Raw genomic sequence first — 144,179 nt, forward strand, 5'->3', positions numbered from 1 at the left:
GGGTGTTAGACTCCAGGGCCAGCTGGCAAGGTAATGGGAGTGATGGTGTCTGGCAGAGTAACTTAATAACCCAGACACAAGTTCACAGACATAAAGCCGAATTTTCAGGATTCTGTTTAAATCAAGAATGAAAAAGCAGCCATCATGGAAAGACCCCACACTGCAAACTGCTCAGATAACCTGCAGAAGTTTCTTCAGGACTCACGCTCATGAAATTGTGACCTCCCCTGCCTCTCAGGTCTAAGAACCTGCCTTACCTGGGGTGGATCTGATCAACCTCAGTTCCAGATTACATGCTGGTCTCATGGCTGCAGCAGCAGGCTGTGCCCAGCGTCACCACAGGTTTATTTCTGACTCCCTACTACCTATCTGAGCATCGGATGTAGCCTCATTTTTTTTGTAGTATCAGTGGAGCTGACCTACTCTGGAGGCAAAAGTAAACATTCTAATGATTCAGAATAGAAAATCACTCAGTAGGAGAAAGCGCCTTCAAGTGCCCCCATCACTGCTCTTCCCATCACTGCAGCTAGGGCTGCTTTTGCGGTGAGACATACATTCTTGCCCTCGCTGATGCTGGCATGCACCCCTGACAGCTGATTCTTGCTTCACCCCATACCTGCCCGTGCGGCTCAGGGTGTCCTTTCTCTGTGTTTCATCCTCACTCTGAGAAGTGTGCAAATCACTCTGGAGGTGGCAGTCAGTGAACACTGCTTGCGTGTGTAAGAGGTATCACTTGCAAAATCGGCCTGCTAGGAACGTGAACCTGCTTGAAGCTCTAGCCAATGGACTGTCTGAAGCACAAAGCAAACCTCATGGCAGTCACAAGTGGGTAGCCCAGGTGATGCTTCCTGTCCAAACAGTCCCATTCAACCATTTGTGATTCAGCAGAGGTCTCTGTGTAGAGGTTTTCAGAGACAGCCCCAAATTTGCACCTCATTGTTCTTAATTATGGGAACTTTCACAATCTCATTTTTAATAAGATCACAGTCCGTTCTCCAGAGAAATAGGATTCCGAAGAAGAATCAGTCTTCCCAACAACGTGAACGCGAGGATGAGAGGGAGAGCACCATTAGATGTGAGGAAGCCTGTCGTAAGTGAGCAGCCGTGCCCTTCCAGGTGAGAATGAGGGTGTCAAAGTGTCAGGGCTGTCTTATGGAGCAAATAGCCAGGAAGTCGTGACTAGCCCAGAGGAAAACAAGAGTGGAGGCAGAGATGCCTGGGCATAACGGAGGGGACTCTCCCATGCGATCTGGACATGGCTCCCTTCCTGCTTCCTCATTACTTTCCAATTCTTACTCTTTAGTACTGGAATTTGAGAAATACATCATAAAGATACACCTGTATGTATATATAAAAAAAACCCTCTCCTTTCCAAGAGGAAAGCAAGTGTTTCCAAAAACTATTTGGCCCTTCATCTAGCTCTGCGATGACCAGTTTTCCAGCTTCCTAGGCACAATATGGGCCTGTCTGTGTGTGGCTCCTCACATCTGGCTGGGAGTTCCAATCCCCACATCCTGGTTTTTGCTTTGTACAGTGTCCCTACCACAATATGATTCATGCTCCTACCATGAGAACCCTGGAGAGACATTGAACAATCCGATTCTCATGGGACATAACCCCTCAGGACTTAGTGATTTCAAACAATAATCTCACAGATTGGGGGGGGGAGGCTGAATCAGGGTGCCGGTGAGTTCTGTGGCTTTATTTCCACATCTGTCATTGGGTTGTCTGGGTTGTCAGGATCTTCGCTGGATCCGGGGTGGGGGGGGGTCTGCTTTTATGCTTATTCCTATCATTACTGCAAGGCTTAGTTCTCACTGGAGCTAGGCAGGCCTGGAAAGGGGCATAGGAGAGAACCTAGCATGTTTCCCTCCCTTACCTCTAGGAGGTGCTTCTGGAAATGACTCATCTCTGAGGCTCAAGTCTACCTCAGTGTGTTTCCAACAGGTCACCTCTCCAGTGGCTCTCACCGAGATACCTAGGCCGGGTTTTTTGTGAGCATCATTTCTCTTCAGATTGGTGACTGGATGCCTGCAATGTCGCTCACTGTCTGGTGTGCTTCATCATTCTCTCAACCATCGCCTCACCTGGGCTACTGCCTACATCACTACGACACGTCCCCAGCTCACTACCTATGATTCTTTTAGGAGAACCTAGCAGTCTAGTTCACCTGTGATCCCACCTCTTTCCTCCTCTCTGTGGCCACACGTACTTTCAGTTAGGTCAAGTATGCTCCGGGAAAGAGAAGATGGAGACCCTTATCAGTACATGTTAGAAACAAGCTGCACTCTCACTTTCAAAATATTGGGGTTAATTTTTGAAGAAAAGAAAACACACGTTTCTTGATTTATAGTGGTTCATCATCTAGATGAACCAGTCATAAGTTGAAAATATCACACATTGAAACAATACTTCCTCCACCCAAGCTCCTGTGCACCCTATCTCTGCAGAAGCCCGAGCATCTTATCTTTGCAGGACCCTGCACATTCTATCTCCGCAGGACCCTGGGCATGCTATCTCCACAGGACCCTGTGAATCCTATCTCTGCAGGACCCTGTGCAGCCTATCTCACTAGGTCCCTGTGCATTCTCTCTCAACAGGACATTATGCATCCTATCTCCTTAAGATCTTGTGCATCCTATCTCTGCAGGACCCTGAGCGTCCTATCTCCTCAGTACCTGAGCATCCTATCTCTGCAGGACCCTGAGCATCCTATCTCCGCAGGACCCTGAGCATCCTATCTCAGCACGACTCTGTGCATCCTATCTCCGCAGGACCCTGAGCATCCTATCTCAGCACGACTCTGTGCATCCTATCTCTGCAGGACCCTGAGCATCCTATCTCCTCAGTACCTGAGCATCCTATCTCTGCAGGACCCTGAGCATCCTATCTCCGCAGGACCCTGAGCATCCTATCTCAGCACGACTCTGTGCATCCTATCTCTGCAGGACCCTGAGCATCCTATCTCAGCACGACCCTGAGCATCCTATCTCTGCAAGACTCTGTGCATCTTATCTCTTCAGTATACAATGAGGTGCTTCAACTTATTCCACTCATGATACTGGGACTGGCTCACAGCAAGAATCATGCCACATACCATTCTACTAGAAAAAGATCACAATTCAAAATTCAAAGTATGGTTGAGCATGCCACTTTCATAGCAAGATGAGGTCAAAAAAAAAAAAAAAAAAAAAAAACAAAACAAAAAAAAAAACCCTGAGTCAGAGCATCTAGACCCAGAACAGAGATGGAGCACAGATCTGGACGTGTTACTTTGCTCTTTGCAAAATATCCAAGATGTTTTTGATGTAGCAAATGACTTACATTCTGTGTGCTCCACCGGGCTGATATAATACTGATGCTCAGGCTTAGGTCCTTGGCCATGATTCCCCATCCACAACAACATGAAAATAAAAACAGTTGCCCTTCTGCCTTGTAGGGTGTATGGGATGAACTCTTCAGTATTTAGTGGTGGAAGAGCTTTGGGTAGACAGTGGCATACCCAGTTCTGAAATCCAGTTCTACCCAATGATGCCCTTCTCTGTTGTATCACCGTGAAATTTCCACTACTTCACTGAAACCCTGCGCTGTGAGAGGCTCTTTGTATGGGCTGTGCACAGAGAATAAAGACATAGAAGTGATCATTGGGGTGGCTTGTGGAAGTTCCTTGCTCTAATAAAATTTAATTTGACATAGTAAACCCGCTGCCTTTCCATGACATATATATGGGGATTACATAATTATAGAACAAACGACTTTTCTGAGGAGGATGTGAAAACCAGTGATTTAGCGCACACGCCATGGAAGATTCGCAACTCTCGCGTCCTCATTAAATGCTGGCTGTCCACACAAATCACTCTCAGAGCGGTGGCCCCTCCAATGCTGATCGTCAGAGCAGCCAGGAGAGGCTTCAGCTCCATGCATCTGACGGGTGAGAGATTCTGTTGGACAGGTTTCCACTGTGATAGACAGAAGCAATATCTCTCCAGCTACAAGCATTTAAGTCTTTATAAAGACACTGTGCTTCATAAGATACTTGGCGAATATTTACCCAACACCTGCAGCCTAGACAGAGATTTTCATTAAGAGCGGAGAGGTGTTTCAAGTCCTTTCAGGGCCCATTTCCTTTTCCTTCTGTTTTCTTATCTCTCTGGTTTCGCCCATCCCATCCTTTGTCAGAAAAAATAGATGCAGGCCTATCACTACCATGGCAGCCGTGCGCCTTTTCTGTGTAGAAGTCACCAGAGATTCTTAGAGCACCTGGACCAAACCACTCTGTTCTGATTCACAGGCACAATGGTCAGAGAAACTTTGGACTTCCCCGGAAGAGGATGCTTTCCCACATGCATTCCTGAACTACTGCCATTTCCTTACTGCCAATTCCTTCTTATCTCTTGCTTGGAGAAGCCCACAGACCCCAAAACTCACATGTGCAGAGCCGAACCCCCTAGCCCTCCAAGGTCTCCTTCTATCCTTCTAGTGCCTGGCCTATCACCTCCTCACTCAAATTGTCCTTGGCACAGCTTCTGATTTCCTTTACTGCTCTTGAGTCCCATGTTCCATAAGCCATGTACCATTGAGGATTTCAGCAAGTGAACTGAATGTCTCTCTCCTTCAATATCTTTGCTAAGCTGCCTACAGCTAGAACCTCCCAGTTGCTTCAGTGCATACAGTCAGAGCCGCACAGTTGCTTCCGTGATACAGTCTGAGCCTCCCAGTTGCTTCTGTGATACAGTCAGAGCCTCCCAGTTGCTTCTGTGATACAGTCAGAGCCTCACAGTTGCTTCAGTGCATACAGTCAGAGCCTCACAGTTGCTCCCCTGGGCTATTGGAATCAATCACTACAATCACATACTGGCTTAGTTACTCTAAAAAACCATGCTATGCTGCAGCCTGGTTTTAAGTATTTGTTTCTACCTGTGTTAGGTTCTTGCCCTCACCTACACAAATGAAAAGCTCTCGCACTGGCATCATTGAGCCATTACAGAAGCACTTGTTTTATGTTTTACATTGAATTTCTCTTTATGGTGTTTCAGATTTTCCCTCTTCCATCCCTTGTACTCTCTTCTCCAAAGGGAATGTTCCAAGCTATGAAATGCCTGTCTTTAGACTTATATGAGTTCTTTAAGTTTTCTGTTTGCTTGCTTTATCTGAAACAAGATCTTGAAATGAAGCTCAGGCTGACAGCAAATCCATGATCTGTCAGTCCCAGACTTGTGGGTGCTGGGAAACAGACTTGTAGCCTTTGCCCACCCTATATAAAACTGTTAGGAAGCTTAATTTTGATATATGTACATATTTAACTTATCTATAGCATATTGCATTATAAATCTATATCTTTTACTTTTTCCAGTAATATTGTATTCTTAAGGAAGATCCCGTTTCCCTTTGTACGTCTAGCTTGTTTCTGTCCTTAAGAGGGAATTTTCCCTCAGTGGAAGACCAGTGTGACTGGAAAGGCAGTTGCTATAGCCTGTTCTCTTTTTCCTCCTCCTGCTCCTCATCCCCTTTCTCCTCCTCTTTATCCTTCTACTCCTCATCCCCTTCCTCCTCCTCCTCTTCACCATCCTCCTCTTCCTCTCCTTCCTCCTCATCCTCCCCTTCCTCCTCTTCCTCATCCCCTTCCTCCTCCTTTTTATCTTCCTCCTGCCCCTTATCCCCTTCCTCCTCCTTCTGAGACAAGGTCTTATGTGTAAACCATGCTGTCTTGGCACTTACTGTGTAGCCCAGGCTGCTCCTCCTACCACCACGATCCATCTCTAGTGCTGAGATGACAGGCATGAACCACCATTCCTAGCTTTTTGTTTCCTCTTTTTTTCCCAGTTTTCTCAGCTATTTTTGAACAATATTTTCTACATAAATTATAAATCTATTAGTTAAATTCTTTAAAAAATGCAAATTCCCCTGAAATAGTGCAATTGAACAGTTTATTGTCTTTTGTAGTTCTTTTCTTCTCTGGTTTGGCTTTTTCTTTATTTTGCCATGTGATGATGTCAGAAGCTTACCTATGATATTATTTCAAAGAAATAATTTGTAGTGGATTGAATGAAAAATGTCCCCCACAGCCTCATGTATTTGAGAACTTGGTCCCCAATTGGTGTTGCTGTTTGGGGGAGTCTTAGACCTTATGAAGTGTAGGATTGCTGGAGGAAGTACAACCCTTGGGGTGGACTTTTAGGACCTGCGGCCTCACCCCACTTCCTCCCTTTTTGTCCCTCCTCTCTCCCTTCCCATCTTCCTCTCTCTGCTTCCTGCAGGCAGATGAAATGTGATCAGCCAGCGCTATTCCCTCCTGCTGCCTGCTCCTTGCCTTTGCTGTCATTATGGACTCTTACCCTCTGGAAGCCAAGTCCAAACCAGCTCTTCTACAGGTTGCTTTCGGTTGCAGTATTTTATCAAAGCAATGGAAAAGTAGCCGACATACAGTCACTTTAAACTTTTTATTTTGTTTTGTGTTTTTAAATGTGTACAAAGTAGAAAGCATAATGCCACAGACCCCACGTCCTTGAAGGCAAATCACCTCCTGGCTGCTCAGCTAAACTGAAGTCATATTCCAGCGCTCGAGCTTTTAGAAGCAGGACATAGTTATTGAGGGACTTTATCCATTAATGGAGCCGAGAAACAGCAGCCGATTTCACTTATCTTCATCGCTGTAGGTCGTAGGCTTCATTCTTGGCTGCCTTATACGGAACCCTGCTTTCTCTGCCTTCCCACAGTGTTCGTCTGCTCTCTTCCTAGATGTCTGAGTGGAACGCAGTGCGCTCCCTTTCAATAACTCCTCTTTTCTGACGAGTGATGGCTGCAGCGGCGATCAGCCCATGGCCAACCAGGGCTCCTCTACACAAGTACAGGCTGTATATTTTAATGGCGTGCATATTCATGATTGTTCTGGCTTCGACTTCTGCTTCTCTTTTTATGGATGTATAGCTTCCCTTGTCAACCATCGTGGCTTTATCCTAAATCATGGTGTGCTCATCACGAGAAGTACGGCGCCACTTTCTTAGAGTTCATGTTTAAACATTATTTTTCCATATTTGCTCTAGCCTTTATTCACTTTTGTTCTAAATTGTTTCTCATTTCTCAAAGCTCTTTTTCTTAATCTGGAGCCTGCTTTATGATGGAGAAATTTAACATACTTACCGTTAATGTAACCGTGCTTGTGACTATTTCTCTTTCCTATCTGGTGAGTTTTATTTATCATATTTCTCTTACCTTTTATTACTTCTCATTGGATAGATTAAACTTTTTTGTGCTGATTTAAAAATTATGCATTTTATTTCTACTTATTAGGTGGGTGACTTCAAAGGATTAAGATCAAGTTTTTTTTTTTTCCTAAGCATGGTGGCACAGTCCTGTTATAATAGCTCTTAAAGAGACTGAGGCAGGAGAATAACAAGTTCAAGGCCTGCCTGAGCCAGTGTGGACAACTTAGTGATACCTTGTCTCAAAATAAATGCAAAAGAGGATTGGGGCTGCAACTCAGTGGTTTAGTGCTTGCTGACATGTGTGGTGCCCTCGGTTCAATCTGTTATACCCAACAATAAAAGACAAATGCTTCCTTAACTTCTTTAAATTTGTTAACCTTTACAGCATCCTCACATCTCTTTGAAAAATAGACTTAGCAGAACACACATGTTCTTGCTTGCCTGTGTCCTATCTGAAATTTATGCTTAAAATGAATCCCAATACATGATAATGATAAAGCTTGCCTTCAGGAGGGACCAAGGGCTTTGGGGCTAGCCTGTAATAGAGGGATGGGGAAGGGATGAGGGATCCCCTTTCATCCTTCCACTCCTCCATGTGAGGACACAGATGCCTGCCATCTTGGAAGCCAAGATCAGTCCCTCACTGGGCTCTGACTCTGCTGGAGCCTAGATCTTGGGATTTCCAGTCTCTAGGGCTGAGAGAAAGTGAAATTGCTTTCATTCGTACTTGAAGTTGGCAGATAGTTTCTTACAATGGCAGGGACGGGATGCGTTCCCTTTCTACTCACACGTCTTCAGATATGCTTTCTGTGATCTCATAGGGGAAGTCTTCTCTAATAAGCTTCAAGTTGCCAAACTGAAGCAGCAAGCTCTTCACATTCAGAGCTCCTAGGTGGACCAGAAACCCCTCAAGAGCCAGTACTGATGGGTCTTGGATACAGGTTCAAGAGACACACTGAGAAGGATTGTTAAGGGTAAGAAGTCTATTAGGAGACTTATTAACATCATGGATGGACAAACAGACAAACAGGAAGCATGCCAAGGGCTTTGAAATGGATCAGGCCCATGTGGTAGGGTCCAAGATCCTTCTGGAAACTCTGTGGGGAGGGAGCTATGTTTCACAGCACAAACCTGCAGCCAGTCTCTCTCTGATTGCCATGCTGGGCACAGTGAAGGGGTTGGGGATCAGGATGTGTGTCTGTCCAAATTCCTTTTGCTATAGACTCACTTTCCCAGGTAAGAAATTCCTGTACATAGAAGCCTGTTAGCTAGAGGTTCCCAGGTAATGTTCTCAGGAGGGTACCTGCCAGTATCCATGGGAGAAAAGAGGCTGTTGCAGATGCTGTGGCCCCAGAAGCAATCTGGTCTGGATTCCACCATCACAAGTACCTGCAAGTTTCCATGACATCATCGCCTAACAACCACAAAAGAGCAGATATTTCCTGTGATGAGATGGAGCCTTGTACCAGCATGTGACAATCTACTCTCTGTGTCTTTCCCCAGCTCCATATCCAGTGATGCCAGGATAGTAGGCTGAAGTTGTTCATGTTAGAAAAATATATACAACAAAAATTGACAAACATTACAAATATGCGTGTATAGTCCCCCAGGAAATATACTTAATGCTCCAATAACACGCTTTCTGATGCTGCCTACATATTCATTAAGGGCACACAACCAGAATACTTTTTCCTCAAGATACTGAAGCTAGATTTTCTGCACCGGGATATTTAATGGAATTTCTTCTCTGCAAGTAGCAGAGTGAGCGTCTGGCTGTGAGTGGAGAATGACGGGTACCGAAGGCCACAGAAAGCATCGGCTGACACCGCAGAACCACTGGGCACTGGCCCTGTCATCTCACCCGACACTGAGCTGACTTAGATAAAACTGCAAGCTCTGGCCCTGAGCATTCTTCCACAGCTGCTCCTCAGGCCTCTGAGTAGAGACCTCCAAATGGAGCAGTCATTGGTCCCCTGGTGGACCATGAGTGGAGCAGGTGAGGATAATACCTACTCTCCATACTCGTCTTAACCGGGCAACATTTCATATCCGGTCTTTTCCTTCAAATGCATGGGCTTGGGTGAGTCTAAATAAAGAGATTGATTATGGTCCATACCATGGTTTTTGGGATTTTTATAAATGCTGACTAACGATCTTGATAAGATTGCATCATGGGTTCGGCCACGCTAGCTAGCAGATCACTTCTGTCTGTGCCCCCAAATCTTGTCATTAGGATAAGATACAGCATGTTCCTCCAGGGCTGCTCCCCAGACTACGTGGTGAAGTTGCTTGAGGAAGAGTTAATTAGTTCATACAAATATGTCTCCGCCTGTTCTGGGATGATTTTGAAGTCACAGTGTTGTAAGTAGAATTATTCTCTGTTGATGTCTTCCTTCTCAGAGAGTGAACTCTCTTTTAGAAGCTATTAAAAAACACTGATGTTTATAAAGACTTTTCGTGTTTTGATTTGTGAAATCTGAGGATTTTCTTGGAATCCTTAAAGGGCAGAAATAAAAAGCCAGGCTGCTGAGTGACTGCAAACAGCCATCTTGGCTAAAGGAAGTTAAAGAGATAAGAGGTGAAATTGGCAGTCTCCCACACAGTATTAATATTGCATGACTCTAAAGTGATGTATGCTTCCAACAGAGAAGTCAAATGCAAAAAAAAAAAAATGTTCCTTAGATCAATTTCAAGGAAAGCAATTGAGCTGAGGAGTAATCAATGGGTCAGAATCCCAGGCCTCACTCTCAAGGTCCCGAGTGTAGTCCCCAAAGTGACCAATGTGTTTCATTCAGTCTCATGCCCTGCCCTATCTGGAAGAGGTGAGGTAAAATAATTTCTTACAAAAGTCAAAGGAGTTAATATTTATTATAATGACCAAGGTGCTTCAAGAACATAGGAGGTATTGCAAAGATGCTTATTAGACAAACACGAACGGGGACACACACACACACACGCGCGCGCACGCACACACACCAGTGACTGAAACTGTTAGCAGGCCAGCAAGGAGTTAGAATTGTGGTAACCATGGAGAGCTGCAGGTGCACTTTGGGGGCGTTATCTCCTGACTGCCTGATGTATCTTTGAGGTTAGGCACTGCTGAAGATGTAGGTGGGTTATTCCTTCAGTCTCAAACACTGAGGCACCAGGGAGTTTTCCTGCATGTGTGATCTAAAGATCCGCATCCTTAAAAGCCCTGATGTCATTAAATTATCACTCATATTGTGGGTCTGAATCCTTCTCCCCACCACCTACAGGCTTTTCTAGAGGACCACAGGAAGATGAACCCAGAAAGGGAGATCCAGTGCACTATGATTTCTGAGGGAAAGTGAGGAGAATCTTACCCCCGTGAACAGGTCGGCCTCCTCCTGAGTATTCATAATGAATTTCTTTGCATTGTATAGAGCACATTGTGTCTATGGGCTTGGATACCAGGGAGGAAAGGGAGCTTTCCGTTACAACTTGGCCCGAGTTCTCCAAGAAGAGATCTGGGATAAGATTTTCTACTCAATAGAACACAGCCAGATGTCTGAGGGAAGCTAGCTGGGAGAAGGTTGGTGAGACCCAGAAAGAGATCAGACAGATGCACTGTCTAGCCAAGATGCACGTGACCCCACTCTTCAGGGCACACTGGAGCAGAGTAGGTCTTACAGGTGGCATCTGGGTGGAGGAGTGGCCCATCTTCCACTCATAGGGACACTGTTTAGGTCACTTTGGAAGTGTATCCAGGCACTCAGGGGAGACTAAAGATAAGCATGGTCCTCTACCAGAGGATCCACCTGCGGCCTTTGCCTTGGGAGAGGCAGTTGTAGGAAGTAAGGAGGAAAGGCATCTGAGGGGGAAGGACAGCAGAGACAGATAGCCCTTGTTGCTATGCTTTGTGCTCTTGTTTTTTTTTTATTTTTGTTTTTTTAAGTATTAGCGCTTAGTACTCCCAGGTTGCCACAAGTCATAAGTGTACAGGGCAAAGAGAGTGCTGGGGCTTCCACTGTAGAGTAAGGAAGAACTAAAGGCAAAAGAGTCTTGAAGCACAGAGGACATCCCAGTCGGTTGCCCTCTCACTACCAGAGGCTCTTACCTCCATGTATGTGAGACCCAACTAGAAAGCAAAACAAAGACGTTTTCATGCAGCTGTTCCCTGGGCCCCCAGGGAAGAGGACACCAACATCTACCCTGGCTAACAGTCAGCAGGAGAAGGCATACAAGCAGGGAGAGTACAGGTTGAGGAAGTGGAAGCCAGAAGACCTGAGTTCTGGGGAAGAGGAAATGGACAAAGGGAATGCAGAGGACTGACCTCTAGGAAGACTTTGAAACCAGATCGATCTCCCAGTTTCAAGTGTGTCCTCTGCCTGAGGATGGCGACCCAGGGAATACGAAACCAAGGGTGGAAGGTGCCATATCCAGTGGGATAAACCAGCTGAGGCCATCCAAAAGGAAGCTTAGCCTCAAAAATCCCTGTCCAATACAATCACCCAACAGCGTGCAAACCTCTGGAAATCTCTTCTGGAAGAATTCTAGAGTGGGAACACACAGTTGTTGGGCAGGTTTGATGATATGATAGAAGAGTTAAAGCAGCTTGGATGAGAGAGAACTCAGAGTATCCCTAAGGACACCAGTCTCAGGACTAAGCATCAGGGTCGTTTCCCTCCATACTTTGTCAACTGTTGTCATCCCTGAGTGCACTCTGAATGGCCAATAGCAATGACAGGGTGGGGGTGCCACCTAAATGCCCAGTATGCATCCTCAGAAGATTCTTCCCTAGTTCAACTTCCTGTTCTCTTACTTATTTTCTCAAGCAACCAGCAAGAATTGGAGAATGAAAAGCTCTTTGAAAAAAGCAAGCGCAAGTGGCAAGCAGAGGCCACCCCTGCACAGGATGAAACAGCCAGAGAGAGATCTTTTTGTTTGTGTGATTGTTTTTTTTTTTTTTTCAAAGAAAATTTGCAAGTGCCATTATAGAGCTAAGATTTTTTTTTAAAAAATGGAATGGATCAAACAAGTATTTGTTTTCTAAACAATCAGGGAACCCAGGGAGATAAAGGCAGCTAGCTCTGTACAGAGAACCCCCTGCTGCCCTGTGCCTGTGGGCTGGATGCTTAGTTCGCCAATAGAAACTGTGGCTTAAAAATCTGCCAAGTGAATCAAGCATCATTTTCCTATGTAAATAAAATGGTGGGGATGAATTATTCAGGAGAGGGAGCAGGGACATTTGCATGTATCCATCATGTAAGCGGAGGTATAACACAGTGTATCTCTCTCAAGATGTTTTCTAGTATTTATGAAAACAATTCATAAAATTAAATCTCATTAGTTCTAGATTAGTACTTGACATTCATCAGACTAATGACTGTGGTTGCTGGGGGTGGGAAGATGCCCAGAGTACCAGTGCACCTAATGTTCCACATTGTGGTGATGACTTCTCAGTTGAAGGGGCCCTGCCCTTTTTTGCAAATGCTTTGCTCTTGGGGAAGTATATTTTGTATCTGTCGTGAAACTCAAACCTTCCATTTCTGGAGGAAACTGAATTTTTGTTCAGTTTCATATTTAAAAACAACCGTGTCAGCTGAAGCTTCCTGGAAGACATCTATAGATGCAATCACAGCCATTTATCAAGCATGGAATTTTTCTGCTTTTTCAGACCATTGAATACACAATGTCGATATTCCGCTCAGTGCTGATGTGATTACCTGGCTCAGCAGAGATGCCTGAGAACTGGTGAGTGCATCCCTGTGTCAACACAAGTGCCTCTTGGCTGGAAGCGGATACCTACTCAGACCATTCCTAAGGAGCCATTTATACTCGTGTCTCCAATTCCCTGGGTTCACTCTAGATCAGACGTGTTCTGTGGTGAGACGCTCGGAAGCTTCTCATGCGATGTCTCTTGAGTACTGCCAAAGAAGGAGAGCTCGAAGTGGGTACTATACACACAGTAGTGTATCCTCAAGCCTATAAACATGTGATTTTAAGGACTTTCCTTTGGTAACAAACAGTAGATCAGGACTAGACCAAATTACTGCAAAGAAAACTTGTTTAGAGTGTTCTCCATCAAAGCACCAACAGCCTAGAGAACTGGCTCAATTGTGAAGGGTGCTGGCTGCTTTTGCAGAGAGTCCAGTTCGATTCCCATCACCCACATGGTGGCTCACAACTGTCTGGAATTCCAGTTTCAAGAGGTCAGACACTCTCTTTAGGCATCAGGCAAGCATGCAATGTGCACACATAGACGTAAGCCAAACATCCACATGCATAAGTTTTTTTTTTTAAAAAAAAGTTCAAAAAAGAACCAAAGGGTCTTAGTATCTGAAAAATTGTCAGTAAACTATGTATCTTTCCAATTGCCAGGTTTTTAAGCATATATTTCCAGTGAGCTGCATGTCCCAAATGCAGAGCACTTTTAACCTAAATACCATGTTTGCTGCATGCCATTGTCAAGGGAAGCAAGCTCAACAATCAGAGCCTGTTCTTTGTTACCTGAAGAGATTGAAGCTGTAGGAAGTGACTTTGAGGTGCCAGGTGACTCAAGAGAGAGGTCAGGGCCACAGAGAGCCCTGGAGTCTCTTGGTTAGAGATGACAGTGACTCCTTGATAAAGATCCAGCAGAACAGAACTGAACCTAGAGGACATTGGCCTGGAGGAAGAAGAGATGGCTACAAACACAGACCAGCATGTATAGTCTGCAGAGTGACTCCCTGGAGGAAGAAGAGGTGACCAGGGACACACGCTAGCAGAATGGGGGAGCAGAAAGGCAGCATGTAGAGGCTGAGGGTTGGGTCATTCTATGTGAAGGAGGCATTGCTATCTTCTGGAGATGGAGAATCAGTAAATCACCAACGTGTCCTGCAAGCAAAGCTTCAGGGACCAAAGTGAGCTGGTAGGGGTGCAGGCAGCAGCTGAGGGATGGCTGCAGTGAAGATCCTTTCTTCTGCCACCAGGCAGAGAATCAAGATAGCTTGGAGACAGGGCTGAGTGATGATTGCCAGACAGGCTCTCCCAGAAGTCAGTGCTGCAAGCAAAGAAGATGCTCATTGGGATGCATTGTGAGCTATATGTATATGGAGTTTTATTGATTTTAGCGTATACTGCAAGCTACATAAGTGACAGCAGCTTATTTGCATGCTTGGCACTTCCTGAAGTGTCAGCCACATTGTTGGCTACAATGCCCGCTCTGCTGTGGCCACAGGAATCAAGGAAGTCAGGTTTGTGGAGCCCTCTGAGCAGATCACATGAGTACTTGAGAAACTATCCTGGCATGCATGTCACCTGAATGATACCTGGATTATGGTCTAAGTAGTAAACACTAAAACCTGCCAGGTTTAACCTAGGAGTCAGCCTTCTTGGTCCTTCTCGGAGCTTTGAAGTCTGTCTAGACCATACGGCTGAAGGCTTTCTCATCAAAGAGAAAGCATGTATAAACCAGGAAGCCATGCCATGGGAACGGTTCTTCTGAGATGAGAATAAAGTTGGCTAGTCAGGCTTCTGTTTCCTTGCAGCCCCGATTTTGCATAAATTCTTGCTTTTAGGCATTTCAAAGGTTGCTATCCTTGGGGAGTTTTCTCAAGAACATCACCGTAGAGGCTGCTGGCCAGGGTCCTCAGGCTTCATTTGTGCACCAAACCCTGCTTTCTGCCACCACAAAGGCACACACTCGCTCTGAACTCTTGATTGCACTATGGAGTCTGTTAGTCGTATCTCCAGCAGGATCGTAGCTCTGGTGAAATCTGTATTGATTTTTAAGCCCTGCCCATTTGGTAGAAAGTGGTATTCTCTCGTTATATGGTTTCTTGCTTTGTTTATGTGTTCTTAGAAGCTGGAAACCTTTAAGCACTCACAGGCTTTCGACTGGGTTAGCCTTTCCCTGAGGGCATTTTTAGCCTAACGCACTGGTATTAATAAGGTTTTGTAAAAAGGTTGAAAAGATTCACCTGTTGGAGGGGTGAACTTCTGAGTCAAAGTGGCCTGGAGGAGTATTAGATAGCGAGATCGTTCTCTGCTTTTCTGTTCTTTCTAATTAAGTCCAGATGCTCTTGCAAAGTTCAAGGCTCAGAGTTTGTTCAGCGAGTGATCTTGACCCCACACATTCACAGGCTTTCCCCAACACTATATGTCTTTGTCTACAGTCTATATACACAGCAGCGTCCCTGCCACCCCTTTCTGTGATGCCCCCTGTCTTGTTGAGACATGTATACAATGGCATTTCATAAAACTCTTGACTGTAAATGATTCTAGTGAGATTTTATCAGTGAGCAGCAAGAGCCCTTCTCCTGCCGGAAAACTGAACATGAGGTAAGGAGATGGCAAATGTACACACAGCTGGCAGAAGGCAATGATAATTCAGAGACCTCAGTTTTTCCTGGAGAGTTCTGAGTCTCCACTTTGGAATGGCAAGAGGCTAAGCCTGGGCTCCCTGGCCCAGTGTGTCCCGGTGAGTGCCTTCGTATCCCTGACTTGTCCCATTCTTCTCTGCCATATACACCTTTTTCTGCTGGCCTCAGAGTGGCTTGAGCAGTTATGTTTTCCTGATCACAGTCAGGCTATTTGGCAGCACACATACTGGCCCAAAGGAACTGGAACTCTCTCCAAGATTACGCCTTTGAGAGAGTAACTTTGGGTACAGAAGGAGTGGGAAGCTGGTATCCTGGCATAAGCTAAGGGATGCAAAATATCTCTGAGACACAATGACCATTCCCAATGAAATAGATTCAAGGTATTGGGTCTATTAACCACTATAGCAGCCCAGGTCTCTCTCCACTACAGAGGGGAATGAGAGGAAGTTAGCCTCGTGTAGTGCCTAGGGGTTTAGTATTATACCAGGAGATTTGGATCCCATTCCCTCCAACCATCTGTCCAGGGAAGTATTCATAAGTCGGGCATTGAAAAGTGTATGCTAGGGACTGGAGTGATGGCTCAGTGGTAGAAGTCAGGGTTTGACTACTAGCACCCTCATGGTGGCTTACTATCGCCTATAACTCCAGTTCCTGATATGGGATTCCCTCTGTATGCTGTGAGGACCATTGGTTAATAAAGAAGCTGCTTTGGGAAAATTGCAGCACAGACTAGGGCAAGGTGGGAATTCCAAGCAGATAGAGGATGTGTAGTAAATGGAGCGGCGGGCTGCTTCCCGCCACCCAGCTCCAGGCTGCCTGGCTAGCTTATACCCTGAAATAACAACGCACAAATTGTATTCATTTAAACACTGCCTGGACCATTAGTTCTAGCCTCTTACTGGCTAACTCTCACATCTCGATTCAACCCATTTCTAATCATCTATATGTCACTATGATGTCATGGCTTACTGGGAAAGATTCAACATGTCTGACCTGGTGGCTGGTTCCATGGCGGCTCTCTCTGACTCTGCTTTCTTTCTCCCAGAATTCTGTTCTGTCTACTCCACCCACCTAATTTTCTGCCCTATCAAAAAGCCAAGGCAGTCTCTATTTAACCATGAAAGTAATATATAGACAGAAGACCCCCCCCCCATACCAAGGATGAGAGACTAAGCGGAGTCAGAGAGAAGCCATGTAGTCACCACAGGAGACAGACAATGGATGCCAGATGGAACCTTACTGGGTAGGCCATAACCACACGGCTATACACAGATTAGTAGAAATAGGTTAATATAAGATTTAAGAGCTAGCCAATATGAAGCATGAGCTAATAGGCCAAGCAGTGTTGTAATCATACAGTTTCTGTGTCGTTATTTTGGGTCTGGACAGCCAGGAAACTAACAAGTAGCCTCTGCCTACAAGTTCCAGGGGGGATTTGATGACCTCTTCTGACTTCCGTGGGCAAAAGGCACCTGCTTGGTGCACTTACCTTTATTCAGGCAAAACACTTAGACATGTATAATAAATGAATAAATCCTTAAGAAAGGTGTGCATATCTGTTTAACATGCTATCAACACACACAGATAGAAACATAGACCCAGATGCACACAGAGACAGAGACAGAGACATATACACACATGCACATCACATACACCACACACACATACATTTTGATGATACAGAAAATGCAAACAGAGGTCAGCCAGTGAGGTGGCAAAATCTCCCCCACCTCACTTGCCTGCATGATCCTGCTTATTAATTTTTACTCCTTCACAGCTTCCTTACCTGCCTCCAGCTGCTTGCTATTGAGGTCATGGTTGACTGTGGCTTCCTTTTCAATAACTGAAAATTTGAAAACAATGTCAAAACAAAACACTATTAATTTCTTCCTGTGGGCAATTAGGTGTCTGGCATAGGGTTAGCTCACTGAGTCATTCATTAGTTACTATTAGCTACCTGTGACTCTCACCTCTCACCGAGTTCTGTGATTACAGTGACTCCCATTTTGCAGCTCAGGTGTTCAGAGGCAAGCTACTTCACAACTGCTGCCTGGCCTCTGTACAGGTGGGATTCAGAATCCAAGCTTGTAAACCCCCATCTCTCTGCCAGCCCCGGCTCTCCTTGGTTCTTCACAGCATCTCCACGTCTGTTCCTCTTATCATCTTTCTTTATCCCCCTCTCCCTCCTAGATTTTCTTCTCTTCTTTGCTGTATCCAGCCTTGAGCAGCAACAACCGGGTGATTCTTAGGGCAGGGGGCTACCTTAGAAATATTCCTCCTCTCTCTATATATATCCTTCTACAACCATAGCTAGTCAGGGTGGGTGGGCCAGACACTAATGTGATTTGCAGCTCCACAGAGGAGTACCAAATGGTCTCTGATGACTTTAGAGATCTAGAACACTGAATAAATACCTCACTTCCTGTCCTGGCACAATCCTGGCCAAATCAGCCTGGCTCCATATCACTGCAGCTTTGACATCCTATTAGGGCATGAGAGCAGATATCTGCTACCACGGCTGGTAGCTGTGGTCCTGGCAACTGTAATACTGGCACTTTCCCAGAAACCCAGGTTGCCTCCTTCTTGTCTTAAGCCTTCTCTACACCCAGAGCAAGGCAATCACCAAGTCAGAAATGTCGGGTCCACTCTCCTCTTTTTTCTTAGTCTATCTACCAGGCACATTCTGGGCAAACATCCTTCTCTAAACCTAGCCAAGTGGCCCAGCCTCTGCTCAGGTGGAGTTTAGCCTGGTTCTTTCCAGCAACTACAATGGTGGATGCCCATTCAGGAGACAATGACAGCGTGAGAGCAACAATCAGCCTTGCTCTATGTAGCCTCCATAGCCCCTGTCTGTCTGAGCCCTTTGGATGACACTCTTTTTTCTTGCCAGAACATTGTGGGACACTGTGAACAATTGCAGGGCTGGCTGACTGCAGCATTGGCTAGATTCCTAACTAGAAAAAGGCCAACAGCTTTAGGTGTTGATTGCTGACCCCTCAACTAAGAGCAGGGCTTAGGTAACCCAGTTATAGGCATATTCAACATGCTACCGAGTTCCAGGGTATCTTTGTCCATGCCTTCATCATCACATAAAAGTCCCAAGGTTGGCATGGAAATACCTTACAATAGACCAGGAGAGAAAATGGCCTGTGCATGGATGGGAGCCATGCATATGGTTTCATTTAGCCCTCAGGGGAGCAGGGATTCTGCCCAGGTGCATGACATCACTAAACCCCAGGGGCCCCTTGGAAGTGTAGTTCACTCAGAAGCTTGGGCCAACACTATCTGTAAACTTATCTGGATGTTTAAGTGGCCCATTTCTGAGGCCAAGACATCAATAGATGAAGTTTTAGGCCACAGAGATTATGAGTAACAAGCATAGCGACAGCAGGCTACTCCTGTGTCTGCCCAGAAATGTCCTCCTGGTCAGAAGGCAAGTGTCCTGCTGTGAGTTTCCAGGAGTACTGGATGCAGCCTGATCTGCTTTTCAGAATCGAAGTTCAGGCAGTTCTCAGAGGATGAGGTTCTCTGGTCATAGGCGTTCACACTGTCCCTGGTCTGCCTCCCCACCAGCAGCTGACCAGGAGCCTGTGAGCATCCTTCCTGAACCCCAGCAGACCCCAGACAGGGTGGAGTGTGGGATGGCAGAGCAAGGCTGCCCAGGCTGAGACACTCCGTAGTGACTCCAGGTATCTCTCCTGGACTGTTCTTTCTTAAGGGGTGGCTCTGTGGGAAACCACACGACCATTCGTGGTTTTGTTATTGTTTTATTTTGTTTTGTTTGTTTGTTGTTCTTTTGAAGAATCCTTCAGAATATTGTCTGGTTTCCAAGCACTGTAAGCAAGGCTGATATTCAGGAAATTCCTTGGACTGGGTAGTTGATGCAGATACAGAAGGCTCTAGAAAGATGAATCTGAATGGATCACGAACTGGTGTCCATAAGTCCTGGGCTTCCTGGACTGCTACATAGGAATGCTATCAAAATAACCTCCATCCCCAGTCCTAGTCCTGTTATCTCTTTTGAATGCCCACTCCCTAGCTGACCATAGACTGTAGTGCCTTTGAACCAGACAGTGGTGTGAGCTCGAACCTTGCCCAGCAGTGGTAAGGGTAGCCAGTGACATGGCTGGGGGGACTAGAGGACCAAGCACACATCAGCAACTACTCTTTCCCATTATAAAAGCCCTCTTCCCATGCTCATAAACCCCATGGGAGCCTGGAAGAGCTGCCTTTAGCTGTAGGCTGCTGGAAAATGTCTCTGAAACACTGTGGAAATCTGAATCATTCCCACGGGAAAGATTTTCCCATCTGGCCCCAGAGCTTTCTGTTTGGCTGCAAACACAGCTGAGCTGATAAACGTGCCTCCTTCAGGATGAAGAATTGCAGGTGGTTTACAGGAACGGTGGGAGAGAAACCAAACTGCTTGCCAACAGTTTCCTTCGCAAAAGGTCATTTCTCCCAAAGGAGATGTGGGTAACGTTGGCAGCAAATGGTAGACTACGCCAGTTGGGGCCTTTGTTACCTTCCCGGTGTATTTGGACTGAGATTCCCTCAGGAATCGACCTTACTGCGAAGTGGGGGAGGCTACGTTGTCCCTGTGGCAGCAGCTGGCACATCTGAGACCCTTGCATTGTTTCAGCAGCAACAGAAGCCTAATTCTCACATCGTACCCTGAGGAAAGAGTTGATTTTCCAAATTTCAAGCCGTTAAAATCAGCTGGTTGCTTATTCTTTAATCAGCCTCCAAGCAAGCGGCCTGCATTTGCATCATTGCAAACGCAGAACCCAGCCTGCCCACTACATGCTAATTAAGACATTGTGTTTTTTTGTATCAGTGACTTACCTGGCCATTCTTGACCCTGAGCCACCATTAGGCACCTGCTGCACTTGTGTTTCTGAGATTTCAGCAGTATGGGTTTTTCTAAACACAACACCAATTTAGCTTCTAGTTTTACAAATAGAATTCTCTCACACAGGCCTGGGGTACAGGTGGAAGCAGTTAATTCATGTTTGGGGCTCTGAGGGTGGATGGTGTTCCACATGGTTCAAGTTCAGCAGTGCCCATGACTTCCTTAGAATGCCTTACCTCTCGACTCCAAAGAGCAAGGGCCCTAAGAGAGATCCTCCAGGAGCGAAGTCCCCAGGGTCATGAAACTAAGCCTTTGTTGTATGGTAAACCAGTGGCTTCTAAGTCCCAGTCTTTCCAAGCCGTGGCCCAACATGAAGCTCTTACAGAATGCTCTAAGTGGTTGGTGGCCTGATCTGGTAGTTCCTGTAAACCAAACCCTAAGAATCTGTATGGGGTTGATATTAGCAGAGGATTTTTTTTTTCGAATAAGCCATAAGATAGCGTGTGAGACCAAGACAAGGTCACATTCTACTGAGCTCACTGACTTCAATCAGTAAAAGCCACACAGAGCCTCATGACTGCCTTATACAGCATGCAGTGCTAATCTGTGCTCCTTTGTGTAGACTGGGCTTTGTTCAGGGAAGAACCATGGTGGGAACTACTTGCCTAACTTGGTTGAGCCCCCATCACTGGCCCTCCCTGATGCCGAAGGAATCATTCATGCTCCAGAATCCAGTGACATTCCTGCTAACCTAAATGGCAGCATCATGGGTTCTAGACAAGCGGTGCTCAATTAGCTGTTTTCCAATCTGCTTCCTACTGAGTGATGGAGGAATCCAAATCTCAGATCCGTGATGGTAATCGAAGGTAATGATGTCAGGCTACAGCTCTATGGTGAGATAATATCTTAGTTTTGCTTCTGTTGCTGTAATAAAAAATCCAGCAGAAGCAACTTCAAGAGAGAAAGGGCTTATTTAGCTTGCAATTCCACATCATGGTTCATTAGTTTGGGGAAGTCAATGCAGAACCTAAGCAACCAGTCATATCCACATGAAGAAGAGAGAGAATGAATGCGTGTGTGCTGAGTGCTCAGCTCACTTGTTCTACATGTATGCGAATTAAGAACCCCAGTTCGAGAATAGTGCCACCCACAATGAGTGGGTCTTCTCACCTTTATTAAGACAATTAGTGCGGTCACCATAGTGTTCAAGCCAACCTGATATAGACCATCACTCATGAAAACCCTCTTCCTAGGTTATCCTCAATTTGTGTCAAGGTGACAATTAAAAATAACGATCACAGATGGCATAACCAGGGCCTAGTGCAGTGTAAATAAAAACAAAAACAAAAACTGGCCCCCATTACCATGGCTCCGGTCCATAGGCCATTTAGAAAGAAGCCCCATCTGACTTCAGAGGGTAAGTTGTAGCTGCAGCCTGTTCTCATGTGTGTTCAGGTTGTAGACTTCGCATTTTCATGATGGTCCCTGGAAGTTATAATTTTCTTGTGTCCCAAGAGATTGGTTGACTCATGCCCTTTTCCATATAAGTGGTCCCCAGCCGGGGTGTCACCATGCTGGGTGTGACCCAGGAAAGCATGGGAAAGCATGGAGACCTGAGAGGTCATGGAAAGCTGACCTCAGGACTGTGAAATGGCCTTCTACTCATCTCCCTAGTGGGGAGATGCCCCTCCTCATTTCTGAGGGATCTAGGTCAGCCAGCTAGTATCTGGAACCTTAGTTGTCAATGACAGCAGAGAAGCAGAGGGAGATGACTAAACTCTTGGACTTGATCTCTACAGAGCAGGTCCTTCTCACATGCTATCTACTTCCCTTCCTATGTGGGGCTGGGATTCCCGAGGGAAGTCAGGAATATGGCAGGACAAGAAAGAAGTGGATTCCAAGGCCTCCTCCCTCTTTGGCCCCAAGCCGTCATAGACTGTTGCATTAAAAGGTACTCCTCAAGCTTAAAAGGGGGACAGAAAGCTAAGTTCCCTGACCAAACCCAGTCCTATCTTGTGTGATCTTCAAGCTGAGGACAGTTGTCACCATATTGGCCTTCACAGCTGGTTTCAACAACTGAACACTTTGGTTCCCAGGATTCTCCTGCTTAGTTGAAACTCCACTGTTCCCTTTCATTGCCATTCATTGGCCCTACATTTCTGCACCCTGGAGAGGCTGCTGTGGACAAACGGGATAATCGCAGGCAGGCAGCCATCCATCCACGGAGCCATCAGAGTTCTGGAGCCTGGTGTGTAGAGCCTGTCATGTTACATGTGGCCCTGACCTCTGGCAGGACACAGTAGGAGGAACAATCGGCATTCGCGTGACCTCTGCATACCTCTGAGTCTGGAAAAACAGTTCTTTGAGAGCCCTGGAGTGAAGAACAGAATTGCCAAGAAATCAGACTAGACAATAAGCTGGTCATGACCTTGAAAGTGAATCTTGCCAGCCGTTCTCTTCTTCCTGTTTGCTTTAGATGCCAGTTCTCCCAGCAGACAGCAGCAGCATAAGCTTCCTTAGGTGTTTCCATATGGTAGGAAGAGGGGTGTGGGTGTGGGGTGACCTGTAGGCCAACCGCTAGCATGCAGGTGAACGCTCTTTGAAGGACACAGGTTTTGTTGTGGAGAGAGCTCAAAGCACAACAGTGCTTTGGGATTCAGGCAGGCATGATGTTTAGCCTCCAGGTCTGCTCGCCCTCTACTGTGTGCAAAACTTGTTCACACCTGACTTGTCTGTCCTGGTCTCTCTAAGGGCAACACGTAGTTGTCCAAGAGGGAGAGGACAGCCATGGAACAGAGACAAGTATGGGGGAGAAGGATGGGAAGTGGGTGACCAGGGGTGCAGTTACACAGGAATGCTAATGTGTTACAGTGCCATGTTACTGCGATGGCTGGCCACAAGCAGGAAACTTCCCAACAGCTCCTAAAGAGGATTTTCATTGTTCCCAGTACCAAAAACAATGAGTGTCGGAGCTGATTGATGTGCCAGTTATCCAGATCTGATCATTAGACTTGTAAGCATGTGTTGCAATGTCATGCTGTACCCCATAAATTTGGAAAGCCACTAGGTGTCAATTAAAAACAATTGAATAAATAAATTCAATCTATCAAAAGCACACACCTAAAATAATGAGAGTGTATCTTCTGGGGTTAATAAAACCCTTTTCTGGGACAGTTCCCTGCTCTGATAGGGAGAAGCAGGGCTTTGTCTTTAGGAAGGACAAGAAAGTAGCATCCTCTGGGGGCAGCCCAGTCTAGTTCCAGTTCTGGTTGCAACAACAAGACAGTTACATACTGGGTTGCAGCCCCAGAAGGCTTCCTAGGCTCCTCCTGAGACCAAATGGGTGGAGAAAGATGCAGTGTTTGGAGTGGTGGCCTGGGCCAGGGTGAGCACATCGTTAAGGCAAGAAGGTCATGGATAGGGCTCTCAAAACCAGTGCCGGGTTCCAGATACAGTCAGTCTGCTTTTGAAAGTTCCTTCTCATGAATGAAAGTTTCCAAAGAAAAATTTGATCAAAGTCAGTGGGAAAACAGTTGAACCTCTAGGTGTGGCATCTCTCTTCCTCTCCAGTCTACCCCAGGTACCTGTCCCCTACCCCTACCCTAGCTCAGACTCCACTGCTCAGCTTCCAGCCCACATGGCACAGATTCACCTGCTGGAGCACCATTTAGCTCCAAAACAGACATTATCTTCTAGCTTTCCCCTCTTCTCAGCCTCAGCAGCACGCTTGAGAATCTGTTTTCTGTACACCACTATGGGATTTCCAGTGTTGGTCGCCATTACAACATCCCAGGATGTTCATGTTTGTCCGCTCTAGGGAGTCTGGGCTCAGTCTGTATTTCTGGATGCTCAGGCACAGCTCTTTGTGCACACCTCCTTCCTTCCCTCTGGGGAAAGATTATGGGCCTGCTGACAGTAGGAGGGGGTGATTAATTTGTAAGATACTGCACACTGTTTCTCCCAAATCAACACTGCTGAAGCGTGTGAGAGTCCACTGCATGGTACTACCTGTTCCTAGGGAGGGGGCGCTCTCCTGTGGATTTAGCCTGCATTTCCCAGTGACCCAGAACAGGGAACATTTTTGATGTAAACTCAGGCCAGTCTGAGTCCAGTCTCAGAGAAGACCAAAGGGCTCTCTTGGTATCTGATTTGCCATTTCTCAGGTGTGCTGGTGGGGTGTGGGGAGAAGTTGCACTCTCTTCCCTTCTGTACCCCTCAACAACAGAGATAGGTTTTCACAAGGTAAATGCCAATTTCCCCCTGAAAACTAACAGACCCGGGCCCAGCACAGTGTACAGCTGGGATGCAGAACCCTCTGCGTGCGTCTCCTCTGTGAAGGGTCCTCCGTGTTTGAGAGCTTGTGAAAAGCTTTCTGAATAAGAGTAAGGACACACGCCTCATCCAGGGCCTCTTTTAATTGCTACTCAGGCTATGCTGCATGCTATGGTGAGGGTCAAAGAGAGGAAGGAAAAGCTGATGCCGAGTGGCTAATTTCTAAATTAACAGGCAAAATGACTAATCTCTCTGGTTTTTTATTAATTTATGTTTAAATTTGCCACTTATACAGATGATATGAAATGTTCTGATTGATGTCGGATCCAGCTTACTTATTCATTCGTTCCCTAATTCATTTGCTTGTTCATCTATTTGCTCCCTCATTCACCCTCTTATTCATTTACTTACTCTACTTGTTTTAGCTCCACACAGCAGCTTGTAGTAGGGTCCGTGCTTCACATCCATTAATTAAACTGTTAGTTAACTTCTCTATCAGTTTACCAATTCCATAAACACACCCACCCCAGCAACTGCGTTTCTTTTCCCTCTTCTCTTCCTTTATGCTTTCCCCTTCCTTCCTTCCTTCCTTCCTTCCTTCCTTCCCCCACTCTCTCTTCCTTCCTTTCTTACATTCCCCCTTTCTTATGTTCCCTTCCTTCCTTCCTTCCTTCCTTCCTTCCTTCCTTCCTTCCTTTCTTCCTTCCTTTCCCCTGTCTTCCTTTCCTTGCTTCCTTCCTTTAGACAAACACTTGCACTCTAGTAAGAGGCCCTTAAGTCCTTCCCCATCAGACCTCCACCTTGATCCCATGCTCTCATCTGGCTGGACCCGCAGAGTTCAGTTCTAGTGAGAATCTTGCTGAATTACCTTAGAGTGGGGCTCTGAGCTTCCTCATTCTCCTCTAGTATCTGAGCAGGTTCCCAAACTTTTCTCTGAGGTTGACTAGCTTGGTCCACTTTTAGCAAACCCTAGCAGGTCATGTGAGCAATAATTCTCACACTTGATACTAATTGAGACCTTCAAATTCATGTCCTCCACTTTGGGTGCAACACTCCACCTGGCTGATGTCCTTCTATAGTTCTGGATTTTTCTCCTACAGCCTTAGGTTTTATTCATTTGAATGAACATATTTCATTCAAATCTGTTCTTTCCTTCAATATGAATTATTGTTACTCATACGCCCAACCTTGGGGTGGTCAGGGCACTTGGTTGCCATCTTCACTGGTCTGTGGAGAAGGTGCCCAGGTAGGCAAAGTCAACACAATATAACAGGGCACTGCAAATGACTGGCTGCTTTTCTTGGATGGCAGAAAGAGAAGGAAAAGGAGAAGAGATGTGTCTTCTCATCATCTGCGAGGACACCTTCATGTGCCCTTCATTAGATCACCGTCCTGTGTTCAAGACCCCTCTTGATTCTGGTACCAGACCCCTCTGCACCACGGCGTATGCAAACGAGATTGAAAGGAGGGGAGGGGCAGAGGAAGTGTGGCTGGAAATGGAGACTTCCCCCTGAGAGATATAATGTATGTATCACTGCAGTGATGAACAATACCATGTTCTAACCCTTACTGCCTGGCCTAGGACCCTAGGGCTGACAGGAAAGGCCTCTCTACCAAGAGGGTCAAGGCTGTGTATGTGTGCTGATCCTGGTCACCAGTGACAAAGGCAACCTACTAAAATGGGAGTTTGTCACACAGGATGCCAGACTGTCGTTCCACTCAGCACATAAGTGACATCCTACCTGGAGGTGTTGGGAACCTCCATAGGCAGGTCCTATGGCTTCAGGGGTCTTTGTTCCCTCTTGACTGTTGGGAGAAAATATGGCTGGAAAAGGGCAGAGTCTCAGGAGGTGAAGGAATTGAGGTTCAGAAAAGTGTCCTCACTTTCAGCAGCCATTAGTAAAAATGTCAGCATCCCAGTCTGTGAGAGACAAAAATGAACCTGCACTTCATAAGGGACTCAAAGCCTGCATTCTCCCATAATTCATTTAGAGCCATTTGACAAGACTCAGCGAGGCACTCAGGCATCAAGAATTGATCAGGTCAACAGAGGAAGCTGAAGGGAGTAGCTCTGGTGAGGGAAGAGTGGAGTGAGTCACCCTTTGCTGTCTCTCTGTCTCCTATAGGAGAAGGTGGGCTACTTCCTGCAGTTTCTTTCCTTGACACAGTGGGTGGCGCCCAGGGTGTCTTAGCAATGAATGGTGAATATGTCCAAGAATGCAGGAAAGAAGAAGGAACAATGGCTTAGTGCCGCACTAAGGAGTTGAGGCATGTCTGCCTTCTGCTCTCTGAAACTTTGGTCAGACACACGAGCCCGTTTCTTTGTCTGCCGCATGGAGATAAAGACGGCAGTGAGTCACAGACTATGCCAAATTCTGCACCTGAGGCCTTGCCTACCGCCAGGATACCCAGGTACCTGGCAAAGTCACCTTTCTCATGGCTAGGGCTCTCAACGGCAGGGCACAGGAGACAAAGGAGGTGCAGCAGAGCTCGGAAAGGGTCCCCACAGAAGCCTCTGTCTTCCCACGCGGTCTCTCCCATCTCCAGTGTCCTTCAGGGAAGTCAGTCATTCTCTCCTCTTATCCACAAGGAGACAGCAATTAGAGACCTTTCGGAAGCCGTGCTGCTTACCCAGGAGACAATTGCTACGGGATGCAGGTGGCACATCAATGTCAAAACTAGGGGAGTGTGTGCCCTGACCTCCTGAAAGGTCAGAGGATGCAATCTGAGAATGCATCTCTTCCCGGGGCCAGAGCGAGCAGGAAGGGGCCTTGTGCTTCACTTTATTCCAGCTATTTACTTGTCGACTTCAGTCTCACCAGCTCTTCGTGGAAGCTTCAGCTCTAAGAATCCATCTATCCTGGGCAATTGCAAAAGTGAAGGGACTAAGGGACCAATAGCTCCAGAGTATCCAGAGGGAACAGCTGTGATATCAGGACAGCCTTTTTGCAGGCTCAACTCCAGCTTCCTAGCATGCAAAGGTTAGGAGGATCCACGCTCACTTTCTCATTGGGACTGTGCTCTTTCTGCTACACCTCCCTGATGTCGTGGGCTGTGATAAATCCATGCCCCTTGGATTATTAGACTATTCTAATGAATCTTTGGCATGAATATTTGGTCTCTGCAATGAAAAGAAGTGCCTAATACAGAAACCCTCCATGGAGCTGTCTGGGCAGAGGATATGCCTGCTCCATTGCTCTCCTCCTGAGTCCATCATGTACTGTGTGACTCTTAATCCAAGTGCCATGAGCACGGTCCCTAAGGACAATGACCATCACCTTCTAGCTATGAGTAGAGGCCCGAGACAGAACTTTGAGCTTGGGCTACTTCCCATCTTCCTGTACCTTTCCACAGGTGGAGCAGTACTCAAGGCTACCGCAGGAGGATTGTCACACTGCACAAGATTGTCTCCATGTCTCCAGCAGCCACTCTTCCTTCGTTGAGTGCAGGCTCCTGGCTCCTTTCCATCAAGAAAGCTGTTGGATGTGTGTGTGTGTGTGTGTGTGTGTGTGTGTGTGTGTGTATTCTTGCAATGCCTTTGGACTTGCCTTTTCTCTTCCCTCTGCTGTCTCTTTCGGTGCTCAATACCCTGAGTTGGCTCCACACACTACAGTGGTTCAGGGAGCAGTCAGAGGCAGGGCAAGTATTACTGTGCAATGTGGTCTGGGCAGGGGAAAACAAGGGCAGAGACATTCTCTAAAGACCCAAGGTGTGAGTTCAGAGGCTGCACAGTGTCCAGTCTGACACTGCAGCGGGATGCATGGACTGCACGGTATCCAGTCTGTGGTTCCTTAGTGCAGCATACAGGCAAAGTGCTATGGAATTTCAGAAAGTAGGACTTAATGCTGATGTGTGTTTTACTCATGTCTCCCCTGATTTCTGCCTGAGAAAGCACACTGCAGGGACCGACATGGGAGCCAGGAAGGATGAGTCGATAAAAGGGTGATGGAGGAGAAGGGAATAAAGACACGCCATCTGAGGGAGCTGGGGTGAAGATGAGGGCAGGGTGTTCACAACTCAGTCTTTCACTGATGGTACAGAGGTAAACCAAGAGGGGAGGCTTAGCAGATGAGCTGTTCACAGGATTTCACTGGAGTTGTGCTGACAGAAATGCCCTTTCTTCACCCAAGGAGGTGAAGCGTAAAGGCTAGAATATGTGTTCTTAAGGGAATGAGTCTGATTAAGTCTTAAGGCAATGAGACCCAGCGCAGGCATGTGCTTCTCCAGGGGATCTTCATGGAGACCAGGAGAGGTTTCACCACAGTAATGTCTGGCCAGAGGTGCTGCAATAAAATGTATTCGCCCCTCCTTTCCTTCATTGAGATGCAAATCCAACCCCATAACATGTCTAGGCTTTCACTGCCCCACACATGCATCTGAAATTATATTAAAACAGCGCTAATGCAGCCTCTTATTACAGCCACCCCACAATAGTATGTGGGATTGGAGACCAAGACATACGACCTTGTGACTAGGGAGAGACTAGACACCATGTTTAAAACCCCAGTGAGCACTCATAGGCTCTCTCTCTCTCTCTCTCTCTCTCTCTCTCTCTCTCTCTCTCTCTCTCAGAAATTGTTACTATAATAGTTCAAAAGTAATTCATTGTCTATAATTAAAATACTTCACATTTCACTTTCTAAACTTGAAACTGCGCTGACTCGGTTTTATTGTCTTCTCTGTCAGTGTATGTTCATTGAACTAACCAGCAGGTTGTGTGATGACATTTCCCTACATGGGTACAAGCTACCTTATTATACCCACTCCTAATTTCTCTTTCTTGTTTCTGTTCCCTGATCCCTTCGTTCTTGCCAGTTCCCCTGCTGTCTTCATGCATAGAGGAGAGAACATGTGACCAAGTATTCCTTCCAAGAAATGGGATGGCTTCCATGGCTGCTGAATGGAGGCTTTCTGCGGATGAGTGAGAGAAAGCTCAGAGACAAAAGTCTGGGGGCTTTTGTTACTCTCCTGACGGAAGAGGGCAGTAGATAGAAGACGCCAGGTCACCTGGTGTCTTACTTAGGTTTCTGTTGCTGTGATAAGCACCATGACCAAAGGGTTTATTTCACCCTACACTTCCACAATACAGTTCACCATCTAAGGAAGTTAGGGCAGGAACTCAAGGACAGAACCCAGAGGCAGGAACTGAAGCAGAGGAGGCATGCTGCTTACTGGCTTGCTCCTCCTGGCTTGCTTAACCCGCTTTCTTATACAACTTAAGACCACTTGATCAGGTGTGGCAACCACCCACAGTGGGCTGCACCCTCCCACATCAATCTTTAATCAAGACAATGGCCCACAGGTCTGACTACAGGCCTATTTAGGAAACATTTTCTCAATTGAGAGTCCCCTTTCCCAGATGGGTCTAGGTTTGTGTCAAGCACACCTGGCAATCGTAGCTCTTTCCTTGGTTCTGAATTTTAAGTGGCTTCTTGCACGACATCCTATTTCAACCCTCAGGGCAAATGGGCTTTTATTTCTCCTCAAGAGGGAGACAGGAGTTCAGTACTTGGTTTCTGTGTGTTGGGTGACTTTATGAATTCAGACAGACATAAGTGTGATGGAGCTGAACCTGTCCACTTCTTTCATTGAACACATGAACTGTAGCCTCATGGTGGAATTGCTGTGCATCTACAGCACCCTTCCTGAAGAGCTGGGGAGAAGTTGGGCCTTGGAAGGGGCCCTCACCACTATAGACATCTCTAAGGTAAAAAATGTCTTCTCTAAGGCACCAGCAACAATGGAGCACTGAGAACATGGGCATCCCCCTCTGCCACTCCCGAGAGCCACTGCTGTGGCTGCTTCTCCATGTCTCGTCTGTGGAACTGGCAGGAAACACCCATCGGACACTACACAGAACGCTGCAGGCAGACACGTAAAACTTTACTCTTGGGAGGGTGGACTTAGTAAAAAAAAATCTTTTCTCTTATCATATTCTTTTTAAAAAATGATACTTTTAAGAACTTTTTGGTTTGAAATACCAGTTTCAGCCACATGATCACCTGTACTTATGTCCTAGTCATTGGAAAAGACCCATAGGAAGACTCCACTCCTCTTCTGGGAAGAAAGGTGGAAGGCACTCTTAAAGCAATTGTCAACTTGGACTTAATAGTGAAGCCCTTCCTCTGGCGTTAATTCCAGTCTCTAGTAATAAGTAATTTTTAAATCAAACTTTCCTTGAAGAATTTTTTAATGAAATAGTTGTAGCAAATTATGCATACATACGACACATGCACACACACACACACAAACACAGACATACACACACACAAACACAGACATACACACACACACACACCCTACTTCTGACACTGCATTTCCTGGTCATGTCTAAGCAGAGCCAGAAGCTGCTCATGGTCACATCCCCCTGAATCTCTGAGAGCTGTCCTGGCACCACAGAGAAAGTCAGACAACCTATTTCTGAGCAGATGCTGTGAGCCAGGTAGCATCAGGTCCCCGGGACCAGGCAGGGACCCGGCACCTCCGCTGTTGTGGGCTGATGGTTCGGCTATCTGAGTAGAGTCAGAACCCACAGCTCTCAGGCGAGGCCCCTGAGTTCCCACGCTTGGCGCTGGCTGACCTGCTCCTGTTGAAGCTGCCGGGGCCAGAGGAGGAGGAAGAGGGCATTCTGAGAGGACTGCCCATTTCATCACCTAATTTGCAAGTCATCTCGAGTCATGCTTCTGCCTGACAAGCTCTTACTTTCCAATATAAACCTAATTTCATTCAAACTGGCATCTTCAGGCTGTGTCGCACCCTCGAGGGAGAGAGTGGATGCTTAGGAGATGAAATGGGCACTTTTACTTAAAAAAATGGGTCTACAAACACCTCTTGCTCGGATGAAGCTGGGGAGCGGAGCACCCGCATCTACGAAGGCAATACGTTTCCCTTAAAGATAAAGTGAGTAATCGTGGCCACTCCAGTTTACCAAAACAAATAGACTGCGGGATTGGACTGCGGTCGATGGTCTTAAATGAATACTCTATTGGAGAGAAGGCATCCATCTGCAGCTTCCCTGAAACTCACTGATAAGCCATAAATCCATTAGGAGATTCTCCCTTCTGCAATTTAGAGCGGAGGAGGAAAAAAAATATTTATACAGGAGCAGCCGTGTTTGGGACGATGGTTTTCACAGACATGATTCATGCGTGATAGATCATTAGTGGACAGCCATCCCTGAGCTCCGTTTTAATCTCATTATGATCCCTGTGATGTTGACTGTACAAGCAAGCAGAAACCTGTGCATATTTATGGAAAGTAGTGGGGCTTTTGATATGAGCAGATGAATAAATCCACATACCCGGAAAGGAGGGAGAGAAACAGGGTTCAGATGGGCAGCGATTTTACACATAATTTTCAATTACAGTGGAGTTGAGTGGAACAGCACCATGCTCATTCCTCATGTTCCTATTGGCTCCAAGGTGGGTAGGAGACTCAATGAGCCACGAGGCTCAATGTGGCATGAGTCTCTCAAAGACTTGTATGTAGTAGGTTCGTGTGGGAACTTGGGAGGAGTGTGTCCTCAGGCCCTTTCTTTGCATCAGTGCTGGGCACAGAAGGCAAAGGCTCCTGGAGAGGATTTAACAGACTGGCTAAGGTTTTGAGCTGTGAGCTGAGAGCTGTAATGCGCCATGTGTCACTGTGCATGGCTGGAAGAGCAAGGAAGAACCCTGGATGGACCAGACTGAAAACATCCCCCTGCCGATGAGCAGTAGGAACATGATCCGAGGCTGTATTTGTTTCAGTGAGTCTCTGCTCTCAATAAGAAAAGGCGTTATATCGCATCTAAATTATTTCATATTTCAATAGTTCTCCCCTGCACTAATGCTCAGACATCACAACAGCTTAGTGAGGAGGCTTCACTTTGGAGTACAGGGCAGCCCGAGTAGCCCTAGGGCAGAGCTCTGTGGGGAAGCCCGCTGGTGAGAGCAAGCACCTCGGGACTGGTTCAGACCCCCCTCACCGCCCTCAGTGATTATGTGACTGCTGATTAAAGAGTTTTGCAGTGCAGAACCTTTTTTTTCTCCACTGTAAAATGAAGGCAATACCTTCTCCTTTTCATGGATTCCTGAGGATAAAATACAAATGCTGTTGGCAAAGTCACCGCTGCCAGTGGACAAAGTGGCCACTGCTCCTTCTGTGTGCCTCCCTGGCCCCATGGTGAACTTATCTCTGAGCTTCCAGAAGACAGGCATTCTGGCAGCTCCTGTCACATTATTCCCGCTGCAAGCAGAGTCACCACATCACTGCTGGCCCAAAGAGCTTGGAGGGGAGTGTGTCTGGGAGAGGCTGTGCTAGAGAGCTGGTTTGCTTGGATTGCTCCTTCCTCCATGTTCCAGCTGCGTTTCCACCCTAGGGTGGCGGCTATGAAGCTGCAAGGATCTCGGAGGAGCAGACTGAGTATCCTCTGAGGGCCCAACTCGGGGCACTGGCTCTAGTCTGGCATATAGTGGGCATTTCATAAAGATCTTTCAGACATTCCAGAGTAAATGCCAAGACCATTAGAAGTTTCTTATAAGATGTGGCTATCCCAGAGGCGAAGCAACTTCCTCCAGGGATCAGGCCCAGGTGTCGAGAGAATACGCTGGTCCCAAGTGAAAGATTTGTCACAGTCTCTAAGGAAACAGGAGTGAGCCCTCAGGAGGGAGAGCAGATGCTGAAAGACAATATTGCAGGGATTTTCTCAAAGTGGAGGTCAGCAGACATTTCTGTTCCTACGGGTGTCACTGGGGATGCCGGGCAGAGGGTTAAACCCTGTTGGGGGACAGACAGCTTAGGTTTACTTACTCAACTCAGAAGTGACCAGGGCCCTGTCACTGACTCAGGCAGATGGGATGGTGCTCATGGACATAACTCATGTCCCAGGATCGCAAGCAGGCAGAAGAGAAGAGACAGCTAGACAGTGCTGCCTAGCACCCTATCCTGTTCACATGCTAAATGTCTGCCTTGAGTCACAGTGTCACCAAGTACTCCCTAAGAATATCAGGACTCTATCAAACATCGGTCATGCCCAGATGGGACCACATATGTATGGTCCTGATGAGATGGTTCTCGGCTCTGAGTCAGACTGTGGGAAAAAGGCAGAAGGCTCTAGGATCAACAGTGAGTAGGTAGAGAGAGGTGATTTGAGACATTGGAAAGCCAGGAAGATGGGGTCAGGAGTCAGGGGTCAAAGCCCATTTTCACAAGTGAAAGGGATTTTATGTGTGAACTCACTGCCAGCTCTGGGGTGGCTTGGGGGGCAGCTGGATATCATCACCCTCTCTTAGGTCTTCTGAGGGTGGAAGGGTGGAGTTGCCCCTGCTGCCTTCTCTGTCCATGGAGACTCCTCTGATCCTTCTGCAGATGGCGGCTGCTTTGTTCTGGGTTGTAAGTGCACAGACACACCTGCCCTACCCAGCTGGGTCAGCTTTGAGTGAGGGTGGCCAGCGAGTCCCATGAGATTTCTCTCCAGGGCCTGAAGCAGAGACTCTGCAATCTTTCTGTATTCTGCATGTATCGCCGGAGGTGGCACCAAGGTTGCCAGATGCATTGCTGTGAGGCCTGCTTGCTGCCTCCTCTCTTGGAGCACCCTAGAGATGTGGACACTGGCCAGCCAGGCATGTAATACTTCTAGAGCTGAGATAAAAAGAGGGAGAGATCACCGAGTTCTAAACAGTTGTAAAGCGATAGTGGAACATTCATCCATGCTAGAAAAACAGAATAATAATAATAATAAAAACTATTATCAGTAACTGGAGATGAGGCTCCTCAGTGGTTGTGAGCACTTGCTGCTCTTGCAGAAGCCTGGAGTTCAATTCCCAGTACCAGGCTGGGTAACTTACAGTTATCTGTAACACGCAAATAAATAATAAGTGAATTCTTCTCAGAGAGAGGACTATCAAATTGGGTGTGGAGAAAAAGGAAAAATAAAACACTTTTGACTAAAGGGAGTGAAGCAAAGCTTTCGCTCGGCTCCCCCCTGCAACTCAAGACCCAGTGAGTTCCAGAAGAGGGAAGGGCAGGGAGCTAGCTACCACAGGGCTGACATGCGCTCCCACCGTTATTACCGCATTCCAAACAGCAGAGCTTATCTGTTGAGGAAACAAGCTGCGGTATTGGGAAGCAATTAATTTACTAATTAGAAACCGAAATCACAAGCTCCTGGCAATCAAGGCTGAGCGCACCTTAGGAGAAAATGTTGCCTCTTATAGAAGAAAGGTGTGGAGGAAGAGTGGGAAGCTTCAGGGGCAGGCAGCTCCTTCCCCATCAAAGACTAGCTCCTGGCTGGTAGCTGAAGTCCTATGGGCACTTAGCTACTGCTCACTGCCCTTCCTTCAGGACCTTTATTTTTTTCTTTCTCTGATAAGAACAAGAAAGAAAGTTGGAAAGGAATTCGTATGAACTTGGTTTTTTTTTTTTTTTTTGAAACCACTGACTGTCATCCAAGTGCACTTAACCTAATGAGGGTGCTGACCAGGCAGAGAGCACCCACTTAGGATGGAAGAGCTGTCGCCCTTCTATGACCTTTTCACCGCGCTCAGTCCCTGGAATGACATACTTGTCCCTGGCGAGCCTTGCAGATCCACTCTCAGAACTTGTAACCTGGGAGACAAGTCTGATGGGCTCCTGTGTGCAATCTGTCCAGCAAGCCGTCTGGTGTCACACTGGCCTAACTTCCTCAGGTATGGGGAGGTGGCCAATTGGGCCCTTCTTATCAGATGGCAGCAAGCCTCGAACAGTCAGTATCCCTGAGACACCACCAGGAACGCTTTGGAGAGAAGCAGAAATGCGCGAGAGAGCATATGGTTCGAGGGGGTGATGGACATATTTGCGTCTGTGTCATGGATCTTATGACATATGCAAAGTACGGAGGAAGAGAAAGGGGTGCGCTCATCTTCCACACGATGGCCTGGTTCTTCAGATACGGTGGCGTCAACTGACAGTGAGTTCTCCACGGAATGAGGTTACCACAGTTTGAGAGGAGGATTAAAATAGTGAGACGCCATCTCTATCTGCAAAGGCATTATTTGATTAGCATGATAAAGTAGAGTATAGCTCTCCCAGCTGTCAAAACACATATTCCTGGGGAAATAATTACATGGGCTCAAGCAAGTGGAGGAGAGCTTTGCGTGACTATGTTTCTAGGTCACAGTGAACAAGGTGACATCAATTTCCCAGTCTCCTATCCACGAAACCACACAGTATGGAGAAAGAATTTTAAGGAGTACTTTTACGCCCCAAATTTTGAAATGAAGATGCTACATTTTAGAATAACGTGTGCTTGCGGTGCTTTGATCAACATGGCATAAAACCTGGTAGCCGATCTTCAAACTGCGCGGACATAGATTAAAATTATTATTTTTTTTTAATGTTGTGTTTTGTTCTAGCTTGGTGACTGCGTCGCTGAGCTGTCGTCCCTGATCTTGAGGCTTCTGAGAGGAAAGGGGATCAAAGTCAGGAGCAGACACTCGCTTCCCTCATTTCCTGTTCTCAGGTGAAAGTGAAGCCTGCTTGAGTGATGGATGGTTCATTAGAACCTGGTTGGCTGGTAATGGTGCTGCCACCAACCTTGTCCTGGGATGTGGACAGGTCACATGCCTTTGTGGGTTTCATATTTCACTGGCACAGTTGAAGAGGGAGCAGCTGTTTTTCATGGTTGTTTTGAGAGTGAAGAACTAATCCTATGAAACACAGGAGCAGAAAACAATACTACGAGGATGGCAAGAAGTGCCCCACTTACCCATTTTCCTCCATGCGACCTTGCCTGGGACATGTTGTTCAGAGTACTGTTGAAGGGGGGCTGCTGGTGAGCAAAGACGACACACAATAGCTGTCCCCATGGATATTACATTCTCACGAGGATGGAGAAATAAGAAGGACTACTTTTCTGGTGGCAATGCCATGGGTAGTCAAACAAGCTCCATGATGGGCAGTTATGGATGATGAGTACCCACCATGAATAGTCAAAGAAGGTCCAGGATGGGTAATGATGGACAGGTGCCTACCATGAATTATCAAACAAACTCCAGGTAGAAAGTGATGGGGGATAGGTACCCACCTTGGGTGGTCAATGAGGCCTCTTGAAAAGGGGTAATTGATTGAATTCAAATGGACCATTTGGAATGGAGGATGCTTGGAGCAAGTGGATGAAAAACCTTCTGAAAAGAGCTTCATAGGCCTGGAGAAGCTGGGCTGAAGTCCGTTAAGTCTAAAAAGAGGCTGATAGTAGTTGGAACATTTAGTCTGGTGGTATGCAAGCATGAGACATAGTCTTAGAAACAGATAGAAGTCAAATTGTTGGAACCAGTAGCTCTGGGTCATGGGGTTGGGGAGCTTGGCATTCATTCAAGTTATTATGAAAAGGCAATGGATCTTTAAAGCCCAGACTCAAGCTTACATTTTTGGTTTACTGATTCAGTGTAGGTGTTCTGTAGAAAGAGATGTCACGAGAAGTCAAGTTAGGAGACCCAAGAGGAGGATGCTTGGTCTAGAATTGTAAGTCTAATGATGATGAAAAAGAGCTATTTGGGGTTGCAATGGCCAGAAGCCCACATGAGCTACTGATGAATTTGCATGTGGAGCCATTGGCATTTTAGTTTGGAGTTGAGGCATCAGAGTGATGGGAACTTCTCAGACCCCTGCTGTTACTGTTTTCCTTTCTGCTGCATCAGGATGAATTCTGCATCAGCCACTGACCAAAGCCAAAACCTTCACAGAGTGAGTTTGTAAGAAACTAGGACAAGTTTAACTTCCGGGAAGTTGTATAGGATTGAGAAGGATGGAAGGGGAAGGGGAGGTGCTGGAAGATGTAGGAGATGTTCTCCTCTGCTCATAAAGGGAGAAAAAAACCACATACTGTGTGATCTCTGCAGAAGCAGTGAGGAGGGGAATCTGAGTGCTGTAGGGAGAGGGAAAAAGAAAGGATGTAGCCATGGCCTTAAGTAGATGAGAAGGCTTGGGTCGGAACAAATAGAGAAGATGGAGAAGAAGGGCACACATTAAGTAGATGCTGTATGGGGAGAGTGGACATTGATCCCTGTTGTTCCTACTTTCTTGATTAGCAGGGAAGAAGGATATCTGGTTGTCATGAGAAGGGGTTGCTGGAAAGTTCAGAACGTAGGAGGAATTTCAAGAATTACAAGGAGGACAAGAGAAAAATGTACGATAGAAAACATTCTAGATTTCTGGGCAGCCTGACGGTATCATGAATAGTAGCAAGCTTAGGGTCACAGAAGCAGCTGGCAGACTTTTTGCTGTTTGTTTGTTTTATATAATTCACAGGTAATCAGCATGAAGTGAGCAGAGAATTTAATTTAACCTAGCTTGAAATTTAAGTGACTAGCGTAACAAAGACTGGGATCTTGAGGGTATGCATGGGAGAGATTGTAGAAAATAAACCAAAAAAAAATGAATCCAAGGATGGGAAGAAGTGCAGTTTTGAGGAGTAAGAGCCTATGAGGCTATGGTCATAGAAAAGGACTAAGATCCCGTGCTGGAGGGAGGGACTGCAAGCATGTGATGGGCGTTAATGGTTCTAGCCAGAGGGAAGATGCCTGAGTCTGATTTAGGAGTGTGGGCTAGAATGATGAAGGCTCCAGGGAGAACTGTGCTGGTTAATCTTGACATTACCCTGATGAGATTTAGAATCACATCTCTGGGTGTGTCTATGAGGATATTTCCAGAACCCTTTAAGAATGAAGACTCATCCTAATTGTGAGCAGCACCATTATATGGGCTGGGGTCTCAGACTGAATTAAAAGGAGCAAGAAAGCTGAGAAGCACCATTGATTTCTCTTTGAATCCCAACTGTGGATGAAACTTGGCCAGCTGCTTCACACTCCTATCCTCATCTTGAGACTGCCTCGCCTTTAAATTGTGGTCCAAAATAAGCCCCTCCTTCCTCGAAGTATCCTTGTCAGGAATTGAGATACCTAATACAGAATCACAGAGTGTGACAAAGGCAGGCAGAGAGGCAGGTGATGTCCCTGATGAGAGGCCATCATGCAGGGAATGTAGAGAGGTTTAGGATCCAAATGGATCTGGGATATTGGGCATGGCTCATACTGGCAGTGTCCCTACAGAACTCATGACCTACACGATACGCATAGAAATCTTGAATCAAAACCTAATTTGGCAACCAGCCTCACTTCTCGTGGAAGGCCTGGGTAGTCTGCCCCAACCTTTCCACATGCCTGCCTGCCCTTCTAGAATTTTTATTGATAGCTGTGTGTACAAACCTTCAGCTTAGTCCTGTCCTACATGAATCTGCTGTCATGCCTGCTATGACTTTTGATCTCCCATGATGTAGCCCAGCACATCATATTTGGTGTGCCTCTTGGTCACAGCACAACCTTGAGGATTGTCAAATAACTTATATTTCAGATTTCTGCCACTGCTGAAGTGTGTGCTGGCGTCCAAAATTCTGTAGCCTTTTTATTGGTCTGACTCCCACTGTATAGCTGTCCTTGAGGGTTAAATAGACCACTAACTTTATGCCTGATCATAGAGCCTTTTTCTCTCAAATTTGGACCTGAAGTCTGAACCTTCTTCTGGAAAATTGAATGTTCTATTGCTTACATGCTGATGGAAGTCTGGCCCAGATGCTCAGTAGCCCCTTCTGTGTCTTTTTAGTGATGATAAGTGATGTCTCTGATGGCTTCATGACACTCAGTATTTCACATGTAGAGTAGAGAAGAGAGACAAGGATGTGATTTTTGTTGATGGATTATTATATTTAATTTGCATATATTTATAATTATTTTATTCATAAGAAGATCATTGCTCTAACTAAATGGCACAAGATTTCTTTCTAAGGGGGGATTGGGTAATTAACAGAGGCAGCTGGGAAAGTGGTGTAATTAGCATTCACTCTAATGCTAATGAGACCTGGGTAGGTGGGAGCTCTTCCCTGTATCATCAAGGCACCTCTGTATCCTGGATGGGTTTGCAGACTGTGGGTGTCTAGTAGGGAGGAGATGACTCCTTGGATTCTTGTGTGTATTTGTTCATACATCTTAGCATCTTAGGAACCCTGAGGAGACAGGAGAAGAGGGGACTCTGTGTGTGTGTGTGTGTGTGTGTGTCTGTCTGTCTGTCTGTCTGTCTGTCTGTGTTTCAGGACCCAAGACTATGATTCCAAGAAACTGAGAGTTTGATGTACCTTTGGGAGGCATCACTGTCTATGCAAAATCCTACCTTTTAAAGTTGGACAGACTGGGAACAGCACATAGCAGATGGAAGGGAGAGGCAGAATCATCAGGGGTCATGTAAGTGTAGTAGCAAAGGCAGAGGGATTGACTTCTAAAAAACTTCTGACTCAGCAGGGAGGGGTGCTTCAGAACCATGGACAGCGACCCCCTGCCCTAGGAGGCAATGATAACTATGTGGTAGGTTCTGTACACTTTTAAAAAGAGAACACCACAAAGTCTCACCAATATGACTGCCCAAATGCGAACCAAACAAGGCTGACACCAATGAGCATGCCAAATGGGACGGGGTGGGATGGAAAGTTCATAAGGTTCCAGCTCTACTCAAATAACTATGGGCAACTTAGGGAAAGCTGGGACGAGGAGAGGTGGTCTTCCCCAGAATTGATTGTCCAGCACCAAATGGTCATCCTTGAAAACATGCATACAAATGGCATGAGCCAGACTGAACAGGTTACTTTTAGAAGCATGTATATACATACACGTGATAACAGTTCGTGAAAGCAGAGGTCATGAATTTGAAGTAAAAAGCAGGTATAGGTTTGAGGGAAGAGAGGAAAGGTAGAAACGTGATAAGTACATTATAATCCCACAGGCTGCAGAGAGTTCCCTGAGCCAGAGAATACTACCATTCTCAGGAGTAGAAAGAGTATCAAGCCTTTTACTTCTGTGAATCAGCGGAGGTAAGAGAGAAAAAACACACATGACTAGAACTGAGAACAGAGGTGCTTCCTGATGGGGTCATGGTCACAGGTTCAGTGTAGGATCAAGAAGGCAGCAAGGGACCAGGGCCACAGCTCATGACCTCTCCTCTTCTTCCTTCTTATCTCGTGTCTGTGAGAACCACCATTATTAACCTGTTATGGAAGGTGGGGTTGTCTCTCAGTTCTGTCCTCCTGAAGAACCTAATTCATTCAAGAGAAACAGACAGTGTAAATGGTTTACTCAGCAAAGCACACACCCCAAAGAGAGGCTGAAGTAGGTTGCTCCAAAGAGAGGAGCAGACTCATGGTTTCTGTGTTGTGGATTTTAGAGATTTTACCCACACACAGCAGGTGGGCACATTTATAAAAAAAAAGGTGACCACTTACCCTCTTTATGGTGGATATTCCTTTTAGGGTATTTGAGTGATCCTCTAGAGAAGCCAACAAAGGGTGAAAATTAAAACTGTACTGCAGAGATATAATGAAATCAAGGTCTACTGAGGATGTAGACACTTTGTAAGCATTCGTGTATGGGAGAAATCCTTGGTGCCTCAGTTTCTGCTATAGTGGAAACAATCTGGCTCAAGCTTCAAGGATGTTTAACCAGAAAGCGACACACTGATTATCAGGAGACACAGCTACCAAGGCACAATTGCAATTTTCCTTGACTAACCATATTTAACTGCTTAAATACCTGGTAGCAAGCCTGAGCAGGTCACAGGAAGAGGGAGTATTCCATTTCTTGCATAATCCAGTCTGTATCTGCTGCAATGCTGAGCTTCTTATCAAAAGAGAAGAGACTTCTGCTTTGGTCTGTACCTGTCAGGTCTAAGGTGCCACAAAACACTGATTCTTAGGGACACTCCATGGTTATCTGAGACAGATAGGTGAGAGTCCCTAGACCACCATGCCAGTCTCGTGTTGACAGGGCTCTGGCTTGGCTCGTTGGCCTCTATACTTCCCAGAGTCTCCTTTTGTATTTTCCAGGGATCCACATGCCAGCTGTGCCCATCCCCACCTCATTTTCTGCACTGTATTTTCTATGACCCACTTTCCAGTTCATCTCTAAGAATGCGGCAGCATCATGAGTACCACTGAGAACTGCAGACAATGCCATAAGGTACTGAGGTCTTGTTCCTCCTGGGCACCTTAGTGCTAGATAAGGAAGCAGTCTGCTTTGGGAGATCCCGGAAGCTTCTCCAACTGAATGAGCAGAGATGATTCCTGGATTGAGTGGAGAGAATGTAGGTTAGTCCTTTCAACATTGGCTGTTTACTTAGGTCTTCTCTTCCCAGCCTTCCAGACCCTAGGCTCAGTGCCTACAACTTATAGATGTCTAACATGTTGGCTCTGCATATCATAGTATTTCTCCACAGTTTCTTCATCTGTTCTGCAATATATGTGCTCCTGGTCATTCTTCCCCAGACATCTGCACTTGTTCCTGTTAGGCCTCTAAAGAGCATCTCCCCCTGGCTGAGAGGGATAACTCTGACCCCGTGGTCCTTGGCAAGGATAGGGCCATGCTTGTCATCATAGTGAGAATGATGCTGTCTCACTCTGTGGTCCTGCTCTACTTTCTCAGATCTTGGGTAGAGGGTGGATGTATGCCTTCAGCTCTCTCTCCATGTCAGTTTGAATTCTATTTCATGCCTCTCCTGGGGATGAGGGGACTTTCTTCCCCTCGTTTCTGTCTTCCTTCTCCTAGGACCACAAAAGCTCTGGAGAAGCATATCTCTCCTTTGCCCTTCTGGTCTTAGAGCCAGAACCCATACTGAAACACACAATTTAAGAGCCTGGGTTTAGAGATCTCTCTCATTTGGCCCCCCCATCAGTTTACAGAGGCAAAAACTGAAGTTCCTCATCCTCAGAGCAATTGCTCCCAACACCCGCAACAGAAAACTTCCCCAATCAAATTGTGCTTGGTAGAGATAAAAGTTGTTTGTGTTTTGTTCCAATCATCCAATCTTTTTTCTTCACTGATATCCAGTCTAAGACTTGTAATCAAAAGCCAAACTGTCAAGCTATAAATGATGAAGCCACCTGTGGGGCCAGGCATGGGAGGGGATGCTGGGTCTGCAACTCTCTGATCGGAATGCAGCTTGACAGAGTGATGAGCCGGCACTTACCCTCACCGCTGCCAGTCCTCGGGGGGCACCGCTGCCTGCCCATCCACTGAAGCTGGAGGCGGAAAAATTCTAATATGGAAAAATTAAAGGTAGGGGTTGCTATGCCCTGTGGATCCCAAGGCGATACACGTGAACTCTGCACTTTTGCTTCTTATTCTTAAGGCATCGCTCTAGCAATTTGGGATCACAAGCCAGAAATTACCAGCTTCTGATCATGCTTCCCTCCAGGGAAGTCATGTCATCCTGCTCTAAGGAGCAGTCCCTTGTGATGCAGGGTGACAGAGCAGTCTTGACAGCCGTAAAGAACCTTCTGTGTGCTGGTTACTCTTTTTTTTTTTTCTTTACCAATTTGACACAAACTCGAGTCATCTGGGAAGAGGGATCTTTAATTGAAAGGATGCTTCTATTAACTTGGCCTGTCTATAGGACAGGCGACTCTGCAGGACATTTTCTCATTTTCTTGCTTGATTGATGCGGGAGGTGATGCGGGAGGGCCCGCCCGCCCTGCCCCGCCCCGCCCCGCTCCAGCTGTCAATGACATCACCTCTGGGCAGGTGGCCCTGGCTTGGGTAGAAGAGCAGTCTGAGTACGCTGTGTGAGCAAGCCAGCAACCAGCACTCCTCCATTGCCTCCACTTCAGTTCCTGCCTCCAGGTTCTTGTCCTGATTCCCCATTGTGACTGGAGGTTTAAATGAGATAAACCTCAACCTCCCCAAAGTGGCTTTTGGTCATGGTGTCTATCATGCGAGGACATGTTGTATGTGTCCTAAGAACAGGGTGGCCTGCAAATGCCCCCTGGACATGACTCTCTAAAGTCACCTTGGCTCTGGCTTCCTCCTCTACTCCACCTTCTTTGCCTTGATACTTAGGCTAGCCTGGGTGAACTGTGGCCTCCAGTCCCCCTGCAGATACAGCTGTCCAGGGATTGGTAACCACTACTGACCTCTTGGGCAAAGTTGATTTCCATTCAGGCCCTGTTATGTGTTTGGTTCTTGGTCTCAGCCTCCGGACCTTCACCTGTCTTGCCCAATCAATGTCAATCAACGCCAGCTGCCTAGAGCTTCTGTTATTGCTTCTCCAGTAGTCCCCAAATATCCAATTCTTGTATCTCAGAATCTTTCCCAACGAGACCAGTAGCCATATGGCTGGCACAGAGCCAAGTCACTAGAAAGACCTAGAATTCACCCTACAAGGCATTTGCCTATAAGAAAAGAGCAGAGAGTCTGTCCTGACTCAGCTGAGAACCTGAGTGCTGCCCTGAACCTTCCCACCCCAATGCCCACTGGCCAGGGAAAGCTTCTGCCAGATTCCATTTTATAGTATCAGGGACAGTAAGGACTAGCAGACTGGACATGGTGGCCCTACTAAGGAAGGCCAGATGTGTTTGCTTCTCTTAGTCACTTGTCTTCATGTCTGGAGAAGATCAGTGCCCAGCAGTTCTGTAATGTTTTTCTTAAAATATATTCCATGAACCACACTGACATTCCAATCCTGAGGGGTTCCCTTCTCTTTGCTATGGCCCTTGCCTTAGAGGTGGCTCCCCAGGTGTGATGTGAGCATGTTCCCTAAGGTGAGAGGCAAGCAGGGTCTCCAGTGCTGTAATGAGGATGTAGTCTTCAAAGGGTTTTCATGCAAGGTCAAGATGAAATGGTCTTGGGTCTGCCACACTTTGGAGCCTAGGACATTCGTGAGATGGAAGGATGGTTGCCCCACTGCCCACACCCATTCCTAAGGTTACCTGAATACAGGTGATGCTCATCACCCAAGGTCTGTCAATTCCTGATCCGTTAGTGCTCTGATGGAACCCATCTCAAAGAACCCACCTCCCTTGCCTTTATCAAACAGCCTGATGAATGTTCAGATTTGACCTGGTCCAGTTTAGTCTATGGATCCCAGAATTGGAATGAGTATTTGATCTGAAGACATTTGAAACATAATAGAGACAGAGAGTGGTCCTCCTTGGGAGCTTCCCTGGCTATCCAATGAACAGGGGCTTCTGGGAAATGTAGTTGCCATGACTGTGCCTCCAGAAGAGCAGCCAAGAGCAAGCCAGCCATGGGCCTCTTCTCCAGGAATGCTCAGAGCCAGGATGAGGGCTGGAGACATGCCTGTAGAGATGAATATTCATACTTACCTCTTGTTTACCCCACTCAAACCTACCTGTAGTTGCAGAAGCCTTCCTGCTCTTCCATAAAACCTTTCGCTCCCCACTCCCCATGCTGACTCAGCTCAAGTTCTCCCCATGCCCCCCGGTTTGTTAGAGGGAAACATTTCTATGTCCCCATGAAATGCATGCATAAATATGTGTTCTCTTTAGTTAATATGACTTACATTTCCTTAACTTGCAGGTCCTGGACCGTGAACTTAAAGGGTAGAAGGGATGTATTTCTTTCCACCTCACACAAGTTTCTATCCTCCCTGAGGCTCTTATCCTTGGCCAAGCTTTGGACATGAGGAAGTAGAAAACCTCCACGACACCTTCTCCTAACATTCCCTGATGAAGTAACTTGATGCACTCCCTTTCCCCAAGCTTTTACCCTTGTAAAAGGAAATTACGTCCTGCCACACTGGGGAGTCTCATAGTTCTGTGGTCTGAGGTCCTCGTCTTCTTGTAGAGAAGGGAAGCTTTCTTCCTGGCACAACAGTATTCTCTTTTGATCTTCCTGCTCCTTACGAGCCAAGCCTCTTTTTGCCTAGATGATGGCCAGATGGACTGAGCCCAGCCAGGCCACATTTGTGGCTCTGTGGCTTTGGCTATGGAGCAATCTCATCTGGGCTGGATTGTTAAGGTCTTATTATGAGATATGCAAGGAATTCGGCTACAGTAGATTAAGTAAACTATGCTCGAAACAATGGGGAAGAGTTGGGGTTGGGGAGAAGGCTGAGTGGGTAAAGCACTCGCTATGTGTTCAACCCACAGGGCCTGAGTTAAACTCCACAGAACCCCCTGAAAGCTGGACATGGTGGGGTGTGTCTATGATGCCAGCACTCCTGTGGTGAGAGGAGAGGAGAAAACGCGAGACTCCTCAGAGGCTTGCAGGCCAGACTGCTGGGCTTATGTAGCAATGAAAATAAATGAACAGACAAAGGATGACAAGAGACTGTCTCAGGCAGGGTGAAAGGTGAGGACTGACCTTCACGCAAGAGCCAGAGCATACACAGGACTGACAAGAAAAAGGGGAAGATGTCTAGGTTAGGGAGACAGATCAGTTGGTAAAGCGCTTGCTGTGCAAGCATGAACATTGGGTACAGATCCCCAACATCTGTGTGAACATCCAGGTGGGGCAGCGCGGGTCTGTAACCCAGCACTGGGGAGGCAGACACAGAAGGATTCCTGGAGCCTGCTTCTCAACCAGCCTAGATGAGACAGGGTCATGAGAAACCCTGTCTGATTAGATACGGTAGAGACTGAATGACCTATAGACTCCACATGCACACACACACACACACACACACACACACACACCAGAATGAGAAAAAGTCAACCCAACCCTGAGTGCAGTCTAACAAGATCAACACGATATTCAATTATGCCATGTCCTATTGCAAACACCAGATTCATCTTGACTGAAATCTACGCGATGTCCTCATTAATGTGTCATTAATGTGACAATTGCATTATCTCCGAGGCCTATTGATTCAGGACAAAGCGACAAAGCCTACCTTCCCTGAACTACAGCTTGTGGCACTGCGAAGGGCTCCGCAGAAGCACTTTAATTGTCTTGGATACTGGCTGCTTGTCATCTCGTGCTTGGCTTCTCCAGGGAAGAGCAATTTTGATTTTCTGTTCTTTGTGACTCATGTAGTTATCGTACTGTGAGGAGATTCTCTCAGGGTTGGAACAGAAGACTATTTGAACACGAAAGAGGAGATTGTGAACGTATTTTCCCAATTTCCATTTTCAAAGGGCCTTACCATTCCAGCCCCAGGTGGACAGCCATGGATTAGGGAAAGGATGACGGAGACAATGCTGTGCTTGCCCAGAGCAGGCTGCAGCGCTGGGCCCTGACCGACACAAACATGCAACATCTTCTGCAACTGCCTAGCTACTCACACACTCTTCAGCTTGTGAGACAATTCTAGATTTTTCTGGGGCTAAAAAAGTATCAAAACCCAAAAGCTATAAGCAATCCCTTTGGATAGACTGTGAATCTCTGAGACCTGACTCACTCATCCCACTTCTGGGATCTGCTGAGCGTGCTCTCCAAAGTCACATCCAGAAGAGTGGTAGGCACAACTCAGACTCCTGAGTCACAGGCTGAGTCCCTGTAACTTGGCCTCCTGCCCCATCAATTTTCAGCTGCCCAGTGCCCTCTGATGCCCTGGACATATTGACAGTGGGACATCAAAGACAGATCCAATTAACCAAAGTGATAGAATGTGACCTTTGCTAGATTGCTCTTCCACCAGTCTTGCTCAGGGGGTGAAATGTTTCCTTTTTGTCTAAACATTAAGTAGCAAGTAAATATTGTCCTATGTATCTGAAGGTTCACCATTAAAAAACATTTTAACATGTTTATGTATAAGACACACACACACACACACACACACACAGAGAGAGAGAGAGAGAGAGAGAGAGAGAGAGAGAGAGAGAGAGAAATTTCAACTTGAACTGTTTTAAATATTTACCAATAAGGTGAGTGGCCCAGATAAACTCTCCTGGAGACATCTCTCACTGCTCAGCTTCCAAAGCAGGGTTCAGGTCAACCTAATGCCCTCTAACCAAGTCCAGGCATCTATGCCATGGGACACTGATAGAGTTTTTAAAAATCTGATATCTTTTCCATTTACTGTTTGGCAGGCAGCAGGCTGCCCGCAGAGGCCAGGTGCTCATGATTGCACACAATCTGCGTTCCAAACTCAGAGAGAGCCCATAGTCCAAGAGTTGGAGGGACAGGATAACCCCTCCACACAGTGAGAGGAAATGGCTTAGCCCAGTTTTCACTGGTACCAGCTCTGAGGTGGGTACCAGGTATTGGAGCACTTTGGAAGGCTGTGCCTGGGGAGATTACAGTGTGCAGCAAACAGTGGTTTTCTGACTTTAGAGTGCCAATCAGCAGTGGAAGGTCACCAGAGCCCGTGGGCTTTCAGAAGAATCCAAGGGCCCTTTGCTTGTTTGAGGAGTCCTCATTCTGCTGGGCATCCTCATCCGTGTTGTCCTCTCACTGTCCTGAGGTCCCCACTTGTGTCAGAGACCTGTGTATAATGAAGTTGTCATTGTTCCTGTTGTTCTCCTGTGCCTTCAGACCTCACCGGCTGAAGTCTCCACTTGTCCTGGGTCCCCAGAAGTACAGCAGGTGTACCCTGGCTCTGTGCAGCTGCCCTTTGCTGTAGGTCATCGTTCATGTTGTAACACCTGCCAGCGTCTCTCCGTTTATGTCTATGAAACACCTCAAGAGTTAGCCGCCTCTTGTATTAAGAAGTTACCTTATTTGCTGTCCTTGGCTCCCTGACTGGCCCCCCTTCCAGAAGTGCTTAGTCCACTGTGGACTCCATATGAATGCAAAGTGGCATGCCACGCTCCAGTTCCTCTCCTGCATGTGCCTGGTTTCCAAAATTGTACCTTCTTGGTGTCCTACCTATGTCCAGCTGTTATCCTGCCCGTTCCTCCCTCTAACACACCTTCCTTGTTCCCCCCAAGGACTATCAGTTTATGACTCCTCGCTTTGTAGTTTTGGGTCTTGGGAATATGATGAGTATGCATGCGTGGGATATCTGCATGGCCATGGCTGCTCTTATCCTCCTGAGCTCTGTCCTGTGCTGCTACACTGACAATCACTGCCTGCCTGCAGGGTCCTGTTTAAATGATCCCTTCTCTTTTGAGCGGTGGTGGCTTCTCTCGCTCCAGACCTTTATCTGTAATGTCATGAGGAACAGCGGATGGGATTTTCCTACCAGTCATTCTGAGTAGCCCTGGTCTATACAGGGTTCCATCTTCAGCCTGATGCCAGCCCCTCCTACAGTCTGCCTCAGTTTCCTATGCAGGGATGAAGTCTTTTTTCAGAATTATGCTCTTGGATCCCCAAACATGGCCTTGGGTGTAATTGATACTGCCTGCATGCACAGGTTGCTCAACTTCTTTGGCCGTGACCGAGACAGCCAAACCATCTGACAGAGCCACAGTGAGCCCAGTTTCCTGCATCTCTATGTACGATTACACTGATGAAAAGTGCATCCGGATGGCTGGCACCACAATCTGACATCCAGTGCTCAGGGCACAGGGGACCCTAGCACTGGAAAGTGGCAATGGCAGTGCCCCTTTACCTGATTGCACAAGCGAATCTATGGCTGTAGTGTGGCTGCCTGACAATAGTCCTGGCACTTTGGCTCACAGACAGACATATGCTGCCTCTTGTGTGACTGAGAGCAAGAGCCCCAAAGAGATGAGCTTCTCAGTGCTGCTTCAGCCCTGGCCAAGTTGAGGGATGAACTGGTGGGCTTGAGGGATTGAGCCCATGAGCAACACAGCAGGTTGCATGAAGCAGGGCATTAAAATATGTGTGCCTGGGAGTGGGGGTGGAGCCCTGCCAGCATGGTCTGCCTGGAGCCCAGAAGGGACGCCCCGATGCCAGCTGTCTCATGTTGTTATCCCTTAAGCAGAAACTCCCAGAATTCCACCTAAGAGAAGGCTGCTATGTATTAGCATAGGAGAAATCATGAGAAAAGACTAAAAAAAAGCCAGGGGTAGTGTGTGGGGCCAAGTTACTTCTGTTAGTCTGGCATAAGGCCACCTCTGTGTTGTCACAGTACTGTTGGGAGGGGACCTGTGCATTGAGTTTTAATGTAAAGGTTAGAAAGGCACTGGGCCCCTGTGTTAGGAGTGTTCTAGTGGGTTAAGAGGGTGATCCCCTGTAAGAGGCAGGGACACTTCTCCACCCTAGAGGAAGAGGAGCATGTGGACATGGTCATTTAATTCTCCAGGAGCAGCTGTGATAAAGACAACCCAGCAATCCCATCGTGCAGGAGCCTGACACCATCATCCCGTATGAGTGACCAAGCTTAGATGGCCGCTGAGGAGCAAGTAGAGGTTAGCTAGTACCAGCCATACATTTCTATTGTTGTGAAGAACCCACGATCACCGAAACTTTTCAAAGAAAGCATTTAACTTGTAGCTCATGATTCCAGAGGATGAGAATCCACGCCCATCATGGTAGGGAACATGGCAGCAAGAAGGTAGACAGGCAAGAAGCTGGAGCGGTAGAATGTATGCACCCTTACCCACAAGTAGGGGGCAGAGAGAGAACTAACTATGAATGGTGTGGGCTTTTTAAACCTCAAACCCCAGCCCTAGTTACACACTCCTCCAATAAGGCCTTGTCTTCTCATCCTTTCCAAACAGTTCCACCAACTGGGGACCAAGTATTCAGACCTATGAGACTATGGGGGCCCTTCAAAGCTCCATACCACACACACCAGGGTGAGACAGGGGAGTCTGCAACAGTGTACCATGCAACAGTCCACAGAAAACTCAGGAAAGTCAAGTGAAGGTACTCTGTCCAAACACTTGCTGAGTGCTTCCGAAAGCCACTGATGTCAAACAGAGGTGCAGACTGAGCATTTATGGGGTTTGGGGATCAGGGTCATGAGGCCTAAAAGTAATATGGGGCCTATACTAGACTTAGGTGACAAAGGAAGGTCCATTTGTGACAAACTGGAACCTACAGGCAGCCTTTATCTCAGTTAGTTGCACCGCAGAATGTGAATTTCTTAGTTTGGGGACATGTGAGATGCAAGGATCTGACTCCATGGGTCAGCTTGCCTGGCCACAGTACGAACAGATTTTACCTGGTCACACGTTGCTCTGGGCGAATCTCAGGTAGGGGGAGCCTGGGAGAGACTGACTCTTGATCCTGTCGGTGGAGTCAAGATAACGGACCCCCAGCATAGAGGGGTCTCATATAATCTGTGGAAGAGTGAAAGGCAACAAAAGATTGAAAGGAAGGGATGTCCTCCTGTTGAATAGTTTCTGAACTGGAAGTGGCTCTTCCTGACTCTGGACCCAGGCTTTGACCACGGCTCTCTGTGAACTCCAGACTGTCTACCCACTACCCACTTGTGAGTGTGAACTACCTCCTTATAATCCCTTGCCTGAGTGTGCTGATTTGGCTTCTCTGGGAAAAGGAGGGTCGCACAGCTATTGACATCAAGGCACAAGAGTGTGGCATGTGCAGGTGCTCCCTTCACTACCTCAGGATATCTAAAAAAAAGTCACAATCCCAAAAACTTGACGTTTCCAAATCTCGCTCTAAAAATGAATGAGGGTGGAGCATGGGGATGCAAAGGTGTGCCACTGCAGGGTGCAGGGCAAAGGAGGTGGTAGTGAGATCTGCAGGAATCAGAAATACTACTCCTGATTGATGCCTACAGTTACCATGTCCGCGTCAATGAGGGCTCTGTCTCTAAACACAGCACTGGCAGCCATGCGGAAGGAACTCAGGAGACATTTATGAGTGGTTTGGCACGGATCTGACCAGGTCTCTCATGGAATTGCTGCTGCAGCGCTGACTCGCTGACCTTAAAGGATTTCTGCCCACATCCAGCCTAGGAGCACACCGTTCGCTGAGCTGGTGGAGGGACGCGCACATTTGGACAGACAGAGAAAACAATTCTTGTCACACATGTAAAGTTTCCAGGTAGCTGACCCAGAGATAAAGAGGTGACCCTGGACTGTCCCTTGGGCCCAGTGTAATAACAAGGAAGATTTGCAGGCAAAGGAGAGGGAGTCAGAGTGGTGCAGTATGAGGAGCAGCTGACCTTCCATTGCTGATCTGAAGATCGAAGGGGAATATGGGCAAAGGGCTAGAAAGCCAAGGGGCAGGCTGGTTCCAAGAGCCCGGAAAGAACTTCACCTGCCACCTTGATTTTAGGACAGCAGAACCCACTGTGGGCTTCTAGCTTCAGAACTGTGAGGTAACGGACTCCTGTTCTGCCAACCCTTTGGTAGGGGCCACATGTCATAGTGGCCACAAGGTACTTAGGCATAGGCTAATGAGGCCCTTGCTCACAGCCGGGTCTGTGATGAAGCTAGGGCACCCAGACCTTAGAGCTCCAGACTCATTTTCCCGTACACTAGCTGGTGTGGTTCCAGCCCAGACCTTCCTTAATTATGCAGTCTATGAGCTTGAAGGGGAACATAACTTTCCTCAGATGCCAGCCCTCTCTCAGCAATAACTGCTTGATACAAATGTAGCTTTTATGTACTGCCTGAAACTGCCTGTGTCACCTCGACTGGGATTTGCGTCTGATCTCAGAAGCACTGGGATCATTTCCACTGACCATGAACCCCAGTCCTACTCGTGTCTTCATGGGGTTGGTGAAATTCTCCTCTTTTTGCCCTCTCTAAGGTGTGCATGGGTATGAATTTTGGGGATGCGTTTATTACATTTATTACATTGATCTGCCAGATTTTGTTTATTGATTTGCATACTGAGGCAGGCTTGCATGCATGTCATAAGCCCTGCTTGTAATAGTGTGATTATTTTTCTTTTTCACTGACATAGTGTCCCTACTTGGGAGATCACCTGCAGTTTTCTCTCCGGTGATTCCTTCCTGCAGTTTTGGCATGGGGTGATTCTGGCTTTGTGAAAGGACCTGGGAAGTTCTGCTTTCTTCCAGCAGACAGTTTCTGCATGAGCTGGACAGAACTTATTTTAAATGTTTATAGCATTCCTCAGGGAAGCCATCTGGATTTAGAGATTTCGTGCTGTGGGAGTTTAAACTTAGGAGTTCCAAGTCTTGAGCAGCCATGGAGCTGCTCACAGGCTCCATGTCGTATGGGCTGGGTCATGGTGGATAATACGTCTCAAAGAATCAGCTTTTAGCTTTCAAAAAAACGATACAAAGAGAGATGCCTGTGGCCTCCTGTTTACTGAGCTTTGTCATGTGGCTCACCCCCTGACACTGGCCATTATGTCTTTTTTCCAGTATTCTGGACTTGACAGAGCCTTGTTCATTTTGCTGCTGCCTTCAGACAATCCTGCTTTTGCTCACCAGCCTTTCTCTGCTCTTTTCAAGTCCCCTTATGGCCTGCCTTCCTGTGCCTTGGATTTACAGTGACCTTCTTTCCCTCGTTTATTGGGAGCTCTGTTGACTGGTGCAAGAGGTCACCTCAGCCTGATGTCGGTGGTCTGTGCTACGCATCTCCCTCCCAGTTCTGCTATGTATTGAATATGGCATTTTAACATCCCTTCATCCCAGTGTCCTGATGTGCCTGCAGAATCCTCCTGGGCATCCCAGAGAGCACAACTTCCCTGGAGGTGACAGAGATGAGACAGAGAAGCGCTCCTCCTCTCAGCCCTGCAGGGGACTTTCAATGCAGTCCTGTCCTGCAGAGCCAGCAGGGTTTTCTTCTGTCTGGACCCTCAATCTCTACTAAATACACAAAGGGCTTCCTTATGACATTTCTGTATATGCATAAAATGCTCTTGGATTATACCCTCCCCTGCTACTTCCCATTTCTCTTTCTACCCATGATGGTAGGGCTACCAAGCATACTAGTGCCTGTCTGGGGTCTAGCCTGTCTGAACCTGTTCCTTAACTGGTCAACAGGATGGACTGGGTGTGTGAAGTTGGTCCACCCTCTAATTGTTTGTGGGTCATGTGAAGTCACGTGGATCAGGCCCTCCCTCCTGGCTCTGCAAAGGGCGCAGAGACAGGTCGCAGCAGTGAAGTGTGAATTGACAGTCTCTGGGGAAACCACATCTGTGTTTAATGTGTGTAGACTCCAGACAAGAGCATCACGGTTGTGGAGAGATGGAATGTCACAGACCCTGAGCCCAAACTGCCTTACTGCCATTTACCCCCAACCTCTGCATCTAACTTAATATCCGTGTGACTAGTAGGTAACGCTTTTTTAAAAAGGAGCTTTAGTTACCTATTCACCCATTCATTGTGTGTGTCTGTGTGTGTGTGTCTGTGTGTGATTCTATGTGTGTGTCTCTGTGTGTGTATCTGTGTGTGTGTGTCTGTGTGTGTGTGTCTGTGTGTGTGTCTCTGTGTGTGTATCTGTGTGTGTGTGTATGTGTGTGTGTGTGTCTGTCTGTCTGTCTGTGTGGGGGAGTGAGGATTGCTGACTGAGGCCAGAAGAGGACAACAGATCCCCTGGACTGGAGTTACAATTACTTGTGAGCCACCTGACATGCGTGAAGGGAACCAAACTCAGGCCCTAGCACAGCAAACACTCTTAATTGCTGAGCAGTCTCTCCAGGCCCTGGGTAAAACTTGAAATATATTAGGTTAGCAGACATCTAGCTTCCATAAACTCCAAAGCTAAGAGCACTATGAGATAGAATTTGAAACTTACAGGAAAGATTTCCTTGCTCAACTGTAGCCTGCCTGCCTTCTGTCCTCACCTAAATGGAAAATGCATTGATTTATTATTTTCTTTTGTTCTAAGGCTATAAAAGCTCACATAACTGCTTTTTGTGGATGAACATGTCACTCAGGGAAACCTGATTTTGTGTTCATGGGCCATGGCCATTTGTATTGGCTCAGAATAAACCATCATGTATTGGTATTGCCGTAAGAGTGATGTGTTTTTGTGTTGACACCAGATATGACTCCACCAGGACAGGTAGATAGAACTACAGGAGGATAAGCTGGGGAGACAAGCGCTCCATCCCCAAAGAGGCTGTCAAGCCCCATTGGACGGACTTACTGTGTCATAATCTACTAATGGAAGGCCCATTTCTGTGCTCAGAGTCATAAAAATCCTATAAGCAGCGGCTCAGCCTTAACTCCATTGTGCACCAGGACCTGGAAGTCCCTCTCCACTCACTATTGGTGACAAACCGTGAGTAAGACAATGACTCAAGGCACTGAGCTTGGCTCCGTGCTGTCCCCCTTACCACCCTGCCCAGCCAGAGTGTGGACATTGCATTCTAGGGACACCCATCCACAGACACCCTTACAGGGTGCTTGAGGACAACATATGTGACTGCAGCCATGTATGTTCCCCTTAACCCATCCCACTGGACGCCCAGGACACCTGTTCACAGATTGTCAGCTTGGGGAGGGGATGTCTTGATATTATACCTCACATCTGTCCTATGTACATAGGACACAGTGATTCCCAGACCGCCATCATTTCTCTAGATTAATGATCTCAGGGCAGAGTGTGTCTCCTTAGCTGGAGGCTAAGGTGACATGACATGTTTGGAAGTCATTTGCTCCTGGAAATCTTGGCATGATGCCCACTCAGTGCCTGGCAGGGAAGTAGAGCCAGATCTGAATGCCAAAGCCAACTGAGGGAGAGCTGAGTCCCTTCTTGAGGCATATAGGCACAAATACAAGATTCAACTGTATTCTAGCACCCAGGTGTGGTGAGTCTTCCTAAACTAATGTTGATTCGAAACCTAAGCAATCTGATGGGTCTTTTCTAGTACTTCAGATGTGACTCAAAAATCAGGACTGTAGATCACGTGGGAAGTAGCAGAAGAAAAGAAAATCTGTCAGGGCTCTAAGCATGTTGAATATGCATGTATGAACGTGTGTGTGTGTGTGTGTACAGCATGTGGATATACACATGAATGTGCATATATGTGCCTGTGTGGACCTAGGTAAGTATGTCTGCACTCCTGTGCCCATACCCTGCTTCTTCCACATTAACAGTGGCAGGGAACTGGACACCCTGCTGCATCCTGTTCATTACAGGAGAGTCTCTAGCCAAGTTCTCCCTGCCTTTCTGAAAAGATGATAGGAAACAAGTCCTTGGTCCTGGTTCCCTTTGGGCTTGGGGTAAATACTGTTCACAAAAGTCTGACAAACAATGTATCATCTATGACCCTAGATCTGAGTTTCGCAGGGAACCTTTAACTTGGTTAGACTCCAGTAAGCTGATGATGCTCAGATATTTTTATTAAGTGGGGCCTATACCCCCTACCTTGAGGACCCTGCTCACCTCCTTTCCCAGGGAATCTCCTGCCTGCATGTTTAGAAAGCCAATGTCCATCAGCGTGCTCCAAACTGGGTTCTGTATTGGAAATTCTCTAAGTGATTATTCTAGATGTAATAAAGAAAAACAAGGGAAGAGAAGGGGAGATGGATTTAGTTCATTAAAGCATGACACAAGTTCTATTTCAAAGGCTCTCCATGGGGTCGGAGAATAAAAGAGTTGGAGACAAGAACCCAAGAACCCCGACCCTTTGAAATTAATGGGACAATCAAAGCCAATTCCCTTCTAATTAGACTAATCATCTGTAGCATGATATGTGACCTTAGGTCAAATATGATCATCTCGTATTTGGGAAAACCTTGCCAATTCTCAGAGATACCTAGGGTGAATGTGCTGGATGGTCTCCCACTATGGACGTTTGTGAATGGAATGGTTACAGCAAAGCGACTGCTTAAATTATCCATGTAATTGGCAGCTAACGATGGCCAGGCAGAGCACAAGCCTGGGGGATGCCCTCACATGGCTATTGTGTAGACTGTGGCCATGGGCTAAAAGTCAGAGGGCAGGTGGCCAATACCGAGCAAATGGTGAGCCTTGTTTGGTTTATATTTCAGGCGATTCAGGCATTTTTTCACCCATTCATTCTTCATTCAGTACAAACTCTCAGGCAGTACCAGTGCCAAGAAGGAAGGTTGTGAATCTGGTGCAGCAGAAGCTCCAGCCTCCTTTTCTTCCACCGAAGCCCTGGAAAGTTCTCTGGCAATGCATCCCTATGATCCTCTACTGTTTTTATTTTTGCAGAATCAGACACTTCATTTTCGAACTACAATTTATTAACATTCTTCTCAGCTCTACCCTCTCCCTTCAGGAGAAGGACAGTGAGATATTGGATAATTCTAAATTGGGGCATGTCTTATGTAGGCCACTTCAACGTGAAGTCAGTACTCTGAGCATTGCTGCCCTGTGTTTATGACGCTCCATGGGCCATCTTTGACTCCTTAGCCACATTAATTTCTGGTTAAGGATTTGTGTTCGTCTTTATTTCCCATCACTTCCTGTGCCTGCACTGTCTCTAGTCCTCAGCATTGTCTCTGACCATCTCCAATAGGCTCTGTACGTATACTGCCCCCATCCTTAGTCTTGTCTGTGGACCATCTCCCATCAGGCCCTATGCTTATGCTATCCTGGTCTCAAGTCTGTCTGTGGGACTTTTATTTGGTTGTTACAGCACATGGACTGGGTGGCTTAAATGAACACAAAATAATTTTTCTCATGGTTCTTGAAGACCAAAAGTCATGGGGCGGCAGTAGTCATGGAATACAGTAGTCATGGGGCTCAGTAGTCATGAGGATACAGTAGTCATCAGGCTGCAGTTGAGATGTGCTTATGGCCAAGCTTCACAAAGCTTCTGCAAAGAGAACATTTATGACCTCTTCCAACTCCCGTGGTTGCCTGGTGCTGTCCTTGGTCACCCTGTCCTCCTCAGTCTGTGTCATATCCCCTCAGCTCTTTTTTTTTTAAGGAACTGTATGAGTTAGGGCTTACCTGGCTAAGCCAGACTTCTTTCTCCAAAAACCATATTTTACTATATGAAGTAACATAGGCTCTGCAGATTAGAACCTGGTACCTTGAGAAGCATTGTTCAGATAACTACATAGACCTGCCTAATTCCAAGCTGTAGAATCCTCTTCCTCCTTCTCTTCCCCTTCTCCTCTTCCCCTTTCCTTCCTCTTCTCCCCTCCTTTCCTCTCCTCTTCTCTTTTCTCTTTTATCCCATGTTCCTCATCCTGGAATGCTCTTGGGAATTCCATCTGTCCAGAAACTTGTCAATTTGTCACTGATGGAGGAAACACTGGGATTGACAAGGACAGGCTAAAACTCCTAACACTCTACAGCAAAGGCTTCCACTGTGGCAACCAATCTGAGAGTGAAAACCATTCTTTCAAGAACTGTAACCTTATGTTAAACAGAAAGCAAGCATAATATGCCTCCATATGTCTGGGTATAAATGTCACAGAGTCTTTCTGACAGTATTCACCCAGGCCGTCACCCCACAACTCAAACCCTCATATCACAGAATGTGAGGTACATGAGCAGAAACCCTCTAAATAATAACAAATCTGTCATCATTCTGGCTGAAGTCAAGGTCTAGGTGTCGGTAGGATGGTTTCCTTTGGGTCCCTCTGCTAGACTTGCTGAAGATGACTGGTTTCTTGCTATGTCTTCATTTATGTCTCCTGGGTAATGGGAAAATCTGACTCAGTAGAGAGAGCAGGGCAGATGAAGAGCCAGGGCCGGGGAGCAGCAGCAGAAGGCCAGCAAGACTGGGTGTTTGGTAGGTCTGAGGGACTTGAAGGATCTCAAAGGCCCTGCTAACCTCAGAAGATCCAGTGTTGGTGTAATGGGTGGGGTCTTGGGAGGATGAAAAATAAGTGTGCAGACCTGCTTGCATATTCAGGCGCATTTGTCAGGGCACAGAGGAACACAGACTTTGAGACTTCTCGGGATGTCCATGCCCTAGACAGGTGCTGGCTTCGGACCAGGCATGACTGATGTCAGTGAAAATAAAGGTGTTGGTGGGATCTGGTTTTGGAGGGGCTACCACTTGATGAACCTAGATTTTCATCCTGGACCAGGAAGACAGGCCAACTAGCTTGCAAAGATCAGGCAAAGCGGCAGCCTACAGGAGTGGGTTCTCTCTGGGTTTCTGAGAGCCACAAGGACTCATTCTTTATCATCTTCATAGTCTCTGATTCTTTTCCATTTCCACTTCCTCGCCCACCTGTGCAAGACTTAGCCATGTGGGCTTGTGAAAATCTCCCCTCCTGCCTGTGATTCCAAGGTGGTTCCAAATGTCTTTGAGATCCTCTTGTGTGCTGACCTGTTATGCCACCTGTCAGGGGAAAAGGACCGTGCACCCAGTCCTGGGGGACCCTATCAATCTCCAGTAACATGGGGAAGGCTGAAAGCAGCTCTTAGAAATCGAGCTTATTCAGCTTGCAGAAATTCCATATTAACACAGAAGCTTTGGGTCTGGGGTAGGGGAAGGGTCTCATGATCCAGTATCAGGGTTAAGGAGGAAGTCTGGGTTTCTCTTCCAGCCCAGACTTTCATCTATGCTCTGGCTGCCACTATGAGCACACTGGGCAGTGACTCCCTTGCCCGTGAGCTGTGATGGTCAGCCTCCTACAGTGTTTTCCCATGTGCTAGTGGGATTGATAAGCAGGTGTCTCAATCTGTCCACTCCTTGTCTACACAGATGCTGCCACCAGCCTGAACACTTAGGAAGTGTCAGGCGATTGACCGTTGTGCTAGTGGTCAACAGAGATCTGAGACCTTTGACAAGTAATGTTTGACGGTAGCAGCTTGTGGAAGTGGGAAGAGGTCATGCAGGTCAAGAGAGTGACTTACCCCGCTGGGCCCAAAGCCACCAGGCAGATGGGATGGTCCCAGGGGATGTAGTTGCCTAGCCCTTTGCTAGTTTAGTTTTCCCTTGGAGACCCTAGCCATAGACTGTGATGAAAGGACCTTGTATTGTGACAGACTCCCCACTGCCTGGGACATTCCGTTTTAATAAAGATGCCTATCAGTCCCCATGAACACACTGTGGCCCAGTAACACTCTGCACTATCAAATGATCCCCACTTCTCCTCCACTTCAGGATGTGCAGTTAGAGAAACAATGTTCATGGAAGCTGGCACAGGTCTTCCCTCAGCCTGGATGGATGTGGAAAGTCGTGTCCCTGACGGGCTGTATTGATTGTACGAGTCGTTTGATAAGACTGACTTAAATGTTCAAATTGGCAGAAATCAGAAGGGCTTACATAGTTTCAATAATCTGGTATTCTTTAATTATAATGGATTTTGGTTTTGTCATTTATATGACTAGTTCAGAAAAATGAACGTAATGCGCCATACTTGTTCTTATAAGGATTTTATATTTTAATTTTTTATTAGAAATTTATTTTCTGCAACTTAACTGTCACCAACTTTTGGTTTTAATTCTATGGAACAGTTCTTCCAAAATACAAGTTCTCAAACATGCAAGTTCTTTTTTGAAAATGTGTGTGTGAGTGTATGCATTACAGCACATACATGGAGATCATAGTACAACTTGTGGGAGTCAGTTCTATCCTTTGCTTAAATTTCCCTTTTATTTGAATTGTGTGTGTGTGTGTGTGCACGCACTACGGAGTGGCTATGGAGGCTGGAATAGGGTGTTGGATCTCATAAACCTGGAGTTACAGTTACAGATGGTTGTAAGCCACTCAAAGTGGGTGCTGGGAACCGAACTTGGGTCGTCTGTGCTCTTACCCACTGAGCTGTCTCTCCAGACTCCAGTTCTCTCATTCTGCCATGTGGATCCCAGCAACTGAATCAGTGCGTCGGATGTGGTGGCAGGGGTTGTTACCTGCTCAACCACCTCACTAGCTAAAAAACAGAAGTTTTAAAGAACTCCTTAATTAAATAATACCCAAACTCTTGCTAAGATGAACGAAGCAGTGTGGTTTTGTAGCGCTCATGCTGTGGAACGTGCATGTCTCCTCTGTCTTATCACTCAGTGGATAATAGAACTCAGAGAGGTCCTTGATACCTGGCTAGCTCTCAATCCGATCCCAACCATTTCTGGTGCTGCTGTAAGAGGCGTGTCCGTCAGATGTGAGGAAGGGAACACTGCCTTGGTGATTTATTGGCTTGCCTTCTATTCCTGAGTGCTTTGGAGGCCCTGTGGTCTCCGGCTCTCCCAGTTGACCTGAGCAAGGCCAATCGAGCCTGGTGATTGATGACTTCTCTGTTCCCCCAGCAAACTGGGAGCTTGCGGGACAGGGTCTGTACATTTAATTTGTAGACATACTGGGGACGGAGCAAACAGTGCAACTTTGCTCTGTATATAGGTGGGAGGAGGTACTTATTTTAGGGTCTTCTGTGGTTAGCCTTTTCCCAAACCACCAGTCAGTCATACAGCAAGTCATACAGCCTTCATTGTTATGACCCCGAGGCTCTGTGGAGCCTGGTAGGATTTTGAGCTGCTGGAAGCGTTACCCCATCTGCAGATCTGAACCGTAAGCCGTGTAAATCCAAGGGATGTTTGCTCCCTCTGTGACAGATACTGAACAGCTGTCACAGAAATGACCAGATTCGCAGCATGAAGCTCTGCACAGGGTGACAAAATGACCAGATGAATGGAAAAAAAAAATGTCTAAGAGAAGGGGGAAAAGGTGATTTTGCTGAACTTCAGAACAGGACATCAGAGCAGTTTTCAGAGGTGACTCTGCTTGGTTTTGGCAGGAGAGACAAGCCGTCTGAGCTTACTGCGTGTATCCGCAGAGCGGTGAAGGAGGCTAGGCAGATGAACAGTGTTGCTGCCGACAAGAGAGTGCAACTTCACAGCGTGTGTTTCTGTCTCTCCTGTGACCTCACTTCTCTTTCCTCAATTTTCTGTATGTGGAAAGGTGAGTATTCAACCTTCCTGGAACGGTCGAATCCAGGAACAGACAGTCTAGAGAAGCGCTTGGATTCTTTGTGAACTGGAAGGAGCATGAAAGTGTGCTCCGTGCTCAGCGCATGCAGAAAGGCTGGAGGGAAATCAGGATGCTACGGGCATGAGGCTTGACAAAGAACTCCTGCGCTCCCAGAGGGTGGCTTTGTGCAAACTATAACAGGCTCGAGGATAGCTTCCTCGGCTTCCCCTGTCTGCCCGCTATGCTCTCTTTCCTCTCTTTCCACCCTGGGGCCGCTAAGCTCCCCTGCCCTGCTCCTTCTGCTGGACTTTACCCAGGGGGGTCAGCGCAGGACATGGCAACCAGGAGCCTTGAAAAACGTCGCTTGTGCCACTTTGGTCCATCTGCATGAGATCCAGGGAGATTAATTTAGAGGGATGCAGCTGACCCTCCAAGCTTTCTAGTAGTGACAGTCACCTGGAGGTCTCCCCATCTGCCAAGGGTTGGGTATTCTGAGGGACCATGGTCCTGTCTACATTTTCTTTAATTCTGTTTGGTTTGTTTCATTTCTTGGGTAACTGAGCTTACTCAGGAGTGTAATGATGGGATTCGTATTTGTGTATTGTAAATATTATAACTTTCGGACTGGATGCATAAAATATGAGACATGCATTTACAGTGGGACTTGTGCATCACATTATGGGCTCCATCTAGGGAAATGGGCTTAAGCATGATCATCATGAATAAGGGGATTTCATTTCTCCTTATTTACAGTACACAGTTCATTGGGTTTTTTAAGAGAGAGAGAAATAAGAAGAATCCATGCTGAAAATGCAGAAGGAATTCAAATTGTTTCATCTCTGGAGACATTTCTTGGACAAAAGAAAAAAAAAGCTATTGAATTGTCTGAAGACTCCAGCAAAAGAGCACTGGGTTATTTAAAGAGCACAGGGTTGAACTGACAAGGAGCTGATCATCCTGCTTACTCACTGCGGGATCAGTTCATAGGCTGTGGTTGAGCATACTCTTGTGACTAAGTCCGTCTCGTTGATCACATGAGGGTGAAGGCCAAGCTCTGAGGCAGGTGAGGTGGCCCTGGCCCGTGTGCTCCTTCAGACGCTGTCTCTTCTTGGTCATGACTGCTGTGTGGATCCTATCAAGAAAAGGAGCACGTCCAAGGACCACCCACCTCCATCCAGGTCTAGTAAGGTGAGCATCCACGAAACTGCCTAGGCTCCCACGAAACCAATAGGTACAGTAGGATCAAAATCCCATTGCCATTGTTCTTGAGGTCTCAGTAGTCCTCATTGTCCACTATGTTCAGCGAGACCGGTTGCTCTTTGGGCTGATGAGGGAGGGGGACTTGATTGGGGGAGGGGGAGGGAAAGGGGAGGCGGCGGTGGGGAAGAGACAGAAATCTTTAATAAATAAATAAATAAAAAAGAAAATAATAACCGATGTTCCTAAAACATAGCATGTTATTCAAAAAACATTAAATTATACTATATAATAAAAAAAAAGAAAAGGAGCACGTGGTCAACTTGGCAGATGCATAGAAAGGAAAACTTCAAGGAGATGATGCAACGTCCTCCAGCATGGCTGACTGCTACTGCTTATGGGAGCTCTTCCTCTGACACTTCCTTCCTTCAGTGCCACACACAGGGGATGCATTTCCAAAGAGTAGCTGAAAAGAGAAATAGAAAAGAAAGCACACACACACACACACACACACACACACACACACTTATCCAGACAATCTGGGCTCATTATCTATGTACCAACAAGACAATTGAAATATGGCCCTAAAATCTGAGTGTCTCAGTTCATAGAGAAAAGAAAAACACAAATGACACTCCAAGTCCCCTAAAAATTGTGCCACTAACCCTGCTGTGCCACTTGGCAGTCAGCAGACCCAGGGTGATGGTGAGCGCCTCCTCAGAGTACAGTTCTGAGTTAGGGGCTTCCAGTGCCCTAAGCAAAGTCAGACTGTGGGCACATCTCCATTGTCAGCTTCCATTTCCGCTCCTTTCTATCCATCCTCGTGTTTTTGCAGGGCAGGAAGCACTTAGCTGGAGGGCTTCAGTCATAACATTACGGTTTATGTCCCCATGCAATTCCTCTGGTGAAAAGAAACACGGCCTTTTCATTTTATGACACCTAAATGCATTTTCTTAATGGCTTATTTTCCTGAGCATCTTAATAATTCTTTGGATGGTGCTCACAAACCCCTTGGTGGGACAGACATTACAGCAGGAGGAATGGGGGCTGGCCCGTCCTTCTTTTCCTCATTTTGGTTGATAGCAGAAGCTGCAATCCTAAAAGGAAAAGAGCAAATATTTTCTAGTTTGGAATCCATCAAAGAATTTCTGAGAGCATCCGAAGGTAATTGGTTCCTGAGCTCCCGTGGTACACGTGGGGACTGGCCCCAGAGCTCTCGGCTAGACCTGAGCTTCTTCGTGGCTTGCTTTCTATATGAGACTTAGTATGACTCGGCCTGAACAAAAAATAGCTGTACTTAAAAATAAACCCTCAAAGCAGACTTGCCTTCAGCCTTTGGAGCATGGTCCTTGAACGGTTATCCCAGTGACATGTCAGGGCTGGGGCACCAGTGCCCACTTAGTAAACAGGGTTTGGAAGGCTCTGTTCCTGGATATGACTCACTCTGAAGGGCAGCAACTCAGTCTGGTGTCTGTCACAGCCACACAAAGGTGTATTGACTTTCACTGATTATCTCTATCTTTGTCAGCTCCCAGGGCCCAGTCTGTCACAGGGGCCACAGGCTAGAGTCCAGTGCCTACCTAGTGCCTATATAACAGATGGGTGTAACAGACTCAGTGGGGAAAGCTGATCCTAGGACATAGAGAGGATCAAGGGTTATACTGTTAGTTACTTACTGTTAGTGCGCCACCTCTGACCCTCTAGAACGGTTGTACTGTGTCATGCATGCTCCTCTTAGTGGGGGTTAATGGTTACAGTGTCTACTTACCAGTGTCTCATAAGAGACTCACGAGGAATGGTTCCGAAAAAATCATCACCATTCAAGGAGGCCTCACATGACTTACTTAAGACAAATAATGTCTGTGGGTCATATTCCTCTACTTCTTATGATAGTCCATTCATGTCCTAAGAAATGGTCGTTACCACTTTGAGTTGGGATGAAGCATAGTAAATGTGGGCCAAGTCAAAGGTCCTTGGTGTCTCTGCTCTGTGTTCCCATCAGTGAATGAAGATGCTGTTGTCTATCTCCAAGGTCTGCAACTACAGCAGCCAGAGATGTGTGCAAGAGTCAGAACATGGACCTTGTTAGGGTCATGGCACTGCAGGGGTCACCTGTACTCACCCTAGTCACCATCAACACTGACATTGCTCTGCGGGTGTGGCTATTTTCTTATTGTGTGTACTGAAACCTAGGGAGAGTTTGCTGCCCCTACCCCAGTGACAGGACCTCTAGATCTTCTAGGCTCACACTGCTCAAGCCATGTCCTAGGAACAGACCAGACTATGGCCCTCCCAGCCTCTGGGAGTAGACATCTCCAATTGAGTCAAGGACCAAAGGCAACCGGCTTCTCTAGGGAACCAGGAATAAGAAGGGGAACTTGGAAAGCAAAGTACTCTTAATTGGTCTTATAGGAGAACAGGTATGGTTTTAAGACTTACTTGTGCCCTGACTCAGGACCTGATGGCTGCTGACCCGGCCCCGCAGGATGGGCAGGAGCCTTGCTCTCTTTCTATGTCACAACAGACTACCACATTTTGTAAAGTTTGTGTTTGCATGTGGTGGTGTGTTCAAGTTTAAAAACAACCTTGTTTTCTACTCCCCCCAGCTTGTATGTGTTCCTCAGGTGGAGAGATTGAGAGCACTGGGGAGAGCATGCATCATAGCCAATGTCTGTAGGTCTTACCTACAGGGAGTTTGACTTGGCATTGGGTTGAAGAGATTACATTTCCATGATAAGGAAGAACTCAACACAATGAAAGGCAAGGCCAATTGCTATGATTCTCCATCCTCGCATGTAGGCCACAGTAGAAAGATTTAGTCACTTGTTCCAAAAATGCCTGCATAGGTGGAGCCTGAGGATAGGGGTCATAAGGAAAGGGGAGAAGAATCTAATGAGAAACAAGCTCTGCTGCTATGGAAATCCTTCCCAGGCCCACGAGGGGAGGGCGGAGTCAGAGCAACCGAGTGCACATTTCTAGTCCAGCCTGAGTCACCTTGCTTAGTGCAGCCTTGTACCACTGTTTCCTGCTGAACTAAGGAGAAAGAAACACAGAAATTATGCATCACTCAGGTTACCAGCATCACTTAGGCTACAAGAACCAGTGTATGTGTGCACGTGCATATGCCCGTATTCATGCATTTGGGAGTATGTGTGCTTTGCCTGTGCATGCATGTACGCATCTCTGCATATCCACATATACACACATGCTTCTGCACTGGTTCATCCTTGCCGCTCTTTCCAGCCTCCAACACCTCTCACCTTATCTGTTAAATGGCCTTTGGTTGAGCTCTCTGTTTCTGCTCTCAGCCAGCACGGCCCCAGGAGAGAACAAGTTTATGGTCATTTATTCAGGAAACAAAAGCAGAATTCTCTCCAGCATGCCTCTCCCATTTGTACCCACCCCATCTCCTGTAATAGTCTCCTGCCTCCTAGGTACCATCGTTCCTTTCTATTAGGAGCTATCACCCTGAAGCCCTGCAGCCCCACAGTCCTTTGCTCAATCCCCATTTCTTCCATGAGACTTTCCTGATCTGGAACCCCAGGCCTCTCCAGAGCTCCTTGACTTCTACACATCAGTCACATACATGTACAGTGTGTAATGCCTGTGTCACCTGCCCAGCCTCATGCTCTCATGATTCCAGTCTTGCTGTACAGAGCCTGAGAACTCAGGCTCAGCTCTTTTCCCTATGAGGGCCCCTAATTGGATAACCTTTACACAGGGTTCTGTTGAGAAATGCTTTCAGGTGGGGGTTTCTCCAACAGAGACGGATAATAGGCCCCAGGCAGGCTGGCACAGAGCCTGGCCCATCACATAGCATGGCTGAAGACACCCTCCTAAACTCCATAATTTCTTTGGCGACTCCCTGCATCCCCCGCTATACCCCAACACACAGAGAATCAGTGTTGCTGATGCAGAGACCAAGAGTCGATTTGTGGCTGTGTGGTCTCTGTGCCAGGTGCCTGTAAGTGGCTGCCCTTTGGCTGAAGGGGTTCATGGGGTGGAGAGAAAAGAAGGCGTTAAAGGAAATGGACTCTCAAGGGTGGGATCCTCATGATGGGAGAAGCCTGCTGCTTTCCTCAGGCCCAGGTAGAATAATGAACCCTTGCTTGGGATACAAGAGAAGGATGAAGATGCTCAGCTGAAAGGACCAAGCACAGACAAGTCACCCAGCCAACCAGAGAATGCATGGCCTGGATCTCCTTTCTCCCCTTTCTCCATTGAATTCTTCGTTACCTACAGCTTTGGGTAAACACAGCTGAAGCCAAATGTATCTTGTTTTTTTTCTTTGTACTTCTACTAGCTACTTTTGTGTCTTTGTAACCAAATGCCTCACAGAAAAATCTTAAAGGAGGATTGTTTGGGCCCATGGTTTCCAAGTAATTTCAGTTCACTGTGCTGGGGACAGCGAAGTGGATTAGCTCTATCTGTGACTGCAGGAGAAAGAAGTAACTGTTCATGTCACGCTGGACCAGGATGCCCAGAGATCAGAAGGGAAGCAGCGATGGCTGCAACCTGCAGACCTGTCTCTAGTGGCCTACTTCTGCCAAGGAGGCCCCACCTTCTAAAGGTTTTGTTCAAAATAGCTGCCCTCCACCCAGGATTGAGATGCAGTGCTCAAGACATGAACTCATGATGGCCGTTTCAGTCTCAAACCATTGCAAACAAAAAGACATTTATTCTCACAGTTCCAGTGGCTGGGAAGGCTGTGACCAAGGTGTCAGCGCCAGGGGAGGGCCTTCTAGCCTTGCCACCATTCTGTGAGGGAAGAAAGATCAACAGGGTGATTCTGAGCAAGGTGAGAGCTAGCTTGAGTCCCCATCCTGGGGAAGCCACATCACAGGAGCCCCACCTACATAACCCCATGACTTTGAAGTCCCACCCCCTAATGCCATCAACATAAGAATTTGGAGACTGAGGTTCTAATCCACAAACTTCGAGATACCGTGGGACCACTGCAGAGGCAGCAGGTGGCACCAGGGCACACCCGTGCTGACCAGGACAGTTGCAGGCAGATGAAAACAGTTCAGTTGCTCTGAACTGTTTTGTGTGTCTTGGTTTGTTCTATTTCTTTTCACTCCTTAGTTTAAAGCATATTATTGCTCTGTGATCCTGACCATGAACTCCTGACAATTGTCTGTCTCAGCTTCCCCAGGGTAGGTCTGAGCCACCATGCTCGGCTTGGTCCCACACTTAAGAAGATCAAAGATCTTGCTGCTGTTTGCTGAGCATCTGTGAGCCATGCTCTAGTGATTGTTCTAGAATAAATCCCACTGCTTCTGTCCACGGAGCTATTTCTGAAGTAGGGCACCTCCGTCCTGGAACAAGTTTCCCCTCCATAAGAACCAGGGTTCCTCTCTGGTTCATGACGTCCACGTGTGTGCTGATGGGGTTTCTCACTTCGTTAAGTCGTACAGTCATCTTCTGGGATGAGCTCAGTAGTTCACACGGAGCCCAGTGGGATTCTGACCCAAGCCCCAGCCTTATTTTCTCTTACAGCACTGAGCAATTGTAAGCTGATTGCAAAGTGCTTGTGCTATTAACGTCAAACTCCAGCTATCAGTAGAAAAAGACTTGCCTGTCCGCTTTCCCTTTGCCTGGAGTTAGAGGATGGCAAGAAAAGCCCAATGGAAGAGGGAGTATCAACTCCCTGCCCCCAGCTGCTGCCAAGGCAGCTCCAGGCCTCTCATGAATTTAAAACTTGTCCCTGGCCGGTGAGTCTGGGTTTCAGTGTTCCAAGTTTATTTTCCCAGCAGGAGAATAAGACATAAATAGCCTAATGTGTTTGTGCTCCATAGGGGACTTCACCTAGGAACTGGGACACTCCAGGAAGCCACCCACCTGCTAATGTGAAAAACCCACCCCCTCCCTTCCCTAGTGGGTGGGAAGGCCAATGGAATGTGCCCAGGCTCGGGGACAAAGGCAGATAAGTATTCACTGTGAACCTCCTGGCCACACCACACTGAAGTAGATCAGTGCTTCCAATATTGCATCCCCAGTAAGAAAGAAACTGTGCAAGGCACTGTGTCATTTCCACTGACATCTAGAACCCTGCAGCTCTCCCTGAGAGCTTCCCAAGGCTTCCTGCTCTTATAGAGGGATTCCAGCTCCTCCTGTCTTCTTAGTGGCCAAGTGATGGAGGAAGGTCATTGGCTAATAAAGAAACTGGCTTGGCCCATTTTATTGGTTAGAACATAGGTGGATGGAGTAAACAAAACAGAATGCTGGGAGGAAGAGGAAGTGAGCTCAGAGACTCGACAGCTCTGCTCCCGGGGAGATACACATGATGAAGCTCCGATCCAGGATGGACGTAGGCTAGAATCTTCCCGGTAAGCGCACCTTGGGGTGCTTACACACATTATTAGAAATGGGCTAGTCCAGGTGTGAGAGTTAGCTGAGAAGAGGCTAGATATAATGACCAAGCAGTGTTTAAATGAATACAGTTTGTGTGTTGTTATTTTGGAGCATAAGCTAGCCAGGCGGCCGGGGTGCCGGGGACGCAGCCCCGCCGCTCCTATTACAACAGCCAAGGTCTCTACAAATAAGACAGTCATATGGTGTGGTTCCCAGTAGGAAGTCTGATGCTCCAGACAGTGTGGCTTGACCTCTTCATGCAAGTAGGGCCCATGTCCCTAGGCACCAGTTGTATGATTCAGAGATGGTGATCCATGGTACATCCACCCTCTGCAAGTTCTCTTAGATTCTGGAAGCTGCTCTTCCCTAACTTCTTCAGACCCAGGCCCAGGAAGGCTCTGTTTTTCCTAGACTGTAAGGCTTGATACTCTCTTCTTCCCTTACTGTGGTGCCTTTGGTTCTGGCCATGTCTTAGTCCTTCATTGACCCTGTGAAATGTGGACCATGCTTCCATAGAAGGCCTTGGTTCTGGAGACCCATTGGGGCTGGGTCAGTATGATCTAAAAGGCCGTGTTTCCACAGAATCCAAGAAGGCTTCTTCTGCCTCAGAACTTGATCCCTGCCCCAAAGCCCATCTTCAGGATGGAGGAGAAAAAGGCAAAAAGACAGTGGCCCTTCATGGAAACCATCATTCAAGAGACTTACTTGGACTAGGGCAGAGGCAGGAGCATGCCATGCTGGGGCCTCTCCAGAGAGATGGTGTCCTCTTTTCCCCTGGGAAAAGACTGGCTCCTGAACTCCATTCCATCATTAAGAAATGCAGACATTTGAAGTCACTTTCTAAAAACCAACTTTAGGGAGTTACAAGGTTTCCCCTACCAAAGCCTGTTCCGTCAGCCCAGAAGTAACCACAATTTCTTCTTAATTATTAGGAAAGCAAAGGAAGGGACAAGTAGAGCCCAGGCCTGAAGTTGTTTGAAAATCAAAGGGCTCAGTTGAAAATCGAGGGCTGCTCTCTGCCCAGCCGTAATCTCGGTTTGGAAAATGAGAAATAATGAAATCAATTTCATCTACATGGGTCAGGTACTCACGCCGGCCATTTCTCAACTCTCCTGGGTACAAAGAAAGCAAGCTTTCCTCATTGTCCCCACCTCCTCTGCCTTCCCTCAGATGAGGCATCCGCTCTCCTGGCTGACGCCTAGACCTCGGCCAACCACTTCATCTCAGAAAGCGCAGCCTTGCCAGTTCAGATGGGATCCTTTGGTGACAATAACATGCAGAAATGCAATCACTGAGTTGATTCCTGAATTCACCCTCAATTTCTCACATTTGCAGTTAATTTTATTTGGATGCTGGGGATGGGCAGAGCTCTGCTGAGGTGATGAGCAGGTAGCCAATGAAGCCTAGCTCCTTCCAGCAACGGTGTCTGGAGTGCTTGAGCCAATCCTCCTGGCTCAGTCATACTTCACTTGGGTGTGTGGGAAACCCTGCTGACAGTGGCCCTTTCCTCATTCCTCCATATGACCTGGGGTCAAAGTGCACAGAACTCAGTCTCTCAGAAATCTCCCAGAGTGAAGCCCTTCTTCTTGTGCTGTGTTTTTTTCTTTCTTTCTTGGGAAGTTTGGTGTCAATCTTTGTTGATATGAGCCTAAGGGTATCCTGCTCTATCTTCTGAAGTTTTAGGAAAAGCAAGAGCTGTGATTGTGTCTTCAGACTTCATTACACCAGGCTTGGCAGAGATTGACAGTACCTGCCTTGCAAATGGGAGAAGACAACCCATGCCATTCAGATTGGTCTGAGAGAGTCCCTTTGGCATGACATGTCTTAATTTCCTACTTGGAGAAAAATTCTCCAATACTGGGTCCACAGCTGGTGTGGGTTAAACTGTGTTCCCCCAAAATATGGGTTGAATTTTTACTCACATTATGGATAAATGTGACCCAATATAGAAACTGGGTCTCTATAGAAGTAACCAGGTTAAGGTCAGGTTAGGACTGGGGCCCTAATTCAATGACAGTCTTCTTGTTGGGAGAGATTGAGTTGAACCTCCTGACTCGTGAGGAGGAGTCTCCATTTTGACCAGGCAATGACTGAGTGATGTGTCCACAGTCCTAGAACACAGCAAAGGCAGAAGCTTCCATAAGAAGGAAGGATTTTTTTTTCATAGTCAGAAGGGGCACAGCTCTGTTGACAGCTTGGTCTCATGCACACGCCCCTTCAGAGCCGTGAGAGAATAAATACTTGCTGTTTTAAAGCATTCAGTTTATAATATTTTGTCACAGTGTCTTGGGGTCACTATAGGGGGTTCCTACTACCTCCTTTTGAACTGGACAGGACTTCAGAAAAATTCCCCAAACTTTGCCCCAATTAGCCAAGCATCAGAATTTTGTGTAGGAGCGAGCAGAAAAAGAGCTAACCTAGAAGATATACACTTGCTTATGGCATATATCCCATACACAGGGATACACACAATCTCTTCCTCTGTTCTGGTTCTTCTTGAGTCTTCTCCAGTCCATCATCTCATCTTCTTGTTCCATGTATGATGAACTTCTTAACTCTGTTTTCCACCCAGGTCTGGGGGCAAAACATTAGCGTAGGTCTTAGTCTGTAGTCCCTTCCACCCCTCCAACTGGGTGACTAGACAGACGATGCTGGGAAAGTCACAGACCAAAATAGATTGTGTCAACATTTGCTTCTAGCTTAGAACCTCCAAGGAAGACCTCAAACCATTCCTGAATCCTGGTCCCAAAGCCTTGTTCCTGCCAGACATAGCAGCAGCTTTAGGTACTTCCTCCTTTGCCCCCCATCCAGACTCTTTAATAAAGTGTCTGTATCTCAGGGCCCCATGTCCTTCTCTAGTTCCTGTTCCACTGCAGTGCTAAGCTTTTCCATGAACTGGTTCCCTTTGTCGACTCTGGTCTACATCTGTAAAAGGATCTGATTCACTCTAGTTAATTATCCTAAGGCCTGTGCAGTCCCTGTCTATAGGCAGAGGCTGCTTATTCATTTCCTGGTCATCCAGACCTGAAATAATTACACAGAAATTGCATTATTACAACACTGCTTGGCCTATTAGCTCATACTTCTTATTGGCTAGCTCATATCTTAAATTAACCCATTTTTACTAATCTGTGTATCGCTACATGGTTGTGGCCTACAGGTAGGTTCTGTTCGGCATCTGGCATGTCTCTCCTATTGTGGCTACATGGCTTCTCCTTGACTCTACTTACTCTCTCCTCCTCCATCTGCTTGAAATTCCTGCCTTGCCCTATTCTGTGCTGCAATAGGCCCAAAGTAGATTATTTATTAATCACTGGTATTCACAGCATACAGAGGGGAAATCCCACATCACCTCCCCCTTTCTGTCTAAATAATAAGGAAGGTTTTAACTTTAACATAGTAAAATTACATATAACAAAACTGTTATCAAGCAGAATTATAGTTACAATACTTAAGCTATTTACATTTAGCAAATTATAAAAAGTACTCCATCATCAATCCAATATTTGTGAGTAAAAAATTTTATATCTGTTTTATCTTTTATCATAATGAAGGAAAACTATAATTATAATTATCTATTCTTCAACTCCATCAAAGACTCCAGAAGGATATATTACTACCTAAGTTAACAGGAAGTATATTGTAAACAACTTCCAAATTCTAGAATTGACAGAGACATCTTGCTGCCTGGACAGTCACCCAAAGTTCTTCTGTAATATTGGGGCACCCATCTTTAGCCTACAGACCCATATATCGTATCTGGCAGACTTTTCCATGAAGCAGGAAATTTCAAACACAGTTACAGTTCCACCTATATTGGCAGTTTGTCAGTCACTTTCTTCTGTGTCTTGCAGAATGTCTGGAAAACTTTTTCATGAAGCAGGAACCCCAAAAGACCATCTCACCTTTAGGCAAGTTCAGCAGTCATTTTTCTGTGGGTCCTTCATATCCATTTCATATAACAGGGTTGTGGGTTCATGTCCCATGTTTGGTGCCAATTTGTTGATAGAGGCTGCTCATTCCTTTCCCAGCTGCCCCAGACCTGAAATAATCACTCAGGAACTATATTAATTAAAAAAGCTTCTTGGCCAATCACTAAGTGTAGTACTATCTAGGTCTTATTTATATCTTAGATTAACCCATTTCTATTATTTTATATTTTACCATGAGGCTCATGGTTTACTGGTAAAGTTTCTGGGTATCTGTCTCCTTTGGTGCTGGCTACATGGTGTCTTCCTGACTCAGCCTATTCTCTCCTCCTCTACCTGCTTGGAAATCCTGCTTTGCCCTATTCTGTGCTGCAATAGGCTCAAAACAGCTTCTTTATTAACCAGTGGCGTTCACAGCATATAGAGAGGAATCCCACATCACCTGTCCTCTCCCTTTGGGCTCACTCACCCCGAATACAATCCATTTAGCTCTGATGCACCCTTCCAAGGTGCACTCTGCATCCCACAGAAGCACACCCTCTACTGAAGGCCACCCCTCAGCATTCCTGGTGTTGCCCCTGGAGCTTCATACCACTAGTTCCTTCTCACACTTCCCTGTGGGGCCTCTGGGTGCTGACTATGGGCTCGCTGGATCCCCACAGCCAAGGTTACTCCTCCCCCTGCCTTCCTTCTGCTCTCTTTGCTCACTGCTCTATCCACAACCAGTTACTTAGGCATTTAGGTTTCTGAGGGAAGCTTGCTCTCCCAGTTATTATTCTTTTAAAAGTTCCTTAAAAACCAGGCCTGGGCCAGATAGGTGGGGCACTACTGTTACCCTAGTACTTGGCGATCTTAGAATCAGGAATTCAGGGTCACCCTTCACTACCTAGAGAGTCCAAAACCAACCTGGGCTACTTGAGATCCCATCTCAAAAAATGAAAAGCAAACCCCAAACAACCCCCAATAATGATGATGACAAAATCCAAGGCCCATGCTCCTCTGTCTTCCTACAACATTAGAGCCTCTTGTCTCAGGCAGGATGAAAGGAAAGGCTTGTAGAGGCACAGTTTTGGCAGCCCGTCTCCACCGCATGGACCAGCCTGCCCACTGAAGACTGTAAACACCTGCCTAGGTAACTTCCAGCTTTATTCCATGCCACCCTTCAAAGTGACACTTTAAAAGGAACACGGTGCAAAGCAAATGGATTTGTTTGGGGAGCTCAGGGACCCTGCAATGTGGGCTCTCCTCCATGTTTGCAGACACGTCAGGCCAGGTTGAGGTCCCTGCAGGCTCACAAAGGTGCGTGGGTTGTGCTCAAATGTGCCTTCTTTGGCTCTCCAGCCATGTGGAATCTAAATCTCCATGGAGCAGCCCAGCAAGGGTGTGTCCCTGAGCCAGATCAATCCCTCATGCTCAGCGCTCTGCTCCTGTTTCCACAGCCAGCCCAGTGCTCGGTGATGGATATGTTACATCTAAAGTTCACTCCTCTCATTTCACTAATGGATTCCCTCATGTATCACCAGCCATCTTCTGCTGCCTAATGTCTGGCTAAGCAGTCCATCTTCTGAATGTATGTCAGCCACATCATTCTTTCTTCTCGATGCTGTGAACACAGTGAAGCCAGCAGAGACATTACCTCCCTGTATCTCCCAGTGCAGCATACAAGAATATCTTATCAATGAGCCTGCGGGCAGTGCTCTGCTGCCATCTCTCAAAGCATGGCAGCCCCAGCTCCTTGTGCTCCCAGGAAGGTCTCGTGCCCAGAAGGACATGGACCAAGCTTCCCTGGAATAATTTTTCTGTTTCCAGAGCACTGGACTCTGCGATCACAGCAGACCCAGCAGCTTAGCACTTAGTCTCCCATGCTACCACATGCTTTGCTCCAGAAGCTGATTAGGAAATAAAACAATGAGAAACACAATGACCTCCACAGGGACCATGGGCACAAAGGCCAGGAACAGTTCCCATCTCATTTCCCACAGTCAGACACTCTTTACACAAGTTCGTGGCCGCCAACCTCTTGCACAGCCCCCCAATCATGCTATTTTAACAGTGAAATACACGAGCACAGCTTAACCCTCTTGACCGTGTTGATGTGTACAGAGGGCGCTTGGTAGCAGCAATGAGAGCAGACCTGCTACCATGGAGCCATCATGGAGATCTGGTCCAAAACACCACCGTTCTTTTAAATTGTGAATTAGCATCAGTTTCTGCTGGAAGCTCAGAAATAGAGTCACAGTAGTCCAGGGTCACACCCTCTTCTGCCCGTGGCCCCTGTCCCACCTTTTTGCTCTTTTGGATTGCTTCCTGTCTCTAATGGCACTCGCTGCTCCTCGTTTTGTTCCCTTCCTCTGCTCTCTCCCATCACACTGTCTTCAGAGCTCAGGAGAACCGCTCATCTGCTAACTCCTTCAGTTGCTTATCACTCTCTTGGTCTGTTGCTCTACGCACAGAAGGGAGGACACAGGGATCTCTCAGGGTGAGTTCTGAACTATGAGGAGGAGTGCAACTTTCCTAGTACCTACAAAGTCCATGGACCACCCCACACCCCCACCTCACCGTGGGCAGCCGGAGACTCCAGAGAGCTAATGGCACATGTTTCAGATGGAGCCTTAGTCTGTGGGCAGAAGACCTCAGTCAGTATACAGGCAGCCAGGCAAAGAGGCACAGAATTCCTTCCTGGCCAGCCTCTAATTCTATTTGGGTCATTCACACACCTGTACTGGGGAGGACAACTGACAGGCATACACAGACGTGTCCGCAGGCAGTGTAGTTTGACTAAACTCCTGGGTGCCACGCGTCTGTTTCAGGTTGATGCATAAAATTAGCAGGCATAGACCGCCAACCTGATTATATCAGAGCAGGAGATTTGGGTGCCTCAGCGACAGAAAAGAACGTGACTGCGTACCTGACATTCTGAAGCCACTGTGAAAGATATCGAAACCACTTGGTAACTACGAGGTGACACTCTGCTCATTCTATAAGGAGATGCTGCAGCTCCCTGTGGACGCACATGAAGTCAGGCTAACACCAGGCTCCTTGTCCTCCACAGGCATTGCAATAACTCTTGTGTAGAAAAATAAATATACTTATGAAGTTGTATGTGTCCTACACTTTCTGAAATAAAAATCTTACTTTTTATGAAAAGATAAAAAAAAAGATTAACTTTTCAAAATCAAACCAAACCAGGCCCATGGTTATGCCTTTCACAGAGACATTAACTGCAGTGTGATGACAAGCTCTGTGTCACAGAACTCTGCAGTGGCCAGAGGTGGCTGCTTTTCCCCCGTGGGGGGTGGTATCCAGAGAGGCTTCACTAAGTTGCAAGGGGCAGAGCGGAAGAGGCAGGGGTGGGACTGGAAACCCTCTAAGAATCTGTTCTGATTCTTCACCATTTGCGAACACTACTTAGAAGACAATAAACCCATCAATCACACACAATTCTCATTGAACTACATGTTGGGAATAGGCAAATCGTGCTTTCCCTTCTGCATCTCTTTTCGTGAACTCAGCTTTTAGCTTTTGGGATATCGTTGCTATACCCTAATTCCCAAAGTTCTTGACTTGAGGACCCCACTTCTCTGCATGATTAACATGCCCATCACACGTCACCAGTTGGCTTTCCAAAGAGGCACTCCCAAGATCCCTGAGCAACCTGAACCAAGAACAAAACCAAGGTCTTCCTTCAATAATCACTGAGCATAGGACAACATACATGCTTCAGACATGCTTGGGAGCCAGGCGTGATGCTTTAGGCCTGTAACTCCAGCGCATTGAAGGCTGAAGCAGATGGGTTGCCATGAGATGAGCTTTATCCTTGGCCACATACCAAGTTCTAGGTCAGCCTGGGCTACAGAGTAAGGCCCCATCTCAAAAAAGCAAAACAAAGCAAACAAAACCAGAATAAGTGGATTCAAATACAGCCCTATGGAGATCTAAGCAGCACCTAGAACTCGTGGAAAAACACTTCAAGTGGAGATAGATTGCTCCAGGTATCAGAAGAGACAGCGGTCAAAGGTCCTTATGCAAAGAGTGTGGGTCTGCAGGGAATGTCACAGTGCCCAGAGACTCATAGACACTGTATCAGCCCAGTGCTGGTCAAGGCCCAGTTGCCCAATGCTAAGTTGGAGGCTGTAGAGGGAGGGCTTGCCCTGCACAAGCTTGAATTCTTCACATGGATCTGGAGAAGCAAGGATTTTCCCTATGTGCTTTCAGAGACCTCATGGGGCAACAGGAAGTCATTCCTGCGGGAAAATTTACACTATAGGAGTTGGCAGATGTGAGAAGTCAGCTTTCCCGTCCATTCCCTCACCCAAGCTGGTCGTTAGACTTACCAGGAACTCTCTTTTCCTAACAGAAAACAGCCAGGCCAATGCTCCATACCACTGCGTCTTTCTCTTGGCTCTTGGATTCTGAGCCTTTATGAAGGTCTTCCCTTCTTTGAAGACCAGAAGAAATGAGGTCATATATTTGTTATCTCAATTTCCGGTTGGTCACTTACATCATTTGGAGGAAGATGGCTCGGCCCCAGGGCCACTGGATGACTTAAGTTAGGGACACAGACAACTCGGATCATGCCAGTCATGTAGCAGCCTGCTAAGGAGAATACTTGTGCTCAACCTTGTCTCTGTGTGAGTCTTGAAGAAGTTCCACCTTCAGGGATGCTGAGTGGGAAAGAAGCCCCAGCTGCTGTCCTGGTGCTGTGAGAAAAGCCAGCCAGGGCTACTGTGGTGCTGGGATGTCCCTTTTTACACTTCCAATGAATTCTTTATTTTCAAAGACAAAATAGGAAATAGGAAATGGGAGGGGCAAACTCAAGGGCTGGTAAGGATTCCTGGCCTGGGGAAAATCTTCCTTCACTTAAGAGCTTATCATCAGGAGGTCCACAGAGAATAGGCACCTAGGGAGCATTTTATTACCCTGCTCCTCCAGAAAATGCAAGTGGTGGTGGTGGTGGGGTGTCTCTTGCAAGACAAAAGCTCCTGCTCTCCTGGAGAATTCAAGATTGAATAGAGAAGGATCTAGGGCTTCTGGTTTCCTTTAACTACAAACAAATGAAAAACTCAGGTTTGGAACTGGGGGTGAGAGGACCTTCTCTCAGCATGGTTCTCCCACAGTTTCTTCAGTGCTTCTAGCTTTCCCCACACGCTGGACATCCCTGGGTCTTGACCTTGAAAGGTTACACATATCTGGCTTGACTTCAGATTCCTATTCTCAAATCCTGAGCAAAATTCCTTCCTGTATCCCAGTGGCCACACCTAACACCCCCATTCAGCTAGAAGAAACCGATTTAGATCTGATGCCACCCTAATCCCACAATGACTGTTAGGGTTACCTCTTCAGAGAGTGGAATGATTAGAATCAAAGGTAGAAATTGACTAGGTAGTTTAGGACAAAAACACCTAAAAGAAAAGTAACTAGTTTCTCTCTTGACCTAATAGCCCCAACTGTTCTGGGGCCTCTTGGCAGCTTCATCCTTGCCAGAGGTTGGAGAGATACCGGGAGTGTTTGGAACTCTGATTCTTAAATGCTTCAGAGGAAGCAATGTCAGAGTAGCAGAGATGACCATTAAGAAACAACCCTTTGTGGCCAAGAAAGGAAACCCTCTAATCTGGTGAATGCCCACGGTTGCAGTTCGATGGAGTCAGTGACCTGGCCAAGAGACCACCCAAAGGAAGGTGGGCTCACCTTAACTCTTGATGGAGACAGGCCGAACAAGGTTTCCTTTAATGTTTTGATATTGTACTTTTCCTACCCAGAGTTCCTCTCCACTAGTGCAGTTCTTGCAAACTGAGTAGTCACAGGGGTCAGCTGGCTCTGCCTGCCTTTCTACATCCTGCCTAAGAGAAACACAATCTTTCCTTCTAATTCTCTCTTTCTCTCGAATGCTGGCTGGGAGCTAAGTCTGCTTTTCCTCTAAAGCCACCTTCCTGCCAGGCAGCTTGTCCACAATGTGTCTGACCTCCATGCTGACATAAACAGAATGGCTTTCCCCGCTTCTTCCCTTCAGTCTCCTCCTAGAGACAGCAACAGACATCTACGGTTTATCTCCACTTCGTTGTTTTCTTTTCAATTTTAGTAAAATCATCCTCATGCCTCAATTTCTTCTTCTGTAGAGGGGGATAATGAGCAGCAGCCCACAGGACTATGTGAGTTCTGAGTGAGCTGGTGCCTCTAAGAATGACATGCAAGGGTTCCAGGGTTGACTGTGCTGCTTCAGCACAGCCTGATAAACTCAAGAGCTGGATAGACCGCACCTTTCCTGTAGAACATAAACATGAGCCCATCTTGCAAATGCTAAGGCTGAGGTCCTGGGTTCCAGTGGACAGAAATGTGCTCCTACTTATATGACCCCAGTTTCCTTCCTTAAGCCATCACTGAGGTTCAATTACAAGTTCATCCAGGCCTTAGAGGCCGTCTGTACTTTCAAAGGCAAGCGTCTCCTCGGGAAGTTTCCTGGATGGCAGCCACTTCTTTCCTGCATCATTTCCTACATGGTGAATCAAAGTGTGTTTGCCGCCAAGCGTGTGAGAGAACAGCACAGACCCATCTGCCATGGTCCAGAGGAGAGTAGAGTCAAGGTTCTGAGGCATCAGCTGTGTGAGAGCTACCCCAATTGTCTCTGCATCCCACTGATGCCTCGGTTGGTACTCATTTGGTAGTCTTCTATAAATCAACAACTTTGAACGCAAATGGATTTCCTAAATAGTAAAATGTATGTCATCACCTTATATCAAAAGCCATTAGTACTTGGCAAGACTAAAAGACAATAAATAATGAAGACATATGTATGTTCTTGAGTGACTAAATTGTGTATGCACACATATATTATTTATCAGCCTTGGGTGTGTATATTGGTAATGACAATTAATATCAATGTTACATGATGTCACATCTTGTTTGTGTTTAGCACAAGCTCTGTGCTGGGAAGAGGGGTAAGGAGTGATGTGATGGGGGAGGAGGCAGACAAGGGAGAGGGGGAAGAGAGGGGGAGAGGGAAGTCTGCACTTGTCCTGGTAGACAAAGTCAATCGGAAGAAGTAACACCTCGTAGGTAGTACCATAAGACAGACAATGACAGGATCTGGTAAGACACATGGACTAGGGGACCAGAGTAAGAGACTGATAGCTGCTCACAGATGTTCCTTAGAATGATGGCTGTCGAAAAATACTTGGCAGGGTGCTCAGAGGACTGGCTTTTAGGTTCTTTTCTTTCTACTATGAGTGCTAAATGTCTTGAGCCTCTTGTTTCTGTCCACTAGCGAACTATGGGTGCTACGGGAGTGGATTCACGGTGAGGCCGGAAGAGGAGCATTTCCACAGAGGTGCTGTTGAGGACTTGACAGGGGATTCAATGTCATGAGCCTGGCAGCACAGCACACAATGCTGAAGTGAAGGCCAGACCTGGGCTCCTCTGACGTTCCAGATATTGAGATGAGGCGACCACGTGTTGTGTGCTTTGGGGGGCTGGGGAGACGAATTAGTTATCATCAGTCGTAGCTGGACTTTCAGTTGATTCTTCATGTAGACTCAGTTCACAGTGTCTTGTCAGAGGGTTTCAGATGAGAGCTCTCATGGAGGACCAGCAGCGGCACCCAGAATGGATAGCTTTAGAGAGTCCGTAACACCAGAGCCTGGGAGGAGAGCTGGCTTCTGGCCCAAATGCAGCCTAAGTAAGCAACCTGCAGAGAAAGGAAGTCTTCCACCCCTATCCCCTTGTTCTAAGTGAGGATTGATGCAGTTTATCCTGTTGGCAGAGGAGTGGGTCTCAGGTGGCCTTCTTTACTGCTGCTGGGATTGTGAACAGAATTTGACATGGGGGCCAGGCTCCTGTACGTGCTCTCTTAACCACATGTAACTATGGTCCTAGATATGATAAAAACTTACCGTTCCTGTTCTGTGAGATGGCCACTGGACTCAGGAGTAGACATGTAGATCTCTGCAGGTAGACAAATGGAAGCCTGACATGCTTAAACTTGGGCCAAACAGACAGGAGCCGACACTTCTCAGGTTTGTAAGGAAGCAGAAATGCTATGATCCCAAGGACCTATGGACAGGGGAATGAAAGTTTCTACACTTATGGTAAAGCTATTATGTGGCCGTTCACTATCCAGAATGTTCAATGGGCTTAAAGTACTAGTGGTGGCTTCCCAAATACTTCTAAATATTTATAGTTATACTTGAGGTGAAGTCAAGTCCTCAGAAATGAAGTAGTTGCATACCTGAGCCCAAGTCATCATGTGAATTTTTCCATGGGCCCTGAGAGTAATCCCCACCCACCATCAACTATGAGCAGGGACTCTGGATCGTCAGTGTTCAGGCTGATACTGGGAGGAAGGGGTCATGCTTAACTAGGCTACTGCTCCAGAGCGGATTCTCCTAAGATGTGTATCCCATCAGGGGAGATGGGAAACTAATCCGTGACCATAATCTTGGAGTTTGTGCTTCAGATAGGGAAGCATTTTGTCTAGGAAAACATGATACCTAGAAATCTGTTTTTAAAAAATGGAAAATATGAGTAATACTTAAACACAGATTTTTTAGGATGCCATTTTCCAAATGATTAATGTGTTGAATACAAAGTAAGTATAATGTGAATAGAGAAAAACTTCCAGGAAGAGAGAGAAAGAGGTAAAGGAAGCAAGGGAAGGAAGAGAGGGGGTGAGAAAGGAAGAGAAGGAGCAAGGAAGGGAAGTATGGTAGAAGGAAGGAAGAAGGAAGAAGGAAGGAAGGAGAGAAAGGGAGAGAGGGAGGTAAAGAGGGATGGAGAGAAGACCTCTGGGGCCTCCTACCCAACAGTATGAAATCAGGCCCCGAGATCAGTGGTGTACAGTTTGCGTATAGTCTGGGAATGGGTATCTGGTGGGCAAGGAGCCCCTTTCTCACCAGGGAGCAGGAATTTTCCTTGAGGGGCTTGTCAGTTTCTGTTCTTTCCCCTGCTCCTGTGTCGGGGATACCAGAGAAGTTTCCCCTCATTAGGAAACCCTGTGGGGACTATTGTCTCTCTCAGGTGAGAGCAGAGGCCTCAGAAAACGCTCGGGGACTACACAATCTTAAATACTAAAATTAATAACTCTTTTGCTCTTGGAAAAGCAGAATCTAATTACCTTCTTGTCAGTTCAAGTAGCAGATGAGGAAGAGGAAATAGGAGGAGAAGCAGATGAAAACCGGCCATAGGTGCGTTTATTGAAAGCTCAATTTTCTGCCTCTTCCTGGTGGTCGTATTTCTTCCTTCTCCGGGGCATTTTCAGTTACTTCATTTATAATAAATAACCCTTAAGTATATCCTGCCTTTGCTCTCCAGACAGACTCAGAAATCACATGAAAGTACCACATGAAAAATTTTGTCTTAGGAAAGGGAATGATATTTCTTTCTCTAGAAGTATGACTCGGCACCAACGTGGTACTAGGTTCCATCACCTTGTCTGGATGTCATGGAAACCTGCGGGAGCTGGCGGGTGGCTTTGCTCCAGCTGCAGTGACCATCACACACATCACCGATGGTAGAAGGATTTTAGAAAAAGAGAAGCCCCTCTCCATTAGGCCCTTCAGTATGTTGGCTGCTCTGGGGGCAGCTCCTCAGGAGAACTTATCAACGCTCTGTAGACCTGGTGGTCACTGGAAGCCAAGTTCACTTGGAGCAATTATGTGTGGGCTCTTGGATGATAGCTTAGCCACTGGGTGACTTCCATGTGGGGGGACTGTCTTATAAATTTTGCGGGTTTGGATGGATAAGATGGTGTGATGGTTTATGGGAACTGTCAATTTGGCATGCTCTAGAAATAGTGTAAAGCCGAATCTCTGGGCGTGCCTGTGCAGGACTGTCTGGATCCGATTAATTGAGGTGAAAAGCCCCATTTCAATGGCAGGAACAATGGAAACAGGAAAGGAGGAAGTTAGCTGAGGACCAGTGTTCACTGCTTGCTGCTTCCTGACAGTGGATCTGTGACCTTAGCTTCTGCCATCATGGCTTCCCCGCAATGATGGCTGTGCCCTGCAACTGTGAGCCAGAGTAAACCTTTCCTTCCTTAAGTTTTCCTTCTGTCCAGTGGTTTGTCACAGCAGCAAAACAAGGAACTAATGCTTGCGGAGAAATATAAACAGAAAGAAGCCACTGAGAAGGCTTCTAGCTGATCCCATTCCATATGGCACTCAATGCTGGCAAAGCTGCAAAGGAAACTCAGGCCATGTATGGAGTCTACAGACTCCAGTGGAGGTATACGGAGGAACATATGGCCCCACTTCCTTTCCTGACATGCCATGTTGACTGAAGAGTGGGTAAGGCCAATGCATCACCAGGACACTCAGGGCTGCGAGGTACTGCCCTTCCTTTAGACAGAAGTGCCTGTGGTCAGTGCCTTTCTCGCCTTTGGAGGAGTTGCACACTACGAGGACATCTTGACACTACAGGGTACTCACGTGACACCTGGAGTGAAGAGATTACAGACAGAGATCCCATCCCTGGGGCTGTACAGGAGTGCAGGATGATGGAGAGGCTGATGTAGATAGGATAGTAGATGACGGTCCCTGATCTTAGTATTTTTCATGTTTTAATTCAGTTCATGCTCATAAGACCTCAGGGATGGAAAGCTATTCTTACTATCATTTCACAGATGAGGAAACTGAGGCACAATGGAGTGAGTAATGTGTTCAATGCCACAGTGTTGATTTCTTTTTTATTGCTATGGCAAAATACCTGACAAAGGAAAGATGAGAAAGGAAAAGGTTAATTTTGGCTCACAGTTTGAGATGACTGTCCATCATGGTGGGAGCGAGCTGGAGGTGAAGATGGCTATTGTTTCAGTGTACTCAGTGCTGGGGGCTTCAGAAGGCACATGAAAATGGCTTGGGGGTGTAAGTGGTCCCCTGGACATAGGTACTTTAGTAGTTGATCTATGTATTTCAGTCACTGTGGAACCACTGGGGCCTCGACTGTTTTCCACACCTCAGGATAGGCAGCCTGTCTACCTTCTAGGTACTGCCTCCTTGGTGTGGGTCTCCTGGCAACTGTTGTCCTGGGCAGATTCTCCTGGGTTATGCTGGCCTGGACAGGCCCTCCTGGGTACTGCAGTCCTGGACAAGCTCTCCTTGGTACTGTCATCCTGTGTACTGCCATCTTGGGTAGGTCCTCTGGGGCAGACCTTCTGGGCACTAATGTTCTAGGAAAACCTTCCTTAAGCATAGTCTTCCTGGGTCCCACCCTCCTGGGTATTGGATATCCTGAGCTTCCAGGCAGACCGGGAATGTTCATCTCTGGAAATCAAGATAGCACAGCTCATAACTCAAAGTCCATCCACTAAAGACCTGGAGCTGCCAGCCCACCCCTCTCTACCCATCACCCTCCAAATGGTGTTGAGGACAGAAGGAAGGAAAACCTGGTAGTCAGGAGAAAGTGACTTAAAACTTGCAGTAGTTCAGAGGAAAAGTGACTCCTACATACATACATGTAGAGGCATCACCTCCTCAAGGCAAATAGATATGCTTATAATACCAGAAGACTTAGAGTCACCAAAGATAAGCACCCTGCAGAAAGTGCATTTACAGGTTCATGAGAAAATAGAGGGTACCCTTAATCACTGGAAACTGGGCCTTTTAAGTCCAATGGCATCTAGGCCTTTGATGGTTCTGCCCCAGCTGCCCTCCAGCTACCCTCCACAGGGGAGTGGGCTGGAGGGCTGGGTTTTGCTGAAGCATGCATACCTTCCCTTTCTCTGGAAACAGAGCTTATTCTATGCCATGCAAGCTGTTCCCACTTGCTTTATGTGAAAAGGGGAACTGGTCTTGGCAAGCTGAGGTTGGGGGCAGGATGGTAACACACATGTCAGTGAAGACAATCCTTCAGAGTCACCCCATGTGGCATGTGGACCTGGGGCAAAGTGCCCACAATTGCCTGGGATCTACTCAGTCATCCAGCGCACTGTGCTCTGCAGCCCAGTGCCCAGCATTCACGCTGTAAACACATGCCAGGCCCTTCCTTTCTCGCATCGCGGTGCCTAGGACATTTCTAAAAATAGTTTTGACTTTTACTAACCCCTTCTCCAGATCTCTGCCTCTTGTATGGCTATGAGAAGTCAGGTTGATACTACAGTGCAAGACATGCAAACGCAGGGCTTAGTGCTCCCAGGAAACTTGGTAATGTATGGGACAAGGGCCCTCTACAGAACAGAGAACCTGGGAAAGCCATTATGGTCAGGGTCATGGTCACTTCATAATTAGCTAGCCTCATTGATCCCTCGGTGCCACATGCGCAGACGGGGCAGACACAGTAGGCCTGACAAACCGAGAGTGTTCTGTATGGCTCACACGATGCCTGAGCTTTTATTTTCCCAATTCAGTCTAATTGTTTAAAGCCATTAAAGCTATACCATAAACTAAGCAAGAAGTAGCCTGTAGCACCCATTCTTCTAGGAACCAATCGAAAGCCTGAATCTCTTCATAGTCTGTGAGGTGAAGCAGGAACTTTGGAGAGTTCATGATGAAGTCATCTCTCACAGGCAGAGTCAAGGACAATGTTGCTGAGCTGCCCAGGGCTCCCCAGAGAGAGAGGTGGCTGTTTGTATCCAAACCTGCGTTTGGAAAGCTGTATAGGAAGTAATCCTGGGGGTCCTCCAGGACCAGTCTCCCTGTCCCCAATGAACACTGGTGTTCCTCTTGTCCCATACTGGATGACTGGTCAGTGACAAGTGGTGGCCTTGTCCACCTGTCCTTTCAAGAGGGGTTTGTAAGTCTCAGCTGGGAACAAAAGGCCCTACCGGTGAAATACCTAAAACCCAGATGCCATATCTGACGCTTTGGCATTTGGTACAAAACAGAGGGCCTGCTGCTCAGCTACTTGAATTTCTGATAGGATCGGCAGCCATTTCTGCTCATGCTTGCACAGACAGCGTGCTTCCCATGCACCCGTGAGCATGAAATTCTGCTCCCTGTTCCTCCTCCACAGCAGGCCTGACCCCAGCTCACACCCATGGAGTGAGCTGTGGACCCCTGTCACCCTCGTGTAGCAAGGCTAGCCCTTTCTCACCTCTGAGTAACAAGTTTTTGTCCCCACTCTGTTCTCGAAATAAGAAACATGATCTCAGCCCACCCTCCAGCAAGATGTGCTCCTGTCCTCTTGTGGCTATATAGTATGTCGCCTGCAGTATCAGCAACTCATCCTACCCCTGAGCATCCTACTCCGGGACCTTCTATGGCATGCTGTCATCCGGGGACTGACAAATTGTGCTCGGTCTGTGGCCGTTCCTGTGACCTTCAGTGAGCCTTGCTTCAAGAAGCAGCAAGGAGGCACTCAGAGCACCCTGCTACTACAGGCATGAAAAAAACGGGGCACAAGAGCCCATTACACGATCTGCACTTCCAAGGGAGACCATTACCCCGGCCCAGTTCAGCTCATCCATTCTTTTCCAATCTGGTTCAAACCAAACAAGAAATCCCTCAGCTCCTCAAAGCAGATTGTCTACACCAGTAAACTTGAAGTCCTGTTTTATGGGCAGCACATACTCGGATGAGGAGAGCCAGCTCTGTGTGTCCGAGTGGCTTGCGTTCAGTGATGGGCATTTCATAGCACAGAATCCACACAGCAGGAACACGACGCTTGTTTCTTTGAGCCACCCTTGGGTGTCTGCATTCTTGAGTTCATTTGGTTGTATTTCATCTTAGCTCATTGTTATAAGGCAACTGCTTTTCAGGATTCAGATCATGGCTATCAGGCATGGCACATTAAGTTTAGAAAGCATATATGAAACTCGAACTTCTGACTGAGTCCTCCAGTCTCCTGGTATAGCCTACTTTCTGATCCATGGCCATGAGGTTGGCCATATTATCTGCTTTGTTTTTGGGAGGGATGGATTCATAATCCCCAACTCCTGGGGTTGTCTTGGTGTGACTGGATGGCCACTCTATGGGTTTAGATGGAGGCACTGCTCCCTCACGGGAGAGGAAGGGGTGGGGTACTCATTGCCTGTTGGTATCCATTAAAACAGAGGGGAAAAGCACCAGTGAAGCCCATCCCACGTTTGCAACTCAGGGAGGGTTTTAGAAAGTGTTTCAAGTCATCAACTCCACAGCTGGTTTTTATGCAGCAATTGGTAATTAAAATGCATACCTGTAATAGCCACGGGCAATGGAAATTTCGAGATAGTCATTAGAGTTGCCTCTTCCTTATTCATTTATTCAGGAGATTATTTTCACAGCAATGCTTCTGAGACTAAGGAAAAGTTAGATTAAGAGAAATGAAGACAGAATCCAGGACACACACTGTTGAGTGTTGGAGCTGTCACCTCTTGGAGCTGGGGCACTGTTAACAATCATCTGGCTGCCAAATCCAGCCCTGTGGAGCCCTGAAACCCCTCAGAGCTACATCTGAGGCCACCATGGGAAGGATGCCCACCTCTTCCTTACTGTCCTCTCTCCTCATTGCCCTCATTCACACCAGCCCTACTTACAGGTGTCTGCTCTGTCTCCTGAGTTCACGGACTATTTTCATTTAGCTGCTCCTCTGTGGAGAATGCTTGTAAGCTAATGAGAATCATGCCCACGTCTGGGACTCAGCCTCATTTTATCTCAGACAGGGAAGGACTAACGGAAGCTTGACGACTTCCCCAGATGGACAGCAAGCCGCAGACGGCAGCTAGGAACAGTGTCACAGCCTGGCAGCTCAAGCTAGGATCTTCTGTCTGTTTTTCCACTAGGCGCATCTCTCCTGTGACCCATGAGATGTCTGTGTATTCAAACATCCAAAGCCAAACTGCTACGAAGCGCCCCTTCCCTCATAGAGCACGGTAAAATGCCCCACTCCAAAGCCTTATTTGTGGGTTGTGCGGAGGAACTGCAGTCCTCTGGGTGAGAAATGGCTTCAGTGAACAGTGCTGCAGACCCGGGTCTTTCTGCCTGATACCTGCCTTCTGCTTGGAAAGATTCTCTTCAGAGTAAACCACCCTTTCTTACCAGAAATGCCCTGCATCCCACCCCCGGCAGGCAGAGCCCCTGTACCTTCAAGTTCTAAGGAGCAGCCTCCATCTGCCTTTCTGCAAGTCTTAGACTGCTGCGCTCTAGGCGTGTGATACATTCTGCATGTTCTTTTCCCCCTTATCTGTCTAGTGTCAGTTTATTCCATAGACTAGAATTATTGGACCTTCGGAGGGAAAAGACTAAATTTAAAACCCCCAACAGCAGCATCTTAGATCACGGAAAGACCATTTCAACACAGTGGATAGCCCGGTGTCAGGATGGCTTTGATTCAATATCTGGGAATGTCAGGACACAACTCATGAACACAGATGCTTTTTTTCTCCCAAGCCTGCTAGGGCTAAATGACTCCATTTCCTTTTACATAGACACTCCCTAGCAACAGAGACAAGCAGCCAGGAGATTGGGAGGCTGAGACAAAAGGCAGGACGGTTCTTTAAAAAAAAAAAAAACAAAAAAAACACCCTTTCTGCTCCAGGAAGGCAGTGAACTGTTTCACCAGGGGGAGTAATAATGAGATCCACCTGAAGCAAATGAAGACGGACAGACATGCGCACGCGCACGAACACACACATACACACATGCACGACCTTTAGTCTTCACTGACTCTCTTGCTTCCACCCTGAACCCCTTCCCCTTGGCTATTCTTCCATCAGAGACCTGAGAAAATTCACAGCATGGCAACCCACAGGTGCTACCAAGCAGCTCTGTTACGATGCTGTCAGCCAAGACTTCCCTAACAAGAACACTATCTCTAAACTCTGCCTGGAGCTCAGTGGGCTAACAGAAGCCCTAAAATGGCAGGAGTGTCCTCCAAGGGTATAAAGTGTAACCAGATTGTCAAAATGAAGAGATTACATTCCCCAGTCGCTCCAGCCACTAGAGATTAAGGTCCGTGTAAAACTGATCCATCAGACCCTGTGTGCAAATGCAACACTACCCCCCCCCCCACTTGAGCTGATAAGTGGATTCAACCACAGACTGACAGGGAATGGTTCTTGTCTCCCTCATTTCCTCGAACCACAGCTGTGGTGATTGGCCACAGAGCCTTGTCCCATGCTGCACTTTGAGAGCATCTTCTGAACCAAGCTATTGATGCCGCACGTGGAACACTTTACCACCAATAAGCTAAAAAGTGGTTTTAGGATTTGCTTAAGTTATGAAATTTGTCCAAGTCCATAGGAAAGTAAATTGGGTAACATCCTACAAGTAAAAAAAAAAAGATCAATAGTTAATTTCAGAGCCATATTTAATCAATTTCAACTCAGCCCTGATTAAATATGCAATACTATTCGATGTTATCCAACTTTTTGGTGAACTCAATTTATTTCCTATTTAAGTCTTCAGTGACCACATTTATTTTAATTTTCTTTGCGTATACATTAATTAATTATATTTTAATATTTATCCTTAATTTAAATTAAAACAAGGGAAGGCTCATCCCACTGCCGTCTGAGGTAGCAAATGCCTTCTCTCAACTTTTCTCCGCAGCCTGCAGTTTCCAACGAACAGAATGAAATAACTTAAGTCATCAGTCTCAATTTATTTTTTTAAAAAAAAACTTTAAATAGCAAGAAATAAAAAGTCATAGATACTGTTCCCCTGTTAATTTACATGTAAATGATGCTAACAGTTTATTGCTTATTGTTTAGGGAAAAAATGTCTCATAAAAAATCAAAAGAAGTTTCAATCACAGTCAAGACAAAAGCTAATAACGATGCTTGGGAAAACTTTTTTATCATTCCTGGTAAAATCCTATTTACTCTTCGTAGAAGCTTCATCCCAGCCCTGGTCCTCGCTGGCTGTGTGATGAAAACCTGCCCCTTTGCCTCTCTGATCAGGCCTGGACAAGGCTCTGGGAAGCAGGACTGTAGGTCATTCAGCTGAGAAGGCGCAGTGCAACCTGCCTGGGCATGTTTCTCACGACGCTGAGACCGCTTGCTCTCCTCTGGCCACGAGGGTCCCTTGGCCATGAGGCTCATCTGGAGATGTGTAATTCGTCACCCTTCGCTGAAGAGGCATGGGAGGTGACTCTGAGTATAGAAAGCCATGGTGCTGCTGTGTGAGGTGCATGCTGCACCCTGGCTATTCCTGCCAGGCACGTGCAAGGCTTTAGAGAGGCCACAGCAGAGGCACAGCCCCAGCGCTTCTCCATAAAAAACTGAAGCATTTGTGCATGATTGAATAGTTTTTGGCTTTAACAAAGGGAACTCCCTGCATGCAGCGGGATGACAGTTGGGTGACAATTTGTACTGCGTTCTTTAAATCTGACAAGACTAGTCTTGAATGCTTTTACTGCAGAAAAAGGCAACTGTGAGGAGTGTGTAGCCTAGTGACTGTGGCTATGAGAGTTTAACAACATATGGACACTTGAAATTTATATGGCCTCTGTTGTTTTTTTTTATTATTACTAGCTCACTGCAATACAAAAAAGAATAAAACATTCTCCAGCTTTCTCGACATGCCATGAAACTGGCCCAAGAAAGCTCTGGATACCTTTAGCTAAGCCAGAACCTGGCTCTATACCGCTGACTTACAGCAGTCACCCTGGGGCAGCTCAGAACAGCCCCTGGAAAGGCCGGCATGGAATCAGGGAGTGGGTATCATGGTTGGTCGAGTCTGCCTCTTTCAGCACGGTCTCTTGTGGACAGAAGTCCTGCTCTTCAGGAGAGATGCTGAGCTGTGGATATGCCATGGACTCCCTGGACAAGGCTTGTAACTCCACATTTCCCTTGGCCAGGACTCACAGAAGCCAGCTGATAAGAAATCAGCCACCATTGGCCCTGGTGATTCTGTAATGAAACTTTTAATCCTTATGGCTGATGTCAGCCATCTGATCACACAGGTGGCCAGCCCTAGGGCCAGTGGCTTTGGGCCACTTTGAAGACACTGCTTGCCACAGTCATCACTATGTATCCTCCTAAACACTGAAGAGACCTATGTGACAGCTCTTTATAGCCAGAGTCATCTTCACAGCACCGTCCCTTGGACAGGGTTCCTATTTCCTAGCATAGAGATCAAAGGGGTTGATATATCTTGGGAGCGCCTAGATTCTAGGACCGAGAAAGAGTACCGCCTCTCCCTGCTGGATCCGACTTGGGCTCCCCTGCACCATCTATGATTGGAGCCCTCTCCTTCCCAGCACGATGTTTTCCGATGCTTTCACCTCTCACAAGGTGTGTCACTCTGCAGACAGTTTTCCTTGCAGGCTAAACTTATGACAGGCACATCCTTCTTAATTGAGATAGTGCGGGTTTTTTTTTTTTTTCTTTTTAATGAAACATTATGACAGTAGAAGGAAGCTAAGATTCACTTTGCCACTAGCCGGCACCAAGTCAGGCATCAACGTTTCAGAGCTACTAATATGCGAGTCCCAATATGGGGAGGAGGAAGAAGACAGATGGGCTTAATTTAGAGTGTGCTGGCAGCAAGCACATAAACATATAAACCAATGTCTATAGATCAGACGTGTCCCTCACACTGCGGTAGAGATGTAAAGATGTGCTATACAGCTCCTGGATGCTTCTGGTGCCTGTCGTTAGCTTCAGTTGGAGAGAGCCACAGTCAAAGGGAAAACTGCAATCCTGACTTCTGCTCCAGCCAAATATGGTTGGTTAGGGGTGTCAAAAAATGTTCTATAAAATGCTGTGATTTCGTTTGTGTTGGCTGTGCCCAAGCCAGCTAGCCTGTGTTAGGGCAGGGAATGTTCTGACAGTGAAGACCCTGCTTGGAGCTGAGTATGTCATGAAGGAAGATGGGGAGGACATGGTGAGGTTAATAGAGGTTAAGAAAGAGTTCCAAGTTCTGTCTGGCAGTGAAATTCACACATGCCTTTATATTCCCTTTTTGCATGCTGCTTAAGAACATCAGGTCATTGTGTGTGACAGACCTGCATGTTCAACCCGAACTTAGCTTTGGAATCTGTCTACGGTTATTCCACAGATCCCCATCTCCCTTATGAAGATGAGAACATGGTCAGAACTCTGTCTGGCCACTTAGAGAGACACATAAGTAAGACATAAGGAAGTTCAAAGGTCAGGACTCTTGTTAAAACCACAGGTAAAAGAAAGCTAGGATGTGACCAACTCAGCATTGACCTCAGCAAGGAGCCATGAAAGGTCATTGCCACTGTTATAAGGTACCAAGAGGCTGGCCAGTTCCTCACTCTGTCCCTTCTTCATCCTGTTATACTGAGAGAGAGAGAGAGAGAGAGAGAGAGAGAGAGAGAGAGAGAGAGAAGGAATGTAAATGTATGTGAGTAATTGTATTGGGAGCACTTCTATCTCTCTATTGGTCAGTTGAGTACGGAATGAATATACGTGGGTCTGAGTGTGTGGAGTAGATAAAGAGTAGACATGTGAGTGCCTGTTTATTTGCATGTAGGTTGCACAAATCTATCTCCCACACCAAAGGAAAGCTATGGAGGTTAAACTGGTGACTTCCTTCCGGCCAGGCTTCACATGGGTTCGCACATGGGTAACTGCTGTGAACGTCATCACTGAACTGATCATCCCACCTGCAAACAAAGCTGCTTGCAGACCACTTTCATCATGCTTAGATTTTGGTTGAAATTTTGTTAAATACGTGAACTTTTGACAGCTGTCAATAAGGGCTAATGGTCAAAACCAGAACTCTTCATTTGGCTGTAACATTACAGTGCCCTAACCAGAGAAGAGATACGCCGACTTCCAAACACAGAGACGGTGGGGAACTCTCTAGCCTGACTGCTGTGGGGAGCAGGAGCCTTGATTCTATTCATTATACTCACAAAAAATGCTGATCCTTGACTAGATCAGAGATTTAAATGTGGAAGGCAGAAAGAATAAGCTATTAGAAGATAACAGAAAGAAATCTTCAAATCTTTGGGGGGAAAAAAGAGACTTCTTTAGAAATGAAAGAAACAATAGGCATTAAGGAGTAGTTAAGAAATCATGCTCCACAGAAATAATTTCAATAAAACATTCTTCTTCCTAAAGACGATTTATTAAGAAGGTTAACAGTCAAGATAAAGTATTTCTGACGCATTCATAAAAGAAATAGAGGCTCGTCCTTTGAATCTATAACCATTGCTTCCAATAAGAAAGGAAAAGAAAGCCAGTTGATTAAAAACATAAGCAAAAATCCTAGTTAGGTAATTCACAAAGCCAATTACCCAAACTGACATTGACTGCAGTCGGCTTCAGTAGCTGCTGGAAAATAGCAATGCAAACACAAGCATTGTAAGTTATTGTCTTCAATTGTGGCAAAATACTTGACAAAAGCACCATAACCAATGGATTATCCTGGCTCCTAGTCTGAGGACATGGCGGATCCTGGTGGGGGGAGGTATAGCATCAAGGGCACAAGATGAATGGTTATAGTGTGCCTGCAGTCAGGGGGCAACAGAGACAACTGCTGGTGCCCAGTTCTCTTTCTTCTTTCTTCGGTCTTGAGCCCCAGCCAATGGGATGGTGCCATTCATATTCAGGGTAGGTAATTCTTTCTGGAAACATCTTCACAGGCACACCCAGGAGTGTGTCTTCTAGGTGATTCTAAATCTAATCAATTAAATGATTGAAACAACCAACTACCACACATGACACCAGATAGCAGATATGGGGTGGTCTATGGTGAGAAGTCAGGCCAGAGGCATCAGTGGGGACGTGAGGTAGCTGTCAGGTTGAACTGGTACAGCCACTCTGCATAACTAAATAGCATTGTCAGTGATCTCTGATCAAGTGCCCTCCATGGTACCTAGAGAGTCTCTTCCAAGATGGCCACCTGAAATACACACACACACACACACACACACACACACACACACACACACACCAGAGACTAAATAAGCCTGATCTGGAGACAAACTGGCATTCATAATAATATGTTTGAATGAACTATGAGTATGTGCAGTGTAGTGATGAGGTGAGCAGGCCTGCTTTTCATCCTGCCCAGCTCCTGCATGGCTAGCTTTACACCTGAAATAATAACACACAAACTGTATTAATTTAAACACTGCCTGACCCATTATATCTAGCCTCTTCTTGGCTGTCATATTTTGCTTTAACCCATATCTAGTAATCTGTGTAGCACCACGAGGTGGTGACTTACTGCAAAGATTCTAACCTGCATCCATCTTGGGCCCAAGCTTCATGGCAACTGCCTCACTGAATTCTTTCTCCCAGCATTCTGTTCTGTCTTCCCCACCTACCTATGTTCTGACCTATCAGGCCAAGCAGTTTTCTTTATTAATTAACCAATGAAAGCAACAGATAGATAGAAGACCCTCCTACATCAGTGCAGGCCAAGGAAGAAGGTACCACAAAGAGGAGACATCCATCAGTTGCAACTATCAACTGTTGGGAGGCCCTGCTAGTCAAAAGTTGCCATCTACCATGGCTTAGCAGCTCTTTCCAAGCCCAGCACAATATGGAAGACTTACTTCCCCCCATAAGGGCTTCTTGCTTTCTACCTAACCTTATTTGGAGAATGTCTCTAAGTCCTAATGCCTGACTTATCTCAAGGATGACCCTTCACACAGTTCCTTGCAATCATTCTTCCCTTGTTATCCATATGGCAGTTAGATGACATGCTCTGGCTATTTTGTTAGAGTTATGCTGCTACTAATACAGCTATATGATAGGAGTGTCTCACTTACTGCAGTTAGGTGATTGCCAAGCTACCATCCCCAATTCTGTATATCCCCTCTACTCTGAAATAAGGCTGAGCTGCCTCACTAAAGCTGCCTCCCGGAAGGCTATTTCTGCAGGGTTCAAAGATAATACAAAGTTCTCAGTCACCGCCTCTGCCCCTTTGTCATTATGGACTGGTGTCCAACAGACGGCAAGGAAATGAGGGATCTCACAATTGACCACCTCTGCTGAGTGAAGAACTAAGTACAAAAGCAAACACCATGCATGTTATTTTTTTTAAAGTTGTAGAGCCCCACATTCTGCATCCTCCCAATGACCAGTGGAGAGCTACGGCCTCCTCTTATGTTTCTATGGATTTCTATCTATAGAATGTGTAGAGAAAAATCATCAGTACTACAAAGTCTAAGGCTACACAGTGCCTGGAGGGAACACACACATCCTACTTGACTTTAAACACCGACACCATTATCTATTGTTGCAGAGCAAACCACCTCAAACTTAACTACACAAAACAACAGTCACTTTGTATGCTTATGGAAAGGAATGGGGCTGGCTTATCTCTGTAAAAGGATAAACATGGAAGTCACAAATCCATAGGGGAGGGAGGGGCCAACAGCAGGATCACTTCTAAAGCCACCTGGGCTGAGATGGTGGGTGACTGTCATCTGGAGCACCTACATATTGAAAGGATAGATAATCAGAAAAATATCTCATCCAATAATATAAAACTCAAAGTTACACAAAATCAATCCACATGTCTCAGTTTTTTGTTGTTGTTGTAATACGATGTCATGACAATAAATAACTCAGAGACAGAAAGATTTATTAGGCTTACATGTCTCAATTATAGTCCATCAAGTCAAGGCAGGAATCTAGAGGTAGGAACTGAAGCAGAGATCATGGAGAAATGATGCTTACTAGCTTTCTCCCCTTAGTGTAACAGGCTCCCAGACTCTGGAAAAACTGACACCATGTTAGAGACACCATTCTGGCCTTAAAATCCTGCATGTTGGCTCCAATACCTGCCAAAATGGGAACAAAGACCCAATCCATCAAAGACCTAATTTATAGTACCAGGAGAGTCCCTAAGTACATTAGCCTTTCTTTTGACTTCTGAAGTTCTGCTTCTTGCCAACTGAAGTGTGACAAGCAGGATGTGTATTTGTGCACAAAAGACAAAGGGCTCTAAGGCTTATGGCTGCATGAATTGGGCAAGTTCTCCATGAAGACTTTCTTTTCAGCTTTGAGAGTGTCCATTGTATGTTCTCTGGTGGCCTTATCTAGCAACAGTGGCTTACTCATTTTGTTTCTTTATATAACCCACACCTACCTTCCCAGAATTGGCATCATCCACAATGGTTTAAGTATTCTCACATCAAGCATTAACCAGGAAAATACATCACAGACTTGCCTAAAGGCCAAACTGATGGATGCATTTTCTCAATTGTTTTCCTCTTCCCAGATGACCCTAACTTGTACCAACTTGATCAAAGCAGTACCATCTCACCTTGTTAGTTTGAGCAGTGGTTTTTCATGACAAGGATTTTAGGACCCAGGAATATTTTGTTTCATGGTCCCAGCATTACACATAGAGTCTTGTTTTGAAAATTACTTGTGTAATACACTTATTCCCCATGCATTCTTGCAAATTTCTGTAACACTTTCAGAAAGATCCTATAAAATGAGCAGGTGTCATCTTGTTATGGTATATCTTGTTCATCCAAACATAAAATGACAATCTTGTCACCTTCATGGAACACAGATAATTAAGTAGGCAGTATGGTGTTACTATGTATGTAATGATGGTAGGGCTATAAACACTCCCTTACAGAAGAAGTTAGAAAAAGAACAATAGGACCCTCACCTGGGATTCCAACCCTGACTCCCATCCGTTACCCAACTGCACATGATCTAGGGATTTGGCAGACAGCACAGAGGACTGAAGATTACCTGAGGGTAGGATTCAATGATGCCGCTTCCATGAGGATGGCACACCATGATAAAATTTTTGATGATGCAGCTTTTGGGAGATCACCAACATTATGTAAGTAACCTCTCACTTATGTAAGTAAGTATAATAAGTTAACTCATACCAAAATTAAATCAAGACCAGATAAGCAACTTAAACAGACATATAACAACCCATAAGGAAATATAAGCAGTCATCAAAAGTCTCCCAACCAAAAAGCCCAAGGCTAGATGGTTTCAGAATAGATTTCTACCAGAATTTCAAAGAGGAACTAACTCAAATACCACTCAAATTGTTCTCCATAACAGAAATAGAAAGAGCATTGCCAAACTCCTTTTATGAGGCTACAGTTACGCTGATATCCAAACCACACAAAGATGCAACAGAGGAAAAGTACTGCTGATAAATCTCACTCATGAACATTAATACAAAAACACTCAGTAAAATACTGGCAAACCTAATACAAGAACACATCAGAAAAAAATCATCCACAATGACCAAGTAGCCTTCATCCCAGAGATGCAGGGTTGGCTCAATATATGGAAATCTGTCAATGTAAGCCACCATATAAACAAACTGAAAGAAAAAAACATGATCATCTCATTAGATGCTGATAAAGTCTTTAACAAAATAAAACATCCCTTCATGATAAACATTTTGGAGAGAGCAGGAATACAAGGAACATACATAAACATAATAAAAGCAATTTACAGCAAACTAACAGCCAACATCAAATTAAATGGAAAGAAACTCAAAATGATTCTACTAAAATCAGAAACAAGACAAGGCTGTTCACTATCTACATATCTATTCAATATAATACTTGAGGTTCTTGCTAGAGCAATAAGACAGCAAAGGGAGATGGAGGAAATACAAATTGGAAAGGAAGAAGTCAAACTACTGCTATTTGCAGATGATATGACAGTATATACAAGTGACCCCAAAAATTCTGCCCGGAAACTCCTATAGCTGATAAACACCTTTGGCAATGTGGTAGCATACAAGATTAACTCCAAGAAATCAGTAGCCTTCCTATATACAAATAATAAATGGGAAAAGACAGAAATCAGGGGAACATCACCCTTTACAATATCCACAAATATAAAATATGTTAAGGTAATTCTAACCAAACAAGTGAAAGACCTGGATAACAAGAACTTTAAGTCACTGAAGAAATAAGTTCTAGAACATATCAGAAAATGGAAAGATCTCCCATGTTCTTCAATATGTAGGATCAACATAATAAAAATGTCAATCCTACAAAAAGCAATCTACAGATTCAATGCAATCTCCATCAATATCCTAACACAATTCCTCACAAACCTTGAAAGAACAATGCTCAACTTCATATGGAAAAAAAATCAGGATAGCTAAAACAATTCTGTACAATAAAGGAACTTCTGGAGACATCACTCTCCCCAACTTCAATCTCTACTATAGAGCTAAAATAATAGAAAATAGCTTAGTATTATCATAAAAACAGATATATGGACCAATGAAATTAAATAGAAGTCTCTGACATTAATTCACATACCTATGAACCCATTATTTTGGACAAAGAAGCCAAGATGGTACAATTGGAAAAAGAAAGCATCTTCAACAAATGGTGCTGGAATAACTGGATGTCAACATGTAGAAGAATGCAAATAAATCCACATCTATAACCATGCACAAAACTCAAGTCCAGCTGAATCAAAGACATCAACATAAATCCAGTTAGATTCCATTGAACCTGATAGAAGAGAAAGTGGGATGTAGCTTGAAGCACATTGGAACAGGAGACAACTTCTTAAATATAACATCAGCAGTAGCACAGACACTAAGAGCAATAATCAATAAATGGGACCTCCTGAAATTGAACTTCTGCAAGGCAAAGGCCACAGTAAATAAGACAAAATGACAGCATACAGAATGGGAAAAAGATATTCACCAACCCCATATCTGACAGAGGGCTGATCTCCAATTATATAAAGAACTCAAGAAACTAGACATCAAAATGAAGTACAGAGATAAACAGAATTCTCAACAGAAGAATCTCAAATGACCAAAAGACATTTAAGGACTTGTTCAATAGCATTAATAACCAGGGAAATGCGAGTCAAAATGTCTCTGAGATACCACCTTACACCAGTCATAATGGCTAAAATAAGAAATACTGAGGACAGCTTATGTTAGAGAGGATGTGGAGTAAGGGGAACACTCCTCCACTACTGGTGGGAGGGCAAACTTGTGCAGTCACTTTGGAAATCAGTATGGTGGTTTCTCAAAAAACTGAGAATTAATGTACCTCAGGATCACATGATACTACTCATGGGCATATATCCAAAGCATGTTCAATCATAACACAAGGACACTTGCTCAACCATGCTCATATCAGCACTATTAGTAAAGTCAGAACTTGGAAACAACCTAGATGTCTTTCAACTAGATAATGGGTAATGCAAATATGGTACATTTACACAATGGAGTATTCAGTTGTAAAAAAAACAATAACATCAAGAAATTTGCAGGCAAATTGATGGAACTTGAAAAAAAAATCCCTGAGTGAGGTAACCCAGATTCAGAAAGACAACATGATATGTACTCACTCATAAATGGGTAGGAGATATAAAGCAAAGAATAACCAGACTAAAATCCACAGCTCCAGAACACTAGGTAATAAAGAGGATCTTAAGAGGGATGCATGGACCATGCTGGAAGGGGAATTGAATGAAATCTCCTGGGTAATCTAGAGATGAGGGGGGCAGTTGAGGGGAGGGGGGAAGAGAACACAAGGAAACAGTATGGTTGAGTTGGGGAAGGGATGGGGTTGGAGAGCAATGAAAGAGATATCTTGGTAGAGGGAGCCATTATGGGGTTAGGGAGAAAAACCTGGTGCTAGAGAAATTACCAGGAATCCACAAGGATGACCCCAGCTAAGACTTCTAACAACAGTGGAAAGGGTGCCTGATCTGGTCTTCCCCTGGAATCAGATTGGTGAATACCCTGTCATCATCGAGCCTTTATACAGTAACTGATGGAACCAGATTCAGAGACCCACAACCAAGCACCAGGCCAAGTTCTGGGAATCCAGTAGAAGAGAGGGAGAGAAAATATATGAACAAGAAAGGGGAAGATTATGCTGGGGAAATCTACAGAGACAGCTGAACCAAGCTCATGGGAACTCATTAACTCTACACCGACATCTGTGGAGCTTCCATGAAACTGAACTAGGTCCTCTGTATATGGGAGACAATTGTATAGCTTGGTCTATCTGAGGGGCCTCTGGCAGTGGGACCACAATCTATCCTTGATTCATGAGCTAGCATCTTGTAGCCCATTCACTATGGTGGAATGCCATAATCAGTCTTAATGCAGGGGGGAGGAGCTTGGTCCTTCCTCAACTTAATCTGCCAGGCTTTGCTGACACCCCATGGGAGGGTTTACCCTTTGAGAGGAGTGGATGGAGGTGGGTTGGTGGGGGGAAAAGTGAGGGGGAGGCGGGAGGAGGGATGGGAGGAAGAACTGTGGTTGGAATGTGTATGGGGCTGGGTGGAAACATTGCTTAGCGTGTCACTGGTGTCCTGCCTTGAATGAGCAGATAATTTATTCACACCTCACTAGGAAAAATCATATCTCATTTATTCATCACATGGTGTGCACACAATCCTAAGATAATTCTGTATAAACCCATTAAATCATGACAGAAATCCTTCAAAGTAGAAACCACAGACTGGAAAGGGTCTTGCTCAGGCTTTCTTAGTTCTTGGTAGAAGCTGGGTCCTGGCAGACACTGGGTTGAGATCTCCATAGTTTGTTGGTTATTCTTATTTTTTTTATATTTATTTATTTATTTATTTATTATGTATACAATATTCTGTCTGTGTGTATGTCTGCAGGCCAGAAGAGGGCACCAGACCTCATTCCAGATGGTTGTGAGCCACCATGTGGTTGCCGGGAATCCATTGGATGGAAAACTGCCTGGAAGCATAGGTGAGTCTCTGAGTGTGTCTTTGAGAGCATTTCTAGAGAGTATTAACTATGGAAGAGGGCGGGGGAGACATAACTTTAGTGTGGGCAATACCATCCCACCAGTGGGGGTCAGTACGTGAAATAGAGATGAAAAGGAGGAAGTTAGCTAGCTCAAGAATTCTCTCTAATTTCTGTCTACTGTAATACTTACTTGTCTTACTACACCTTCATACCATGATTGGTCGGAATCTCTGAACCCATGAGCTATGAGAAAATAAATTTTCCTGTCAGGTATTTCTTCATAGAGACAAACAAAACAATAACACCATAAGGCAGAAAGTTAATGCCAGAGAAGTGAAGTCACTGTGGTCATTGCTATGATTAAACCTGGCCATGTGGTGTCAGAGAAACTCCAGGATGCTTCCAGCAGAGCGTAATGGGCCATCCTGGTGGACACAGAGACCAGCAGGCTCACAGGAGTGCAGACAGTAAAGGCTGTGCCTGAGAGGTTTGAGATGAAAATAAGGACCCCAGCGGGATTGGACTCGGGGTCGTTCCTGTTATAGTCCTGAAAGAAAATTTTGGCTACATAATTTCCATGCCCTGTGACTTTAAAAGAGGTCAAGTTTAAACGTGGTGACTTCATAAAGAAAATGTCAAAGCAGCCCAGCACTCAGGCTGTGGAGTGGTCAGTGATGGGTGTTGTCAGGTTTACAGGGACAATCAGAAGCGAAGAAACGGCACAAAGATTTGAAAAGGTTGCACTACACTTAGAAAAGCTTATGCGGAGTTGAGGCAAGGAAGGCAAACTTTCTGAAAAAAAAAAAAATCAGTGCCACGACCTTAGCAACAGGGCCATGAGAAAGATCACCTGAGAACTAGCCAAACCCCAGCTCATTGCAGGCCCAGGGGTATGAAAGAAACTCATTTGAGAGACTTTCTCGTTTAAAAAGAGTGTTGCCACTGGGATGACCTGCTCACACTTAAAGGTCACTTAAGAAAGGACTTGGCCTTCTAGACACTCAGAGGCCCTTGTAATTGTTGGCCAAGGAGGCCTAGGGACCACCTGAGCCAGTGGTAGACCTTAACAGCATACCCATGATATTTTCACAGACATGCAGAGTAAAACAATTACATGGTCAAGGAGGCCCTCACCCAGATTTCAGAGAAAGGCCCAGGAGGCCAGGCAGTGTCGTAAGTCCCTGAATCAGCAATGTATGAAACCGCCATGGTCAAGTTTAAGTTGCAGAGAAGGCCCCAATAATGTTGGAGATGCCAGGGGCATGGAACAACTGTAGTTGATTAGTGGAGTCAACCCAGGAAAGGCCACATGGGTTGGGAATGCAAAGGCCCCAGGGGGGAGGGATCTCCTCAGGCCCCTCATTCATTCTGTGTGCCTAAAGTCCCAGAGGTGGAGCTGCGGGACTCAGGATTTGCCCTACTTGATCTTGTTTTGGGACAATGTGTCCTTTTTATCTTTCAATCTCTTTAGGAATAGGAATGCTGACTCTGGCTTGCATATTGGGAGCACGTGATTTGTTTTCTGATTTTGATAAGATTTCAGTTAGGAATTTGATCTGAGTCTCCAAGGAGATTTGAACTTGGGTTTTGGAGTAATAGATGAGCTATGAAGACCATGGGACTTGGTGGAGATGAACCAAATGCATTTGAAAGATCAAACCCTTTTTGTTGTAGTTTGTGTTAAACTGACAAGGAGTGGACTCTTGGTGATTGGTATTGATTGTCAACACAGTTGGATTCAGAGTTACAAAGGAGATTAATAAAATGAACTTTGGGATATGTCTTCAATGGTTTTCCTAGAAAAAACTGACTAAGGGATGACTATTTGATGCCCACTATTAAAAGGTGGGAAAAGAGATATACATCTAGTACAAACACACACACACACACACGCATGTACACACACATGCATACACACACATACACACACACAGTCTCTGATTTATGAACACTACAGAGCCATCGGCCTCTGGCATTTTCTACCACCATGATGTTCTAGTAGCTTAAATGTAGTGCAAAATCTGTGGGGTGAGAGCTGAGCTAAAACTTCTAAAACTGTAAGTTAAAATAAATCTCCCCTTGAGTTATGTCAGGTGTCTTCTCATAGCAATGAAAAAAGTAACACTGTAACCATGATTTATTTTTATTGTTCCTATAATGAATGCTGCAGGCCACTGAATAAACAACCAACAGAAGCCAAATAAGCAAAATGTCAAATGCTTTTATAAAAAGTTCAATCATGTAAGCCATCAAAAAATATGCACTCAATGAGAAACAGTTCTTCTTTCTTATGAAATTGCTAATAATTATGAACATGATTCTATCTATATTTGGAAAGTTTAAGGAGAATTCATATGCCTTTTCATTGAGGATGTCAGCTATTTGAAAAGATCTTTCAAACGTTTGACAAATTCATATTAAATATTTAAATGTAGATAGCCTTTAACCTAGAAGCTCCAATTCTAGTGATCTTGCTGAAGAGTAATTGGGCAATTATGCAAGACACAGACTGCTCAATTATTCTTTACAAAGGATTACAGTAGACAAAAGTAAAACCGGAGGGAAGAAAGAAGGAGTGAGGGAAGGAGAAAGGTAGGAAGAGAGAAGGAAGAAAGGAAGGAAGGATGAGGGAGGTTCCAGCTTCTAAATATTCCACAACCTTCCCAAAGAGTATCAGAAGCTGGAGAACCAAGTGTTCTAACTCAGGAGCCTATAAGGGATGTTTCATATTAAGTCCAAGTGATGGGTAGGTTCTACCAGCCTGGTGGCCTAACAAGGTGTGTGTTGCTCCCTCCCAGGGTCACAAAGTAGGGCTTTCCAAACTACCTTCCATGTGTTTCTGAGGAAATGTCCTAGCAACCGACGTTTTCTTCCTTTCCCCAGGGTTCTAGCCAGGGCCTCATAAGTGCTAAGCACAAGCTTTGCTGCTGAACCAACCATTCCTCCAGTTCAAGCGGTCTTTAGTGAAGTTGAATCTGCTTAGAAATTCTCCTGGGCCACTGTTAGAACTCTCGGGAGGTACAGAAAGCTGAGCTGACTACACAGACTGAAGCCACAGGTTTTACAGAGCATGGCTGCAGGGCCTCATTCCCGTGACTCTTCCATAAGCCACACTGGAAGTGGGTGTATAGTTCGACTTCAGAGTCTCCTGTGAGTGTTCCACAGACTGAGCTGGAAGGTGACATATAGTGTGGCTTCAAGGTCCCACACCTGTACCACTTCCTGCTGCAGCCCCATACAGTAAGCAGGCCAATGCGCAACACAAACACTGGACTTTCTGCAAAAGACATTCTCCTAAGGGACTTCCAATAGCCACCTGAATCCCCTAAGTTAGAACAAGAGACATCTTAGCCAGAGCTGTGCCAGGCGGGGAAGGGGGATGTGTGTTTGTTGAAAGACACCTAGTTGTTTGAGAAGAGAGCTTTCTTCATGATGAGTGAACCAACAAGAACACCTATAAACATTTTATGCCCTGGACTGTCAGTTTGTGGAGAGACAACTTTTGACCTCCTCTTGAGAACCTTAAGGGAATGGGCTGGGCATGGTTTTGATTCTCTAGCCCTGAAGACAGTAAGAGACATTGATTGCAACACTAGGAACCCAACATTTGGGTAGTGTTGCCTAAGACCCCATACTGGAGACTCCTCCCTGCTGGAATACTTGAGTCAGTGAGAATGATTCTTTCACTTATATTTGTACTAATTGTGAGCACAGATGACTCTAGCCACACAGGTAAACATGTACACAGACACACATACACATATACAGACTCATGAAAGGCTCATGTGCATATACACACACATATAAACAGAGTATAAATACATTAATACACACAGGTGCATGCCTGGGCACATGCATCCCATTGATCCATATAATGCATCCACACTGACAAATGTATTGGAGGCTCTAGAATACACACTTCACAAACTCATATCTCCTTGCATCCATGCAAACAGGCACCTTCAAGTATACATCCATGTGAGCATGCACATGTATATGCATGCACAAAAGAACTTATGCACAGGCATATGTCCATATACATGCACAAACACATATGCAGAGACCCACCCAGGCACATGCATATACACACATCTGCCCTCACTGTGGATTCATAGTCTTTCAGCTTGATGGCTCATTGCTTCTTCCCCATTCTTGGGCATATTGACCTTGCTTCCTGCTTCACCTTCCCTTTAGAGCCAATTCGGAAAGTCTCAAAGTGTCCATTGGGCAGTCATTATGACAGACATGCTCCATTGTTCCCCACTTTCAGAGGATGCTCTGAAGTTCTGGTTCATAGACTTTTAAACTGAGTGTTAAGACCCAAGACAAAGTTCGGGAAGCCTCATCACTCTCAGTAAAACCACAGCTGGTCTGAATGAATCGCCGGTGAGCTTCACCACTCTCAGTAGAGGCACAGCTGGATGAATGAATGGCTGGGGGGCTTCACCACTCTCAGAGACACAGCTGGAGAATGAATGGCTGGATCCTGGATAGACAAACTCTGGGAGAAAAGGGAAGATGCAGATGAACCCTGCTGTGAGAGGTTCAGACAGTGTATGCCCAAAGGGCTCTGATGTCCCCAAACCAGGTACAGATCAGAGCACAGGGATGGAGCCAATGACACAACAGTGTTCATATGCTGCCTCTTTATCAGCTTGTTCTTGTTTCAAAGTCACACACAATATAATAACTTTCTTTATACACAAAGAGCTTTAGGCGCATAAGGAACATGCAGTAGGACATTTCACTGCTTTGTCTTGGGGTGTAGTAAGGAAGACAGAGTTTACCTTCTTCTCTGGCTACAGAGGGCTACTTGCAATTGAGGCATATTTCTAGAATAAGTGGGTCAGCTGTGCAAATTGCATTACCTAAGATCCTCTAGTGTGCCCTCCACAGGTATTGCTTCAGAGACTCTAGCTTGGCTGTCAATTTGGATGAGATTCTAATTAGTTCCTAGTGTAGTCGAGGTTCAATTATCTTGCAATTGCTAAATACCAATTTACTTAATATCTTCTAAACTGCTTCTTCAGATAATGGAGGGAAAGCAACTTGACTGAGACGACCCAGTAGAACTGAACCATCAACCCCGTCACTTCTATTCATGGGCCGGATCTGCAGAGGTATGCAGGCAATGGCTCAACGCAGTCAGAAGCTCAGACCAACAGTGAAAAGCAGCTGATGCTCGGGACTCCTGGGAAGTGGTGCTTTTCCAGGGAAATAATTAAAATAGGGAGATAAGAACTTCAGTTATAACCTGTAATATAGGAAGAGATTGGACGTCACTGCTTCGTCACAACAGCAAGAACAAGCAGAACAAACGGGAAAAGCATGACATTTCTCAGACCTTTCTTGGTCCAGAGCTACAGGCTCAACTGATGCCCAAGATCCAGGGAGTCACAGCTAGGACCATAATGTCAAGAGCAGAGAATTCTTATGCCACATCCTGGTCAGGTGACGCACATGGTAAGCCACTGGCTGGATGTTCTAGTTAGAATAGAAAGGTCAAGTGGCTACAGTGGCGAAGGAATCAACGAGGTAAGAAAAAACCCTTCTGCTCTGCCAAAAGGAAATAAGCCCACATGTTCTCCAATGGAAAAGAATTGCTGCTTTCCAGAAGAAAAGACCATTGCTAGAGTCTAACTTGTTGGGAAGCTAACTACGCTTCCCCTGCTCCCAAATCTCACATAGGGAAGCAACAATAAAATCTTCATCCAGTAGAACTGTATCATCAGCCCCATTCACTTGGTTATATCAGCCCGACCTGCAGATGTATTCAGATAATGACTGAATTCAGACAGAAGCTCAACCCAACTGTGTTGGTGAACCCAGAGACACGGGCCCAGTGAAGACTCAGATTTGATTGTAAGACTGCGAAATGCTTCCCCTTCAAAATCAACAGAGCTCCAGTATAACAGTGATTACACTCCTAGGTGAAAGGCACAGGCTCCATTTAATAAGGAATTTCTAGAAAAACCAAACAGGAGAAAAAAAAGCCATTAGAAAACAGCTATACACACACAAGATACTGGAACACAATTTCAATCAGTGTGTTTGTGGTTTGCACAACTGATCAAAAGATGGAGATTCTCAGGCTGATTCAAAAGGAAGACTCAATGAAGCACTGTCTGCAAGAAACCAACTTTAGCCTAGATAGATAGACAGGTCAGATGTAGTGAGATGTAGGAAACTAAACTGCACCTTGTTGTGTTAATTGTCTGATAGCTGAGACAAAATACCTGCCAGAACAACTCACGGCGGGAAGGATTGATCTTGACCCATGGTGGAGAAGGTTTGCCAGCTAAAGCAAGTCAATCCATGGTAGCAGGAGCATATTGCTTACTCATATTATGCCAAAGTGGAAAGTAGAGAGCAGGGTAGAGTGGGAGCATCACCTTCAAGGCCTTCTCCCAATGACTCACTTCTACTAGCTAGCCCAAATTCTCCACAGTGCCACAAATCCCTATACAGCACCACCAGTGGGGAATAAGTACTCTAACATATGAGCTTGTGGGGGACAGTTTACAACCAAGTCATAACAGTTGATAATTCATACAAAAAGAAAAATGGGGTTGGAGGTGTTTCCCATAGGGCTTTTTTCTAACATGCACAAGGCTCCAAGTCCATCTTCATCTCTGCAATACAAAGAAGAACATTACATTTGCATTAGAAGATATGATGACTTATTTTTATCTAAAACAGGAAACTACATAGAATAAAGGGGTTGATTCAAGGAAGAGAGGATTTTGACGTACGTCTGACATGTATTTGCCAGACCGTCAGGACATGAGATGCAAAAACCAAGAAACTGATTTCACAGAATGTATAAATCTATCTAGTGAAAATTTGGAGATACTCATCTTTTTCTGGAAGTGATAGATCAGCCAGTGGGTATATTGGCATATAATTAATATGCCACCAACTATTGATTATCTTGGTTTAGTTGACATTATTGACTATGTCAGCCATTCAAAATGTCATAATTTGGGATGTGTGTGGAATTTTCATCGGTTTGCAACATATCCTGAATCACAAAACCAACCACTACTTTAAGACAATAGAAGACATAAAAGGTCTGTTTTAGATCACTGTAGGATTAAATTAGAAATTAATAATAGATTAATGACAACATATTTCCATATTAAATAATATTATTCTAAATAATACTGGATCAAATAAATTTTTTCAGAAGTCCGTGAAATATGTTGAACTAAATTAAAGTTGAAATGTAATTTTTAAAATTGCAGGATGCATCAAAATCCATGCCTGGAGGGAAATAAACACCATGAAGTGAGCCTTGGGAAGGAATAAACTTTGCAGTCATGGTGCTACACTTTTGCCTGAGGATGCAGGAAGACAGAAAACCAAGCCTGATGCAGGAAGAAGAAAAGAAGCAATCAATTGGAACAGAAATGAGTGACATCAGGAATTCAACAGAGAAAATCAAGTGCTGGCTGTTTGAACACATCAAAGAAATTCTAAACCCTTAGCCCATCTAACCAAGAAAACAAGAGAGAAGACACAAACTGGAAACTTCAGGTCCAAAAGAGATGTCACTACAGAGTCCACAATGTTAGAAAGTTAAGAAGGAAGATGACACATGGTTCTTTGTCTTCTTTGTGATGACATAGATGAAACTGACAAACCCCTTGACAGACACCGCGAAGATTAAGAGAGAACTTAATTATCCTAATAGATCAAAATCATTTAAGGCTGCCGAATTGATATGACCAGCAACTTTATAAATAGAAAGCACTAGGACCAGATGGTTTTATGGGTAAATTCTACCAGAACTCAAGGGGTTAAATAAATTCTTCACACTCTCTTCTACAAAAGGGAAGCAGAGAGGGAGACCTTGCAACTTCACCCTGTAAAAACAATTTTATCTTATTGACTCAAGCCAGAAGAATGTGTTTCAATAAATGAAAATTACAGTAAAATATCTTTCAATAAGTAAAACTGCAAGATTTATCCACAAAATAATAGCAAGTAAAATCCAACAATGAATAAAAAGAACTATATGCCTTGGTCAAGTGAGATTGTTCCAAGCAGGAAGCTTGTTCCCTGTTTGAAAGTTAATGGATGTGATAAAGTCGTGAGCCTGGCTAAAGTAGAAAGAGCACATGATCATGTTAATTAATACAACAGAGGCATCCGGCAGAATCCCACAGCTGGCAAGGACAACAACAGAAACCTCATTCAGTTTAAAGATAGGCTTAGTGACTGACAGCTGCAAAATGTTAGCTATTTCTCATTTTGGAGTGAGGTATTGGAGCCTAAGCTGTCTCCTCTCCTACTGAGCATCACACTTGAAATTCTAACTAGTACAAGGCAGAAAATTAAAATACACAATTGGGAGGAAAAAATACAATTGCCTTTGTGTAGAAGTGACATGATGCAACTGCCTGTATAAAAGTACGAACAAATAGATAACTCAGTTCTTGAAATTAGTGAGCAAGTGTAGCAAACACATAATACACAAAGTTAATCTACAAAATCCATTTCTTTTCACCGTACTATCAACGAATGCCTGAAACCTAAAATTAAAGACACAAAGTCATGCATGGAAGAGAATTTCCTATCTCTAAAAATGATATATTTGGTATAAATCTAACAGAATAGACACAGGCTTCCTGTATAAAAAAAGCCATAAAAGTTTGATGTAGGAAGACAAAGGGGATTAAAGAAATGTGGAGAGATTACAAAATGTGGTACCTAAACATGCCAGTTTCCAACTTGATCTGCAAATCCAGTGCAATGCTAAAATGATTCCAGCAAGTTATTTTGTGCTTATGGACAAACTAATTCTCGAGTTTATGGGGATAAAAAAACAATCAGTAATGACACGTGTGATTGTGAGACAAGAGAGCAACATTCAGAGCATCACAGTCATCCAAACTCAAGACGAGTTACAAGCCCACAGGAGCGAAGACAGCACACAGATAAAGGAAGGACAGGTATGTGCGTCTAGGGAATGCTCTAAAAAACTGACCTAGTATTCTTTTGTTGATAAACACCATAACCTGAAAGCCACGTGGAGAGGACAGGTTTTATTTTATCTTACATTCCCAGGTCACAGTTCATCATTGGAGGAAGTCAAGTCAGTGACTTAAGCAGCGGCAGAGGTAGTAACCATGAGAATGCTGCATACTGACTTGGTGTGTCAAGTTGATGACCAAGAATAGCCATCACAATAGCCCAGAATGCAATAGAGATACATACAACTCTTTGACAAAGGAGCAAGGCCCACTTGATAGAAGAATGAATGGTTCATTAAGCCAATAATGGGAAGATGTTGGACATTCATATGCAAACTGGAAATGAATCTACACAGATCTCAGAGCTTTCACAGAAACAAACAATATACTTAAATATGGAAAACATAAATATAAAATTTTCAAAAAGGAAATACTGGATTATTTTTTTGTGACCTGGGTTTGTTTATGAGTATTAAGACCTAACACTGAAAATGTAATGTACTAAAATCTTATAGATCAGTTTATTAAAGTTAAAAAGATAGACCTCTTTTTGTCTACAAAACATGTTAATAAGGAGGTGGAAATATTTGAAAAAATATACAATAAAGGGCTTTTATATAATATAAAGAAAAGTCTTATAAAGTGAAGAGCATATACCCAGTTGTCATCCTCCTGGATATTAACTTTCATCAGGCGATGAAAGGAGACTGAGACAGAGACCCACAATGGAGCACCGGACTGAAATCTCAAGGTCCAAATCAGGAGCAGAAGGAGAGAGAGCACGAGCAAGGAACTCAGGACCGCGAGGGGTGCACCCACACACTGAGACAATGGGGATGTTCTATTGGGAACTCACCAAGGCCAGCTGGCCTGGGTCTGAAAAAGCCCGGGATAAAACTGGACTCACTGAACATAGCAGACAATGAGGACTACTGAGAACTCAAGAACAATGGCAATGGGTTTTTGATCCTACTGCGTGTACTGGCTTTGTGGGAGCCTAGGCAGTTTGGATGCTCACCTTACTAGACCTGGATGGAAGTGGGTGGTCCTTGGACTTCCCACAGGGCAGGGAACCCTAATTGCTCTTTGGGCTGATGAGGGAGGGGGACTTGGTTGGGGGAGGGGGAGGGAAATGGGAAGCGGTGGTGGGGAGGAGGCAGAAATCTTTAATAAATAAATAATAAAAACAAACAAACAAACAAAAAAATAAAAAAAAAACAGACCAAAGATCTGAACAGACACATGCTAAAGTTGAAACACACATGAACATGTGAAACATCTTCAGGTCTGTGCTATGAAGGTGAAAATTAAGCAGTGGGACATTGGAGGTGAGGAGGAGATGGCTCCGTGGAACATGCACAGACACGCAAACCAAGCACACACGCAAACCAAGCACACACCAGGATTGATGCACTGGCCCTTCTGAAGCGACTCAGGTACCCGGCACCTAGCAGATGGGAACAGAGTCCTGGTGGGAACATCGGCCAGCAGCGGAGCACAGCCACTCCGGAAGGTCCTTTGGCAGTTTCTGGGAAACTTATGATCTCACCAATTAATTCGGAAATTGTGCTGTTAATTTTTACCAACCTGATTTGGAAAATTCATAGCCACACAAAAGTCAACAGGGGGGATGTTTGTAACAGATTTAATCATTACCATCAAAAATCGAACGCGATCAAGATGCCCTGTACTGCGTGAAGACGCAAACTGCAGCATCTCCACTAAATGGAATATTATTCAGTGCTAAAGAGAAATCAGGTATTGAGTTTGAGAAGACAGACCTGGTGTTAATTTTTCAGTGAAAAATAGTTGCTCCGAGGGACGGTGTCGTGTCATTCCAATTACGGGTGATTTGGGGAAAGAAGAAGCTGTCACTGTCGTGAAGAAACAAGACAAGGAGCTGCAATGCTGTGACAGTATTTTCATAACTCATAGAATGTAACATAAGCCGAGCTTCTTCCCGCTCTCCCTTTCCCCAGGAGAGGAGGATATTTGTAATTTTCAAGTTTGGCTGCATACATACCATACCCCACGTGTAGAGACCAGGGGGCAATCTCCCACCTTCCACCCTGCTTGAGACAGTCTCTTTGTCTTTCTGGCTGCATGTTCCAGGCTAGGTGACCTGTGACCCCCCCAGAGAGTGTCTTGTCCCCCCTTCCATTTCCCTGTAGGGGTTCTGAGATTGCAGCTCTACACTCCTGCTCCTGGCTCTATGCAGGATCTGGAGTTCCTCAGGCTTGCAAGGTGGCTTCAGGGGTGTGACCTCTTCCCCTCCCTGACAGGAAGAACTGCTTCGGAGCTGCAGAGACTCCTGCTTCAGTGCTGAGGCTAAAAGTGAAGGTCACGGCGGAAGGTGACTAATTCCACACAATCCACAGGATGATAATTAGCTGATAACAAAGACAAGGCTCTCTAATCCTTCAAGACTGAATGACTCCACGTTCAAGGCCTTCAAAGATTTGAAGAACAGCAAGCAATCCTTTAACAAGAACAGAGGTGGTCCCTTGCTGCAGCTGAGCCCCTCCCAGCAAGCTGGGCAGAGGAGGGTTAATGGGCCCCCTCCTCACCCTCTCAGCCCATGCTGCGCAGGCAAGAACTGACTGACTGCACTGAACGAACAGGCTTTCCCAGATGCTTCCACACTGGGGACATAATTCTGCAGACGAGGGGCTCTTGGCAACACGGTCAAGACCCAGTGTGTTTATTCAACTAGATGGAAACAGTTTTTGAGGCAAGATCTCAACAGCCAAGTTTGGCTTTTATTTAACAGCCAAGTGTGTTTACTTTGGTGTTTTGTTAAAGCGTTTTGTTGTTCTTCTTTCTTCTCCCGCAGAGCATTGTTTTTACAACGGTAAATTCTTGTCATTTGCTTTGGAGCTTCTCGGTCTCACCCTGCCTCTTGCGGTAGTGGCCGCACCCAGAAACCAATGAATGCCTCCACCAGCTCAGATGGCAAGCATAGCTCTCTCGCCACTTGGGTTTGGCGCCGGAACAATAGCTCCTCTCTGCAGATGGAAGCTTGCCGGTTCACCCACAGGAGGGCTATTTTTCTAAAGGCTGTGGCAGCTCTACAAAAGGCTCGAATTTGCTCAGCAAGAAACCACACAGTCCTACAAGGCTCAAGATCCAGTCTCTGCTTCCCTGTCAATTCTCCATGGAGCAGCACACAGCTTTCCTCCTTGTCTGTGAATGGCGCTGAAGGTCTCCCAGCATCCTGATACTGAACTAGGCCGAGAGCGGCAGCAGCTGGACCACCGCCACCAGAACAGATTGCCCCAGCCCAGCTGTGACTCAGGATACCTGCCCTGCAGAGCCAGACCTTGCACACCGGGTTGCTGGTTTGAGACAGCTCTACAAGTTGGCCACGGGTCCGTAGAATACAATGGCCTCCCCCTTGCACACCTGAGAATGGCAGGAAGCCCAGGCACACCAGGTGCAGAGAGAATGAATAACACAGTCAAGTTGGCTAAAGGACCCTGTAGCCCTGTCATTTTCCTTTAAGAAAAATAAATGTCTGTTTAGGTAGGGCTTATCTCTTCTGTTGCCCTGGGACTAGAGAGAATGGGAGGACAGGGAAACGGGACAGCAGCTATGTGTCTGCTATAGGTGACTAACAGCCCTGAGAGCACCCCATTGTCAAGTCCCCATAGGTCCTCACTTGTCTGCCTTCCCTGGAGTCTCTGCCATGACCTCCCACTCAGATTTCCCCTCTGGATTTAATCTGGACCCTGCTCTTCACTCCTCTCCCACCTCTAGGAGGACCCATCCTGTTTCTGGCACGTGTCACTGTCCCTTTGTTTTGAGGTCACCCACAGAGGCATTATGTTGGCAGTCTTCTACTTGTGAGAGTCTCAGGGCAATTTCTGCAGGGCTCCTTGAAAGAAGCACTAAGTAGGATGCCCATTGGTGATACAGGGGTTTGGCTCATGGTTCCCTTTGAAAACCCAGCTCCTCAGATGCTCAAGACCTTCCTATTTAAAATGACAGAGAGTGTGTGGCTCCAAACCATGAGGTTTGGACTTCTGTCCTTTCAACTGTCTAAATGACTCACTGTATAAAACTGTGCAGCCCGCGATTATACCAGATTGTTCAGAGAATAATGAGGCAAAGGAAGTCTATTCTAGTCCAACACTGGAGCTTCAGTGAGGCAGAACTGTAGGACAGGAAACAACATGAGGCCAACCAGGTTCATGTAGCCAGAGCTGCAGGCTTCCTGCCTGCGTAGGAGTGGTCCGCAATGGAGTGTCCCCGAATGCATTTCTGTAGGATTGTATGTTCTTTGGTAGGTGACTGCATTGTCTCTTACTGTGGAATTAGCCATACACAACCTAGAGGAACAGCATCGATGTCCCAGTAGAACCATAATTAGACAATGGGTGTTGGGCCAGATATTTGTAGGTATTTTTACCCCTAAGGGCAGAGGATACCTTGGCTTTAATACTAAGGAAAGGGGAGTCCAGCCACTCATCTGTCACCTTCCCTGCAGTCCTTAATGCACAGGCTCCTCCCTCCATCTGTCAGTTCTTTCAGTTGATGCCCATCCCTTCCCACACCAATGGCCTTTCCAGAATGCAGAGGGGCAGGCTCCTTGGAGGCTCTACCCAAGCACATCTGTGGATATGGATAGCCGCACAAGTCTCTTCCAAGAAGCCAAGGAACCAAGGAGCACAGATCCTTCCAAGCTGGAGGAGAAGCACAGCTCTGTGCTATGGCCAGGCTTGAAGCATAAAATCTGTAAGCATCACACCGTCTAGTGGGCAAGTGGTAGCCCCGAAAGAGTGATCGCAGCACTACATCCCCAAACCATATATATAGCCTGACTTCCAAAAGGACTCTGGTGATGAAATTAGGCAAAGTCACTCACAACAAGAAGAGAGAAAGCCACACAGGAAGATCCAAATGAGGATGGAAGCAGAGACTAGAGCGATGGTCTAGCCAAGGAGCCACCAGAAACAGGACAAGACCTGGAGAGATCCTCCTGAGGGTCTCTAGCAAGAACTCTGCCTACTTACTTCATACTCCTGCCTCCAGAGCCGTAAGGAGGACATTTATGATGTTGTCACCCCACCCCCTCTGTGTGTGGCTACAATTATTTCCCAGGAGAGATAGAGAGGTTTTAGTCAGAAGTCTTCTGATGACCTTTTCCAAATCTGTACTGGTATATCCATGTCAAAAGGCCATGTGTCTGAGCCCTGTGGAGATACCCCAATGCCACAGAGAGCACTTCTCCGCATGTGGATTCAGGCTCATCTCTGCAACCAGGGTATCCACACCGTTCCTGAGAACCATAGTCCTCTATGTAGAAGGAATTCCCGTGAAATGAGGTTTATCCCACCAGCTTGGAGGTGCTCTGTGTCTTCATTCTAGCTTTGTATTTTCCCAGTGCACATCAATTACCTATGTAAATCAGTTTGCATCTCTTTGGCATGTTTTCTTTCCTGTAAAATGTGTATAAATCTGCCTGCGTGGGAGGCCGGAGGCAGAGCCACACCAGAAGAATGTTAGCTACGTGCTTGAAATTCACCTCCGAGTCCTAGAATCCACAAAGAGCAGAGTGACTCCCAGCAGAGGGGCTTGGGAGAAAAGTGAAGCGTCCCTGTCAATCTGCAGCTTGTCAGTAAATGGTGCAAAGCTATTTCTGAGATGAAGGATGGCCGTAACTCAGAGCGCTGACACCCATAAATACCGCTGAAATTGCTTTTCTCAATCATGTACTTCCAAATAGGCATGAAGAGACTCAATTTCAACACAGGTCAGCTTTGAGCAGACGAGGAATATTGTGCCCCTATGTCCTTCCTCTAGGCATGACAGGAAGCCCGCATACCACACAGGTACTTGGAGCTCAGTCACCACTGACTTCTACTTCCTAACACTGTGAGAGGACTGCAAGCCATTTCTGGTTCTTCAACAGAGAACCTTATCTTCCTCTGCTCGTGGTAGCTGTCACTTGCATTGGGAAATTCAGGGACTGGGAGACAGTTGCTTCTTATTGCTTTTCTATCACATATGGACCTTTCCCAGATCTATTCTGTTGCTTGATTAAGTCCCTGTGATTTACAGACAAGAGGGGGTCACTCTTTTAACAATGCTGGCATCTCAAAGGCAATGTCCATTCATTGCATTCGATAGATGTCTACAGAAAACATGAAATCCCTATCCATTCTTCCCTCTATCCATCATTCCATCTAGCATCTATCTACCCATCATCCATCCATCCATCCATCCATCCATCCATCCAACTACTCCTCATTCCATTCATCTACCTATCCATCCAACCATCCATCCCTCCATGTATCTGCCCACCCACCTCTCCATATATCCACCCATTTTCTATCCACCTATTAATTATTTGTCTATATATTGACCAACCCTTCATCATCCATCCATCTGTCTATCCACACACTCATCCATCCATCCACTGATTTGTCCATTTATCTCCCATCTACCCATAATCTTTCCAATCACGCATACATCATCCACCCATCCATCCATTCACCCACCCACCCACTCACTCATTCATCATCTGTTTATTCATTTATTCACCTATCATCCATTCATGCATGCATCCATTCATCATTCAACCCCTCATGTACTCACCATCTATCTCATTTGCTCATTCATTCAACAAATGTGTGTTATTATCTGTACTATATTGGACAAAGTGTTCCTTCAAGACCTTTGAATAACTTTCTGACAATGCTTTCACTTTTTCCTTGTCTGCTAGGACTCTCTTCCACAAGTACCTAGGTCCCCGTTTTCTCTATGGCACTCCTCATATGTCATTACCAAAGGGTGAGACACAGGATGCAAAGTACAAAGTGTAGGAGTAAGATAGGCCTGCAGCTGCTTTTAGGCAGCTACTGAACTCATTTTGTGACCAGGCATGGGCTTCTGTGACTTACAAAAGTAAGTGAAAGATGGTTTTCATTCTTGAGTCAACTGTATCCTTTGCTGGGGGTGACTTGGTGCTGTGGGTGATTTGGGATCACACAATAACAGATCACCTCTCCACCACCTGAGTGATTCTATTCACTATATTGTCTGACGATGGCCCACACTTAAATCTAGTCCCAGAGGTAAGGAACCAAATATTTCTTTCTCACCCATCTGTGCTGGCCTCCTGTGGTGTCTGTTGTTACTCATGCTTCTTAGAACAGTACAAATGCATCTTTTTTATTTGGACCACATGTATCCACTGGGACTCACTGGATCAGCTGTTTTGAATTTTGGATATGAAAAAAATAGACAGCCCCAATAAATAAAAGCAGGGATGAAGAAGGAGCCATCACAACAGCTCTGCAGACACAGACAGGCTAGTGGGGGAAAGGGAAAGAGCAAGAAAAGCTGGTGAAATGGGAGGGGACAAAGAATCTGATGGGGAAGATGGGGTGATTTTGAAGAATATACTGGCAGGACAGGGCACTACCCAAACTGTTTTATGGCATGTAAGGCTTCTTAGGGAGACAGTTCTCAAAGTATCACACACATGGACTCATGATTGGACAGAGGCATTTTCTGTGTTTTCATTGACACAAAGGACTGGACATCTCATGGCATTCTTGAAATGTGAAGAAGCACTAAAAATATATTTGCAGACTACATTAATTTCCAAACGAATCTCCCATGTTGCATTCATTTCCAAAGCAAATGAAATGCTAGGCAGTGCTATGCACGCAGCTTACCTGACAATGGAAACTACAGCTTCTTGTGACTGTCAACTCCCCTTCATCTATCTTCTGACAGAGAATCTGAGGGTGTAACCACCATGTAGGAGTGACAACTACACCTTTGAAAGCCCCAGACTCCTAATGCACCCACTGACCCCCTAAGTGAAACATGCCGGGGACTCAGTGAATACAGCTGTCTGAGTTACTGTGCTATCCTGCTTCGGCATTTTTCTGTATCCATCCCTTCTGCCCGCAGTACCACTCTTCATCACTTTGATCAAAGATTCTTCTAGAAGCCATTGAGAACAGGCACAGCTGACAAATCTCTGGAATTACTTGACTTAATTTCTCACAATGTGAAGCTGTGAATGAAGCTAAGGCTTGTGTAGTGGAAGAGCTATCCCCCGGGACAGTCCCTCTGGGTCCCTCTCCTCATTATCTTGTGTGATTTAAAGATTTTGAAACAGATGATGTTTTTAAAAGTAGACTATCTTTGCATAGATTCTCAGACTTATGGCCAAGAAATTCAAGTCTTCAAGGCCCAGGTGTGATTTAGTAGGCTGCTGGAGCTATACATAGAGCTTCTTATAAACTATTTCTCTAATCTTAATTTTGATAAAGAAAATTCACCCATCAGAAAGTGTAAAGAGATTTCTCACAGCGGGGAATACCACACATGCAAGAATCCTCCTGCTGTTTCTCCAGGGATAAGGCTGTGTTCTGACACACAGTATCTGCTGGAGGCCCTTCCATGACTCATGAGCCCAGGTCCATGTGGCCAATTATAAACTTACTGGTTGGTCACAGTTGTTCTAATGTTCATAATGGGCATGTCTCCTAAACTATTTAAAATGGGGTACACACACACACACACACACACACACAAATTCTTTCAGTGTTCTAGGTAAGCAAGCTGCATCTTTAAAAACAAAGGATAAATCTCTTGAAATAAACAGTAGATGCCTTGGTGTATTGTCAGGCAGAGCTGGGCAACAGCCTAACTTATGGTTCTCAGCATCTCAGCATTGTGTGAGAGCACAAGGATCCTGGAGATCTTGAGTCTAATGACTTTTGTTCTAGAGATGAAAACAGTGAATGTCAGGTCTCAGCATGACACAGTGGCAGTTCAGGACCTAGCTCCAGAGCCTGACACCTGGTCCAGTGTGTTCTGCACAGTGCTTTGTTTTCATGGTGAAGTCTCCTGCTCTAAAGGTGAGCATCGCTGGGTCCCAGAGCATGAGGGCTACACAGAGTCCTTTTGGAAGCATTATTCACTATCAAACTCACCAGGCTTCTCCTCCCGGGTACAGGGGCTGCTTCATCTGTCTTCATCCTGGGCAACTTGGGACAGACTTTTCTCCTGTCCCCAGTGGAGGTCATGTTTTTCTCTTCTCTGAGGATGAGGCAGGACCTGAAATAAGGAGCAGACTTCAGGGTCATCTGTTGAGCTTGCCCTGTCTGAAAACAGAGGGACTTTGGTTTTATTGCCCCAGTTGCTGCTTCCTCCTCGAGGGGTGCGAGTACCCTCATAATGCATCCTGAGTGCCATCTTGACAGTTGTCTATGAGTGAGGCCAGGCCATTGGCAGCATCAGTCTTTGAGTCAAAGCCAACAAATGCCCAGAGCTATTCACGCCAGAAGCTGTTCTGATCATTTGCACGGCGAGTTCCCTCACTGCAGCCTCTGAGGCAAGTGTTAGGACTTCAAGTAACCTAAGCATGCACTTCTAGATGAATCCAGTTGACCAACCTAGGTTCCTTGCTTTACTCTCATCCCCTACTCCCTCCTCTTAATTTTTGTCAAAGTCTTACAGGTCGTGTGACCCAGCGGCTCTTTCGGTGCCTGCCACACAAAGCCTCTGTCCCCTAAGAAAGGACAAAGCACAGAAGCTGTGAAAAATCTTCTTTATCTGCGAGGCAGCAAGCGTACAATAAATAACAAGGATGCTAAGAATGAAGACCAAATAACCAGAAACATGAAGTTGAAAATAGCTATGATTCATGTGACTGAAGACACAGCAAAATGGATGAATGAGACTTTTATCAGATGCTTAGAATCCCTTAAAGGCCATAAGTAGGAATTCTAGAGCTAAAATTACCATGAATTGAATTAATAATTTAACAAATGAGTTTAATGGGGTGTTAGTCCCATTGGAATGAAAGATGAAGGAATTATGATAATTTACATGGAAATGTCCACAGGAGTACCTGCGGAAGTAATAGTGATTGAGTGGAGAGATTTGGGGAGGGGGCAGTGGTGGGGAATATACCAAATGTGGCAGAGAGGGGAGACAGCAGAGGCAGCAGCTGACAAATGCCAATCAAGGATTCCCTAAAATGATGGGTCTGTCAACTTCAGGTGACAAAGCAAATTAACCCAGACTGGGTGTCATAAACAGGCAGTTCTTATTGTTCTAGAACCCAGAAACTCAGGGTCAAACCTAAGAATACCTGCTGATTTTATCCCAGGCTTTTTCATACCCAGGCCAGCTTGGACTCGCTGAATATAGCAGACAATGAGGACTACTGAGAACTCAAGAACAATGGCAATGGGTTTTTGATCCTATTGTACAAACTGGCTTTGTGGGAGCCTAGGCAGTTTGGATGCTCACCTTACTAGACCTGGATGGAGGTGGGAGGTCCTTGGACTTCCCACAGGGCAGGGAACCCTGATTGCTCTTTGTGCTGACGAGGGAGGGGGACTTGATTGGGGGAGGGGGAGGGAAATGGGAGGCGGTGGCGGGGAAGAGACAGAAATCTTTAATAAATAAATAATAAATCTAAATAAATAAATGAATGAATGAATGAATGAATGAATGAATAAATAAAAAGAATACCTGCTGATTCTCCTTTTAAGGATGAAGGTCATGGGTTCAACTTGATCGGGGCTTCACACTTGGACCTTATTCAGCCTCTGCAATCTTCTTCAAAGATACACCCACAAATACAGACAGACACATTAACAGATAGGATTGACACGTGTATTTTAAAGGACATAGCTCGATCTTTAACAGGCGGTTGCAAACCAAATAGATTGCATGTTGCACAATGAAGACTTTTTCCCAGCCCCAAAGCAGGAAGAAAATTACTGAAAGCCAAAGTCGAAGAGAAATCTTCAAAAGCAGCAGAGTGGGAAGGAAAACACTGTCTTTAGAGAAGTAGCGAGGACGGGAAGCCCAGCACTAGCAACGATGGGCATTCAGGAGGTCAGAACACCACACTCTTTGGGGAGGTTTCACTTAGAAGTAATTTTAAAAATGAAAACAAGAGGAGTAGTTACCTTTGTGCAGAAATCACCCCAACTTAGCCACTGTCTCCCTGCCACCCACTTATCATCTACACGCCTTCTCCTCCCCACGGTCACTCGCGGCTCCAGTTATATAGACAGTGGTTTCAAAATTGGTCAATTTGATATTGATCCCCTCTGCTCCCTAACCCCAAGTCCTTTCTGAAAACTCAGCTGTGCCAGTAATTTTCTTTCCATCTGCCTTTTCCAGGAGCCAGGGAAACCAGCAAGGGTCTGTCCCATTTGATCTTTTTTTATCTGTCTTATCCTCCACGATTTTGCTATCTTTGAACGCTGTGAAAGGGATTTAATATGATATTCCTTCAATGTGTCTTCATCACAATACCGAGACCGTGAACTTACGGGGAGGTCCTGTTTGTACTGCAGCGCTATTTCAAGGTGAGAACATTCTCTTGTTCTCGTCACAGCTCCCCCTACCCTCGTGAAGAACACACAGAATGACCTTCACTGCGCTTGCTCATCCGCACATCCAAGCATCTCTGCAGCAGTGTGAGCCCACAGCCCTAGGAAAAGAACCCCAAACAAGAGTCTGGTGTTTGCTTTTTTTTTTTTTTTTTTAATCTTTGTAATCTGTCTACACAGTCAAAATTTTATTTCTAGATTTCTTAGTCTGGTGTTCCCCTCCCATGTTCCTACATTATTTAAGTAGAGTACAGTTGGTCTTAAGAGGCTCATATTTAATGTTAGAGAAGCTGAGTGGGCCTGATCTTAGCAACGTTCCCAAATTCAAAGCTGTTCAAGAAGTGACACTCAGACAAATGTCGCTCATTGACAACCCACCTGCCCCAGTCACAGTCATTAGTTTCTGGTCTTGTCACTCAGACATTCTTTGTGAGAAGGGACCAACAGATATATTCATTTCTTCTTACCTGTTACATCTACTGCCCTGCCCTTTGCATTTCCCCTAACAGTGAATCCAGCTAGAATTAGTGATCCTCCTGAAAAGTATTGGGGCTGGTGTGTGTGTGCATGTTTATGTATGCCTTGTATGTACATATATTTGCATGCATGTGGTATATATGGGTGTATGTTTGTGTGTGCATTATATCTATGGAGGCATATGTACATGTGAGTATGTACATATATGTGTGCATGCATGTCATGTGTGTCTGTGTCTGTGTGTGTGTACATCAGAGACTGATATCAGAAAGTTTCCTCAGTCCCTTTTTCTTTCGATTATCTAGATAAGGTCTTTCTCTGACTCTGGAGCTCACTAAGTTGGCTAGACTGGCTGGCCAGTGAGCCCGTGGGATCCTCTGATCTCCACATCCCCAACACTAGGATTGAGGGTGCACAGCACCTCACTTGTTTTTTATGTGGGTGCTGGGGTTCCAAACTCAGCTTCACTGCACTTTGTCACCTGAGCCATCTTACCAGTCCCTCCTCAAGCCTTTTATAGCTATAATGCTCAATACTTGTCTGTGTGGCTGTTTCAGCTCTTGTCACACCTCATAGGCCTGACAAATTTATCATGGGCCAGAGAGAGACCCGGGAACGTGCTGTTCTGTGATCTGCAAGGGTCAAGAGCAGTCACAGGTTGCACATAGCTCAGGCCCAAACACATTGCAATGGCACTTTCCCCCAAATCCACAGTTCTCAGGAAGGGTCTCAGTCCCTGATTTTGGCTGAGGATGTTAGCATCATTCTACAAAGAGCAGCTACGGTACAGAGAACAACTGCTGCCCTGTAAGCCAATGTGTGTGTGGCCAGGGAGAATCCAGGGTAGATGCATAGATGTGGAGCTGCCATTAAACATTGAGTTCAAGGGTCAGTGGTGCCTGCTTCGATGTGGACTACACCAGTTACTTTCCAACAAGCAAGTGCCTATTTCCCTGTCTGGTGATTTGGGAGGACAGCAAGTGTTTTTAGTTTTGAACCCTGAGTGGGAGCTAGTCTCGCCGGGCACAGTTTTTTAGTACTCCTCTGAAGTCGAATGCCCTGTTTCCTACTGTCTTTACCAGGTCTGTGTCCATGCTTCATGAAAATAGGAGTTTTTCCCTCCTTTTAGACTCAGAAGTTTTTTTATCTTCAGCATTCAGAATGTCTACCCCTTGAGCTTGGAGAAGTTGCCTGGTAGGCTCCCTCTCCTCCAGGTCAGGAGCTCTGGAACTTGGTGACTTCCTTGGATATTATTTTGCTTAAACTTTCTGTTTCTAAAAGAAGGGCTTTGAAAACTTCTACTTTCTGTTTTGTGCTAGGTTTTAAATTTAGTTGCATAGAGTTTTCATAAGTAATACTTTATGATCCTTACCAATTTTTATATTATTTGGAGACTGTTTTCTGTACATTTGCAATCCTACCGTCCCTCTCTACCCCCCCTCTTTCTCTTTCTCCCTCACTTACCCTCCTCCTCTTCTTTCTTTTCTGTATTAGTGTTTTCTCCTCCCACATCTTGATCAAGTCAGCTAGATGCTTATCTGTTGTGAATTTCTGAAATGAGACAGCCCACAGTTTTTGATTATTAATGAGTTCTGCTCTTTTTCTATTTTCTAGTGCATTAATTCCAGTTTTTATTTTTATTGATTGCTACTTGATGCTTTATTTTCTTTTATTGTTCTTTAGATTTTGCATTTTTTTATTGTTGTTGATACTGATACAGACATTTAAAGCTGCAGACTGTTCTCTTATTAATGCTTTTCATGACTTCCTTACCATCAGAATTTAAAAAAAATGCTGTGATTTTGATTTTCATGACTTCTTTCATCTAAGAGTGACTAAATGGAAGACATTTTTTTCTTAAAAAAATAATTCCAAGCTGAGGACTAGAGTGTTGGCTCAGTGTGTGAATTGTTTGCCATACAAATGTGAGAAGCTGAGTTCATATTCCTAGAATCTATGTCAGTGGTGCATCTGAAATCTCAGAGTGCCTAGGGCAAGATGGGAAGTGGTACCAGGAGAAGCCCTGGAAACTCCAGAGCTAGTTAGCCTGGTATATGCAGGAGAGAACAACAGACCCTGTCTCAAAAAGGTGGAAGGTGAGGGCTGACACTCAAGATTCTTCTTTGACTGCCACACACATCTGCCGTGACACAGCCACACTCACACGCATCATACACGTATGCACACGCACAAAGGAAAATAAAACTTCCAAGCTCATTTGTTGTATGGTTTTGCCCTTGGTCCCCAACTCTTCCACATTCTGATTGGATAGGACTGTTGGCCATTGTCTCAGTGGACTCTGTTGATGCTTTCCTTGAAACTCAAGAAGCAAAGAAGGAAGTCTTGTGGGTTTCCAACACATGCCTGGGAAGAAGTTATATTCCTTGTTTAGAGGAGTAAGTCTTAAACTATCAAATAAGATCCATCTCACTAGTCACATGGCTGACATCTTGCTCCTGGCCCACTTACAGCCACTCAGCTTCTACTGTTACGTTTCTCACACAGGTAACCCGTGCTTCTGGCATGGGGATGTGTCCTTGCCTATAGTATCCTCATGTTCAGTCCCAGCTGCTGGCTTCTAGCTGTCATCTACCTGGCAACCTTAGTCTTTCCTTATCATTCTAGGCTTTCTTGACTCTTTGTTTTTAGCCAGGTCCTGTACCTGCCCAAATCAGCTTTATGTTTTGGACAGGAAGCAATTTTCTTTTCAGAGGTCAGTTGAATTATTCTGTTTATCTGTACGGCTGTGTTTGGTCTCCCTGCCGCTCTGATGTTTCATTGGGCTGCAGGGGTCTGCCTGCAAGCTTGCTGTTCTTTGGTACTTACACCTTTTTAAACTCCTTCAGGCTTCTGTGCTGTTATTCAGCCGTTTGCTATTTCATAGTGTTTTAACATCGTTCTTGATGGTCACAAGTACAGTATCTCACTTTAAATACAGTTTTTTTCCTTCTCCTTTATTTTTATGTACCTTTTCAGTTTTAATCCTTTCCTTTTGTCAAGCTCTATAACACACAAATAAACACAGACTATCCTTCTGCTTTCATGATTTCCTCTATTTTAGCCTTAAATATTTAGTCAACTAGATCAAGTTGTTGCCAGTCCATCTTTCTGCCTAAGCTATCTCGGGCATCTTTTGGCTGGAGTTGAGGAAGCTTACCTCTTGGGAGATCGCATAAGATGGCTCATGAGAGCAGCATGGTGTGTGTTCTTAGATGTCAGGGTTTTATTCTAAAGAGCAGGGGTGTGCCTCAGTGGTGCACATTCCCTAGCTGCACACACAGTCCTGGCTTTTGTCTCCAACCCTGTAAAAAGTAAATAAACAAATAAAGCAAAAGTTCTTCTTAAGGCATAGTGACATTAGACTACGTTACCTGGCAGTGACATCCTGGGTGAACTAGTTGCTTTTGTCATTGTTGTGACGATATACATGGTAAAGAAATTATAGGAAGATTTCATGATCCTAGGGTGTGATCTGTCATGGCAGAAAAGTCATGGTGGCAGGGCTGCAGAGCAGCTGGAATGTTGCTCCTGCGGTCAGGAAAGAGAGGAGAGATGCTGGCCCTCAGCTTGCCTTCTTGTTTTTATTCAGTCCAGGACCCCAGTCCATGGGTAGTGCTGTCCACATCCGGGGCAGGGGTGTGTGTCTCTCCATCTTAGTTAAACCTCTCTGGGGATATCCCCATGACTACACTCGTGCCTATAGGGTTTAGCTTCTAGACGGTTCTGTATCACACCAAGCTGACAGTGAGGATGGCCCTCCATGATCTAACCTGCTCTCTTCTCATGCTAGAGGCATCCTTGACTATTTTCTACATGACGAAGCTGATGCTCCCCTGCAAGCTCATCCCTGAAAGCTAATTTTGTTGTTTGCCTTAGGGCCATGGGGACTTTTGTATTTAATGTTTAATATATAGTTGTTTTCTGGGCTAAAATCTTAAGATCTGTGAGTTTGCCAATGACCATTAAAGCCTTGCCAATGACCAGGATCATCTTTTATTTCTGGAAAGTTCTATGAGGTAGGCTTTGTCATTATTTTTCTTTGAAGACTCCAGTGACATGACTCGAACCTCCCTTCTGTGCCTGCAAGGCACCTTAATCACTTCTCTCTAACCCTGTTTATGTCTTCTCTCTTCTTATTCTCCTAGTTATTTGTCTACATATTTCTACAATATTTACTAAATTTCTATTCAAATATGTTCCCTCAGGCAGTTTATGAGTTTGTCTCTATTTCTGAAATTTGTCTTTACTTCTTTTTTTTTCCTGAGTAAAAAAAAAAATCTCTTTCAGCTTTTTGTTTCTTTCCCATTTTGTTTGTTTTATCTTAATTTTTGAAATTTCTGACACCCTGAAATGCTTGTGTGAGGATATTAATTCTCCTTGGAGAGCCATGTGGTTTTGTTCTATTTCTGCCTCCTTTCTGTGGGTGGATTCATCAGTAGAATGCTTTGATTTAGTTTCTGCTTATTCTCACATCTGCTTTGTGGAGCCATAGACTCTTCCTAGCATTTGCACTGAGGTCACTTGGAGGGTGTTATGAGTTTATGGGTTAAGAAAGACTTCCATCAGCAGAGCAGAACGCAGCTACTGGGGCATTGGGGGACAGAAGGCTCAAGGACTGTGTGTCTTTTGGTAGTTGCAATTCATTTTTGTTAAGGACTCTACATCTTGCCCTTGTATTCTTTCTGTCCCTCTTCTCCATTTATATTACTTACTTCAGTCATAGCTGTGACAAATTGCCTGGCACGAAGCGACCTTAAGAAAGAAGGGAGGGGGTGTGGCTCTCAAGGTTTGAAGAGATACAGTCCATCACGGTGGGTGGACATGGCAGTGGGAGTTTTAGGAAGCTGGCCACATGTGTCTACAGTCAGAAGCCAGTGAGGGAGAGAGAGAGAAAAAGAGAGAGAGAGAGAGAGAGAGAGAGAGAGAGAGAGAGAGAGAGAGAGGAACGCTGGTGCTCAGGTGGCAGCTTGCATGTTCTTTTTGTTCAATCCAAGACCCCACCTATGGAATAAAAGCACCCACTACTGGATGTGCTTTCCTTTGCTCTCAGTTAAACCTCTCTGGAAAGGTCCTCATAGACTTGCTGAGAGGTGTGTCTCCTAGGTGATTCCAAACCCAGGCAAGCTGGGAATGAGGATGAAACACCACACGCCATCTGCATGAGCCCCTTGTCTGTGCTTTGCACCTCTTGTGCCACAGCATGGGTGTGCCTCCATCTCACTCGGGACCTGTACCTCTCTAGCAGTCTGAGGAGGTCTACTGGGAATGGTCATATCCAATAGGAGTTTTCAATTCCTATGTCTAACTTGAGCACTACTCTGGGTCTCTTGTTTCCTTCCCTTTTCTGTGCCTTTCTCCAAATTCTGCTCGATTTCCCTTTATACTTCCAAAATGCAAAACAAAGCCAAACAGGAGCTACCTTCACTGCAACACGGTCATTATTGTTCTTCTCTTAAAATCTTTTGTGTGCCTGTGGTGTTTATATGATGTTTTGTGTGTAGGTGAAAATGAGCGTGAACCTATGTGCATGCATGTGTTAAGAACAGAGGTGGATATGCATCTTCCTTTGTCGCTCAAACTCTCAGATCCTAGATCTGTGGGAAAGAGGTGAGGTGTTCAATTTAGGGTTAACTCCTTAAAGGAGTTCCCAAGCAGACATGCAGGATGACTATAGAGCTTCAAGGGCATCCATCCTCCTCTCCAAGGGATCCACTCACTGGAGGAGCTGTCCCAGCAGGTAGCTGTGGCAGAAGCTAGGTCCCTCAACACCAACCTCCACTATCCTCAGCAGAGTAAGTTTTAGTTTTCCACTGAAATGTACAGGGCTGGTAGTCACAGACTCCTCAGATTCTTTCAATGTCCCGGTCTCTTTTCCACTATCACAAAAGACAATGGGAAATGAGCCCTAAAGCGTTTCTGAATGTATACATGGCAGAGGGTGCCAAAGAGTGTGGAAGAGCCCAGAAACAGCTCCATATATCCTCTTGAAATGTCTACCTTACTGCTGAAATTTGGAAGCCAAGAGATGACTAGAGATGGAGTTTCCGGGCGTGGGAAATCTGTGCAATGGGAGCCTCACAGCACACACTGCCAATCCTTCTGCCTCCAGCTTTAATAGGATGCAGGGAGAGAGTCTCAGGCCTCCAGCAGTGTGTTTCATCAACATTGGTGGTAACAATCTGAATGCTAACTCCACCGCAGTCAGGAAGATGAGAGTGGGTGAAACGCCACGCCTCTAAATATCTCTTCCAGAAGAGTGAGTGTCTCATCTCTGAGTGAGCGCAAACTTTAACACAGGTAGGGAGCCTTGGGATCTCAGGGCTCTAACACAGACCAGGAGCCTTGGGTTTCCAGGGCTCTAACTTTGAACTTCATAAGGCTCTATTGTGAAGCTAAGCATGACGAATGCAGAGCTCCTAGTTCTCACCGCTTTCCTGTTTGGAGTTATGTTAAGCTTCAAACGCGCGTGTATAACACAGTAATGTATTTAATTCTATTAAAACGAATTTCACTCTCATCCCCATCATTTATAGTCCATGTGTATGTAGAAGGAAAAACTCACATTAATGTTCATATTTAATAGAGGTTGTCATTAGGCATTGGGATTGGCATCTTTTAACTGCATCACTCCTCAGAAGTCTGTATGTAGACCCCAGCTTCACAAACTAGAGGTCCAGGCAGAAACATACTTATTTCTCAGGGACCTGAGGTTGCACTCTGCTAAGCAAAGGTAACCCGTGGGGATTGCAGCTAACCTGGCATGGAGCTACCAGCTGGAGGCTGTGTAGGAGGCACAGCAGTGTGGCAGAAGCTGTGCCAGTAATGGTAGTCAAGCATCGATGTCACAGGATAACATGGGAGATGAGGGAGTGCCATCATTGACACGATGAACTTAGAAGGTGGGTTCCCACAGGACTGGACCCCAGGTTACTGCCTGGCTAGCGATGGTCCTGATGCTGGAGGAGAGGGTTGTAGAAAGTGATAATGCAGTATCAGCAAACTCTATCCACCAACAAGACGGTGTCTTGCTGCAGGGTAAAGTGATGCATCCAGGGAGGCATTAATGGGAGCTGCAGCTAGAAGAGTCAGTCAGGAGCAGATGGGTAGAAAACTCTGGGGCTAGCCTTGTCCTCACCCACTAGGCGTCTCACACTGGCACCTCTGGGTTAACAGAAGAGAGGCCGGCACAGCTCTCCTCACCCCTCTGACAGAGGACCGATAATGGCCCACACTGGGTGGTGGTGGCATGGCTTCTAGTCCATTCTGCCCTTGGGATAGGAGCTACTGTTCTTTTGCCCATCTCTTTGTACAGAAGCTTTCAGATGGTGTAGAAACATCTAGCAAAGTCCAGACTTCCTCCACTAAATCAAAGGAGACCTCACTCTCTCCCCGAAGTGAAGGGTCCTTAGCACCGTCAGTCTTCATAGCCATTTTTTCCCGGAGACACTGCCCACCCTGGGGTGGATGACCCTCAAACACAGAAATAAATCCTAAACCTGCAGGTTCTCCCTAACTCCAGAGCAAAGACAATTCCAGGGGGCTCGTGAAAGACAAACAGCAGCAGATGAGAACAGAGATGCCATACAGGAAGGAGGCAGAGCTGCAGAATCCTTCTCTCTGGGGTTTGTATTGGAGCTGGGAAAATGGATAGGTAGGCTTGGGGACTCAGTCAAGTTAGTCCAAAAATGTTTTTCAAGAAAACAAGAAAGGAGAAACATACAGTCAATGAAAATTCACTCCCAATAATTGAGTTTTCCCGAAGACAATATGCTCTAGGTACACTGGCCAGGGTCCTCTGGTGTCCCTGGGAAAGAGCTGTAGCCCTTCCAACCTGTGGGAAGATGAGGGCAGTGATTGATTGGACTTCAATAGGGACATGGCTGAGTCTCATAGGTCAAGGAAGTGGACAGCAGAGAGGGAACAGGGTTTGGCTCGCTCCTACTGCTCAGCACTCAGGAGCAGACCGAAGGGTTTGGACACCTCAGTGAAGGGGGTTGGCAGCCTAGTGGCCGGCCTGAGTCCTTCAGGAGGGCTAAGCTTGAGACCCTGCCCTTGCTAATCATACAGTGGAGGAAAGAAGGGAGGGAGGGAAGGAAGGGACAGGAGAGAGCACATTACTTCTTTCACCTCTAAACACATGTGAGAAGCAAGTGACTGGGTCTAAGATGCTGATGAAGAAAAAGTCCAGGTGAGATGTTCACTGACTGAGATACCAGGAGTCACATGTCCCCCCCTCCCCCCCAGACTGGTATTGTTTGAGCCTTCTCTATGGAAACTGTAATGAAAGCCATCTGAACAGTTTCTTTCTATATACACAGTAACTTGGGTGTGAATGTGTGTTTGCAGCTGCCAGAAAGGAGAGCTCCTTGCAATGTGCCCTATACCTCTGCAGTGCTCACAGTGGATTCTAGCAATGGCGGTTGGTCTGTCCCACCAGCAATGCCCATGGTCTGCTTCTGGGTGGTTCACGGTAGAGCTTTCTGTCACTAGGAACAAAGCCTCCCCAAGCATCTCAAGTTTATGGGCAAGTTGATAGTTCATGCAGCATTCTACCTCTGTCTTGAGTGACAGCCAGTATTTCCCAGCTATATGGAGGACAGGAACCATGTGCTCTTGAAGGTAAGCAGGTACATTGATTGACACAGGGTGTTTGCAGAAATGGGGACAGCACACAGTACTGTCATTGGATCAAAAGTGGCTCTTGCTCTACTGTGAAGAATTCCTAGATAAAAATAAAAAAAATGTGTGGTCTGAGCTGGAGAGATGGCTCAAAATTTGAGGGTGCTTACTGATTTTCCAGAGAATACAAGCTCAGGTTCCAGTAGCTACATTGGACAGCTCACAACTGCCTGTAACTCCAGTTCTAGGGAATCTGGCACCCCTCTCCTGGTCTCCTCAGACTCCGCCCTTGCATGACATATGCTCACAACAGATGCTTTATGTAAATTAAAACAAAGTTTAAAGCACAATTTAAAAAAGAAAATGTATTGTCTTACCTTGGGGTCTAGTGTTGTTTCTCAGAACTAACTGTAAGTTAAAATCTCAATTGGAATGGAATCGGAAAAGTCGGATTTCTATTAGTCATTGTTTTCAAATCCCGGAAACAAAGGCTTTGTGGACTGAGGTAAAGTAGCCATGAACAAATACTTTCTGCATTCAGAATCTGCTCCCAGATCTGTGTGCTGTAACTTGACTGCACTGATTATTCCGCCTCTTCAAGGTGGAGTTAGAAACTATGGCCACTCCCCTCTGATTCAAGGTCATGAAGGTCAACCCTAACCTCATCACACAGGACTAAGTCACATGTATGCCTGTGTATGGAAAAGGGCATGCAGAATCCACATCAGCCATGTGAGTGCGTGGAGCAGAGGGCTCAGTGAGGCCCTGTAGCACAACACCTGCTCTATGCGCTACACACTATGGTATGGTTCACAAGTTGGACAAGGGCCTGGAGATTGAAATACACACACACACACACACACACACACACACACGACAGACAGACAGACAGACAGACAGGAGTAGCCCAAGAATTCCCTAAGAATGCCCCTTTTATTGCATTCCAGGGCAGCTTATATAGGCTCTCCTTGACCAATGGCCATGCCCTAACTCTCAGCTGCAAGCCCACCAGAAACCACTCTCCTGCCATCAGGAACTCCTGAGGGTCTCATGAACAGAGCAGCTACAAAACAATTTGTTTGCTCAGAGCAGCTGCAAGCATAGGAAAACAAGTTGTTTGCTCCAGCAGGCAGAGGGTCACGGGAAATTCAGGGTCTGTGGGTCCACAGTTCCCAACAAGGCCCAGTCATATCTGTCTTCAGTTTTGATGCTGAGACCCCGGGGATTGTGGAAACTTACAACAGGAGAGCTTAGGGGAGCATCTGGCCTCTTGACAGTGCAAATGCATATGAATTGGGTGGAAACTGCACTTGAACTTTCTAGAGTTGATCTTTTCTGAAGCTAGCTATGTATGCTAAAGTAGTCTCTCATGTTTTTAATTAGTCTGTAAGACCTCATCCACAAGGATTAGTTTCATCATGTTGTCCTTATACATACATCTGGTCATCTCCCTGTTCCTCAATTTCCCCAAATGAAGATTAGATCTGTCATCCATGGCATACTGCCACTGTGACCCTGGGCCATGAGCCATGCCCTCTGGGGAGTACTGCTCTCCATGGGATGGCTTTGGGTTATTGGCCAGTTGTGGTCAATGGTCTATGAGTGGAAGAGCTGTTCTCATCACAGGGAGGTTGTCAGATCAGTCCTGGTCTCTTGAGTCCTCTCGACTGTGGTATAGGTACCTCAGTAGCAATGAGGACACAGAGCACATACGAACTCACTGTGGACATATAGTCTACGTAATGAATAAGCTGATGCTTCAACTCATGACCTCTCTGGGCTGCTTGTTACTGCAGCAGACCCAAGATTACCCTGACCATCACACCCTGTCATCTTGATGATGGAGGGGAATCTTGAGCACTTGAAAGCTCCTATAACAGGTGATCCAAATCCTAGCACTCAAGACCTGTGCTTTGATTATAGAGACTTAATACTTCCTCATCTGCAGATGTGACTGCAGCGGAGTCATTCCCAGGGGTAATCAAACTCAGAAGAAACAACAGCCAGACCCAGTTCTTAAAGGATTGAGGAAGATAAAGTTGGTTTCTCTTCATCATCGTGAATTGAAATTAATTGGCAAAGCAAAGGGCTCACATGGGATATGGAAAGATTCCTGCTGAGACAGCGAAGCCATCACCAGACTGTAATTATGTGGTAGAGGCAAAAGCCTTCTCCCAAGCAGAATGGAAATAGACCTCTGTCTACACAAAGAGGGCAGAGGGGGCTGGACCAGAGAGCTTACCAACAACTGTAGATAATGAGACCCGATGACCTTGTGAACAACCCAAGAAAAGCCAAAGCCTGGCATCCAGGCAAGTAACAGGGTGATGCAGAGTAAGGGCTGTCATCTACAATAAGATAAGAGGCTCAAGGAGCAGGGATGGTATGAGCCTAATACTTCTCTGGTGGACACTGAAGCCCATAGGAGTGGGTAGGATAAGACTTACTGGGAACTCAGGGTAGGAGAAGGCTAGGCCAGAGTGGAGATGCCTTTGCTAGAACTGGCATTTTTATTGTGGCTCCCTGAAGGAGGCAAGGTTTGCAGCCCAGCCCTGATCAGGTATAGATCTAAGATTGGGAAATGGGTTGCCAACCAAGACAGGAGATAAGTAGCCCCCATGTGTCTCACTAGGCAGGTTAGAAGGCTATAAGCAGGAGCCACTGGAGGTCCTCACACAGGGTCAGTCCCTTGACCTCACTCAGCCATGTTTTATTCATCTACAGGCTCCAGCAACTGTACTTGCCTTAGCAATTAGGCAGCCAGGCAGTATCTGAGGACAACTACAGGGTAGCTGTGATTACAATTATTCAGCCATTCTCAGCCTTAGTTCTCACTCTGACCCACATATGAGCCCAGCGGCACGGGAGATGGCAAGCAGCTCCGTAGCCAGAGCTGTTCTCTGAGCCTTTGAAGAAAGCTCTTCAGTCACACACGGTGGACTAAAGTCACGCATGGCCTCTCTGCTGGTGTAGTTCCGGGATTTAGCATCTTTCCTATTGCTCAAAAATTTCATACCCTAGCACAAGACATCTGCACACATCCCAAAAAACACTGAAGATGGTGACTAGCAATCTTGGGTTCAAGTCCAAGTGTGAGATTTGGGGTAAGTTGTCTGGTATCCCTGAGATTCATCATCCTTGTCTTTGGAGTGAAGCTAAATGTTTCCTTCCAACTTAGATCCAGTTATATGAAGGTCCTGAGCACACATAGGCAGGGATTGGGAGGATTTTTGCACAGGTCAATTTTATTCTTTTGTGCCCTACCTTCTGTAATGTCAAAAAATATTTGTGCAACATTAATATCTGACCCAATGTTTGGCTGTTTCATTTTGAAAAGGATTAGTATAGACAGAAGAAAAGTAAAGGACATTGCCTTTTCTGGAGGCCTGTGAACAGAGAAGATTCTCACTCAAGTACTTTTGTGGCTTCCTGAGTACTCTTCCAAGGCGGTTCCTGCTCCTCCTGCCCCTTCACATCTGGAAACACTGGAGACCAGAGAAGGCTGGTGCTGGGTGTGAGGTTCTGGAAATAGCATCCCCCACCCCCACCCCAAGCCAGCATCTGCCAAGTCACTGTGATGATGGTTGTCATCACCGGGATCCCCCCGCCCCAAGCTGCACTGCAGCACCGCAGGAAAACACACTGGTTTTCCCCAAGCAGCCGTGAAAGTGTAGAATCCTCAGCCACATGTGTTCGTTGATCATTTAGAGGATTATCCTCTTGATTGATGACCTTCGAGAGCTCGCTTATGACAGGTCTTCAAATTACCCAGCTTGACTTCAAGAACCCAAACGTGGTAATAAGTACATGTCAATTCCACCAGCCCCACGCTGCTTCCCTCCAGGAAGATGAGTGATCAGAGCGCTATTTTAGAATTAGCCAGCTGATGACCTTTCCTTCCTGCCATGCTCTGGAAATGTCAGCATTAGCAAAATCATGGGGAACAACCGCGAGGTTCCTTGTCAGGAACGAAAGCCGTGAGGAGTGGGGAGAACCCTTCATCCCAGCCTCTGGGAGCACAGGCACCACCATGGCCCTTGCCATGTGATGAAAACCTCTGCGAGCTTACGTGAGAATGATGCTTGGATTTCAGATGGGGAGGAAGCAGAGCTATCAGGGATGCTAATCTCCTTGATGCGGCTCAGCTTCGCTCAACCTGCAGAATGCTTTGGATACCTCCTCACTGCAGGAAGAAGGAACACAAAGAGCCCATTGGTGCACAAAGGGGATATTTGTCTCAGTTACTTGGGCAGAGTTCACGAGAATCTCTGTGCATGTGATCATAAATTTGTGTCTGATGATAGCAATCGAAGCACAGTATGCTAGTGTTCCAAATGCTGCATTAGCTAATGCGGGCTGCTGAAATGAGCAGGAGGCTGTGTCAGAGCAGGAATCCCATTTGATGTGTTCCTCTGTGTCCAGAACTGGGCTTCTCCCTTCTACTGTCAGTTCTCAGTGGCTGTGCCCATACTCTCTGGAACAGCGCTTCAGAAATACACATATTTATTTAATTTTGATTATGTGTAGGGCTGTGTGTGTGTGTGTGTGTGTGTGTGTGTGTGTGAATACAGATCCCTGATAAAGCAAAAGACATCTGATCCCCTGGAGCTTCTGTTTCAGGTGGTTTGTTAGCCATATCAAATGGATGTTGTGAGCTGAACTCCAGTTCTGACTGCAAGAGCCATGAGCCCTAGCACAGACCTTCTCACACATCCATGTTTTCTGTATGTAGCTCACTGTGCCCAGGACCCAGTATTTCTGCCTCTAGAGAGTAGCAATGTTCACAGAATCTCAACTCCACTGTTGTTTCTGTAAAGCCATCTCAACCCCAGGAGGACCCAGTCACTTCATCGGGACCTCCTCCAAGGATAGTAATGCCTCAGTCCCTCTTTGCTGCCCAGCATTGGTGATATCTTAGGACAAACACAGCAGTGATATAAATCAATGCAAAGGGGGTTCAACTCCAAGAACGTGTTGTTTAGCCAACCGTGCACCCTCCTCACACACCTAGGATGCTAGAAAGCTAATGTGATAAAGGAGCTAACAGTTCTTATGGGACACACGTGACTTACAAGTTCAAACTGGTAGCAAATTAAATTAGAATAAGTATACACCTAGGATTTAGTCTTTATCCATGAAATAAACCACTATGATGCGGTAACAATTTCCTCAAACTCCTTAGAAGAGAAAGATCTCATTACTGAAGAGGTGTGGTATGCAGAGATTATACCAATGACATGCTAATCAGATTTTAATTAGCACTGATATCAGGCAGAGGAAGGTGCAGTGTACTGTTAGAGCTAACTGCCTAATAGCATCATGGTACTTCTAGGAACAGTAGCCAAAGAAATGAAAGAGAGTGTTTTTTTTTTTTCTTCCATTTTCCAATGAACAGTGCCATTTTCCAGTAGGTAGCCTAGCAGATGTGTAGCTCTTGGGGCTGGTAGGTGATAGAAAGAGAGATAAAAATGGCTTACCTCTGTGTTGGTGGATATGACAGAGAAGCGAAGACAATACTCCTCACGTGGTGGGATGTTTTGGTGTTGAGAAGAGATCTTGTTCAGCATGGACCTCCATTCAGGAGTCACCTCGAGTTTTAATTCTGGTTTTGGGTTTTCTTGGAGTAAAGTTTGGTAGATTTCAGAGCTCTGAAGGCCTCTGGCCTTCTATCCAGAGTCTCCAGAGATGGGTTACTGTGGAGAAATACCTCCAAATGCCTTCTCTCACAGCTCATTCAGAACGGAGTCCAACGATGCTGTGTAGATCTTATTGAGTAGACAGGGTGCACCAAGATGCAGGAGAGCAGGGACAGCTTAACCCTAGTGGGGCAGTCCATGACAACATTAGAGTCTATGAGTACATGGGGGACTAACTTCCAGCAGGTCACCTTGACTTTTCTCTTCACTCTGGTTCTGACAAACAGTTGAAGGTTAAAGTTAGCCCCACCTGGGTCTCGCCATCTTGATGTTGTCAGTAACATTCCTAGTTTAAGTGTAGCTCCTGTCTCTGCAGCCTATTGCGGAATTTCGTGACAGGACTCAACCCTCTGAACATACCCAGGGCCGCTTCTCATTAAGATACAATCTAGCTCTCTGCTCTTCTGCTTCATCTTCTGCGGTATCTCTGCTTTGTAAACACCCTCCACCCACATACATACACACGCACACGAACAAGCACACACACACACATAGACACACACATATCTTCAACAATATGAAAAACGTTCTTTTGGCCTCCTCCTAGGACTGTGCTCTGCCCCCTCACCAGCTATATCCAGGCCTGGTCCATGCCTTGTCCTACTGCACCTCATGTGGGCTATGGACTTTGAAGTCCCTGGGCTAAATTCTTACATTCCTCCCACTTCTCTCCCAAGCCTAGAGCACACCCAACTACTCAAGCTGAGTGTTCTAGGGCAGGAAGCTCCCTGTGTCCTCCCTGGGTCCAGTGGCTCTGTCTCCTAGGCAGCCAGACACTTCCTCGTTCTCTTTTCCATCCAGGAGTGAGAATTACCGACAATACCCTAGGCTTTGCCCCCTTCAGTTTTCCACCCTGTAAGTAAAATGCCCTGCACTAAACTTCTATTTCTTGGAACTTGATTGACAGTAATATTAGCACCAGGAGTGACCACAGGAGAGGGAACTCAGTGTGGTATGAAGACTTCCTCGGCCCTGCCCTCAGCCTGGATGAGCATCAGGCAGACCCGAATGGACATCCTAACTACAAAGTTCATGGTGATATCGTTATTGACCAAACTGCCACCTGGACTTGATGGATATCAGAACTTCCAGTATTTTAATAATGGTTGTGAGGATTATGGATGGAAGCATGCTCTTGAACTCTACAGAGCTTGTAGAAAGACTGGACAAGCCGAGGTTTTAAAGCCTTGGGACAAGCAATGAGCAGCAAAAGCAGGGCCTTCCTGGATACCTCTGCAAAGCCTGCCTATCCTCACTGCTGTAAACTCAGCCTTTCTCAGTTGGACCCATGTTGAGCCATGTTGGCTGCTGTAATATGAATCTCTCATATACTATTTTGAGAGCTTGTTCTCTAGCTAGGAGCTCTGCTTTGTGGGACTATGGAAGTTTTAGCAGGTAGGAACTGACTGACAGGAAGTAGGTCCTAGACAGAAGACTGTGAAGGTTAAACCCAGCACTGGTCCCAGCCTGCTTTGTGGTCTGCTGCTGTGTGAGCCTCTTTATCCCATTCCAGTCACCGTGGATGGAGCTGCACCCAAGCCATTACACTATGGATGACTAGTGTTCCCTGAAACTAGGTGCCAAATAAATATCTCCTCCCTTAAGCTGTTCTCCCAGGTGTCTGTCACATCCAGAAAAGTAACTAATTAGAGTGTAGTTTAGGTTTGATCCCTCAGGATGCTTAAAAAAAAGATGGACCCTGATGGGAGTGCTCTGGGGTTTGGCACAGGAATTAACAAGGGACACACACAGAACTGAGAACTCTGTCCCCATAAATAACGCCCAAATCATTTACCATTGAAAACTGCCTGCCTTCCCTGTCCACAAGTCTGAGAATAGCACACGCTTGATAAAATACTCTCCAGTAGCTTAATCTAGGACAGTGGCCCTGCAAACGCATATCTATTTCATGAGAACACACCTCAGTGACTTATGTTGCCCCTAGACTTGTGACTATGATCCAATGTCAGCATGTGACAGAAGGAGGTACAAAGACAGGCCTGGAGGGATGTCAATTATCTCTGGCAGGCAGGGGGAGGGAATGTCTACCAGCTTATACTGAGGAAGTAGAATCTAAGAAGATAGCACATGGAGACTGGGGCATTGGGAGGATGCCAACGACTGAGCACTCTGGCAGGGGTTCACTCATGTGGATGAAAGGGCTTTAGTAGCTTCCCAGGCTTGTCAACAGACGTGGTAAACTGATGTGGGATTCTCTTCTGTATGCTGTGAATACCATTGGTTAATAAAGAGACTGCCTTGGCCTCTTTATAGGGCAGAGTAGAACTGGGGGTGGGAACTAAACTGAATGCTGGGAGAAAGAAGGCAGAGTCAGGAGAAGCCATGTAGCCCCACTGGAGACAGACGCCAGAACTTTACCCAGTAAGCCACAGCCTCGTGATGATACATAGATTAATGGAGATGGGTTAATTTAAGATATTAGTTAGCCAAAAATATGCTTAAGCTATTAGCCAAACAGTATCACAATTAATGTAGTTTCTGTGTGGTTATTTCTGGAGTCTGGGCAGCAGGAGAAAACAAGCAGCCTCCTACAACAGTAAACCCCTGTGGCTCCATTCCATGAAGACAGAATAGCAATACTCTTCTGACATAGCTTGTAGTAAAGGGTCTGTGATGTATGTGTGTCTATGAGGGGAGAAACATGACCACTGCAGGGTCCCAGGTGCTATCCTCAATGCTGCCATTGAGTCATCCTTTTTGATCTCATTGAAGGGGCAGACCCTGGAGCAACAAGGGGCCTTCACTTTTGCTGGCAAAGGCAACAGGTACAAGCCAGAGTGTTTAACCCACAGAGATTTGGAGCAACATCCAACTGACCATGACATCCCAAGAAATGATGTAGAGAATTAGCTACCTCAACAGGGCTTGGTGCATGGCTATGCACCAACTAGGATGATGGCAGGAACCAGGCAGAGTTACTCCATGGAGAAGTTTTGCTTTACACCCCATGTCTGACAGGTACACATGGAGGCTGGAGATGCCAGTCATACTGTGGGAAAATTCAAGTATTTTGATGAGACTTGGGATCCTCCTGGGCCTATTGAGTTGTCAAATCCACCTTGAAGTTTCTTCTGAGTTAATAGTAGGATAGCCATCTTGGGCAACATGAAGCCCCCATGTATACCGAGGGTTGCTATCCTCAGGAGCAGCAGTTGGGTGATCTTGGAAAGTCTCCTGTGTGGCAGGACACTATACTACAAGGGATGAACATCCTTGAAGAGATTATGGATTAGATCCATCACCGATACTTGGAGAGTTCAGGGGTGGTAATAGAAATTCAATATTTGTTTAACTCTGTCTTTTGTTCTCTATAAAGAAGGTGGGATCTGAGAGAATGAATGCAGATTATTATAAATTTAATCAATTGTTAGCTAATTGGAGCTGCTGTTTCAAACATATTTGCCTTACTGGAGCAGATCAATATGTCTCCTGGAACACAGTTTGTATGTATTGACCTGACAGATTATTTTTCCTCTCTACCAATTTGCAATCCTGAAAGATTTGTGTCAGCCTGGCAGGGCCACTAACACACCTTCACTGTTTTGCCTCGGGGCAACACTCTCTCTCCTGCACTCTGCCGTAAGCAATCCTCCATGGTGCCCTTCTCTTGGCAGTCCAGGAAGACCACACTGCTTTTACCAGGCTGGTAAACGTGCATGTTAGACATGCAGAAGAGGACATTGCAAGTAAGATGTGCATCAGCCAGGGTGTTCAGTTGAGGTGGGGGACTGACTGCCAGAAAAATCTGGAGTTGCATCATATTCTGGGGTTTCTGGAGGCCTGGAAAGTGTCAAAGTAAGCTCTCTAATATGAAAGAGAAGATACTAGAATGTATCAAGTCTCTCTCCAGCTTTAAAAATTATTTTAATTACGATATAATTAAGTAATCTCCCCTCTCCTCCCTCCTACTCCTTTTTTCCTTCCCCCTTTCCTCTTAAATGCACATGTTTCTCTTTAATTATTATTTGTATATACTTTCCATGTATACACATATATAGAGATAGACAGACAGACAAATAGATATAATACGATATGAAGATTCCATTTAGTGGTTTTTGTATGTGTGTTTTTAGGGGTGACCACTTGGTATTGGGTAATCAATTAAGGGGTTCATCTCTGGGGAAGATGAGTTCTCTCTCTCTCCCTCTCTCTCTCTCGTTGTTAATTGCTTATAGCTCTTCCTCTAAGGAAGGAGCTTCATAAGGTTTCCTCCATTTATGTTGGCCTGTCAACTAGTATTGCCGTTGCTCAAGTCTTGTTGTGGCAGCTATGCTGTTGAGATTTCATGGGCGTGGCTTCCCTGTCATAGCCCTACAACATGTTCTCAGGAGAATTCCTGACCCCCTGGCTCTTATGATCTTTGGCCTCATTTCTCTGAGATATCTCCTGAGCTTTGGGGGTAAGGTTTGTGGTGCCAGCTGTCCATGGCTAGCGAAGGCATATACCTTAAAGGAGAAGCCATTATCACCACTTTCCTAGGCCAGCATAATTCCTAGCTGCAGTCTAAATCCTCTCTTCATGCCATGAATAAGTGTAGCTCTCACCCTTCACCAAGAAAGTTTCTTTTTCAGTAAATGGAGACCATTACAGAAGATCTAAAACTGGTCGAAATGCAGAGAACACCTCATTATGAGGTCACCAGCCCTAACGGATATCACTACAGACAGTGGACTTATTAATGACTACACTACAAAGAAGCTCAAATCTGCTTTGGCTGTTAGAGCCAGTATGCGTCACATAAGAAGTCCTGTACAGCATGTATTGCACACTCTACCTGCTCTCTGCATTCCCCCTGAGATCAGCATCCCTGAGTGGGGAGCATGACAAGCCACAGCTCTGTAGGGAGTTCTGTTGCATATCTTCCACTGGGCCCACAGCACGGAGTTTGTGTAGCATCCAAGCCTTCCATACAGAGCCCAACACAAACTGGAGTGCCAGCCTAGTTTCTTCCATCCAGTGGATCTCAAAGTTGAGCCGGCATCAGCATCTTCAGGAAGTGCTGTCATACTGCTGTACCCACTTGCAGAACTCTTGACTTAGTGGTCTAGGAACTTACATTTCTGTTAAGTCCCTTTGAGTGATATTGTTCCCACTGCTGTCAATCCTGGGGGCAAAGATACTCTCTTTCTTGAAGGTGACTTTCTTTAGTGTGAGTTCTCCAGATTTCCCAGGACTGCCCTAATAAGATAGTATAGACTGAGTGACTGGAAACAGACATGCATATTTCCTTGGTGAGAGAGCTGGATGTCCGAAACCTAGGTAGCTTCAGGCACATTCTCAACGTGTACCCACAAAGCTTCCGTGTCATGAACTGTTATATGCATTTGTAATCAGGCTTTTTTATCATGTGACATCAAGATGTCTCAGCAAGATACATGTCAGTCAGAGGTTGCCAGAAGAGTCTTTACTATCCATATATTCTATGGTCACAGTCATACTGAGCAGGAGGCTCAGCCCACCTGTGTCCAATCTGACATTTTTATTGAAGATAGATTTTTTTCAGACAAAATATTCTGATTACAATTTCTTCTCCCCCAAGTCCCCTCAGATTCTCCCCCACCTCTCCATATATCCAAATCATACCCTTTCTTTATTGCTCTCATCAGAATATAAACAGACACCCAATAATAATGATGATGTTAATAAAATAAAAACAAAAACAATATGACAACAAAATAAACTAACAGAAAAAAGACAAAGAAAAAGCACAAGAAACACATATAGACATAAAGACACACACACATCCCAACAGAGAAATTCCATAAAATCATGAAGCTGGAAATCACTTTAATTAATTAGTTAATTTTAAAAATGATCTTTTCTCATTTTAAATATCAATCCATTTCCCACTCACTCCCCTCCTTCTGCTCCCTCCACCTTCCCCCTACATCCCATCTACTCCTCAGAGAGGGTCATGGGGAGTCAACAAAGTCTACCATATTGCTTTGAGTCAGGACCAAGGTCCTCCCTACTGTATCTAGGCTGAGCAAGGTATCCCTCCAAAGAGAATGGGTTCCAAATATCCAGTGCAAGCAGTAGGGATAAATCCTGGTCTCATTGCTAGTGGCCCCACATTCTGCCCCAGCCATGCAACTGTCATGGTGTAGGAGTTTCTTCTGTTCATGTGTTGCTTCATTGGCTAATGAATAAAGAAACTGCTTTGGGCCTGATAGGGCAGAACTTAGGTAGGTGGAGAACGACAGAACCGAATGCTGGGAAGAAAGGCAGAGTGAGAGATGCCATGGACCTCCTACTTGAGACAGACGCCAAGAGGGGAAATGGTGTGGGATAATTCTGTATTCTGTCAATTATGTTTTAAATAAATGCTGATTGGCCAGTAGCCAGGCAGGAAGTATAGGCGGGACAACCAGATAGGAAGTAGAAGTGAGGCAATGAGAACAGGAGTATTCTGGGAAGAAGGAAGCTCTTTCCCTAGTCCTGTCCAGACATGGAAGAAGCAAGATATGACCTGCCTCACCAAAAAAGGTACTGAGCCATGTGGCTAACACAGATAAGAATAATGGGTTAATATAAGTTATAAGAGTTAATAAGAAGCCTGAGCTAATGGGCCAATCAGTTTATAACCTAATGTAAACCTCTGTGTGATTTTCTTTGGATTTAACAGCTGTAGGAACTGGGCAGGACAGAAACCCTAACAAGCAGGCCCACATGTTGCACATATAGGCCTAGTTTGGTCATATGCTGTTTCCCTTGCTCTTAGGCCAAAGTTGGTGGGCTCCCATAAGCTGTTTCATTGGGTATCCCCATCATGGTCTTGACCTCTACTTCATTGCTTAGGGTCATCCTTGTAGATTCCTGGGAATTTCTCTAGTGCCAGACTTCTTGCTAGCCTCATAATGTCTCCCTTAATCAAGGTAACTCTTTTTTTACTCTCAGTCTCTGTCCTTCCCCATCTTGACTCTCCCATTTCCTTAAGTTTTCTTCCCCCTTCCTTTACCCCCCCTCTTTCTACCATTCCACCCTCCCTTCTTCCCCAACACTCATGTTCCCAGTTTTCTCAGGAGATTTTGTTTATTTCCCCTTTGCAGGGGTTCTATATATGTTTCTCTTAGGGTTCTTCCTGTTACTTAGCTTTTCTGGGGTCATGGACTATAGGTTTACAGCTAGTATCCACTTAGGAGTAAGTACATACCATGCTTTTATTTCTGGATCTGGGTTACCTCATTCAGGATTTTTTTTTCTAGTTCCATCAATTTGCACGCAAATTTCAAGATGTCATTGTTTTTACGGCTGAGTAGTACTCCATTGTGTAGATGTATTATATTTTCTTTATCCATTATTTGGTTGAGGGTCATCTAGGTTGTTTCCAAGTTCTGACTATTACAAATAATGCTGCTATGAACATAGTTGAGCAAACATCCTTGTAGCATGATTGAACATTTTTTGTTCAATACCAAGAGTGGTATTGCTGTGTCTTGAAGTAAATTGATTCCCAATTTTCTGAGAAACCACCCTACTGATTTCCAAAGTAGTTGTACAAATTTACATTCCCACAAGCAATGGAGGAGTGTTCTCCTTACTCCACATCCTCTCTAGCATAAGCTATCATTGGTGTTTTTTTATCTTAGCCATTCTGACTGGTGTAAGATGGTATCTCAGAGTTGTTTTAATTTGCATTTCCCTGATGGCTAAGGATGTTGAATATTTCCTTAAGTGTCTTTCAGCAATTTGAGATTTTTCTGTTGAGAAATCTCTGTTTAGATCTGAACCCCATTTTTAACTGGGTTGTTTAGTATTTTGATATCAAATTTCTTGAGTTCTTTATATATTTTGGAGGTTGGTCTTCTGACTGATGTGGGGTTGGTTAAGATCTTTTCCCATTCTGTAGGCTGTGTTTTTGTCTATTGACTGTGTCCTTTGCTTTACAGAAGCTTCTCAGTTTCAGGAGGTCCCATTTATTTATTGTTGCCCTTAGTATCTGTGCTACTGGTGTTGTATTAAGGAAGTGGTCTCCTGTGCCCATGCATTGAAGGATCTTTCCACTTTCTCTTCTACCAGGCTCAGTATGATCAGATTTATATTGAGGTCTTTCATCAATTTGGACTTGAGTTTTGGGCATGGGGATAGATATGGATCTATTTGTATTCTTCTACATGTTGCCAGTTTTTGAAGATCCTTTCTTTTTTCCATTGTATAATTTTAGTTTCTTTGTCAAAAATCTAGTATTCATAGGTGTGTGGATTAATATCTGGGCTTTTGATTCAATTCCATTGATCAACCTGTCTGTTTTTATGCCAATACCAAGCTGTTTTCATTACTGTAGCTCTGTAATAGAGCTTGATGCCAGGGATGGTGATGCCTCTGGAAGTTCCTTTATTGTACAGGATAGTTTTGACTATCCTGTGTTTTTTGTTTTTCCATATGAAGTTGAGTATTGTTGTTTCATGGTCTGCGAAGAATTGTGTTGGGATTTTAATGAGGATTGCATTGAATCTGTAGAATGCTTTTGGTAGGATTGCCATTTTTATTATGTTGATCCTACCTATCTAAGAGCATGGGAGATCTTTCCATTTTCTGATATCTTCTTCAATTTCTTCTTCAAAGGTTTAAAGTTCTTGTCAAATAGGTCTTTCACTCTTTTGGTTAGTGTTATCCCTAGATATTTTATGTTATTTGTGGCTATTGTGAAGAGGTTCTTAATTGAGCAATTTTCATGAATTTGTAAGTTTCTTTCAATTAGTGTTGTTAAATTGTAACTTTAAACCATGGTGATCTGATATGATACAGGGAGTTATTCAAATTTTTTGTATCTGTTGAGGTTTTCTTTGAAACTAAGTATGAGTATGTGGTCAGTTTTAGAGAAAGTTCTATGAGGTGCTGAGAAGAAGGTATATTCTTTTGTGTTTGGGTGAAATATTCTATAGATGTCTATTAAATCCATTTGGGTCATGACATCTGTTAGTTCTCTTATTTCCCTGTTAATTTTCTGTCTGATGACCTGCTCATTGAGGAGAGTGGGAT

This window comes from Alexandromys fortis, unplaced genomic scaffold (assembly GCF_014885135.2).
Source record: "Alexandromys fortis isolate MF-2015 unplaced genomic scaffold, M_Fortis_MF-2015_v1.1 scaffold_3, whole genome shotgun sequence".
In the NCBI taxonomy this organism is placed as follows: Eukaryota; Metazoa; Chordata; class Mammalia; order Rodentia; family Cricetidae; genus Alexandromys; species Alexandromys fortis.